Source organism: Mustelus asterias, chromosome 24, assembly GCF_964213995.1.
Source record: "Mustelus asterias chromosome 24, sMusAst1.hap1.1, whole genome shotgun sequence".
Taxonomy (NCBI): domain Eukaryota; kingdom Metazoa; phylum Chordata; class Chondrichthyes; order Carcharhiniformes; family Triakidae; genus Mustelus; species Mustelus asterias.
The window spans coordinates 42,982,806-43,121,876 of record NC_135824.1 but is presented as its reverse complement, the minus strand read 5'-3'; the positions used below and the strand labels follow the sequence as shown (position 1 = coordinate 43,121,876).

The following is a 139,071-nucleotide window of genomic DNA, read 5'->3' as shown; positions in this document are numbered from 1 at the left end:
CCCCCAATTCTCTCCTAGTGCAAAGCCCCCATCTTTTCTCCTCCCCATTCCCTCTCCAATGAATGGCTCCTCCACTCCAGTGCACCTCTCCCTTTTCCTCCACGAAAACACCCCACAACACACCCCCCCACCCCCCAAGCAAAATGGGGCATTCCACCCCCTATGCATCAAAGCATATCTCTCCTCCACCCCCTCCCTGTTGCATTGGCACCAACCTGTTTCCCTCCCTTCTCTTCCCATGCATGCTCCGGCTGTAGCCCATTGCGGTCGCTGCACACCCGGGAGGATGGCCCGAGTAAGCCAGACCGTGGGTGAAAATAAATCCCCAGCTGGCGTGGCAGCAAAGAGCAGCTTTGTTCACGGGAGACAGGTTTTGCTGCCTTCCATCCACACTGGACCACAGAGCAAGCCGCCAGCTCATTTCTCCCCAATCAGAGGTGTTGATGGCCCAAATTCTTATCTAATAGATAGACTTACTCTATTCACACCTCTACCTGTGAAAACAGAAAGAGGTTCTAGAGAAACCATTAGCTTTCACACCTCTACCACTGCGTTTGAGAAAGCCAGTTGCTGAAAATCACGTTATTTCCGTAAACTACTTGTAAATTACTCTCCCACTAAACCAAGTTTATAACCACGGTGAAAATTCAATACGAGTGAATTCAGGCGCCTGTAGCAGCAGCAGCAGCATAAGGCCAGTGCGCGGGCGGGGCGGGCGGGCGGGCGGGGGGGGGGGGGGGGGGGGGGGGACCAGGAAAAGAAACGTGAAACAAAGCAAGCACTGTGGTAAAGTGTCATGTTGCACTCTCTTCCGGAAGAAACATCCCCATTATTCCTTGAAGCGACATGAACTCGTTTTCTCCAAATAAAACCTCCCGAATGGCAGGAATAATGTCAAATCACGGGGGAAAAAAACATTTATTTCGCTCATTTATAAAGCAATGGGGATCACTTTGTGGTGAAAAACGGAATTCCCAAATCGTTAAAAAAAAGTACCGCAAAGCCCACGTAATCGAAACGGAGTTTGATTTATGTTGATCAGTTAGGATCTTTGTTAAAATATATTTGCAATCGTCAATCAGTCCAGCATTCCCATGTTAAAACTCTGCACTATATTAGCACGGGTACATCAAATTAATGTTTTAATTGAACGAATAAAACATTGTGGTTGATGCCTGTGCCATCATGGAATGTGAGTTTTAGATATGCCTATACCTGATCTTCACAATCAATTTCCTGTCTGGAAGGCACTGCCGGGGGCTGGTGGAAGCAAGCACGTTTGCAATGTTCAAGGTGTATCTTGAAAGACATATGAACGGGAGATGAACAGAGGGATAGAAACCATTAACCCCCCAGGCTTGGTGGGCCAAATGGCCTGTTCCTGTGCTGTATTGTTCTTTTCCTGCCCTTGCTTCCCATCCACCATTCAACTGGATCATAATCTACATGAGTGCCATTTTGCTATACTATCCCCATGTCGCCTAATACCTTTAATATGTAGAAATTTGTCAATCTCCATCTAGAATATATGTGGGCAGCACGGTGGCACTGCTGCCTCACAGAGGCAGGGACCCAGGTTCGATCGGTTACTGTCTGTGCGGAGTCTGCATGTTCTCCCATGTCTTTGTGGGTTTCCTCTGAGTGCTCCGGTTCTCCCCCGCCCCCCCAGTCTGAAAGATGCGCTGATTGGGTGCATTGGCCATGCTAAATTCTCCTTCAGTGTACCCGAACAGGCTCCAGAGTGTGGCCACTCGGGGATTTTCACAGTAACTTCAGTACAGTGTTAATGTAAGCCTACTTGTGACTCAACTAATACATATAAATAAATAACTGCACCTCCACAGCCCTTTGGGGTAGAGAATTCCAAAGATTCACCAGTGAAGAAATTCCTCCTAATCTCAATCTTAAAGGTTCTTATTCTGAAACTGTGTCCCTTGGCTCTAGAGTCCCCACAGTAAGAGTTTTAACAACACCAGGTTAAAGTCCAACTGGTTTATTTGGTAGCAAATGCCATTAGCTTTCGGAGCGCTGCTCCTTCGGCAGATGGAGTGGAAATCTGCTCTCAAACAGGGCACAGAGACACAAAATCAAGTTACAGAATACTGATCAGAATGCGAATCCCTACAGCCAACCAGGTCTTAAAGATACAGACAATGTGAGTGGAGGGAGCATCAAGCACAGGTTAAAGAGATGTGTATTGTCTCCAGACAGGACAGCCAGTGACATTCTGCAAGTCCAGAAGGCAAGCTGTGGGGGTTACTGATAGTGTGACATAAACCCAAGATCCCGGTTTAGGCCGTCCTCATGTGTGCAGAACTTGGCTATCAGTTTCTGCTCAGCGACTCTGCCTCTGATTCAGCCTCTGATCTTCGGGTAAGCATTCTCCAAGGCGGCCTTCACGACACACGACGGCGCAGAGTCGCTGAGCAGAAACTGATAGCCAAGTTCCGCACACATGAGGACGGCCTAAACTGGGATGTTGGGTTTATGTCACACTATCAGTAACCCCCACAGCTTGCCTTCTGGACTTGCAGAATGTCACTGGCTGTCCTGTCTGGAGGCAATACACATCTCTTGAACCTGTGCTTAATGCTCCCTCCACTCACATTGTCTGTATCTTTAAGACCTGGTTGGCTGTAGAGATTCGCATTCTAATCAGTATTCTGTAACTTGATTTTGTCTCTGTGCCCTGTTTGAGAGCAGATTTCCACTCCATCTGACGAAGGAGCAGTGCTCTGAAAGCTAATGGCATTTGCTACCAAATAAACCTGTTGGACTTTAACCTGGTGTTGTTAAAACTCTTAGTGTTTACCCCAGTCCAACGCCGGCATTTCCACATCATGTCTAGAGTCCCCAGCCAGGGGAAACATCCTTTTTGCATCGAGTCCTATAAGAATGTTGTGTCACCTCTCATTCTTCCAAATTCCAGAGAATGTAATTTCAGTCTCCTTTTATAGTACAATCCTACCACCCCAAGAATCAGTTTGGTGAACTTCGTTGGACTCCCTCTTTATATCTAAAGAAGGATATACTTGCCAGAGACCAAACTGTACACAGTACTCCAGCTGTGGTCTTACCAAGGTGCCATACATTGTGGCAAAACCTTTTTACACTTGTACTCAAATCCTTTTGTGATAAAGGCCAACATACCATATGCCTTCCTAATTGCTTGCTGCATCAGCATGATAGCTTTCAGTGACTTGTGAACTAGGATATCCAAGTCCCTTTGGACATTAACATTTCCCAACCTCTCACCGTTTAAGAAATGTTCTGCATCCCTTTTCTTTCTACCAAAACAGATGTTACATTTTTCCACATTATGTTCTATCTGCCATTTTCATGCCCATGCACCTAGCCTGTCTAAATCTCCTTGAAGGCACTTTGCGTCCAACTCACATTCACACCTGGTTTTGTGTCATCAGCAAGCTTGGAAATATTGCATTTGGTTCCACTTTGATATACACTGTGACTAGCTGGGGCCTAAGCACGGTACCCCACTTTTCATAGCCTGCAGGCCTGACAATGACCTATTTTTCCCGACTGTTTCCTGTCCATTAACTAATTCCCACTCCATGCTAGTATATTACCTCCAATTCCATATGCTCTCATTTTGCCAACCAATCTATTGTGTGACCTTATTGAAAGCCTTCGGAAAATCCATATTCACTGATTTCTCCTTATTTATTCTGCCACTTACGTCTCAAAAATGTTTGTCATACCTGATTTCCCTTTCTTAAGTCCATGTTAACTCTGCCCAATCATACCATTAATTTCTAAGTGTCCAGTTATCATATTCTTTATAATAGCATTTTCCCTACTACTGTCAGGCTAACAGGTCTGTAGTTCCGTTTTCTCTTCCTGCTTTCTTAAATAATGTATTTGTTACTTCCAATCTGCAGGCCTTGTTTCAAAATGTTTAGAATTTATAGTCATAGAGGTTTACAGCATGGAAACAGGCCCTTCAGCCCAACCTGTCCATGCCGCCCTTTTTTTAAAAACCACTAAGCTAGTCCCAATTGCTTGAGTTTGGCTCCTATCCCTCTATACCCATCCTACCTATGTAACTGTCTAAATGCTTTTTAAAAGACAAAATTATACCCACCTCTACTACTACCTCTGGCAGCTTGTTCCAGACACTCACCACCCTGTGTGTGAAAATATTGCCCCTCTGGACCCTTTTGTATCTCTCCCCTCTCACCATAAACCTATGCCCTTGAGTTTTAGACTCCCCTACCTTTGGGAAAAGATATTGACTAGCTGATCTGTGCCCCTCATTATTTTATAGACCTCTATAAGATCACCCTTAAGTCTCCTACGCTCTAGGGAAAAAAGTCCCAGTCTATCCAGCCTCTCCTTATAACTCATACCGTCAAGTCCCGGTAGCATCCGAATAAATTGTTTCTGCACTCTTTCTAGTTAAGTTTGCATGCTCTGTCCTTTCCTGCTACTCTCTGATTATCATTTCCCGTATTGCTACCTTGCTGTCTTGTCTTGTCCTATTTACCATGTCTTCCTTTACTTGAATCCAAGCCACTGACTAGGTTGTTTAGTTGTCTCTCTACTGCGCTAGTTATACTACTGGCCAGAACACTGGTCCCAGCACAGTTCAGGTGAAAATCATCCCAATGGTATAGCTCTTACTTTCGCCAGTACTGGTGCCAGTGCCCCATGAATCAAAATTAATTTCTTCCACACAAATCTTTGAGCCACGCATTATGAGCAGGATTTTACGGTTTCACTTGTCCTGATACCATAAAATCCCGCCCAAGGTCAATGGATCTTTCCATGGTCCACCCCCTCACCTGCTCTGATTCCTGTGACGGGCGGGATGGTAAAACTCCAGCCTGAGTCTCTAATCTTATTTATCCTACTGCAATTTGCTCATGACTCAGCTAATAGTCCAGAGAACCTGAGTTTTTGTTTTTTAATTTAGTCGTTAGTTGCCCATACTCTCAAAGCAGAACCTTTTTCCTAGTCCTAGCTAATTCATTGGTACCCTTATTGACTGTGACAACTGGATCCTCACCCTCCCACAGCAAGTTCCTCTCCAGCTCAGAACAGATGTCCCAAACCCTGGCACAAACAGGCCACACAGCCTTCTCGACTCTCACTCTTGGCTGCAGAGAACTGACTCTATCCTCCTGACTATACTACCACAAAATTCATGTTAATTCCCCTGCAATAATGGCTTCCTGTACCATGGTTAGTTCACTCATCCACACTGCAGCCCCCACTTTCATGCTTATAGGCTGCAAGAACTTCAAAACCTTTAGATAATTGCAGGTTCCACCACTTCTACCTTCTCGCTCCCCTTATCTGCTTCATAAGACCATAAGACATAGGAGCGGAAGTAAGGCCATTCGGCCCATCGAGTCCACTCCACCATTCAATCATGGTTGATTTCAACTCCATTTACCCGCTCTCTCCCCATAGCCCTTAATTCCTCGAGAAATCAAGAATTTATCAATTTCTGTCTTGAAGACGCTCAACGTCTCGGCCTCCACAGCCCTCTGTGGCAATGAATTCCACAGACCCACCACTCTCTGGCTGAAGAAATTTCTCCTCATCTCTGTTCTAAAGTGACTCCCTTTTATTCTAAGGCTGTGCCCCCGCGTCCTAGTCTCCCCTGTTAATGGAAACAACTTCCCTACGTCCATCCTATCTAAGCCGTTCATTATCTTGTAAGTTTCTATCAGATCTCCCCTCAACCTCCTAAACTCCAATGAATATAATCCCACGATCCTCAGACGTTCATCGTATGTCAGGCCTACCATTCCTGGGATCATCCGTGTGAATCTCCGCTGGACCCGCTCCAGTGCCAGTATGTCCTTCCTGAGGTGTGGGGCCCAAAATTGCTCACAGTACTCCAAATGGGGCCTAACCAGTGCTTTATAAAGCCTCAGAAGTACATCCCTGCTTTTGTATTCCAAGCCTCTTGAGATAAATGACAACATTACATTTGCTTTCTTAATTACGGACTCAACCTGCAAGTTTACCTTTAGAGAATCCTGGACTAGGACTCCCAAGTCCCTTTGCACTTTAGCATTATGAATTTTGTCACCGTTTAGAAAATAGTCCATGCCTCTATTCTTTTTTCCAAAGTGTACGACCTCGCACTTGCCCATGTTGAATTTCATCAGCCACTTCTTGGACCACTCTCCTAAACTGTCTAAATCTTTCTGCAGCCTCCCTACCTCCTCAATACTACCTGCCCCTTCACTCGCTGTCACACCCTCCTGTCTCCAACTATGGACCAAATCAGATGACTTTATCCAAAGGGGTGTGACCACCTGCTGGAACAAAATGTCCGGGTAACTTTCCCTTCCCTGATGTGTTGCAGTGCCTGTAGCTTGGCCTCCAGATCAACAACTATGAGCCAAAGTTCCTCCAGCCACAGACAATTATTGCAGACACGTTTGCCTTGGGTTACACATTTGTTCATGTTAGAAGCCCCACAGTGTAGAAGGCGCCCTTAGGCCCACTGATTCTGCACCGACTCGCTGTCAGAGCATCTTATCCAGGCCCTATCCCCGTAACCCCACATACTTTAGCCCCCTAAACTACACATCTCGGGAAACTAAGGGGCAATTTAGCATGGCCAAACCATCTAACCTGCACATCTTTGGAGTGTGGGAGGAAACACACGCAGACAAGGGGAGAACGTGCAGACTCCACATAGACAGTTGTCCAAGGATGAAATCGAACCTGGATTCCTGGCACTGTGAGGCAGCAGTACTAAGTATTGTACCATCTGAAAGTTCCCACATTCTGCAGCTGCCACACATCACCTGCCCTATCATCTTTACAGCATTTAACTAATTATTTTACTGATTAAATGTTATTTAATGTCTCTAGACCTGCCTGTCTTTATATTATTTCAACAAACATTCTTTACCCAGATGAAAATTAGTTAGGAAATACTCACCCACTAATCTAATAAATTATCCTATTAACTAACCTCACTGCTATTAGTACAACCTAACGATTACTAAAATTACCTGAGTTTTGAAAGATAACTAAGAAAAATACTCACCGACCAACTATCTGTTTTCCTGCAACATCATACTTCAATTTTGCTGAGAATACAGTTAATATAAATTACTTTGCAAGAAATTGTTAAAAAGGACACAAAAAATAGACATGAAATTCAGCAAATCCACAGCTTTCCAAATACAACAGTTAAAGTATCTGAATTAAATTCATTCATTTTGTCCAACCTACCTGGAATGTGGCAACTGCTGTAGTTGATTTTCAGATACTGAGCAGACTGTAACAATGCTCCTCAACACAAGCCAATATTAATACATGGCATGGTGTTTATTTGAAAAGTAACAAATCAAACATAGCGTGTTACTTAAAACTGAAATGAGTAATAAATGACAAACTGTTTACTGACTCTGAATCACTTCAGGACATCTAGAAAACACTATACAAATACAAAATCTTTTTAGAACAAGTAGCGATGGTAAATCCATTGTAGCTGTTGTAAGGCACAAAATCTTCTACTCTTCCCGCTCAGATCGTTGCCAAAAATAGTGTTTTATCAAAGAAAATTGAAGATAGGGGTCTTTTTTTAAATTATCCCTTCAATGAAATAGTGGTTGCGGGTTTGATTGCCACAAGGGTGACACGGTGGCTAGCACTGCTGCCTCACAGCGCCTGCGACCCTGGTTCGAGTCCCGACTTGGGTCACTGTCTGTGTGGAGTTTGCACATTCTCCCTGTATCTGCGTGGGTTTCCTCCCACACTCCAAAGACAAGTGGGTTAGGTCGATTGGCCATGATAAATTGCCCCTTAGTGTCAGAGGGTTAGTAGGATAAATAAGTAGGGTTATGGAGATAGGGCCTGGGTGGGATTGTGGTCGGTGCAGACTTGATGGGCCAAATGGCCTCCTTCTGCACTGTGGGATTCTATGATCTATGTTCTATGATCTAGTTGAATTTGTGTTACAAAAAATAGTTTTGAAGCAGTTTTTTGCATTGTTAGATTCATACAGAATAATAGAGTGCAGAAGAGGCCCTTCGGCAAATAGAGTTTGCACCAATATGTGAGAAACACCTGACTTCCCATTTACCAGCACTTGGTCCATAACATAGAAACATAGAAAAACTACAGCACAAACAGGCCTTTCGGCCCCACAAGTTGTGCCGAACACATCCCTACCTTCCAGACCTACCTATAACCCTTCATCCTATTACGCTCCATGTACTCATCCAGGAGTCTCTTAAAAGACCCTATTGAGTTCGCCTCCACCACCACTGACGGCAGCCGATTCCACTCACCCACCACCCTCTGTGTGAAAAACGTCCCCCGAACATTTCCCCTGTACCTACCCCCCGGCACCTTAAACCTGTGTCCTCTCGTAGCAGACATTTCCACCCTGGGAAAAAGCCTCTGAGAGTCCACCCGATCTATGCCTCTCAACATCTTATACACCTCTATTAGGTCTCCTCTCATCCTTCGTCTCTCCAAGGAGAAAAGACCGAGCTCCCTCAGCCTATCCTCATAAGGCATGCCACTCAATCCAGGCAACATCCTTGTAAATCTCCTCTGCACCCTTTCAATCTTTTCCACATCCTTCCTGTAGTGAGGCGACCAGAACTGAGCAGAGTACTCCAAGTGGGGTCTGACGAGGGTCTTATATAGCTGCATCATTATCCCCAGACTCCTAAACTCAATCCCTCGATTGATAAAGGCCAGCACACCATACGCCTTGAATGTTATGACATGCCAAGTGCTCATCCAGGTGTGTTCGGCACAACTTGTGTTTTATAATTTAGTGCAACTCTTAATTAGCCAAAACGATGCATTAAAATACAATGCCACAAATTCTTTATCTGCAGTGTTGTATTTTCTACTGGTATGTTTCTCCAGATGATATTGTACTGCCTAATTTTCTTTTAACTTTCAATGTTTCTTATCTTATTTCTTAACGATGACTCAGACCAGAATATTGCTCCAGATGTTGACAAGTAACATTTCCAAATGTTGAAACTGTGTGACAATCCAGGTAAGAATGCTGATTCACTGTTCAACTATGGGAGCATCGCAACAAAGCTCAACCCCATCTATATGTGCATGTTGTAGTAGGAGTCGTGAGATAGCAATCCGGAGAGGAGATTGTGGATTATTTTATCCTTCCCCACCATTGGCTAATTCATGAGGCATGGTATTAAAGGTGGGATTTTACCAGTGCGTAAGGCTTGGTAGACCCATTAAAACTATTATATATAGGAAAGAAAAGCTTGCATTTACACAGTGACTTTCCCAACCTCAGGGCATTCCAAAGCACCTTACAGATGATTAGCTACATATTTTTGAATTGCACTTGTAGAAAACGGAGCAGCCATTTTGTAAATAGAATGTTCACAAACAGCAAGGTGACAATGACCAGATAATGTTTTGGGATGTTGATTGAGGGATTAATATTGGCCTAGACACTGAGAACTCCCCTGCTGTTCTTCAAAACAGTCGAATGGAACATTTCAGTCCACCGCGGGGGCAGGTAACTCTTCAGTTTATACATCTCATCCAAAAGACAGCACCGGTGACAGTAACAGCACATCCTCAGCATTGCACGGAGAATGTCAGCCTATTTTATGTACTCAAACCAATTGAGTTTGAACCCCAAATCTCCTCATCTAGAGGCAAGAGAACTAATACTGTGCCATGGCTGAAAGGAACATTGGCCTCTGCCCATCATTCAGACTGACCCTGTCTACCACCGTTCTTACCTTATAACCTTAATCCTATCTCTGTCCAATAAACAATCGGTTTTTGTGCCTGTTACACTGTCGATCTCATTGGTTTTCCGTCATGATGGCAAATCAGGAAACTCACTCATCACTGTCCTTCAATAAACGTACCTGTTTGTCGCCATCAGGTTAATATCAGTTTGGATGTCCTTGTCAAGTAGCCAGCTGCTTCTCATTACTGAGATTCACATCTGAATAATGAGTGTTTGAATGAGCACCAGAGTAGCCAAGGAAGCAGCAAAGACTTTCAGCAAGCTAGGAAAGGGAAAAATTGGCAAAGAAAAATAGAACTCAACTGTTCATTTTAAAACATTAGGAACTGCTAATTCAGCTCAACCAATTCTCATACAGAGATAGTTTCTCAAGACAATCATTTCTTTGCGTAATAGAAAAATACAGCCATCCAGCACTATTGTGACTACAGATGGTTGGGGGGGCGGGGGGGGCGGTGGGGGGAGGGTGCGTGCGTACACACACAGGTAGCACAGGGCTCAAACAAAAATTCTAATAACTCTGGATAAGCAAGCACTCCACACTTCACTTAATCAAACGTGTCAGGTCATTATTGCAGTTACATTAAAAACAGCTTGTAATAGAGTAATGGTAGAAATAAAATATAATTTAATCTTTTCATTTAAGAGAAAAATTACAAAGTTTTTCCAGGAACAAACAACAGGTGCCGGGATTAGAAAGTGTAGTCCAGTTGTCCTCCTTGAAGTTGAACATCTTCCTCAAAGAGTATCACCATCTTCATTTGGTGACTGTTGGAGTGCATAAATTATAGTGTCATTGTCTTCACAAACAACCGTGACAGTACTGGAGGGATTCATCACCTGAGCATTTGTCTGCAAGCAGGTCTGAAAATTGCAACAACAAAGAATTAGCTAAACATACCGCACAATCCTTCAACTATTCTGATCGTGCAAACATATAGAAACTCCTGATCTGTGAAGTTATGCCTATAAAGCTGATTCTCTTTTTAGAGCTAAAGAGTAATTTTTGGGAGTTCCTCCCCCAACCCTTCGAGTTTCAGGTGTAGTCTGTTCAAGTTGAAAATTGTAACATGGGGCTCCAAAAGATTCACCCTCCAAAAGATTCACCCTCCAAAAGATTCACCCTCCAAAAGATTCACCCTCCAAAAGATTCACCCTCCAAAAGATTCACCCTCCAAAAGATTCACCCTCCATGAAGTACACTTGTATGGTGCACAAAGGCTGACAATGACAACACATCTTTAAAAATAATAATAGGTTTGTGCACCAACAAGCAATGGCACGGACTATTGTATGCAACCAGGGAGAGGCAAGAAATGGAAAGACAACACTTCCAAAGTGAGTAGCACAATTAAATGTGATATTACAGTAGTTTAGGAGTCACTCCTAATAGCCTTCTCATCAGTTATCATGGGAGATCACAAGGGGACATAACACCTCTGGAAAAAAAGTTGAAGTTTCAATTTTAATCCCTGACATGGACGTTCACACCTTCCCTGCAAGCCCACAGCAGTGACTGAATTGAAGAAATGGCTTTTGGGCTGACAAACAGTAGCAAGTTTCAGTCAAATAACAAATATGGACATCAGCAGCCGTTCAGGGAATAAGAAAGGGCCAACACATTAGATAATGGAGTTACCAGGCTGCCTCGACATGTTCCATACTGATGACCATGAAACCATTGTTGATTGTCGGAAAAACCCGTCTGGTTCACATAATGTCCTTTAGGGAAGGAAATCTGCCGTCCTTACCTGGTATGGCCTACATGTGACTCCAGAGCCACAGCAATGTGGTTGACTCTCAACTGCCCTCTGAAATGACCTAGCAAGCCACTCAGTTCTATCAATCACTACAAAGTCTCAACAAAGAAATGAAAGCAAATAGACAACCTGGCATCGACCTAGGTATTGAAAAAGACAACAGCAAAACAAACAGCCCTGTCGACCCTGCAAAATCCTCCTAACATCTGGGGGCTGTGCCAAAATTGGGAGAGCTGTCTCGCAGACTAGTCAAGCAATAGCCTGACATAGTCATTCTCACGGAATCATACCTTACAGAAAATACCCCAGACACCATCATTACCATCCCTGGATACGCGCTGTCCCACCGGCAGGACAGACCCAGGAGAGATGGCGGCACAGTGGTACACAGTCGGGAGGGAGTTGCCCTGGGAGTCCTTAACATGGAGTCTCATGGTTTCAGGTTAAGCATGGGCAAGGAAACCTCTTACTGGTTGCCATGTACCATCCTCCTTCAGCTGAAGAATCAGTATTCCTCCATGTTGAACAACACGGAGGGTGGCAAGGGCACAAAATATACTCTGGATGGGGGATTTCAATGTCCATCACCAAGAGTGGCTCAGCAGCAGCACTACTGATCGAGCTGGTCGGGTCCAAAAGGATATAACTGCTAGCCTGTTTGTAGCAGGTGGTGAAGGAACCAACAAGAGGCAAAAACATACTTGACCTCATCCTTACCAATCTGCCGGCTGCAGATGCACCTGTCCACAACAGTATCGTCAGGAGTGACCATCCTTGTGGAGATGAAGTCCCGTCTTCACATTGAGAATAGCCTCCATCATGTTGTGTGCACTATCACCGTGCTAAATGGGACAGACTTCAAAACGACCGAGCAACGCAAGACTGGGCATCCATGAGGCACTGTGGGCCATCAACAGCAGCGGAACTGCACTCCAGCACAATCTGTAACCTCATGGCCTGGCATATTCCTACTCAGCCATTACCAGCAAGCCAGGGAATCAACCCTGGTTCAATGGGGTCTGCAGAGGGCATGCCAGGAGCAGCACCAAGCATACCTAAAAATGAGGTGTCAACCTGGTGAAGCTATAACACAAGACGACTTGCATACCAAACAGCAAAAACAGTAAGTGATAGAGCTAAGCGATTCCACCACCAACAGATCAGATCTAAGCTCTGCACTCAAGAATGGTGGTGGACAATTAAACAACTCACTGGAGGAGGCGGCTCCACAAATATCCCCATCCTCAATGGTGGAGGAGCCCAGCAAATCAGCGCAGAAGATAAGGCTGAAGTAGTCGCAGCAATCTTCAGCCAGAAGTGCCGAGTGGATGATCCATCTTGGCCTCCTCCAGTGGTCCCCAGCATTGCAGATGCCAGTCTCCAGCCAATTCGATTCACTCCATGTAATATCAAGAAATGGTTGGAGGTACTGGATGCTGCAAAGGCAATGGGCCCTGATAACATTCCGGCAATAGTATTGAAGACTTGTGCTCCGGAACTTGCCGCTCCCCTAGCCGAGCTCTTCCAGTACAGTTACAACACTGGCATCTACCCAACAATGTGGAAAATTGCCCAGGTATGTCCTGTACACAAAGAGCACAACAAATCCAACCCGGCCAATTACTGCCCAATCAGTCTACACTCGATCATCAGTAAAGTGATGGGAGGGGTCATCAACAGTGCCATCAAGCAGCACCTGCTCAGCAATAACCTGCTCAGTGACGCCCAGTTTGAGTTTCACCAGGGTCACTCAGCTCCTGACCTCATTACAGTCTTGGTTCAAACATGGACAAAAGAGCTGAATTCCAGAGGTGAGAGTGACAACCCTTGACATCAAGGCTGCATTCAACCGAGTGTGGCATCAAGGAGCCCTAGCGAAACTGGAATCAATGGGTATCAGGGGGCAAACACTTCGCTGGTTGGAGTCATACCTGGTATATAGGAAGATGGTTGTGGTTGTGGAGGGTCAGTCATCTCAGCTCCAGAACATCTCTGCAGGAGTCCCTCAGGGTACTGTCCTAGGCCCAACCATCTTCAGCTGCTTCATCAATGACCTTTCCTCTGTCATAAGGTCAGAAGTGAGGATGTTCACTGATGATTGCACAATGTTCAGCACCATTCGCGACTCCTCAGATACTGAAGCACTCCATGTTCAAATGCAACAAGATCTGGACAATATCCAGGCTTAAGCTGACAAGTGGCAAGTAACATTCGTGCCACACAAATGCCAGGCAATGACCATCACCAATAAGAGACTAACCACCCCCCCCTTGACATTCAATGGTGTTACCATCACTGAATCCCCCACTGTCAACATCCTTGGGGTTACCATTGACCAGAAACTCAACTGGACTCACCACATAAACACAGTGGCTACAAGAGCAGGTCAGAGGCTAGGAATACTGCGGCGAGTAACTCACCTCCTGACTCCCCAAACAAAGCCTGTCCACTATCTACAAGCCAAAGTCAGGAGTGTGATGGAATACTCCCCACTTGCCTGGATGAGTGCAGCTCCAACAACACTCAAGAAGCTTGACACCATTCAGGATAAAGCAGCCCCGCTTGATTGGCACCACATCCACAAACATCCATTCCTTCCACCACCAACGCTCAGTAGCAGCAGTGTGTACTATCTACAAGATACAATGCAGCAATTCACCAAAGATCCTTAGATAGCACCTTCCAAACCCACGACCACTTCCATCTAGAAGGACAAGGGCAACAGATACATGGGAACACCACCACCTGCAAGTTTCCCTCCAAGCCACTCATCGTCCTGACTTGGGAATATATCGTCGTTCTTTCGCAGTCACTGGGTCAAAATCCTGGAATTCCCTCCCTAACGGCATTGTGGGTCAACCCACAGAACATGGACTGCAGCGGGTTCAAGGCAGCTCACCACCACCTTCTCAAGGGCAACTAGGGATGGGCAATAAATGCTGGCCAGCCAGCAACTCCAATGTCCCACAAATGAATAAAAACCATCCTGGATAAACCCAATTTGTGGCAGCTGGAAGTGAATGGCCAATACCAACCTCCCATTATAACACCATGACTTTCTCCTTCGAAACGAGACAGGGTGTTAACACACAATACAGGGTGTGGAATTAACATGAACACATCTTATTTGGAAAAGACCATGAACTTTTGAAAAGCCATGAGATAGGCTTGTCTTCTTTGTCTGTTTAAAAGATCTGCTATGTCGTCAGTTCCAAAGACAGCAGAAGCATCAATTCAGCCAGCCCGTGAAGCAGGCTCAGAAACAAGCAAGCCATCAGGCAGCCAGAATACTTGACTATTTCAGGTAACCTGAGATTCAACCTCCTAGCTATTCAACTACAAGAAACTTCTCAATCTGCTGTGAACCCTTTGCTTTACAAGACTTCACTTCAGCTTTATCAAATCCATTCACAAGACCAGGCAGCTATGTGCGAGACCAGAAATCAGAGAATGAGATAGCTGTAACCTGTAAAAGTGCACTATCTTTATTTGTATCCAGTCTTTGTGTAAGTGAGAGAGTGTACATGGCATTGATCCCAAGATGGCGCTGGAGCGAGGCGATTTCTTGCAAGCTGTGCCCAGCATACCTTCTAATTCTATCGTTTACTCTTGTTCTACGCTTTTAAAACTTCATTCTGACTCTTTTCTATGACTGTAACACTATATTCTGCACTCTCTCCTTTCCTTCGCTATGAACAATATGCTTTATATAGCGCGCAAGAAACAATACTTTTCACTGTACACTAATGCATGTGACAATAAATCAAATCAAAGTGTTTAATTGGGGTAAGTCAAAGAATAACTAACCTTTTAAAAACTCTCAAAATCTTGCTGCTGAATTATTTAATTAGAATACACACTCCAAAGGTAAGAAAATCCACACCTCTTTCCATACGTGGCACAGTGGTTAGCACTGCTGCCTCGCAGCGCCAGGGACCCCGGTTCAATTCCCGGCTTGGGTCACTGTCTGTGTAGAGTTTGCATGTTCTCTTCGTGTCTGCATGGGTTTCTTCCGTGTGCTCTGATTTCCTTCCACAGTCCGAAAGACGTGCTGGTTAGATGCATTGGCCGTGCTAAATTCTCCCTCAGTGTACCCAAACAGGCGCCGGAGTGTGGCGACTCAGGGATTTTCACAGTAACTTCATTGCAGTGTTAATGTAAGCCTACTTGTGATTAATAAATTTTAAAAAACATACAGAGGACACAGAAGAGAACACACATTCTGTCTGTGACTCTCTGCTGTTTATAATCTACATAAATTACTTGGAGATGTAGTCAGAAAACTGGTAGCAACTGTAAGCAGGGAATAGGCTGATCAAATATGGACTGACTTTGATAGATTGAGACACTAATGAGTGGCTAACGTCATTTACTGTGGAAAATGCAAAGTCATGAGATTGGGACTGGATGCTTAACAGTGGTAATTAAAATCAAAGAGTATTTACTTCACAGGAAGAAATGTCGAGGATACCAGTGGCTAGATTAAAGAGCTCAGCATACTATGCAGTAGGGAAGGTGAATATGATAGAATAGAGCACTAATACCAGGGATTCAAAACGGAAAAGGTAATATTAATTAATCTAATTAAAGTCTTCAAGATCCAGTAAGTAGTCTCAGAACACCAGGTTAAAGTCCAACAAGTTTATTTGGTAGCACGAGCTTTCGGAGCGTTGCTCCTTCATCAGATGCCCCTTCACTCTCCGATGAAGGGGCAGCACTCTGAAAGCTCGTGCTACCAAATAAACCTGTTGGACTTTAATCTGGTGTTGTGTGAGACTACTTACTGTGCCTACCTCAGTCCAACGCCAGCAACTCCACATCAAGTCTTCAAGATCCTACAGGAAATGGACAATATAAACCTCAACTAACAGTCAGTGCTTCTAAAACAGACACAGGTTCAATTTGAAAAGGCCAGGTTTGCAGACATTAAGCAAGAACAGGATCAGGAATAGCTGAGAGCTGGTGACAGGCTGTTAACATTCAAAATCTAAACGAAAAGTGATCACACCTTGGTGAGGTGGCAAAAAGACAGAGGCCTCTGATTTCAGGAAAAATCTAAGGGGGAATAATGATTTAGTTATGGTCTAAAAATGTATCATAGTAATATATAAATGGATATTACAGTCAACACATTTTGTGCATAGCAAAAACTGTACCTGAAGCAAGATTTGAACTCACCTCCAACACCTCATCTTTGAATAAAATGATAGAGTTTGTGATAACTTGTATCATGCATGGGTCGAAACCTAATCTCTGATTATAAACATCCTTATATAATGGTTCAGGGTTTAAGGTACCCCCCACCCTCACCCCATTCTATATTCTGAAAAATACATTGAATACATCATTTTAAGAAGAAAAATCCATCTCTTCCACTCCAGACATCACGAAATTACAAATTCTAAACCCATAAAACAGACTGATCCCAGTGCATTTAATAGGTGGGCTCTCTCTGCTGACTGTGCCATCACCGTTTGTATGCTAGGATTGCTTATATAACGGCATAACTTTAATTCAGCTCTCAGCATTCACTGATACTGAGCTGATGGGTGATCTGGAACCAGGAAACAGATTATCAAATTAAAGGGTCTCCTATTGAAGACGTTGTTGAGGGGGGTTTTATTTTTCTCTTTATTAATCTTTGGCATTCTCTGTCCTGGAGGACAGTGGAGGCTGGGTCATATTCAAGGTTGTGCAAGACAAATTTTTAATCTATAAGGGAGTCAAAGGTTATTGGGGGGGGGGCGCGTTGGGTGGGAGGGGGTGCGGAAGCAGACAGGCAGGAAAGTGGAGTTACGGCCACAATCAGATCAGCCACAGTGTTACTCAATGACACAGCAGGCTCGAGGGACACCAGGCCCACTCCCACCACAATTTCTGGCATTCTTATGATTCACTTTTAACGACAAAATCTGAAGAATCATTGCATGGATTTTATGGTTTGAAGAAAGTGGCCCAATCGACCTTCTCGATGAGAAGGAACACTTGGAATACTGTGTGCAATTCTGGTCACCCTATTATAGAAGGGATATTATTAAACTAGAAAGAGTGCAGAAAAGATTTACGAGGATGCTACCGGGACATGAGGGATTGAGTTATAAAGAGAGGTTGGATAGACTGGGACTTTTTTCTCTGGAGCGTAGGAGGCTTAGGGGTGATCTTATAGAGGTCTATAAAATAATGAGGGGCATAGATCAGATAGATGGTCATTATCTTTTCCCAAAGGTAGGGGAGTCTAAAACTAGAGGGCATAGGTTTAAGATGAGAGAGGAGAGATACAAAAGTGTCCAGAGGGCCAATTTTTTCACACAGAGGGTGGTGAGTGTCTGGAACAAGCTGCCAGGGGTAGTAGTAGAGGCGGGTCCAATTTTGTCTTTTAAAAAGCATTTAGATAGTTACATGGGTACGATGGGTATAGAGGGATATAGACCAAATGCGGGCAATTAGTACTAGCTTAGGGGTTTTAATAAAAAAGGGCGACATGGACAAGTTGGGTCGAAGGGCCTGTTTCCATGCTGTAAACCTTTATGACTATGAGTCTACAACTGGGATAAGGAAATCAGACCGAAATAAAGGGATACGAGCAAATACTGCAGATGCTGGAAGCTGAAACAAAAACAGAAAATGCTGTAAAATCTCAGCAGGTCCGACAGCATCTGTGGAAAGAAAATGGAGCCAAAGTTTCAAATCTGGATGACCAAAATGTTGGCTCTGTTCTCTCCTCCCAAGTGTTGTCAGACCTGCTGAGATTTTCCAGCATTTTGTGAAACTAAGGGAAGCAGCTTAAGGCATCCATATTAATGTAATGCCGATACCAAAACTTCAGGGATTGTCCAGGTCCTTTTTGTTTGTCCTATTTCTCTAATCAAATAAAAGAAATTACATTTCTATCATCAGCCATCAAGTTGAAATATTAACTCTTTCTCTCTCCACAGATACTGCATGACCTGCTGAGTGTTTCCTGCATTTTCTGTTTACTTTACATTTTATGTAACAGAGTAAACATCTTCAAGGTGCTTCACAGGAGCACTGCCAGACAAAGCATGACAGCAAGCCATTTAAGGAGATATTAGGACAGGTGACCAAAAGATTCATCAAAGAGCATCTTAAAGAAGGAGACATTGAGTAGAAATTTAAGGACTGGATTCCAGAACCTAGCAGCTGGGAAGCTGCCATGGGCAGCACGGTGGCGCAGTGGTTAGCACTGCCGCCTCACAGCACCAGGGATCCGGGTTCAATCCTCGGCTTGGGTCACTGTCTGTGTGGAGTCTGCACGTTCTCCCCGTGTCTATGTGGGTTTCCTCCGGGTGCTCCAGTTTCCTCCCACAGTCTGAAAGACGTGCTGGTTAGGTGCATTGGCCATGCTAAATTCTCCTTCAGTGTACCCGAACAGGTGACTGGGGGATTTTCACAGCAACTTCATTGCAGTGTTAATGTAAGACTACTTGTGACACTAATAAATAAACTTAAAACTTTAAAACCGTTAAACTTTAACTTTAAAACTTTAAGTCCTGGCCTCCGATGACGCGACAATGGAAAATACGGATGCTCTAAAGGCCAAAATACTGGAAAATCTCAGCAGGTCTGACAACATCTGGGGGGAGGAATGCAAAGATCTACGAGGGTTTTAGCGCTGGCAGAGGTTACTGACAATGCGGCCAAGGAGGGATTTGAACTCATGAAATTTAAATTAGAGACTTTGCTGCTCTGGGAGCCAATGTAAGTCAGTGAGTTCAGGGGTAACAGGCAAAGGGGAATTGGTGCAAGTTATGATATGAGCAGCATAGATTTGGTTGAGCAGGAGTATACATAGGGTGGAAGGTGAGAGGCTGGCCGAAGTAACAGAGGGATAACCAGTCTTTTGCACCTTATTGCAACTACTGGCTTATCTAAGTTCTTGCTTACTTTACCAACCGTGGCAGTTTCTGCACTGCAGGCATTCACCTCGGCTTCTCAAATAATAAATCCCAGATTCACTGCATTACCTACCATCTCCATTATTTTCAATTTCTCCTCGGAAAGAACATTTTCCTTTTTCAGTTGGTCCACAAGGTTTTCCATAGCTTTCAGGCGAGCCGAGTTCCTCCTCTCACGCTGCTGTATAACTTTCACCTTTTTCTGCAGGTTAGTAATAATCCCTTCCAGTTGTTCGATGGTAAGGTCACTTTTGTAGTATGAATGTTCACCTTGTACTTCCGGTAGGTCAGCTAGTGTGGGCATAACTGTTTCAACAGCTGCAATAACTGGCGCAGGGGGCATGGCCGCATGGCTTTGCATGAATGGTAGAGTTGACATAATTGGTACAAGGAGGGCAGAGGGTAACGTCAGTAGTGTTTCAAAGCCAGACCCTCTTTTCAAAGGTTCGTCTGCTGCTGTCAGAGAAGACACATTGCTGAGTGGTAATGTTTGATAAGTTGATACTACACTTGCAGCAGTCACATCCTCAAAAATGGATGTTGCTGGAGTATAAGGGACTGGCGCTGGAGGCTCCGGCTGGAAAGATGTCAGCGTTTCAATAGCTGCCGGTAGCACAATTTCTACTGGTGTCAGGGTTGGTTCTGATTCCTCGTACATCTCAGCTGGCACAAGCTGTAAAGTTTCAACTGACGGCATCATTGCAGTTTCAACCGATGCCAATGTTGGCGTAAGTGGAACAGTTTCAATAGCTGCAACATTTTCAAATGGTAACACTGATGGCTCTGTTAGTACTGATTCAAGGGATTTTCCACTGTCCATGTGTAGCAACCCAAAGGAATTGACTGCCGAATTGGGTAAAGATTCAGCAGATGGTAGAATTGCTTCAGACATTGATTCAATACAGGCACTAACAGAAGACAGAGCTACCTGATCCAATTCAGTCACTGAAGAAGATAGCGTTGGTTCTGTTGCCACGACTAACACTGCAAGTCGATTTGGTTCACTCAATGCAGGGGACAGAACTGGGGCAATGTGCATTTGTGGCGTTGTTTCTTTGTCATTGCTTTGCGCTTCCAACCTCTTCCTTTGCCGTTTATTCCCATTCGATCGAACAAGAACTTTCCTTTTCTACAGAAAGATTTTTTTTTTTAAGTTAGAAATTTCAATTTATGGATACATTGGATACAAACATTTTTATCCTAACCCTACAGTAAACATGCACAGGACTCTAAGAAATTGTCCCAAAAATAATATTGTTGATTGTCCACTGTTGGTCTCAAACAAACTGTTCAAAATAATCAAGTTTGTTGGGCATTGCACATTTAAAAGTTCTCATTTATATATTATAAATATTATTAAATATATTACCAATATCCTGGGAGGGAAATTTGCTACAGCTCTTCGGGGTGGTTTAAACTAATTTGTCAGGGGGATGGGAAAAAGAGTTGTAGTCCGGAGGTCAGTGAGTGTAGTGAGGTACTGGGAAGGGTATCATGGTCAAAGGTGGGTACCAGCAGACAAGAAGGTGGGTTGAAGTGTGTTTACTTCAATGCAAGGAGCATCCGAAATAAGGTAGGTGAACTTGGGGCGTGGATTGGCACTTGGGACTACGATGTTGTGGCCATTACGGAGACATGGGTAGAACAAGGACAGGAATGGTCGTTGGAAGTTCTGGGGTATAGATGTTTCAGTAAGTGTAGGGTAGCTGGTAAAAGAGGTGGAGGAGTGGCACTGTTTAATCAAAGAGAGTGTAACGGCTGCAGAAAGGCATTTCGAAGGGGATCTGCCTACAGAGGTAATATGGCTGAGGTTAGGAATAGGAAAGGAGCGGTCACGTTGTTAGGAGTTTACTATAGGCCCCCAAATAGTAATAGAGATGTGGAGCAAGAAATTGCTAAGCAGATTATGGATAGGTGTGGGGGTCACAGGGTAGTTGTCATGGGGGACTTTAACTTTCCAAATATTGATTGGAGCCTTTATAGGTTGAATAGTTCGGATGGGGCAGTTTTTGTGCAGTGTGTGCAGGAGGGGTTCCTGACACAATGTGGATAAGCCGACAAGAAGTGGGGCCACATTGGATTTGGTAATGGGAAATGAACCGGGCCAAGTGTTAGATTTGGTTGTGGGAGAGCACTTTGGAGATAGTGACCACAATTCGGTGTCTTTTGTTATTGCAATGGAGAGGGAGAGGGCCATGCGGCAGGGCATAGTTTACAATTGGGGGAGATGTAATTATGATGCAATCAGGCGGGAATTAGGAAGCATAGGATGGGAACAAAAATTGTCAGGGAAAGGCACTAATGAAAAGTGGAACTTTTTCAAGGAACAAATACTGCGTGTCCTTGATAGGTATGTCCCTGCCAGGCAGAGAGGAAATGGCCGAGTGAGGGAACCATGGTTCACAAAAGAGGTGGAATGTCTTGTCAAGAGGAAGAAGGAAGCATATGTAAGGTTGAGAAAACAAGGTTCAGTAGGCTTGATGGAGGGTTACAAGTTAGCAAGAAATGAGCTGAAAAAGGGGTTTAGGAGAGCTAGGAGGGGGCATGAGAAGTCCTTGGCGGGTCAGATCAAGGAAAACCCCAAGGCTTTTTACTCTTATGTGAGGAATAAAAGAATGACCAGGGTGAGGTTGGGGCCGGTCAAGGACGGCAGTGGGAATTTGTGCATGGAGTCAGAAGAGATAGGAGAGGTGATGAATGAATACTTTTCTTCGGTGTTCACCAAGGAGAGGGGCCATGTTTTTGAGGAAGAGAGGGTGTCACAGGCTGATAGGCTGGAGGAAGTAGATGTTCGGAGGGAAGATGTACTAGCAATTTTGAATAAACTGAAAGTTGATAAGTCCCCTGGGCCTGATGAAATATATCCTAGGAGTCTTTGGGAGGCAAGGGATGAGATAGCAGAGCCTTTGGCATTGATCTTTGCGTCCTCACTGTCCACGGGGGTGGTGCCAGAGGACTGGAGAGTGGCGAATGTGGTTCCTCTGTTTAAGAAAGGGAATAGAAATGACCCTGGTAATTATAGGCCGGTTAGTCTTACTTCGGTGGTTGGTAAGTTGATGGAAAAGGTCCTCAGGGATAGGATTTACGACCATTTAGAAAGATGCAGCTTAATCCGGGATAGTCAGCACGGATTTGTGAAGGGCAAGTCTTGCCTCACAAATTTGATAGAATTTTTTGAGGAGGTAACTAAGTGTGTAGATGAAGGTAGTGCAGTTGATGTCATATACATGGATTTTAGTAAGGCGTTTGATAAAGTCCCTCATGGTCGGCTTATGAAGAAAGTAAGGATGTGTGGGATAGAGGGAAGTTTGGCCGATTGGATAGGTAACTGGCTATCTAACAGAAGACAGAGGGTGGTGGTGGATGGAAAATTTTCGGACTGGAAACCGGTTACCAGCGGAGTGCCACAGGGATCAGTGCTTGGTCCTCTGCTATTTGTCATTTTTATAAATGACTTGGAGGAGGGGGCTGAAGAGTGGATCAGTAAATTTGCTGATGACACCAAGATTGGTGGAGTAGTGGATGAGGTGGAGGGCTGTTGTAGGCTGCAAAGAGATATAGATAGGATGCAGAGCTGGGCTGAAAAATGGCAAATGGAGTTTAACCCTGACAAATGCGAGGTGATTCATTTTGGTAGGACAAATTTAAATGTGGATTACAGGGTCAAAGGTAGGATTCTGAAGAATGTGGAGGAACAGAGAGATCTTGGGGTTCATATCCATAGATCTCTGAAGGTTGCCACTCATGGATAGAGCCGTGAAGAAGGCCTATAGTGTGTTGGCGTTCATTAACAGGGGGTTTGAGTTTAAGAGCCGTGGGGTTATGCTGCAACTGTACAGGACTTTGGTGAGACCACATTTGGAATATTGTGTGCAGTTCTGGTCACCTCACTATAAGAAGGATGTGGAGACACTGGAAAGAGTGCAAAGGAGATTTACCAGGATGCTGCCTGGTTTGGAGGGTAGGTCTTATGAGGAAAGGTTGAGGGAACTTGGGCTTTTCTCTTTGGAGCGGAGGAGGTTGAGAGGAGACTTGATAGAGGTTTATAAGATGATGAGGGGGATAGATAGAGTGAACGTTCAAAGACTATTTCCTCGGGTGAATGGAATGGTAACGAGGGGGCATAACTATAGGGTTCCTGGTGGGAGATATAGGAAGGATGTCCGAGGTAGGTTTTTTACTCAGAGAGTGGTTGGGGTGTGGAATGGACTGCCTGAAGTGATAGTGGAGTCAGAAACTTTAGGAACATTTAAGAAGCTATTGGATAGGCACATGGAGTACTTCGGGATGATAGGGAGGAAATAGCTTGATCTGGGTTTCAGACAAAGCTCGGCACAACAACATGGGCCGAAGGGCCTGTTCTGTGCTGTACTGTTTTATGTTCTATTTAGATCTATACGTCACAAAAGCTGCTCTTATGACCTAGTCAATATAGGCAATACTTGATCAAATATGAACCACTGCGGCAGCTTTGATTGTTGACCTGCCCTGAGTTAACTAACATCATGATGTGGAGATGCCGGCGTTGGACTGGGGTAAACACAGTAAGAGTTTTAACAACACCAGGTTAAAGTCCAACAGGTTTATTTGGTAGCAAATACCATTAGCTTTCGGAGCGCTGCTCCTTCGTCAGATGGAGTGGAAATCTGCTCTCAAACAGGGCACAGAGACACAAAATCAAGTTACAGAATCCCTACAGCCAACCAGATCTGGTTGGCTGTAGGGATTCGCATTCTAATCAGTACTCTGTAACTTGATTTTGAGATTAGTACAAGGCATTGCCTGGTTCCAATCTCACAGATGGTCACAAATAAGGACTTTCCAGAAAGGCTGCTGAATTATTTTTCTAATTGATAATTCAAGCTGAAGTACCAAAATCCAGTACTGCAGGATACCATGCAGTTGAAGAGAGGAAAAGGGATCAGAGTATCTCAGCCAGGAGCAGAAACTGTGGGTCGTTTCCTCATTCATCCCTCTCCCTAGCTCAAAGAATTGGAGCATTGCAGTTGTTGCCCTGGTTGAGGTTAGTTAACACAGTAAGAGTTTTAACAACACCAGGTTAAAGTCCAACAGGTTTATTTGGTGGCAAATACCATTAGCTTTCGGAGCGCTGCTCCTTCGTCAGATGGAGTGGAAATGTGCTCTCAAACAGGGCACAGAGACACAAAATCAAGTTACAGAATCCCTACAGCCAACCAGATCTGGTTGGCTGTAGGGATTCGCATTCTAATCAGTACTCTGTAACTTGATTTTGTGTCTCTGTGCCCTGTTTGAGAGCACATTTCCACTCCATCTGACGAAGGAGCAGCGCTCCGAAAGCTAATGGTATTTGCTACCAAATAAACCTGTTGGACTTTAACCTGGTGTTGTTAAAACTCTTACTGTGTTAACTAACCTCAACCAGGGCAACAACTGCAATGCTCCAATTCTTTGAGCTAGGGAGAGGGATGAATGAGGAAACGACCCACAGTTTCTGCTCCTGGCTGAGATACTCTGATCCCTTTTCCTCTCTTCAACTGCATGGTATCCTGCAGTACTGGATTTTGGTACTTCAGCTTGAATTATCAATTAGAAAAATAATTCAGCAGCCTTTCTGGAAAGTCCTTATTTGTGACCATCTGTGAGATTGGAACCAGGCAATGCCTTGTACTAATCTCAAACATTCACCATAAGAACATAAGAACTAGGAGCAGGAGTAGGCCATCTGGCCCCTCGAGCCTGCTCCACCATTCAATAAGATCATGGCTGATCTTTTCGTGGACTCAGCTCCATTTACCCGCCCGCTCACCATAACCCTTAATTCCTTTACTGTTCAAAAATTTATCTATCCTTGCCTTAAAAACATTCAATGAGGTAGCCTCAACTGCTTCACTGGGCAGGGAATTCCACAGATTCACAACCCTTTGTGTGAAGAAGTTCCTCCTCAACTCAGTCCTAAATCTGCTTCCCCCTTATTTTGAGGCTATGCCCCCTAGTTCTAGTTTCACCCGCCAGTGGAAACAACTTCCCTACTTCTATCTTATCTATTCCCTTCATAATCTTATATGTTTCTATAAGATCTCTCCTCATTCTTCTGAATTCAAATGAGTATAGCCCCAGTCTACTCAGTCTCTCCTCATCAGCGAACCCTCTCAACTCTGGAATCAACCGAGTCGTTCATTTATCCCTCTTGTGCTTGCTGACCTACACTGGCTCCCAGTCAAAGAACACCTTGATTTTAAAATGTTCATCTTTGTTTTCAAATCCCTCCATGGCCTCAACACTCTTTACTTTAGTCTACTCAGTCTCCCCTCATAAGCCAACCCTCTCAACTCCGGAATCAACCTAGTGAATCTCCTCTGCACCCCCTCCAGTGTCAGTATATCCTTTCTCAAGTAAGGAGACCAAAACTGTACACAGTACTCCATCTTGGCTCACCACTTGAAGGGTGGTGAACTGGGGAAGATGATTCCATTTTGAATTAATTGATGTCCTCAGAATGTCCCAAAGCGCCTCACAGCCAACGAGTTACCTTGAAGTGAAGTCATTGTTATGTAGGCTGCCAGTCTGCACACAAAAATGTCCCACTTAAACCAACAAGATGAAGATCATTTATTTACCCCACATATTTAGCCTGCCAATCCACCCAAAACTAGGGTCAATTTAGCATGGCCAGTCCACCTAACCTGCACATCTTTGGAGTGTGGGAGGAAACCTGGAGCACCTGAAGGAAACCCATGCAGACACGGGGAGAATGTGCAAACTCCACCTAGACAGTCAACCAAGGCCAGAAACAAATCCAGGTTCCTGGCGCTGTAAGGTAGCATTACTAACCATTGTGCCACCCTATACAAGTCCTAAAGGGTACTATGAACTCATGGGCTAAGAGTACAATGACTGAACCAAGGTGCCAGTAACTTTAACCTGGTGAGTAACAGTATTTTCAAAGGAAGGAACAATAATTTGGAAATTTAGAAGACTTTTTCATAGAGTCATAGAGGTTTACAACATGGAAACAGGCCCTTCGGCCCAACCTGTCCAGGCTGCCCTTTTTTTTTAAACCCCTAAGCTAGTCCCAATTGCCCACATTTGGCCCATATCCCTCTATACCCATCTTACCCATGTAACTGTCTAAATGCTTTTTAAAAGACAAAATTGTCCCCCCTCTACTACTACTGCTACCTCTGGCAGCTTGTTCCAGACACTCACCACCCTCTGTGTAAAAATATTGCCCCTCTTGACACTTTTGTATCTCTCCCCTCTCACCTTAAACCTATGCCCTCTAGTTTTAGACTCCCCTACCTTTGGGAAAAGATATTGACTATCTAGTTGATCTACGCCCCTCATTATTTTATAGACCTCTATAAGGTCACCCCTCAGCCTTCTATGCTCCAGAGAAAAAGTCCCAGTCTATCCAGCCTCTCCTTATAACTCAAACCATCAAGTCTCAGTAGCATCCTAGTAAATCTTTTCTGCACTCTTTCTAGTTTAATAATATCCTTTCTATAATAGGGTGACCAGAACTGTACACAGTATTCCAAGTGTGGCCTTACCAATGTCTTGTACAACTTCAACAAGATGTCCGAACTCCTGTATTCAATGTTCTGACCAATGAAACCAAGCATGCCGAATGCCTTCTTCACCACTCTGTCCACCTGTGACTCCACTTTCAAGAGCTATGAACATGTACCCCTAGATCTCTTTGCTCTGTAACTCTCCCCAATGCCCTACCATTAACTGAGTAAGTCCTGCCCTGGTTCAATCGACCAAAATGCATCACCTCGCATTTATTTAAATTAAACTCCATCTGCCATTCATCAGCCCACTGACCCAATTGATCAAGATCCTGTTGCAATCCGAGATAACCTTCTTCACTATCCACTACGTCACCAATCTTGGTGTCATCTGCCTTCTACTTCTAAGTGTGTGTCAAAATTCGCAGATGACACGAAGATGGGTGGAAGAGCAAAGTGTGCAGAGGACGCTGAAAGTCTGCAAAGGGATATAGATAATCTAAGTGAGTGGGCGAGGGTCTGGCAGATGGAGTACAATGTTGGTAAATGTGTGGTCATCCATTTTGGTAGGAATAACAGCAAAATGGACTATTATTTAAATAGTAAAATATTGCAACATGCTGCTGTGCAGAGGGACCCGGGTGTCCTAGTGCAGGAATCTCAAGGAGTTGGTTTGCAGGTGGAGCAGGTAATTAAGGCGGCAAATGGAATTTTGTCCTTCATTGCTCGAGGGATGGAATTTAAAAACAGCGAGATTATGTTGCAGCTGTATAAGGTGCTGGTGAGGCCACACCTGGAGTACTGTGTACAGTTTTGGTCTCAAGTGAGAAAGGATATACTGGCACTGGAGGGGGTGCAGAGGAGATTCACTAGGTTGATTCCAGAGTTGAGGGGGTTGGCTTATGAGGAGAGACTGAGTAGACTGGGGCTATACTCATTGGAATTCAGAAGAATAAGGGGAGATCTTATCAAAACATATAAGATTATGAAGGGAATAGATAAGATAGAAACAGGGAAGTTGTTTCCACTGGCGGATGAAACTAGAACTAGGGGGCATAGCCTCAAAATAAGGAGAAGCAGATTTAGGACTGAGTTGAGGAGGAACTTCTTCACACCAAGGATTGTGAATCTGTGGAATTCCCTGCCCAGTGAAGCAGTTGAGGCTACCTCATTGAATGTTTTTAAGGCAAGGATTGATAAATTTTTGAACAGTAAAGGAATTAAGGGTTATGGTGAGTGGGTGGGTAAGTGGAGCTGAGTCCACAAAAAGATCAGCCATGATCTTATTGAATGACGGAGCAGGCTCGAGGGGCCAGATGGCCTACTCCTGTTCTTATGTTCTATATTCTCATCCAAATCACAGGGTAGTTGTCATGGGGGACTTTAACTTTCCAAATATTGATTGGAACCTTTGTAGGTCAAATAGTTCGGATGGGGCAGTTTTTGTGCAGTGTGTGCAGGAGGGGTTCCTAACACAATATGTGGATAGGCCGACAAGAGGTGAGGCCACATTGGATTTGGTACTGGGAAATGAACCGGGCCAAGTGTTAGATTTGGTTGTGGGAGAGCACTTTGGAGATAGTGACCACAATTCGATGTCTTTTGTTATTGCAATGGAGAGGGATAGGGCCGTACGGCAGGGCAAGGTTTACAATTGGGGGAGAGGTCATTATGAAGCGATTAGGCAAGAATTAGGGGGCATAAGATGGGAACAGAAACTGTCAGGGAAAGGCACTAATGAGAAGGGGAACTTTTTCAAGGAACAAATACTGGGTGTCCTTGATAGATATGTCCCTGTCAGGCAGGGAGGAAATGGCCGAGTGAGGGAACCATGGTTCACAAAAGAGGTGGAATGTCTTGTGAAAAGGAAGAGGGAAGCTTATGTAGGGATGAGGAAACAAGGTTCAGATGGCTCGATTGAGGGTTACAAGTTAGCAAGGAATGAGCTGAAAAAGGGGCTTAGGAGAGCAAGGAGGGGACATGAGAAGTCCTTGGCAGGTCGGATCAAGGAAAACCCCAAAGCTTTTTACTCTTATGTGAGGAATAAAAGAATGACCCAGGGTGAGGTTAGGGCCGGTCAAGGACAGTAGTGGGAACTTGTGTATGGAGTCAGTCGAGATAGGCGAGGTGATGAATGAATACTTTTCTTCAGTGTTCACCAAGGAGAGGGGCCATGTTTTTGAGGAAGAGAAGGTGTTACAGGCTAATAGGCTGGAGGAAATAGTTGTTCGGAGGGAGGATGTACTGGCAGTTTTGAATAAACTGAAGGTCGATAAGTCACCTGGGCCTGATGAAATATATCCTAGGATTCTTTGGGAGGCAAGGGATGAGATTGCATAAAGCCTTTGGCTTTGATCTTTGGGTCCTCACTGTCCACGGGGATGGTGCCAGAGGACTGGAGAGTGGCGAATGTTGTTCCTCTGTTTAAGAAAGGGAATAGAAATGACCCTGGTAATTATAGACCGGTTAGTCTTACTTAGGTGGTTGGTAAATTGATGGAAAAGTTCCTTAGGGATGGGATTTACGACCATTTAGAAAGATGCGGATAATCCGGGATAGTCAGCATGGATTCGTGAAGGGCAAGTCGTGCCTCACAAATTTGATTGAATTTTTTGAGGAGGTAACTAAGTGTGTTGATGAAGGTAGGGCAGTTGATGTCATGTACATGGATTTTAGTAAGGCGTTTGATAAGGTCCCCCATGGTCGGCTTATGATGAAAGTAAGGAGGTGTGGGATAGAGGGAAAGTTGGCAGATTGGATAAGTAACTGGCTATCTGATCGAAGACAGAGGGTGGTGGTGGATGGAAAATTTTCGGACTGGAGGCAGGTTGCCACAGGGATCAGTGCTTGGTCTTCTGCCCCTTTGTGATTTTTATTAATGACTTAGAGGAGGGGGCTGAAGGGTGGATCAGTAAATTTGCTGATGACACCAAGATTAGTGGAGTAGTGGATGAGATGGAGGGCTGTTGTAGGCTGCAAAGAGACATAGATAGGATGCAAAGCTGGGCTGAAAAATGGCAATTGGAGTTTAACCCTGATAAATATGAGGTGATTCATTTTGGTAGGACTAATTTAAATGTGGATTACAGGGTCAAAGGTAGGGTTCTGAAGACTGTGGAGGAACAGAGAGATCTTGGGGTCCATATCCACAGATCTCTAAAGGTTGCCACTCAAGTGGATAGAGCTGTGAAGAAGGCCTTTTTTAAAATACTTTTCCAATTCAATCAAATCAAATCCAATTCAGAGTCTCAACAAGTTGAGACATTTCCGATCCAGGCTGACAAGACAGGGCGAGCGACCAAATCAACCTGTCCTGGGCCTGATCTACATGAGCCAAGCTGATTGGAGAAGGGAAAGTAACACCTCCTCCAAGACTTGAGCTCATTTGCATCTTAGCCAAAAGGCCGAGATGCCGCTTTTAAATATTGCTTCATATGAAACATATGAAGCTTCAGTGTAACCTAATGACCTCAACCGAGTGCAGCATCCTATCCATACTACACTTGACCTTAGCCAAAAGGCCGAGAAGCGAAGAAGGCCTATAGTGTGTTAGCTTTTATTAACAGGGGATTGGAGTTTAAGAGCCGTGGGGTTATGCTGCAACTGTACAGGACCTTGGTGAGACCACATTTGGAATATTGTGTGCAGTTCTGGTCACCTCACTATAAGAAGGATGTGGAAGCACTGGAAAGAGTGCAGAGGAGATTTACCAGGATGCTGCCTGGTTTGGAGGGTAGGTCTTATGAGGAAAGGTTGAGGGAGCTAGGGCTGTTCTCTCTGGAGCGGAGGAGGCTGAGGGGAGACTTAATAGAGCTTTATAAAATGATGAAGGGGATAGATAGAGTGAACGTTCAAAGACTATTTCCTCGGGTGGACGGAGCTATTACAAGGGGGCATAACTATAGGGTTCATGGTGGGAGATATAGGAAGGACATCAGAGGTAGGTTCTTTACGCAGAGAGTAGTTGGGGTGTGGAATGGACTGCCTGCAGTGATAGTGGAGTCAGACACTTTAGGAACATTTAAGCGGTTATTGAATAGGCACATGGAGCACACCAGGATGATAGGGAGTGGGATAGCTTGATCTTGGTTTCAGATAAAGCTCGGCACAACATTGTGGGCCGAAGGGCCTGTTCTGTGCTGTACTGTTCTATGTTCTAAATCATTAATATAAATGACAAATAACAGTGGACCCAGCACTGATCCTTGAGGCACACTGCTGGTCACAGGCCTCCAGTTTGAAAAACAACCCTCTGCAACCACCCTCTGGCTTCTGTCCTCAATTTTGTATCCATTTAGCTACCTCACCTGGGATCTCGTGAGATTTAACCTTATGCAACAACCTAACATGTGGTATCTTGACAAAAGCCTTGCTAAAGTCCATGTGAACAACATCAACTGTACTGCCCTCATCTACCTTCTTAGTTACCCCTTCAAAAAACACAATTAAATTTGTGAGACATGATTTTCCACTCACAAAGCCATGCTGACTGTCCCTAATCAGTCCTTGCGTCTCTAAATGCCTGTAGATCCTGTCTCTCAAAATACCTTCCAACAACTTACCCACCACAGATGTGAGGCTCACTGGCCTGTAGTTCCCAGGCTTTTCCCTGCAGCCCTCTTTAAACAAAGGCACAACATTTGCCGTCCTCGAATCTTCAGACACCTCACCCGTGACTATCGATGATTCAAATATCTCGGCTAGGGGACCCACAATTTCCTCCCTAGCCTCCCACAATGTCCTGGGATACACTTCATCAGGTCCCGGGGATTTATCTACCTTGATGCGCTTTAAGACTTCCAGCACCTCCTCCTCTGTAATATGTACACTCCTCAAGACATCACTATCTATTTCCCCAAGTTCCCTAACATCCATGCTTTTCTCAACAGTAAATACTGATGAGAAATATTCATTTAGGATCTCACCCATCTCTTGTGGATCCACACATAGATGACCTTGTTGATCCTTAAGAGGCCCTACTCTCTCCCTAGTTACTCTTTTGCCCTTTATATATTTGTAGAAGCTCTTTGGATTCTCCTTTGACTTATCTGCCAAAACAATCTCGTGTCCCCCTTTTGCTCTCCTGATTTCTCTCTTAACTCTACTCCTACACCCCCTATACTCTTCAAGGGATTCACTTGATCCCAGCTGCCTATGCATGTCATGTGCCTCCTTCTTCTTCTTGACCAGGGCCTCAATATCCCAAGTCATCCAGGGTTCCCTACTTCTGCCAGCCTTGCCCTTCACTCTAAGAGGAACGTGCTTACCCTGAACCCTGGTTAACACACTTTTGAAAGCGGATATCCCTTTGCCTTCCCACAGACTCCCCCAGTTAACTTTATGAATATATAGTTTCAAACATAAGGAAATGAAAGGACTTGAAGCAAATGTGGCTAAATGGAATGAAAGTAGAGATCAGTCATGACCTTGCTGAATATGGAACTGATTTTAGGGATTACATCTCATCTACTCCTGTTCCTATGTTCCCAAAGACTGGTTAGCGAATCTCGTGAGCTTTCCTCTAGCTGAGGTTGCTTATGGCTGTTGATACCTGTGCGTTGGGAGCCAGCAGCTTTGACATGCAATCCAATATTAAAGCAGCTCTAGAGATACAGCTCCCTCCAATACAACTCAGTTTCAGACAGTAACTTCTTATATAGATCCTAACCAAATGCCTTCTGAACATTCAGACATATTAATCCTCCTCTATCCATGAGTTCAATGAGTATTGCTGCTCTGTGACCTAAACTTTCTAGTGGTCATGTTTGCAGAGATAGTCCTTTATTGTTTGGTCAATGGGTTTTATTGCAACCACAGTTTGAGCACACTTTCACAACTACCCCACCCACTTCCTTTTAGTGAACACGATCAGAGACAAAAGCTTGACGTCGACTTGAAACTCAAGTTTGTAACAGTTGGCAAATTGCTATCTGCTTATTTTCACAATTATACAGCAAATCGGTCTAATGAATGGGAACTATTCAGCACCTAATACACTTCCTCGTTTTTGTATCTCTGCCAGGTAAGGAGCAGCGCTCCGAAAGCTAGTGGCTTTTGCTACCAAATAAACCTGTTGGACTTTAACCTGGTGTTGTGAGACTTCTTACTGTGTTTACCCCAGTCCAACGCCGGCATCTCCACATCATGGTCATTGCTTAAACAGTTTGGGAATAATCATTAACTAGAACTTGTGTAAATTACCACTGCGTCAATCTTGTGTTTCCTACCAAGGAATAGATCAAGAAAATTGGTTTTCTAGAGGGATTTCCCCCAAATAACACAATCAAATGGAGCAATTATCTTCGGGATTTGATCAGATATCACAGCTTGAGAGTAGGTCAAGTTAATTTAATAATACAGTAACAGGAATCTGTTTTGAGACAGTGTTCAAATTAGACTGGTTTAAAACAAACTGCTGTTCTTTACAAAATACCTAGCAACATCCAAAAGCACATCTCTGATGTAAATGTAAGCTGTGGATCGCTTTTGCCTCTGAGTCAGAGGTTGTGGGTTCAAATCCTGTTCCAGGACCCAAGTGAAACAAGCTAAACTGAAGGAGTTTTTTTCCCTTAAAGAAGAGGGGAGCTATCAACATTCGGCCCTCAATCAACATCACTAATACAGCTGATCTGATCATTATCACACTGCTGTTTGTGGGAACTTGCTGTGTGCAAACTGGCTGCTGGGTTCTCCACATTGCAACAGTGACTGCACTGCAAAGATACTCCATTGGTCACAAAGTGCTCAGGGACGTCTTGTGGTCACGCAAGATGCTATGGAAATGCAAGCCTTCCTTTTTCACTCACAGTCAGTCCTTATCCCCATCACCTGGAGGATGAAGGTACCCAACTTTCAGCAGACATGTGACAGCAAATGCACAAAGTGGCTGCTAAATAATCACTGGAGGGTAGGAGCTCAGAACAGTAGAGCGGAACAGAACAGTTAGACTTGCAGAAGCAAAATACGCAAAGTGCTGGATGTCTGAAACAAAGAGATACAATACTAGAAAGACTGGGCAGACCAGGCAGCAACTGCAGAGAGAAATGGAGTTAATGTTTCAGCTCACTTACCATTCACCAGAACCTGCCTGATGAAAGATTAAAAATGTTAACTTTCTCTCTCCACAGATGCTGCCTAACTTGCTCACTGTATCCAGTATTTTCTGTTTTAAATCTCAATTGTAGACTTTGCTACAAGGTTGTACATTCCGTTTATGTTGACTGACTGCGCCAAGCCAATCTCAATTTGTTTATTGACAGGATGGTATTACACTGTACAAATATGAAACACACCTTTTCTTTCTCTACAGAGTCCTCATTGTCCCAGGTTCGCTAATCATGGCTCATGCCATGATAGATGAGGAGGAAAGCCCCAAGGACTCCCTCAGCTAGCACAGAGATTGAACCCTCGCAGTTGGCATTATTCCACATCACACTTTAGCCATCTACTCAACTGAACTAAAAGACCCTCAATCTAAATCATGGTCTCAATTTCTCCCATATACTTGAGAGCACAAAAGCAAAATACTGCAGATGCTGGAATCTGAAACAAAAAACAGAAAATGTTGGAAAACCTCAGCGGGTCTGACAGCATCTATGGAGAGAGAATAGAGCCAACATTTCGAGTCAGGGTGACCCTTCGTCATTCCAGCATTTTCTGTGTTTGTACATAAGTGTACTCCCACCACCCGAATACAATTAAACACTCCATTAATCTACAATTAACAAAATAAACATGTAACACTATGCAAGCAGTTGCTTAGTCAACACTTAGTTGGCACTCACCTGATGAAGGGGCAGTGCTTTGAAAGCTTGTGCTACCAAATAAACCTGTTGGACTTTAACCTGGTGTTGTGAGACTACTTACTGTGTTTACCCCAGTCCAACGCCAGCATCTCCACATCATTGCTTAGTCAAGTGAGAGAAATACTTCTGCAAAAGTGATGACTATTTCCTGAAAGATTGAGTATTTGTAGAATTCCCACCCGAGCCTCAAGGCTGTAGATTTAACAGTCACAGATGAACACAGAGTTTCAGTCTTGGAATACTAATGGACATTCAACTAAAGGCCGACTGGCACTGGATTAGTCACTTTGCCTTGCAGAGATGAGAGTCAACTAATGAGCTATCCATTTAAAAGTGACATCTTGGTGTAAACGAGAGAGTACAGTCAGTCAGATATAAAACGCAGTGGAAGAAATAGTTTGCATTGAACATGAAAGAAGAAAATACTTGTTCCTCGTGGCTGATAATGTAAATTTAACCAGAATGTGCGATTAAAGCAGGAAATTAAGCCAAATCGTTATGTACAACAGCCCATAAAGCAACTTTTAAGGAAAATAAAGATTTGTATTTCAGCAGCACCTTTCACACCTCCAGACTTTTCTGATCATTTTGCTGCCAATCAAGTTTGAGGTGCAATCATTGTTGGAATTTCGGAAAAGTGGCTCCTGATTTGTGCACAACAATGTGGTAAGAAGTTTAACAACACCAGGTTAAAGTTTAACAGGTTTATTTGGTAGCAAAAGCCACACAAGCTTTCGGAGCTCCAAGCCCCTTCTTCAGGTGAGTTTTTGCTACCAAATAAACCTGTTGGACTTTAACCTGGTGTTGTTAAACCCCTTACTGTGTTTACCCCAGTCCAACGCCGGCATCTCCACATCATCACAACAATGTGGCCAGCAAGCTGCATTTTTTAAAAATGTGGTGAGCCATAAATATTGGCCAGGACACCAGGAATAACTCCCCTGCTTGTCCTCAAAACAATACCACACTATCTTTTGCATCCATCTGAAAGGACAGTCAGAGCCTCTGTTCAACACCTCATCTGTTTTCAGAATCTCTGACAATGTGGCTCTCCCTCAGAACTACCCTGGAACGTCAGTATGGATCATGTGCTCAGGTCTCTGGACTGGGAATTAAACCCACAACCTCTGACTGCAAGATCACAGTGCTACCCACTGAGTCACAATATCGAGAATGAGGGAGACCATTCAGCCCATCTACCTCAATCTGAACCAGATTCCAACATCACATTTCACAATGGTAGACCATAAGACATAGGAGCAAGTAGGAGGAAGTAGGCCATTCAGCCCATCGAGTCTGCTCCACCATTCAATGAGATCATGGCTGATGAGATAATCCTCAGCTCCACTTTCCTGCCTTATCCCCATAACCCTTGATTCCGGTACTGACTATTTTGAATGGTTCCCTTTTCTTGTCTCTATTTCCCTACTCAGAAGATAATTTGAGGTATTAATTACTGCATTCCTACCATCATGCCCAAGTTACCAATAGTTTTTACTGTTTATATCTATGCTTTTTATAGTGTACCACAGCAGTGGTTTAGCTTGAAACTCTAATTCACATCACACACAGAGTTCCCTCTCCTGTACTCCTTTACAAGACTGAAGAGTCTCCAAATTTTTCTAATCTTACCAACTCAGTCCTCAGTAGGGACTTGGGTTACTCTGCATCACTTTCAGGCCTTTGGGCATTTGCCCTGCACCCCAGGGAGAAGACCTGAATGTATACGAGGGTGAAGCCTTTCTGGTCAATACAAAGCTTCAACATGACTTGTTTTCAACCCTGTAGTAAGTTAGATCACAGAGCTTTCACACAACTTTTGAATGCATCTTAAAGAAAATATGAAAAGCATCCCTCCCTCAGCTCTAAGGGTCCTAACATGAAAAGAATTTGGTTAATCTTAACCCACACGTATAGAACACAACATGCATGGAACTCAATAGCATTTCATTCATTTAGCCCACCCATTTGTTTTTCCTGGCTCCACATGGCATCTTACTTCATCTTACTAAGGGCGGCACGGTAGCACAGTGGTTAGCACTGCTGCTTCACAGCTCCAGGGTCCCGGGTTCGATTCCTGGCTCGGGTCACTGTCTGTGTGGAGTTTGCACATTCTCCTCGTGTCTGCGTGGGTTTCCTCCGGGTGCTCCGGTTTCCTCCCACAGTCCAAAGATGTGCGGGTTAGGTTGATTGGCCAGGTTAAAAAAAATTGCCCCTTAGAGTCCTGGGATGCGTAGGTTAGAGGGATTAGCGGGTAAAATATGTGGGGGTAGGGCCTGGGTGGGATTGTGGTCAGTGCAGACTCGATGGGCCGAATGGCCTCCTTCTGCACTGTAGGGTTTCTATGATTCAGAACCCTGGGGTAAAGGTGCTCGATAAAGGTTAGTCATGAATAATTTGGAAAAGCCAAAAGGATGGCTAGTTTAAGAAATATGAACAACACCCAAGGGAATTAGGGTTGGACAATAAATGCCTGCCTCACCATCAATGCCCACATCCTGCGAATGAATAAAAACACCCTGATGCACCAGGAGGGCGTATCCTGATACTGAGTTAATGTTAGGTCAAAACAGAGGGAGATGTACATTGCATCCAACCCACATTTTCCCCAACTTTGGAGTCCTGGATGCTTCATTGTTATCAAAAAGCATTTGATTCTCCAGTACAAAAATCCTTTAATGAAAAGGCTAAAATCATCCATCCTTGACGTTGTTTACATGGACTTTGACAAGGTACCGCATGGTAGGTTGTTGCATAAGGTTAAATCTCACGGGATCCACGGTGAGGTAGCCAGATGGATACAAAATTGGCTTGATGACACAATAACTTAATTGTAGTGTTAATGTAAGCCTTACTTGTGACGAATAAATAAACTTTTGTTTTGATGACAAGACCCTGTAGAGGGTTGTTTTTCAAACTGGAGGCCTGTGATCAGCGGTGTGCCTCAGGGATCAGTGCTGGGCCCACTGTTATTTGTAATTTATATTAATGATTTGGATGAGAATTTAGGAGGCATGGTTTGTAAGTTTGCAGATGATACCAAGATTGGTGGCATAGTGGACAGTGAAGAAGGTTATCTCGGATTGCAACGGAATCTTTATCAATTGGGCCGATAAATGGCAGATGGAGTTTAATTTAGATAAATGCAAGGTGATGCATTTTGGTAGATCGAACCAGGGCAGGACTTACTCAGTTAATGGTAGGGTGTTGAGGAGAGTTATAGAGCAAAGAGATCTAGGGGTACATGTTCATAGCTCCTTGAAAGTGGAGTCACAGGTGGACAGAGTGGTGAAGAAGGCATTCAAGCATGCTTGGTTTCATTGGTCAGAACACTGAATACAGGAGTTGGGACGTCTTGTTGAAATTGTACAAGACATTGGTAAGGCCACACTTGGAATACTGTGTACAGTTATGGTCACTCTATTATAGAAAGAATATTAAACTAGAAAGAGTGCAGACAAAGATTTACTAGGATGTTACCGGGACTTGATGGTTTGAGTTATGAAGAGAGGCTGGATAGACTGAGACTTTTTTCCCTGGAGTGTAGGAGGCTGAGGGGTGATCTTATAGAGGTCTATAAAATAATGAGGGGCATAGATCAGCTAGATAGTCAACATCTTTTCCGAAAGGTAGGGGAGTCTAAAACTAGAGGACATAGGTTTAAGGTGAGAGGGGAGAGATACAAAAGGGTCCAGAGGGGCAATATTTTCACTCAGAGGGTGGTGAGTGTCTGGATTGAGCTGCCAGAGGTAGTAGTAGAGACAGGTACAATTTTGTCTTTTAAAAAGCATTTAGACAATTACATGGGTAGGATGGATATACAAGGATATGGGGCAAATGCTGGCAATTGGGACTAGCTTAGTGGTTAAAAAAAAGTGCGGCATGGACAAGTTGGGCCGAACGTCCATGCTGTAAACCTCTATGACTGCTCCCACCCAAAACAGACAAATATCCAAATTGGGAGCTTTCCAGTTTAAGATATAAATTCCTCAGAACTATTTAGATTGTTTGCTTCATTTAGTGTTCTCTAAATCTTTCCTTTTTAAAACTCATTCACAGGATGGGGATCACTGGCATAGCAACTCACTCCTCTTGTCAATGTAAGCCTCCTTGTGATACTAATAAATAAACTTTAAATCCCATCCCTAAAACTAAGACATGTTAAGTCAGAGAGCAGTTCAGAGTCAATCACATTCATTGAACAGAATCCCTACTATGCAGAAGGAGGCCATTCGGCCCATCGAGACTGCTTTGACTCTCTGTCAGAGCATCTTACCCAGGACCTTTCCCCCACCCTATCCCCTTAACTACACACATTTACTCCACTAATCCCCCTATCCTACATATCTTGGGACACTAAGGGGCAATTTACCATAGCTAATCTACCTATCCTGCATATTTTTGGAGTGTGGAAGGAAACCGAAGCACCTGGAGGAAACCCACACAGAAATGGGGAGAACGCGCAGACTCCACACAGACAATGACCCGAGGCCGGAATTGAACCCGAGTCCCTGGTGCTGTGAGGCAGCAGTGCGAACCACGGTGCCACCGTGCTGCCCCAACACATTGATGTGGGCTTGGAGCCACACTCAGGCTAGACTCTGGACGGACATCAGTGAAACAATTGGAGCTTTTAAGACAATCCAACAGCTTCACAGTCAATTTTATTGGTGGCCGATTTTTTTTTTTAATTTCTGGAATTTTAAATCAAAACAGATGTCAAATTCTGGCATTTCCACTGCGGGTTTTTAACTCAAATTATCTGGATTATTAGACCAGGTCTCTTGGGCCTGGACCACTCAACCATTTCGGTCAGAATAGATTTTGCATTTGTCGCCATCTCTTCAGGCCACTGGAATCTTATTTCCTGGTGTAGTCCTCGTGGAGCAATATCAGGATGGTTTCTAGCAATATTCCAGAGACTGGGAAAAAGTACACACGGAGGCACATCCAAAACTTTTTGACAGCAAACATACCGTAGGCTGCTCCGGAAAAGAAAAAATTGTCGGTACAGCATCTGCCTTCAAATATCGTGTTCCCCACCTCCATTCAAAGCTGTCAGGAGTGAAGTGCTCACTGCAGATGTACTGGTACTGAGATGGAACCCATTTCTCCCTTTTCATATTGGAAAGCCATTGTGCCAGTCTTTCTCTGTCATTCGACGGAAACCTCAATCAAAACAAAAAGTTGTTTCTGTGAGACTCTCAAAAAATATGGGGCTTCTCCTGATGCTGTAGTTAACAGTCTGCCCATATAATCTTTAGTCATTTTTTTCAGCAATTCCACCACAGCACTCATTATATTCGCCTTTAGCCAGGAAATTAAGATTTTTTCACAGTTCAGCACCAATTTACCCTGTTACAAATTTACTTTAATAATTCATGGGACACGGGCATCGCTGGTTGGCCAGCATATATCGCTCATCCCTAGTTGCCCTTGGAGGGCAGTTGAGAGTCAACCACATTGTAGGGCAGCATGGTGTCACAGTGTTTAGCACTGCTGCCTCACAGCGCCAGGGACCCTGGTTCAATTCCTGGCTTGAGTCACTGTCTGTGCGGAGTCTGCACGTTTTCCCCATGGGTTTCCTCTGGGTGCTCCGGTTTCCCCTCTCAGTCCGAAAGACGTGCTGGTGAGATGGATTGGCCATGCTAAATTCTCCCTCAGTGTACCTGAACAGGCGCTGGAATGTGGCGACTAGGGGATTTTCGTAGTAACTTCATTGCAGTGTTAATGTAAGCTTACTTGTGACACTAATAAACTTGAAAACATTGCTGTGGCTCTGGAGTCACAAGTATGTCAGACCAGGTAAAGACTACAGATTTCCTTTCCCAAAGGACATTAGCTTTTCCAACAATCGACAATGGTTTCATGATCATCAGTAGATTCTTAATTCCAGATATTTTTCATTGAATTCAAATTCCACCACCTGCCGTAGCAGGACTCGAACATGAGACCCCAGAACATTAGCTGAGATTCTGGATTAATAATCTAGCGATAATACCACGAGGCCATCGCCTTCCTTAGTGCACCAGCCCATCAACCATCATGACTACCAAGATACAGAGAAAGCAAGAACATAAAAGAAGTTGTAATGGTTTTTGTTTACTGAAGGAACAAAAGGACTATTTATTTTGGTTGGGGAGTCAGTGGCAAAGGAATCGGTTTTCAAATCAACTTTCAGTTGACAGAAAGTTTACTCGATTTGATTCCTGGGATGGAGAGGAGGGGGCGAGGGAGGGAGAGAAGGAGAGGAAGGTGGAGGGGGTGGGGGGGAGAGAGGGAGGCCCGCTGCCGCTGCTCTGCAGTTGTGATCGGATCGGGGGAGAGCAATGGCCTAACGGACTGGACAGCAGGGGGGATTGGAGATGGCTAGATGCCCATGCATTGTAGGGCTTGTGATTGGCCGCGGGCTCCTTTTATAGCGGGGGGGAGGGGGGGTAGTTGGTTGAGGCTGCTTGACAGCTCGGTCTCTGTCTTTCAGACCCCCGCTGCTGCTATTGAGCATGTGCAGCAGAGGTCTGCACATGCGCAGTAGCTCCCTCTGCAAGCTGGCTCGTGAATTAAGCCCCACCCACTACCTGTAGCAGCTAGAAATCATCTACACCATGTTTTCAATCACTAAATGCATAAAATTGGGCCTGAATACTCACCCCCCAAAAAAACACTAACTAGACACTTAGAATTAATCTTGTAAAATTCGCTCAGGGAATTGGAGCGGAGGTTCAGTTTGCAGGTTGCCACCACCCTGTTGTGAGGAAAACGTCAACGTGATTTCTCTAACGTGCATTTTCACAACTTCAAGACGTCCCAGAGGGCCACGATGCACTTTTCATTGTTGAAGTGTGGTCACCATCTGAGAAAGCACAGCAGCCATTTGGGAACAGCAAGATCCCACAGACAGCAATGGGCATCTGGGGAGCCCTCGATGAAAAAAAGGCCGACCACCCGAAATCAAAGTGATGTAGCGCAGTGGGTTAGCACTACTACCTCACAGCACCAGGGACCCAGGTTCAATTCCCAGCTTGGGTCACTGTCTGTGTGGAATTTGCACGTTCTCCCCGTGTCTGCATGGGTTTCCTCCGGGTGCTCCGATTTCCTCCCACGGTCCAAAGATGCGTGGGTTAGGTGTGTTGGCCGTGCTAAAATTGCCCCTTGATGTCAGGGGATTAGCTACAGGGTAAATACATAGGGTTACGGGGATAGGGCCTGGGTGCGATTGTTGTCGGTGCAGACTCGATGGACAGAATGGCCTCTTCCTGCACTGCAGGGGTTCTATGAAACATTGACCTTGTTTCTCTCTCCACAGATGCTGCCAGAGCTGCTGGATATTCCCAGCTTACCCCTGTATATGTGAGGGGGCCGAATGGTGGGCTAGGCTGGAGGTGGATGGGCTCAATAGCCTCAGTCCAGTGAAACAAATCCAAACACTCACTTGTAGAAGCTGATCCTGCGGTTGTCGGCGGCCAGCTGTCCGGCATGGCGGCAGCAATGGGGCACGGTGCAGTTCTTGGGCATGGCGGCCCGGGAGGACTCACCCCCACCCCCGGACTCAAACCAACGGAAACTTCCAGCGCCACTGCGGGGGAGGGGAGCCCCGACCACAGCGCCTGCGCGCCCCTCGCCACACGTGACTTCCCAAGCCGACCTCTGCCAGTATCAAACATGGCGCTCCACAGAGCACACCTTCGCCATCTTTGATACTGTTATTTACTCCCACCCCAGTCACTGCTGTGACAAAGGAGTTCCCAATGATCTTTAACTCACCACAACGTTTTGTGACTTTTGTTTAAATGCATTTTCAAAAAAATACTTCGTCCTTAAAGTTACAAAGCCAATGCTTAAAATGTATTTATGAGTGTCACAAGTAGGCTTATATTAACACTGCAATGAAGTTCCTGTGAAAATCCCCTAGTCGCCACACTCCGGTGCCTGTTCGGGTACACTGAGGGAGAATTTAGCACGGCCAATGCACCCTAACCAGCACGTCTTTCGGACTGTGGGAGGAAACCGGAGCACCCGGAGGAAACCCACGCAGACACTGGGAGAATGTGCAGATTCCACACAGACAGCGACCCAGGCCAGGAGTTGAACCCGGGTTCCTGGCGCTGTGAGGTAGCAGTGCTAATCATTGTACCACCGTACCTGTTCAAAATGGACCGGGCAAACTCAAATCCATTCCATGCGTGCTCCAAAAAAAAAATTCAAATTTCAATTGAATCCAATTCATGGTCCCCACAAATGGGACAAACAAGATCCAAGCTGACAAGATGAGTCATTGCAACCCATCTTGGGCTTGATCTGACACTTGATCTTAGCCAAAAGGCCGAGAAGCGAAAGTAAGGCCACGCAAAAAACATGAGCCGTCTCAACTAGAATATTTTTGTTATTCATCCATGGGCATCACTGGCTGGCCAGCGTTTATTGCCCATGCCTAGTTGCCCAAGGGCAGTTGAAAGTCAACCACATTGCTGCGGCTCTGGAGTTATATGTAGGCCAGATCAGGTAAGGAAGGCAGATTTCCTTCCTTAAAGGATATTAGTGAACTAGATGGATTTTTCCAACAATCAACAAAAGTTTCATGGTCATCAGTACATTCTTAATTCCAGATATTTTATCTGCTATGGCAGGATTTGAACACAGGTTCCCACAACATTAGCTGAGTTTCCAGATTAATAGTCCAGCAATAATACCACTAGGCCATCACTTCCCTCTGGGCACCACACTTTAGGAAGGATGTGAAGTCAATAGAGAAGATGCAGAAAAGATTCACCAGACTGGTTCCAAGGATGAGAAGCTTCAGTTGTGTAAATAGATTGGACAGATTGGGCTGTTCACCTGGGAGAAGGGAAGATGGAGAGGGGATTTGATAGAGGTGTTCAAAATCATGAGGAGATCGGGTGAAACCATTCCCATTGGTGGAAGGATTGAGAACAAGTGGCTCTGACGAAGAGTCATCCAGATTCGAAACGTTGGCTCTAGTTTTGTGTGGTTCGATGTATGATTGCAATAAGGAAACAGTTAAGTTTATTTGATTGACTGCAGCAGTAAGAAAACAAGTGAGACTTGCGCTCTGCCCGAGGTCCCAGGGAAATCTGTGCACTCCAGTCATGTGACACCAGACATAACCACAGCAACACATAGTCATGTGACAGCCCGGTCTACATCCTCCGCGATTAGTTTGAGCCCCCAATGGTATGAGGTATAACAGCGTACTCAGTGAAACTATATACAGACATGTGTGTACAAAGGCAGTTAACTATTCAACAGTATACAACCGATTGTGTGAGCAATGAAACACAGACTGGGCTCTTGCATTTGCTGCAAAGCCCATTGTGTGTCCCTCTCCCCCTTCTTTCAATATGTGGTCAGAGAGAACAACAATGAAGACAAAACAAAATGGCATTCACTGATCCAAACAGTCTACGTTGTGATGAAATCCCCATATTGTGCGTTGAGTCTGCTCAGACGCCCAGAGCAAGTGATAACACCAACAGGTGTCCATTTTGCTGGACTCACAAGACACGTCGTGTATGTAGAGATAGACGTCCAGATGTCAGACCATTGTGTTGTACTGACATGGGACCCACCACATTGGGCTCCAATGGGATCTGCAAAATTCTAAAGCTCCACAGAGACAAATTGTTGAGCATTTCCTGCCAGGAGTCTCTGTGGGATGTTGTGCGTGGCAAAGTGTTTCTTGTGCTGATGATAATCGAACTGCAGGTTGCATTTGGAAGGTGGTTAAATGACTGGAAATATGAGTCAATGAGGACCCAGTACTGTTTCTCATTCCACTGAAAAATACCAGACACTGTGAGCGCCCATCCGAGGTCTGGGACCTCATGCAGATGTAGCGGTTCCTTTGCTTGGTGCGGCTTCAGTGCATTACAAGGTGAACATCATGAGACGTCGCTGTCTATGTCGGTATACATCGAGGCCAGTTCAGAGATTCTTTGGCCCTGGCTTTAGTTCCTTCAAAACCAGGGTGCCCTTGGTGCAGCTGTTCGGTGTAGTTGGCTGGAGACCAAACAGAATAACAAATCATTAACCATATAGGATTAGGGTCATCGTGTATGGTTAGTTCTTCACTGAAGAGTTTGTAAGGAGGCTCCCTGGAGGATTCTGGCCAACCTTTCCATATTATATCATGCAGTGGTGTGTCTGTGATGTCTGCTTCAGCTCCTCGACATAACACGAGGACAACACTTCTATTCCCATTATGTCCACATCCTCCTCATGATCAGCCTGTTCTGTGGAGGGTAGGAAGGCTCTGGAGAGGATATCAGCCAGGTAGAGTTTCTTACCGTGTTTGTATACAACGCTGATATTATAACGCTGTAACTTTAACTTCATGCGTTGCAACCATGCAGGAGAGGCTGGTACAGGAAACTGACAAGTGGTTGTTGTTTCAACGGTTGCAGACAACCATATCATAGAATTTCTACAGCGCAGAAAGAGGCCATTTGGCCCATCAAGTCTGCACCAACCACAATCCCACCCAGGCCTATTCCCGTAACCCCACACATTTACCCTGCTAATCCCCCTGACACTAGAGTCAATTTAGCATGGCCAATCCACACAACCCACACATCTTTGGATATGTGAAATTTCTGACAGGCAAGAACTAAGGCGAGGAGTTCCTTCTTGATCCTTGCGATACGATTCTCAGTGTCCGTGAGGCCATTGGTCTGCCATTCTGTACACATGCTGCACTGAGTCCATACGGGGAGGATTCTGCTGAGATTAGGAAGGCCCCTGAATATCAACGTGCTGTGGTGACAGTGGGGTTCCTAATACTCGTCTGAGCCTGTTGAAAGATAATGTGTGCTGTTCCTGCCAACACCATTCAATGTCCTGGAGGAGGAGTTGACAAACAAGTCCATTGCAATGAATTTGTTCAGATTTCTATGATTCTATGATAGTTTCTCATGCCCAGGAAAGGCTGTAGAGCATGCTTGTCCACAGGAATAGCAATTTGTGGTATGGCCGCAGTCTTGTCTGGATCAGGTTTCACCAGCCGTGAGTCAGGGACCTGCGTATGAAACCTGATTCACCCTGAATCTGCATTTCGCAGGTGTTGTACCTGTTAATCTCAGATACTTTCAACCAGTTTACTTACTCCAAGGTTTTACCCCGGTGCCCTTATTTGCAAGGTGGACAAAGGACAAACACAAGTAAAGGTTCAACAAGTTTATTAATAATAACACTATTAACCCTTAAATTACCCACATAAAACAAGAGGATACCCCAGATTCAAGTATACTACCCGTAAAGATGGTTTGGTTAAACTGCAGGCCCGATTCTTTGAGTCCCTCTGGTCCGTCGTCACGAAGGTGAGTCTTGATGGCCGCTTCTTCCTTCCTTCCTTCTCTGGTCAGTCTTCCGAATGGTCACGGCCGTCTCCCCTGTCGAGTCTTCGCTGCTGTGTGCCTCTGGGTGTGTCCCTTTATCCCCAGCCTGCTTGCCTTTCCAGAAACTTCTCTGGCTTCTGGCCAATGAGGTCCCAGGAGGGGGTTCCAATACCCAGTGGGTTTCTTGATGTCTGCCTGACAGGACACCAGGGTCCGCCCCCCAGGTGTCCATCTCCATGTTGTTGAACTTGTTATCAGGTAAGGTTTCTACAGGATCTCTTGGTGACAGAAAGTCTGGCCCGATCTGGGCTTCTAACAATAGACCGATGCATTTCAATGAGGTGCCATGATCTCCTGTTAAGTCTCAAGTAGAGTGTAACGACCTTTGATGCGTGGTTGATGGGTCAGGCCCAGACACATTTGTGTATTTGTACAATTGGCCTGCCTGAGGTTTGACTGTGTTTGATTTCAAAATGCCCAATTCTTTAATTTAGGATATTGATGCGCGTTATCACACACGAGGCTTGAGATGCTCAAGGAAATAAAGGCTTTTATTCACTGTTACAACGAAGCTACCATGTATAGTACACGATCCCAGACTGAGGGGTCCCAGACAGAGCAGTGACCTTTATACCTCTCCCAGGAGGCGGAGCCCGACTGGGTTGTACCATAATAACTATAATACAGGTGTAACAGCCCAACCCTAACCCCAACAGCAACAAGTAGAACAACCCATCCCTAACCCCAACAGCAACATACATACATACTCGTAGTACTGGCCAGACCCTGGCTCAGTACTATCTAGTGGGAACCAACGATGGTTCACCACATTCACCCCTCCTTTGAAGACAAAGGCCGGCGGGGTACAAAAAAAAACCAGAATAATTTGTCATCAGTCTATAAGTTCAGACGGTCAGGGGGACCGCACCGTCGTTGTGACCTCCTCAACACCGGTGATGACACCGGAGTAGGCACTCGCGGTGGCGTTCTCCCCAAGGCAATGTCCAACGGTTCCTCCACAGTCTCACGGGCCGGTTGACCCCGAGGTGATGATAATCCGTTGAGTTCCGACACACCCTGAAGTGGTGACCATCTCCTGGACTCAGGCAAGCTGTACACGGGAGTAAAAGGGTTAAGTAATGGTCCCGATGCTGCCCGCGCCGTGTCAGGAGGGGAAACAATAGTTGGGGGGTTTCTAACAGGGGGTATGGGACCTGCTGGCGCCAGGTCTCGAATCGAGACCGTGTCCTCTCGCCCGTCAGGGTATGCCACATAGGCATACTGAGGGTTGGCGTGGAGGAGATGGACCTGTTCGACCAATGGGTCGGACTTGCGGGTCCTGACATGTCGCCGCAGGAGGACAGGTCCTGAGTACGTCAACCAAGACGGTAATGAGGTCCCAGAGGAAGACTTCCGAGGGAATGAAAACAGCCTCTCATGGGGAGTAGCGTTGGTTGCCGTACACAGGAGTGAGCGTATGGAATGGAGCGCATCAGGGAGCACCTCTTGCCAATGGGAGACTGGAAGGCTTTTTGACTTCAACGCCAGTAAGACAGCCTTCCAGACTGTAGCATTCTCACGCTCCACCTGTCCGTTACCCCTAGGGTTGTAGCTCGTGGTTCTACTAGAGGCAATCCCGTATGAGAGCAGGTATTGCCTCAAGTCATCGCTCATGAACGACGAGCCCCTATCGCTGTGAATGTAGCAGGGGTACCCGAACAGGGTGAAAAGATCACGGAATGCCTTGATAACCGTGGCAGCGGATGTATCAGAGCAGGGAATAACAAAAGGGAATCTCGAGTACTCATCAATGATGTTGAGGAAGTACACATTCCGATCTGTTGAGGGAAGGGGGCCCTTAAAGTCGACACTCAGTCTTTCGAAGGGACAAGTGGCCTTGACTAGTTGTGCCCGGTCAGGTCGGTAAAAGTGTGGTTTGCATTCCACGCATACCCGATAGCTTCTCGTTATGGACCTGACATCCTCCACCGAGCAGGGCAGATTGCGGGCTTTTACAAAGTGGTAGAGCCGAGTGACCCCAGGATGGCATAGATCATTATGGAGAGCCTGCAAACGGTCCTCCTGTATACTGGCGCATGTTCCACGCGACAGGGCATCCGAGGGCTCATTGAGTTTCCCTGGACGATACATGATGTCGTAATTATAGGTGGAGAGTTCGATTCTCCACCTCAAGATCTTGTCGTTCTTGATCTTGCCCCGCAGCGTGTTATTGAACATGAACGCCCCACGGACTGCTGGTCCGTGATCAGGGTGAACCGTTTTCCCGCCAAGTAATGGCGCCAATGCCTGACGGCCTCCACAATGGCCTGGGCCTCCTTTTCCACCGCTGAATGTCGAATTTCGGGGTCTTGGAGGGTGCGGGAAAAAAAAGCGACGGGCCTGCCCGCCTGGTTAAGTGTGGCGGCCAGGGCGAAATCAGATGCATCACTCTCCACCTGAAAGGGGATGGACTCATCAACAGCGTGCATCGTGGCTTTCACGATGTCGGCTTTTAGTTTATCAAAGGCCAACCGAGCCTCTGGTGTTAGGGGAAAAGAGGTGGACTTGATGAGCGGACGGGCTTTGTCCGCGTAATTGGGAACCCACTGTGCATAGTAAGAGAAGAAGCCTAAGCATCTTCTCAGTGCTTTTGCACTCGTGGGCAGGGGAAGTTCGAGGAGGGGACGCATACAGTCTGGATCAGGGCCAATGACCCCGTTTTCCACCACGTATCCGAGGATGGCTAAACGGCGCGTACGAAATACACACTTCTCCCTGTTGTAGGTCAGATTCAGGCGAGATGCAGTGCGTAGGAACTTAAGGAGATTTGTGTCGTGGTCCTGCTGGTCATGGCCGCAGATGGTGACATTATCAAGGTACGGGAAGGTAGCCCGCAGCCCGTTCTGGTCCACCATTCGGTCCATTGCACGCTGGAAGACCGAGACCCCATTGGTGACACCAACAGGAACCCTGAGAAAGTGATACAAGCGACCATCCGCCTCAAAAGCCATGTATTGTCGGTCCTCTGGGCGAATGGGGAGTTGGTGGTAGGCAGACTTGAGGTCTATGGTGGAGAACACCCGGTACTGCGCAATCTGGTTGACCATGTCAGATATGCGCGGGAGGGGATACGCATCCAGCTGCGTGTAGCTATTAATGGTCTGACTATAGTCAATGACCATCCGGGGTTTGTTCCCACTCTTGACCACCACGACCTGCGCTCTCCACGGACTAGCGCTAGGTTGTATGATCCCTTCCTTGAGGAGCCGCTGAACTTCAGATCGAATGAAGATCCGATCCTCAGCGCTGTAACGCCTACTCTTAGTCACGATGGGCTTGCAGCCTGGCACAAGATTCTGGAACAGGGAGGGTGTGGTAATCTTCAGCGTCGAGAGGCGTTGGGCAATTTGGAAGCTGCTGTTCTCCCACTGAAAGCGGAGGGAGTGGCCCATCGTACTGTAGGGTTACACTCTTCAAGTGGACCATGAAATTTAGTCCGAGGAGTATTGGCGCGCAAAGGTGCGGCAACACCAGGAGCTTGAAGCGCTCGTAAACCGTGCCCTGCACCGTTAAATTTACCACGCAACTCCCTAGCACGGTGACAGACCGGGACCTTGATGCCATCGAAATTGTCTGTTTGACAGGTTGGATCTGGAGGCCACACCGCTTCACAGCATCTGGGTGAATAAAACTCTCAGTGCTCCCGCTGTCAAACAGACAATAAATTAACTGGTTGTTTACCTGAATGTCCATCATAGACTTGTCGAGTCTGTGAGGCTTGGCCTGGTCCAGGATGATCGACGCCACCGTTGGTTCGTGAGCGCCACTGCAGGCAGCTGAAATAGACGAAGATGTCCCCTGCTGGTGGTTCGCGGTCGGTGCCGACCAACATGGCCGCTCCCATAGGTCGCACGTGGGTGATGGCGCCAAAATCAGTGACCCCTGGTGGTCACGCATCTCCGACTCCGTCGACTGTAATGGCGTCGTCCTGACCTTGCACGTGGACGAAACCCTCGACGATGCCGACGACGAAGAACCGGGCTCCGGGGAGTCGCAGGCCGCACTGCTGTTCCTAGAAGTAAGTTTAGATCGGCATACTTTCGAATAGTGCCCCTTCTTACCACAGGCGGAGCACAACACAGCTTTAGCAGGACATCGCTGCCGAGTGTGCTTCACTCCCCCACAGAAGTAACACCGCGGGCCGCCTGGAGCTGCTGCTGTTGTCAGGCCCGAGTGTGGGCACGCCATCACGCAGCTTTTCGAACCCGAGGGACGAGGAGGGATCAGCGACTGCTCCTGCCACGTTGTCTCCACGTGGTCTTCGGGATACAATACTAGGCTTTTGGAGGCCGTCTCCAATGTATCCGCTAGTTCTATCGACTGAGTGAGATCAAGATTACCTTGCTCCAACAGTCTGAGTCAGATGTAAGATGATCCGATTTCCGCCACAAACGCATCTCGAGCGAGGTCGTTCATATTCTGGTCTGCCGACACTGCTTTGCAGTTACAGCCCCTGGCTAGCTGTAGGAGCCCGTTCGCGTATTCTTCTGTCGTTTCGCCGGGCTGCCGTCGTCGAGTGGCTAAGAGGTATCGAGCATGCATCTCATTTGGCGGCTTAATGTAACGCTTCTTAAGAAGCTCGAGGGCCCCTTTGTAGTCGGTGGCCGCACGGATCGCAAGATATACGGTGTCGTTTACCCTCGCGTGGAGGACCCGGAGTCTGTCGTCGTCTGTGGTGACTGCTGCGGAGGCTGCCAGGTAGTCCTCAAAACATTTCAACCAGTGGTCGAAGGTGTTCGAGGCGCCCGCCGCACGTGGATCCAGTGTAAGACGTTCGGGTTTGAACATCTGCTCCATACTCTCTGTATTGTTTTCTTTTTTTTTACGACGAGAGTTTAATTAACAGTGAATAAAATTGGTGCGCGTTATCACACACGAGGCTTGAGATGCTCAAGGAAATAAAGGCTTTTATTTACTGTTACAACGAAGCTACCATGTATAGTACAAGATCCCAGACTGAGGGGTCCCAGACAGAGCAGTGACCTTTATACCTCTCCCAGGAGGCGGAGCCCGACTGGGATGTACCATAATAGCTATAATACAGGTGTAACAGCCCAACCCTAACCCCAACAGCAACAAGTAGAACAACCCATCCCTAACCCCAACAGCAACATATATACAGACTCATAGTACTGGCCAGACCCTGGCTCAGTACTACCTAGTGGGAACCAACGATGGTTCACCACAGATATCCAATTTTATCAGCCTTAAAACTAGGCCCTGTTTATATCACCACACAGGGATGAGCTTCAATTGGAGATCCCTGACTTTGTTCAGGACATGGTGAAAACATGCATCATGTTCCTGCACAGTACGATCCCAAATCAGGATAGCACTGTTGCCTCATGTCACCAGGGACCCGGGTTCAATTCTGACCTCGGGTCACTGCTTGTGAGGAGTTTGCATGTTCTCCCCTTGTTTCTTGGGTTTCCTCCGGGTGCTCTGGTTTCCTCCCACAGTGCGGGTTAGGTTGATTGGCCAGTGTGTGTGTGTGTGTGTGTGTGTGTGTGCGTGTGTGCGTGTGTGTGTCTGTGTGTGTGTGCGAGTGCGTGCGTGCGTGTCTGTGTCTGCCAGTAAGCATGTTTGGTGAGGAAGTGTTTGTTTTGGAAAGAGAGAAAGCAGAGTGATCTTAGCCAAAAGGCCGAGAAGCATAAGAACAGATTTTTTTATTTATTTCAAAAATATACTTTATTCACAAAAAAAAAACTCTCCGATAAAACATTGCAAAATTACAGATCCAAAAGTCATAAACAGTGTAAAAAAGAATCATTTTTACAGTACAATACCGTGCTCATTTACAAAAACATGACATTTCGTTACATTTCATTTCTTAAAACTATATACATACGTCAGAGTTTACTGTGTGCCGTTGTTTTTCAGGTTGGCACACAGTTACGCGGGCCGAGGGTATTCTGCAGTTACCCGGCCCTCGGTCTGCCTCGGTTGAGACGCTTTACACGGTGGCCTTTCCCCATTGTGCCTTGGCGGCGGCTGCCCCAAGCTTGAGCGCGTCCCTGAGCACGTAGTCCTGGACCTTGGAATGTGCCAGTCTGCAACACTCGGTCGAGGACAATTCTTTCAGCTGGAAGATCAGCAGGTTTCGGGCGGACCAAATCGCGTCCTTCACCGAGTTGATGACCCTCCAGCAGCGGTTGATATTTGTCTCGGTGTGCGTCCCCGGAAACAGCCCGTAGAGCAGAGTCCTGCGTCACCGTGCTGCCCGGGACGAACCGCGACAAATACCACTGCATCTCGTTCCAGACCTTCTTTGCAAAGGCACATTCCCCAAGGAGGTGTGCCACCGTCTCATCAGCCCCGCAGCCGCTTCGAGGGCAGCGTGCGGGGAGGTTGAGACCTCGGGCGTGCATAAAGGATCTGACGGGGAGTGCCCTTCTCACCACCTGCCAAGCCAGGTCTTGGTGCTTGTTTGTGAGTTCTGGTGATGAGGCATTCTGCCAAATGACATTGACAGTCCGCTCAGGGAACCATCCGACAGGATCTGCCGTCTCCTTTTCCCTCAGGGCCTCAAGGACATTACGTGCTGACCACTGCTTGATAGCCATGTGGTCAAAGGTGTGTTTCTGGAAGAATTTCTCCACGAAGGACAGGTGCTGCGGTACGGTCCAGCTACTTGGAGCGTTCCGCGGCAATGTGGCCAGACCCATCCTCCGCAACACTTGGGACAGGTAGAACCTCAAAAAATAGTGGCACTTGCTGTTACTGTACCGAGGATCTACACACAGCTTGATGCAGCTGCACACAAAGGTGGCCATCAGGATGAGGGCGGCGTTGGGAACGTTTTTCCCTCCGTTCTCTGGAGATTTGTGCATCGCCTCCCTGCGGACACGATCCATCTTTGATCTCCAGATGAACTTGAAGATGGCCCGGGTCACTGCTGCTGCGCAGGACTTGGGGAGAGGCCACACCTGCGCCACGTACAACAACACGGACAGAACCTCGCACCGGATCACAAGGTTCTTCCCAGTAATGGAGAGGGAGCGTTGCTCCCACAATTCCAATTTTTGTTTGGCTTTGGCGATGCGCTCCTCCCAGTTTTTGGCGCATGCCCCTGCCGCTCCGAACCATATCCCCAGCACCTTGAGGTAGTCTACCCTAATGGTGAAGGGGACAAAGGATGTGTCAGGCCAGTTCCCAAAGAACATGGCCTCACTCTTACCCTGGTTGACTTTGGCCCCCGAGGCCAGCTCGAACTGCTCACAGACTCGAAGAAGCCTGCGGACAGACGAGGGGTCCGAGCAGAAAACAGCCACGTCATCCATGTAGAGGGAAGCTTTGACTTGCGTCCCTCCGCTGCCTGGGATTGTAACCCATTTGATGCCTGGGTCGCTTCTGAGGGCCTCGGCAAAGGGTTCAATGCAACACACAAAAAGGACGGAGGAGAGAGGGCAGCCCTGCCTGACTCCAGACCTGATCTGAAACATATCTGATTCCCACCCATTGATTGAAACTGCGCTACTGATGTCTGTGTAGAGCAGTTGGATCCAATTGCAGATTCCCTCCCCAAAGCCCATTTTGGAGAGCACATCCATCATGTAGCTGTGCGATATTCTGTCAAATGCCTTTTCTTGGTCTAGACTGATGAGGCAGGTGTCCACCTGCCTGTCCTGCACCTAGGCGATCGTATCCCTGAGTAGCGCGAGGCTATCAGAGATCTTCCTGCCGGGTACAGCACAGGTTTGATCAGGATGGATCACTGACCCCAGAGCAGACTTGACCCGGTTGGCGATGACCTTGGCCAGAATCTTGTAATCCACATTCAATAGTGAAATAGGTCTCCAATTTCTAATTTCTTCCCTTTCCCCCTTCTGCTTGTAGATGAGGGTAATGATGCCTTTCCTCATGGATTCTGACATGCTGCCTTCCAGAAGCATACTCTCGTATACTTCCAGGAGGTCCGGGCCCGTCAAGTCCCACAACGCCGAGTAAAACTCAGCCGGTAAGCCGTCGCTACCGGGAGTTTTACCCTTCTGAAGGGACTCGACTGCCTTTGTCAGCTCATCCAGAGCTACCGGTCTGTCCAGGCTCTCCCACTCGCCGTCGTCCAAGACTTGCGTGATAGACGACAGGAAAGACTGGGAGGCCGTGCTGTCTGTTGGCTTCAGGTCATACAGTCCGGCATAGAAGGATTTGCAAATCCTCAGAATGTCAGACTGCGATGACCTTACAGAGCCATCTTCTTCCTTCAGGCTTGTGATCACAGAGGTTTCTCTGTGCACCTTCTGGAAGAAGAAGCGCGAGCACGTTTCGTCCTGCTCCACGGAGCGGACCCTGGACCGGAAGATAACCTTGGAGGCCTCCGAGGCAAAGAGCGAGGCTTGCTGGCTCTTCACCTCCCGGAGGTCCTCCTTGACATCAACCCCCATCGACTGCAGTTGGAGTAGCTCCTGCATGCTTTTCTGGAGTCAGGACATTTCCCCCCGTCTCTCCCTGGCCTTCTGAACCCCTTTTCGGGTAAAGAACCTCTTGATGGTTTCCCACCAGAGCGATGGAGACTCAAAGAAGGGTTTCACGGTTCTCCAACCGTGGTAAACCCTCTTGAGTTCCTCGAGGTTCTCTGGGTTCAACAGTTCTACATTAAGCTTCCAGGACCCCCTGCCCACTTTCTGGTTTTCCTCCAGCTGACAGTCTGCCAGCAGGAGGCAGTGGTCAGAGAAGAACACCGGCTTGACGTCGGTGGACCTGACCGTGAGCGCGCGGGATGCAAACATGAAGTCGATCCTGGAGCGGACAGACCCGTCTGGCCGCGACCACGTGTATCTACGCTGCCCTCCGTCTGCTTGGTCGCTGAAGACGTCGAGCAGCTTGGCATCTTTGACTGTTTCCAGCAGGGCTCTGGACGTAGCGTCCAGTTTACTTTCGGCCCTGTTGGATCGGCCGGCCTTGTCAATGATACAGTTAAAGTCCCCACCCAGTATGATTGGCCTGGAGGTGGTGAGTAGCAGTGGCAGCTGTTCGAAGAGTGCCAGCCGCTCGGTCTTGACGGCCGGGGCATACACATTAATCAGCCTGAGAGGGCAGTTTTTGTACGTGACATCCGCTACGAGGAGGCGTCCTCCCACCACCTCCTTAACTTCGGAGACGGTGAAGTCGCCCCCCCGCAGCAGAATGCCTAGGCCGGATGAACGGCAGTCGTTCCCACCTGACCAGATGGACGGTCCGTGGGACCACACACTCGACCAGCGCCTGTAGTTGCTGAGGTGTGGTATTCCACACTCCTGCAGGAACAGCAGGTCGGCCTTGACCTTGGCCAGGTAGGACAAGCTGGCCGCACATCTCAGACTGTCTTTAACACTGCGAACATTTAAAGATGCAAACTTTAAAGACATTTTAATGTTTAAAAGGTTTGTCAGTTCTTACGTGTCCTTCAGTCAGCCTCTTCCAGGTGCTGCATTCCTGTGGCGCTGACGAAATTCTGCAGGGCTGAGGTAGCAGTCCGACCCTGCCTCAGGTCCCCGACCACGACTGGGTGACATGGTCGGTGTCGTGTAGCCCTCGGTTGGTGCCGGGCTTGCGGGCCGATCTCCGCCTTGGGCGTCGTCGGTGTCCTCGTTCCTGTTGTCCGGGGTTTCGGGGGCCTCGGCCGCACTGCTGTATCCGTCGGCTGGATGGTCCCCGGCTGCTTTCTGGTCGTTGGTCCGAGTCCATTGTGGTTCTCGTGCCGCTTTTCTAATGCGCCGTTTGATGCTTTGTCGGCTGCCCGCTTTCTTTTCCTCGTCTGAGGAGACGTCGTCCCTGGAGACCCTGGCTGCGCAGGATTTCCTTTTCTGGGTGCTTTTCTTTTTCTTTACCACCTGCCAGGGGCCCTCGGGATCTCCGTTCTCCTGCTCCATGTCCTCTGCGCCCTCTGCTGGTGGTGGTGTGGATGTGTCGTCATCCTGCTGCACTGGGGGGGGTCCACCTTTGCTTCAGAAGCTTTCTCCGTGCCAGCTTCTTTTGCGGTGGGCTTCTTGTTCCCTGAGGCGACAGGAGCGCTCGCCTTCCTCGCTCCGCCTCCGGTGATCTGGGCGTAAGTGACCTTCCGCTTGGGGCAGACTCTGTAAACATGGCCAGTCTCCCCACACAGGTTGCAACATTTGCTGTCTTTGCACTCGTCGGTCGAGCGCCCCTCCTTTAAGCAGTTTCTGCAGACGGTGACGCTGCAGCTCGCGGCAAAATGGCCGGTTTTGCCACAGTTGCGGCACAGTTGTGGCTGGCCCGTGTAGTACAGGAAGCCTCGATTCCCTCCGATGGCAAAATTGGAGGGCGGGTGCAGAAGGCCTCCCTTGGCGTCAGTCTTCAGGGTGACTCTCACCTGCCTTTTACAGGTCCATATTCCATACTGGTCCATGACGTCCACGCTCTCTCCCTTCACCTCCACGTACCGGGAGAGGAACGTCAGCACATCAGCCGCAGGGACGTAGTGGTTATACATATGGAATGTGATAACCCGGTTCCGCTGGGACGGCATGGTGAACAGGGGCTCCGCCGTCAGGATAGAGAGGGGCCCCTCTTTGCCTTTCTCCTTCACCGCTGTCAGGAGCTTGACGCATCCTGACAGGCTTCTGAAGCTGATATCCACGTGCGGCGGCTTGCTGTACTCAGCCACACCGTAGATGTCTGCTGCTTGGAATCCGCAGCACTCGAACAATACCTTCTTCACGAGGTAATCGCGGCCCACAGGTGAGCCTCCTCCCGAAGGCTTCACCCGGATGGTGTTGGGCTGCCTTTGGCCTGTAGCTTTCAGAGCAGCTGCAGCCATAGCTCGAAAACACTGAGTCTTACTGTACCGGCGTTAGGTCCAAGCCAGAGGCTTGAAACCAGCATAAAGATCCACCAGTAGCAGCAGAGCTCAAGTGTTGCAGACGGTCGTCTGCCAGTCGTCCGACGCCTGCTTCTTCAATCCACAATCCCCATCGAAACTCGATAGCTCCTTGCGAAATCCGAGCTCTTGGCTTTGATCATACACTTGATCTTAGCCAAAAGGCCGAGAGGATTAAACTGATAAGAACAGATACTACACTTGATCTTAGCCAAAAGGATCCGTGAGTTTGTGTCTTGAGATGCCCTGTGTTGCTGTTTGTTAGCACATCTCCCACTCACCTGACGAAGGAGCAGCGCTCGGAAAGCTAGTGGCATTTGCTGCCAAACAAAATAAGCCTGTTGGACTTTAACCTGGTGTTGTTAGACTCCTTACTGCGTTTACCCCAGTCCAACGCTGGCATCTCCACATCATGGATACCAAATAAACCCTGTTGGACTTTAACTTGGTGATGTGAGACTTCTCACTGTGCCCGCCCCAGCCACCCCGGTGCAAAGCGGGCACCTCCACGTCAGAGTGAGTTTGTGCGAGAGCTGTTTTTGAAGTTTGAGAATGTCCCCAGAAAGGGGGTGGTGCACCGTTCCCGGAGATACTGCAATACCGGGCCGATACGTGGAGTGGACGGAGCAAGCCCCTATTCCATCTCCCTGCTCCAAAAATCAATTTAATATATGGTCCCCAGATAAGGGACGTATCAGATATTAAACTGATAAGAACAGATTTTTTAAAAATACTTTTCCAATTCAATCAAATCAAATCCAATTCAGAGTCTCAACAAGTTGAGACATTTCCGATCCAGGCTGACAAGACAGGGCGGGCGACTAAACCACCCTGTCCTGGGCCTGATCTACATGAGCCAAGCTGATTGGAGAAGGGGGAGGATCCTCCTCCAAGACTTGAGCTCATTTGCATCTTAGCCAAAAGGCCGCGATGCCGCTTTTAAAAATTGCTTCATATGAAACATATGAAGCCTCAGCGTAACCTCATGACCTCAACCAAGTGCAGATCCGATACTACACTTGATCTTAGCCAAAACTGATAAGAACAGATTTTTTTTTTTAATTTCAAAAATATACTTTATTCACAAAAAAAAAACTCTCCGATAAAACATTGCAAAATTACAGATCCAAAAGTCATAAACAGTGCAAAAAAGAATCATTTTTACAGTACAATACCGTGCTCATTTACAAAAACATTACATTCCGTTACATTTCATTTCTTAAAACTATATACATACGTCAGAGTTTACTGTGTGCCGTTGTTTTTCAGGTTGGCACACAGTTACGCGGGCCGAGGGTATTCTGCAGTTACCCGGCCCTCGGTCTGCCTCGGTTGAGACGCTTTACACGGTGGCCTTTCCCCATTGTGCCTTGGCGGCGGCTGCCCCAAGCTTGAGCGCGTCCCTGAGCACGTAGTCCTGGACCTTGGAATGTGCCAGTCTGCAACACTCGGTCGAGGACAATTCTTTCAGCTGGAAGATCAGCAAGTTTCGGGCGGACCAAAGCGCGTCCTTCACCGAGTTGATGACCCTCCAGCAGCGGTTGATATTTGTCTCGGTGTGCGTCCCCGGAAACAGCCCGTAGAGCACAGAGTCCTGCGTCACCGTGCTGCCCGGGACGAACCGCGACAAATACCACTGCATCTCGTTCCAGACCTTCTTTGCAAAGGCACATTCCCCAAGGAGGTGTGCCACCGTCTCATCAGCCCCGCAGCCGCTTCGAGGGCAGCGTGCGGTGAGGTTGAGACCCCGGGCGTGCATAAAGGATCTGACGGGGAGTGCCCTTCTCACCACCTGCCAAGCCAGGTCTTGGTGCTTGTTTGTGAGTTCTGGTGATGAGGCATTCTGCCAAATGACATTGACAGTCCGCTCAGGGAACCATCCGACAGGATCTGCCGTCTCCTTTTCTCTCAGGGCCTCAAGGACATTACGTGCTGACCACTGCTTGATAGCCATGTGGTCAAAGGTGTGTTTCTGGAAGAATTTCTCCACGAAGGACAGGTGCTGCGGTACGGTCCAACTACTTGGAGCGTTCCGCGGCAATGTGGCCAGACCCATCCTCCGCAACACTTGGGACAGGTAGAACCTCAAAGAATAGTGGCACTTGCTGTTACTGTACCGAGGATCTACACACAGCTTGATGCAGCTGCACACAAAGGTGGCCATCAGGATGAGGGGGGCGTTGGGAACGTTTTTCCCTCCGTTCTCTGGAGATTTGTGCATCGCCTCCCTGCGGACACGATCCATCTTTGATCTCCAGATGAACTTGAAGATGGCCCGGGTCACTGCTGCTGCGCAGGACTTGGGGAGAGGCCACACCTGCGCCACGTACAACAACACGGACAGAACCTCGCACCGGATCACAAGGTTCTTCCCAGTAATGGAGAGGGAGCGTTGCTCCCACAATTCCAATTTTTGTCTGGCTTTGGCGATGCGCTCCTCCCAGTTTTTGGCGCATGCCCCTGCCGCTCCGAACCATATCCCCAGCACCTTGAGGTAGTCTACCCTAATGGTGAAGGGGACAAAGGATGTGTCAGGCCAGTTCCCAAAGAACATGGCCTCACTCTTACCCTGGTTGACTTTGGCTCCCGAGGCCAGCTCGAACTGCTCACAGACTCGAAGAAGCCTGCGAACAGACGAGGGGTCCGAGCAGAAAACAGCCACGTCATCCATGTAGAGGGAGGCTTTGACTTGCGTCCCTCCGCTGCCTGGGATTGTAACCCCTTTGATGCCTGGGTCGCTTCTGAGGGCCTCGGCAAAGGGTTCAATGCAACACACAAAAAGGACGGAGGAGAGAGGGCAGCCCTGCCTGACTCCAGACCTGATTTGAAACATATCTGATTCCCACCCATTGATTGAAACTGCGCTACTGATGTCTGTGTAGAGCAGTTGGATCCAATTGCAGATTCCCTCCCCAAAGCCCATTTTGGAGAGCACATCCATCATGTAGCTGTGCGATATTCTGTCAAATGCCTTTTCTTGGTCTAGACTGATGAGGCAGGTGTCCACCTGCCTGTCCTGCACGTAGGCGATCGTATCCCTGAGTAGCGCGAGGCTATCAGAGATCTTCCTGCCGGGTACAGCACAGGTTTGATCAGGATGGATCACTGACCCCAGAGCAGACTTGACCCGGTTGGCGATGACCTTGGCCAGAATCTTGTAATCCACATTCAATAGTGAAATAGGTCTCCAATTTCTAATTTCTTCCCTTTCCCCCTTCTGCTTGTAGATGAGGGTAATGATGCCTTTCCTCATGGATTCTGACATGCTGCCTTCCAGAAGCATACTCTCGTATACTTCCAGGAGGTCCGGGCCCGTCAAGTCCCACAACGCCGAGTAAAACTCAGCCGGTAAGCCGTCGCTACCGGGAGTTTTACCCTTCTGAAGGGACTCGACTGCCTTTGTCAGCTCATCCAGAGCTACCGGTCTGTCCAGGCTCTCCCGCTCGCCGTCGTCCAAGACTTGCGTGATAGACGACAGGAAAGACTGGGAGGCCGTGCTGTCTGTTGGCTTCAGGTCAGACAGTCCGGCATAGAAGGATTTGCAAATCCTCAGAATGTCAGACTGCGATGACCTTACAGAGCCATCTTCTTCATTCAGGCTTGTGATCACAGAGGTTTCTCTGTGCACCTTCTGGAAGAAGAAGCGCGAGCACGTTTCGTCCTGCTCCACGGAGCGGACCCTGGACCGGAAGATAACCTTGGAGGCCTCCGAGGCAAAGAGCGAGGCTTGCTGGCTCTTCACCTCCCGGAGGTCCTCCTTGACATCAACCCCCATCGACTGCAGTTGGAGTAGCTCCTGCATGCTTTTCTGGAGTCGGGACATTTCCCCCTGTCTCTCCCTGGCCTTCTGAACCCCTTTTCGGGTAAAGAACCGCTTGATGTTGCCCTTGATGGTTTCCCACCAGAGCGATGGAGACTCAAAGAAGGGTTTCACGGTTCTCCAACCGTGGCAAACCCTCTTGAGTTCCTCGAGGTTCTCTGGGGTCAACAGTTCGACATGAAGCTTCCAAGACCCCCTGCCCACTTTCTGGTTTTCCTCCAGCTGACATTCTGCCAAAACTAATAAGAAAAGATTTTTATTTCATTTTTTATATACTTGTCCAATTCAATCAAATCCAATTCAGAGTCTCAACAAGTTGAGACATTTCCGATCCAGGCTGACAAGACAGGGCAGGCGACTAAACCACCCTGTCCTGGGCCCGATCTACATGAGCCAAGCTGATTGGAGAAGGGGGAGGATCCTCCTCCAAGACTTGAGCTCATTTGCTTTTAAAAATAACGTCTTTAAAAAAATAACCTCAGCATAACTTCATGAGCTCAACCAAGTGCAGATCCGATACTACACTTGATCTTAGCCAAAAGGCCGAGAAGCGATGCCGGTGCCGCTCTTGACTCGCCCAATTGTCATATGCCTTCCCTCTTTGACAACAGGCTGACACCATTCAAACACTTACACATATAAGCACTCTCAGCTGCACTCTTGGCTTCTTTCGCCCAGCCTTTCTCATTGCAACGCACAAGTTGCCGTTTCTCCCCACTGCATCACAGTTATGTAGATGGCCCCGTACTCCACCAATCACTTACCAGAGGGTTGTGCCTATTCACATCTACGTCACTGTCAAGGCGCTGCTCTGCAACAAGCTTTTGAAAACAGTTGCGTGTTTTGCAGGCCGTGAGTGAGAATGCAGCAACCGACTGTGCCCATACAATACTTGCATCACTCCAAAAGGAGGCCGTTTGGCCTGTCCTGTCTGTGCCAGCTCTCTGCAAGAGCAACTCCCTTGGTGCCAGTCGCCCTTCAAATACTTCAGATAATTCATTATCTTTTGAAAGGCAACGCTTGACACTGCTGCCCGCACACTCGCAGGCGCAGTGCATTGCACATTCCAACTACTTGCTCCTCTCCTCACCTCGCTTCTGTTGCCTGGAGTCCTGTTCTTGTCAGAGATTAAACAGCAACTATCTGTAAGATCCAAAGGCTGTATACTTAAAGGAATTCTGCTAGCCCAAGTCTCGGTCATGTGATATGAGTTTCGGGACGTTAAACAAGGTCCTCTTGTTGAAACCATTGTGTTAGAACAATTAGCCATTAGGTCATTAGCACCATTATTGGAGACGAAGACCTGCGAACTGCTCTTTGTTTGAAGTTGGCTTGGGCAGACAGACTGTCTTTTGGACTCTTGTGTTCACTTGCTTAGAGTGTTTAAGTGATGCAAAGAGTCATGATGTGGAGATGCCGGCGTTGGACTGGGGTGTAAAGGAGTCTAACAACACCAGGTTAAAGTCCAACAGGCTTATTTGGCAGCAAAGGCCACTAGCATTCGGAGCGCTGCTCCTTCGTCGGGTGAGTGGGAGATCTGCGAACAAACAGCTCCTGTCTGGAGACAATAGTAGATATCTGTAATAGACAATGACAGATAGTGTGACATGAAGCCAAGATCCCGGTTGAGGCACACATGAGGACGGCCTCAACCGGGATCTTGGCTTCATGTCACACTATCTGTAACTTGGCTGGACTTGCAAAATCTGACTGGCTGTCCTGCCTGGAGAACAATACACATCTCTTTAACCTGTGCTTAATTCTCTCTCCAGTCACATTGCGTGTACCTTTAAGACTTGATTAACTGTAAAGACTCGCGTCCCAATCATTATTCATGATTCTGTAAATTGAGTTTGTGTCTTGAGATGCCCTGTGTTGCTGTTTGTTAGCACATCTCCCGCTCACCTGACGAAGGAGCAGCGCTCGGAAAGCTAGTGGCGTTTGCTGCCAAACAAAATAAGCCTGTTGGACTTTAACCTGGTGTTGTTAGACTCCTTACTGCGTTTACCCCAGTCCAACGCCGGCATCTCCACATCATGGATACCAAATAAACCCTGTTGGACTTTAACTTGGTGATGTGAGACTTCTTACTGTGCCCGCCCCAGCCACCCCGGTGCAAAGCGGGCACCTCCACATGAGAGTGAGTTTGTGCGAGAGCTGTTTTTGAAGTTTGAGACTGTCTCCAGAAAGGGGGTGGGGCACCGTTCCCGGAGATATTGCAATACCAGGCCAATACGTGGAGTGGACAGAGCAAGCCCCTATTCCATCTCCCTGCTCCAAAAATCAATTTAATATATGGTCCCCAGATAAGGGACGTATCAGATATTAAACTGATAAGAACAGATACTACACTTGATCTTAGCCAAAAGGCCGAGAAGCGATGCCGGTGCCGCTCTTGACTCGCCCAATTGTCATATGCCTTCCCTCTTTGACAACAGGCTGACACCATTCAAACACTTACACATATAAGCACTCTCAGCTGCACTCTTGGCTTCTTTCGCCCAGCCTTTCTCATTGCAACGCACAAGTTGCCGTTTCTCCCCACTGCATCACAGTTATGTAGATGGCCCCGTACTCCACCAATCACTTACCAGAGGGTTGTGCCTATTCACATCTACGTCACTGTCAAGGCGCTGCTCTGCAACAAGCTTTTGAAAACAGTTGCGTGTTTTGCAGGCCGTGAGTGAGAATGCAGCAACCGACTGTGCCCATACAATACTTGCATCACTCCAAAAGGAGGCCGTTTGGCCTGTCCTGTCTGTGCCAGCTCTCTGCAAGAGCAACTCCCTTGGTGCCAGTCGCCCTTCAAATACTTTACCTTCAGATAATTCATTATCTTTTGAAAGGCAACGCTTGACACTGCTGCCCGCACACTCGCAGGCACAGTGCATTGCACATTCCAACTACTTGCTCCTCTCCTCACCTCGCTTCTGTTGCCTGGAGTCCTGTTCTTGTCAGAGATTAAACAGCAACTATCTGTAAGATCCAAAGGCTGTATACTTAAAGGAATTCTGCTAGCCCAAGTCTCGGTCATGTGATATGAGTTTCGGGACGTTAAACAAGGTCCTCTTGTTGAAACCATTGTGTTAGAACAATTAGCCATTAGGTCATTAGCACCATTATTGGAGACGAAGACCTGCGAACTGCTCTCTGTTTGAAGTTGGCTTGGGCGGACAGACTGTCTTTTGGACTCTTGTGTTCACTTGCTTAGAGTGTTTAAGTGATGCAAAGAGTCATGATGTGGAGATGCCGGCGTTGGACTGGGGTGTAAAGGAGTCTAACAACACCAGGTTAAAGTCCAACAGGCTTATTTGGCAGCAAAGGCCACTAGCATTCGGAGCGCTGCTCCTTCGTCGGGTGAGTGGGAGATCTGCGAACAAACAGCTCCTGTCTGGAGACAATAGTAGATATCTGTAATAGACAATGACAGATAGTGTGACATGAAGCCAAGATCCCGGTTGAGGCACACATGAGGACGGCCTCAACCGGGATCTTGGCTTCATGTCACACTATCTGTAACTTGGCTGGACTTGCAAAATCTGACTGGCTGTCCTGCCTGGAGAACAATACACATCTCTTTAACCTGTGCTTAATTCTCTCTCCAGTCACATTGCGTGTACCTTTAAGACTTGATTAACTGTAAAGACTCGCGTCCCAATCATTATTCATGATTCTGTAAATTGAGTTTGTGTCTTGAGATGCCCTGTGTTGCTGTTTGTTAGCACATCTCCCGCTCACCTGACGAAGGAGCAGCGCTCGGAAAGCTAGTGGCGTTTGCTGCCAAACAAAATAAGCCTGTTGGACTTTAACCTGGTGTTGTTAGACTCCTTACTGCGTTTACCCCAGTCCAACGCCGGCATCTCCACATCATGGACACCAAATAAACCCTGTTGGACTTTAACTTGGTGATGTGAGACTTCTTACTGTGCCCGCCCCAGCCAGCCCGGTGGAAAGCGGGCACCTCCACATGAGAGTGAGTTTGTGCGAGAGCTGTTTTTGAAGTTTGAGACTGTCCCCAGAAAGGGGGTGGTGCACCGTTCCCAGAGATACTGCAATACCGGGCCGATACATGGAGTGGACGGAGCAAGCCCCTATTCCATCTCCCTGCTCCAAAAATCAATTTAATATATGGTCCCCAGATAAGGGACGTATCAGATATTAAACTGATAAGAACAGATACTACACTTGATCTTAGCCAAAAGGCCGAGAAGCGATGCCGGCGCTGCTCTTGACTCGCCCAATTGTCATATGCCTTCCCTCTTTGACAACAGGCTGACACCATTCAAACACTTACACATATAAGCACTCTCAGCTGCACTCTTGGCTTCTTTCGCCCAGCCTTTCTCATTGCAACGCACAAGTTGCCGTTTCTCCCCACTGCATCACAGTTATGTAGATGGCCCCGTACTCCACCAATCACTTACCAGAGGGTTGTGCCTATTCACATCTACGTCACTGTCAAGGCGCTGCTCTGCAACAAGCTTTTGAAAACAGTTGCGTGTTTTGCAGGCCGTGAGTGAGAATGCAGCAACCGACTGTGCCCATACAATACTTGCATCACTCCAAAAGGAGGCCGTTTGGCCTGTCCTGTCTGTGCCAGCTCTCTGCAAGAGCAACTCCCTTGGTGCCAGTCGCCCTTCAAATACTTTACCTTCAGATAATTCATTATCTTTTGAAAGGCAACGCTTGACACTGCTGCCCGCACACTCGCAGGCACAGTGCATTGCACATTCCAACTACTTGCTCCTCTCCTCACCTCGCTTCTGTTGCCTGGAGTCCTGTTCTTGTCAGAGATTAAACAGCAACTATCTGTAAGATCCAAAGGCTGTATACTTAAAGGAATTCTGCTAGCCCAAGTCTCGGTCATGTGATATGAGTTTCGGGACGTTAAACAAGGTCCTCTTGTTGAAACCATTGTGTTAGAACAATTAGCCATTAGGTCATTAGCACCATTATTGGAGACGAAGACCTGCGAACTGCTCTCTGTTTGAAGTTGGCTTGGGCGGACAGACTGTCTTTTGGACTCTTGTGTTCACTTGCTTAGAGTGTTTAAGTGATGCAAAGAGTCATGATGTGGAGATGCCGGCGTTGGACTGGGGTGTAAAGGAGTCTAACAACACCAGGTTAAAGTCCAACAGGCTTATTTGGCAGCATAGGCCACTAGCATTCGGAGCGCTGCTCCTTCGTCGGGTGAGTGGGAGATCTGCGAACAAACAGCTCCTGTCTGGAGACAATAGTAGATATCTGTAATAGACAATGACAGATAGTGTGACATGAAGCCAAGATCCCGGTTGAGGCACACATGAGGACGGCCTCAACCGGGATCTTGGCTTCATGTCACACTATCTGTAACTTGGCTGGACTTGCAAAATCTGACTGGCTGTCCTGCCTGGAGAACAATACACATCTCTTTAACCTGTGCTTAATTCTCTCTCCAGTCACATTGCGTGTACCTTTAAGACTTGATTAACTGTAAAGACTCGCGTCCCAATCATTATTCATGATTCTGTAAATTGAGTTTGTGTCTTGAGATGCCCTGTGTTGCTGTTTGTTAGCACATCTCCCGCTCACCTGACGAAGGAGCAGCGCTCGGAAAGCTAGTGGCGTTTGCTGCCAAACAAAATAAGCCTGTTGGACTTTAACCTGGTGTTGTTAGACTCCTTACTGCGTTTACCCCAGTCCAACGCCGGCATCTCCACATCATGGACACCAAATAAACCCTGTTGGACTTTAACTTGGTGATGTGAGACTTCTTACTGTGCCCGCCCCAGCCAGCCCGGTGCAAAGCGGGCACCTCCACATGAGAGTGAGTTTGTGCGAGAGCTGTTTTTGAAGTTTGAGACTGTCCCCAGAAAGGGGGTGGTGCACCATTCCCGGAGATACTGCAATACCAGGCCAATACATGGAGTGGACGGAGCAAGCCCCTATTCCATCTCCCTGCTCCAAAAATCAATTTAATATATGGTCCCCAGATAAGGGACGTATCAGATATTAAACTGATAAGAACAAATACTACACTTGATCTTAGCCAAAAGGCCGAGAAGCGATGCCGGCGCCGCTCTTGACTCGCCCAATTGTCATATGCCTTCCCTCTTTGACAACAGGCTGACACCATTCAAACACTTACACATATAAGCACTCTCAGCTGCACTCTTGGCTTCTTTCGCCCAGCCTTTCTCATTGCAACGCACAAGTTGCCGTTTCTCCCCACTGCATCACAGTTATGTAGATGGCCCCGTACTCCACCAATCACTTACCAGAGGGTTGTGCCTATTCACATCTACGTCACTGTCAAGGCGCTGCTCTGCAACAAGCTTTTGAAAACAGTTGCGTGTTTTGCAGGCCGTGAGTGAGAATGCAGCAACCGACTGTGCCCATACAATACTTGCATCACTCCAAAAGGAGGCCGTTTGGCCTGTCCTGTCTGTGCCAGCTCTCTGCAAGAGCAACTCCCTTGGTGCCAGTCGCCCTTCAAATACTTTACCTTCAGATAATTCATTATCTTTTGAAAGGCAACGCTTGACACTGCTGCCCGCACACTCGCAGGCACAGTGCATTGCACATTCCAACTACTTGCTCCTCTCCTCACCTCGCTTCTGTTGCCTGGAGTCCTGTTCTTGTCAGAGATTAAACAGCAACTATCTGTAAGATCCAAAGGCTGTATACTTAAAGGAATTCTGCTAGCCCAAGTCTCGGTCATGTGATATGAGTTTCGGGACGTTAAACAAGGTCCTCTTGTTGAAACCATTGTGTTAGAACAATTAGCCATTAGGTCATTAGCACCATTATTGGAGACGAAGACCTGCGAACTGCTCTCTGTTTGAAGTTGGCTTGGGCGGACAGACTGTCTTTTGGACTCTTGTGTTCACTTGCTTAGAGTGTTTAAGTGATGCAAAGAGTCATGATGTGGAGATGCCGGCGTTGGACTGGGGTGTAAAGGAGTCTAACAAACAGCAACACAGGTTAAAGTCCAACAGGCTTATTTGGCAGCAAAGGCCACTAGCATTCGGAGCGCTGCTCCTTCGTCGGGTGAGTGGGAGATCTGCGAACAAACAGCTCCTGTCTGGAGACAATAGTAGATATCTGTAATAGACAATGACAGATAGTGTGACATGAAGCCAAGATCCCGGTTGAGGCACACATGAGGACGGCCTCAACCGGGATCTTGGCTTCATGTCACACTATCTGTAACTTGGCTGGACTTGCAAAATCTGACTGGCTGTCCTGCCTGGAGAACAATACACATCTCTTTAACCTGTGCTTAATTCTCTCTCCAGTCACATTGCGTGTACCTTTAAGACTTGATTAACTGTAAAGACTCGCGTCCCAATCATTATTCATGATTCTGTAAATTGAGTTTGTGTCTTGAGATGCCCTGTGTTGCTGTTTGTTAGCGCATCTCCCGCTCACCTGACGAAGGAGCAGCGCTCGGAAAGCTAGTGGCGTTTGCTGCCAAACAAAATAAGCCTGTTGGACTTTAACCTGGTGTTGTTAGACTCCTTACTGCGTTTACCCCAGTCCAACGCCGGCATCTCCACATCATGGACACCAAATAAACCCTGTTGGACTTTAACTTGGTGATGTGAGACTTCTTACTGTGCCCGCCCCAGCCAGCCCGGTGCAAAGCGGGCACCTCCACATGAGAGTGAGTTTGTGCGAGAGCTGTTTTTGAAGTTTGAGACTGTCCCCAGAAAGGGGGTGGTGCACCGTTCCCAGAGATACTGCAATACCAGGCCGATACATGGAGTGGACGGAGCAAGCCCCTATTCCATCTTCCTGCTCCAAAAATCAATTTAATATATGGTCCCCAGATAAGGGACGTATCAGATATTAAACTGATCTTAGCCACTACACTTGATCTTAGCCACTACACTTGATCTTAGCCAAAAGGCCGAGAAGCGATGCCAGCGCCGCTCTTGACTCGCCCAATTGTCATATGCCTTCCCTCTTTGACAACAGGCTGACACCATTCAAACACTTACACATATAAGCACTCTCAGCTGCACTCTTGGCTTCTTTCGCCCAGCCTTTCTCATTGCAATGCACAAGTTGCCGTTTCTCCCCACTGCATCACAGTTATGTAGATGGCCCCGTACTCCACCAATCACTTACCAGAGGGTTGTGCCTATTCACATCTACGTCACTGTCAAGGCGCTGCTCTGCAACAAGCTTTTGAAAACAGTTGCGTGTTTTGCAGGCCGTGAGTGAGAATGCAGCAACCGACTGTGCCCATACAATACTTGCATCACTCCAAAAGGAGGCCGTTTGGCCTGTCCTGTCTGTGCCAGCTCTCTGCAAGAGCAACTCCCTTGGTGCCAGTCGCCCTTCAAATACTTTACCTTCAGATAATTCATTATCTTTTGAAAGGCAACGCTTGACACTGCTGCCCGCACACTCGCAGGCACAGTGCATTGCACATTCCAACTACTTGCTCCTCTCCTCACCTCGCTTCTGTTGCCTGGAGTCCTGTTCTTGTCAGAGATTAAACAGCAACTATCTGTAAGATCCAAAGGCTGTATACTTAAAGGAATTCTGCTAGCCCAAGTCTCGGTCATGTGATATGAGTTTCGGGACGTTAAACAAGGTCCTCTTGTTGAAACCATTGTGTTAGAACAATTAGCCATTAGGTCATTAGCACCATTATTGGAGACGAAGACCTGCGAACTGCTCTCTGTTTGAAGTTGGCTTGGGCGGACAGACTGTCTTTTGGACTCTTGTGTTCACTTGCTTAGAGTGTTTAAGTGATGCAAAGAGTCATGATGTGGAGATGCCGGCGTTGGACTGGGGTGTAAAGGAGTCTAACAACACCAGGTTAAAGTCCAACAGGCTTATTTGGCAGCAAAGGCCACTAGCATTCGGAGCGCTGCTCCTTCGTCGGGTGAGTGGGAGATCTGCGAACAAACAGCTCCTGTCTGGAGACAATAGTAGATATCTGTAATAGACAATGACAGATAGTGTGACATGAAGCCAAGATCCCGGTTGAGGCACACATGAGGACGGCCTCAACCGGGATCTTGGCTTCATGTCACACTATCTGTAACTTGGCTGGACTTGCAAAATCTGACTGGCTGTCCTGCCTGGAGAACAATACACATCTCTTTAACCTGTGCTTAATTCTCTCTCCAGTCACATTGCGTGTACCTTTAAGACTTGATTAACTGTAAAGACTCGCGTCCCAATCATTATTCATGATTCTGTAAATTGAGTTTGTGTCTTGAGATGCCCTGTGTTGCTGTTTGTTAGCACATCTCCCGCTCACCTGACGAAGGAGCAGCGCTCGGAAAGCTAGTGGCGTTTGCTGCCAAACAAAATAAGCCTGTTGGACTTTAACCTGGTGTTGTTAGACTCCTTACTGCGTTTACCCCAGTCCAACGCCGGCATCTCCACATCATGGACACCAAATAAACCCTGTTGGACTTTAACTTGGTGATGTGAGACTTCTTACTGTGCCCGCCCCAGCCAGCCCGGTGCAAAGCGGGCACCTCCACATGAGAGTGAGTTTGTGCGAGAGCTGTTTTTGAAGTTTGAGACTGTCCCCAGAAAGGGGGTGGTGCACCGTTCCCGGAAATACTGCAATACCGGGCCGATACGTGGAGTGGACGGAGCAAGCCCCTATTCCATCTCCCTGCTCCAAAAATCAATTTAATATATGGTCCCCAGATAAGGGACGTATCAGATATTAAACTGATAAGAACAGATACTACACTTGATCTTAGCCAAAAGGCCGAGAAGCGATGCCGGCGCCGCTCTTGACTCGCCCAATTGTCATATGCCTTCCCTCTTTGACAACAGGCTGACACCATTCAAACACTTACACATATAAGCACTCTCAGCTGCACTCTTGGCTTCTTTCGCCCAGCCTTTCTCATTGCAACGCACAAGTTGCCGTTTCTCCCCACTGCATCACAGTTATGTAGATGGCCCCGTACTCCACCAATCACTTACCAGAGGGTTGTGCCTATTCACATCTACGTCACTGTCAAGGCGCTGCTCTGCAACAAGCTTTTGAAAACAGTTGCGTGTTTTGCAGGCCGTGAGTGAGAATGCAGCAACCGACTGTGCCCATACAATACTTGCATCACTCCAAAAGGAGGCCGTTTGGCCTGTCCTGTCTGTGCCAGCTCTCTGCAAGAGCAACTCCCTTGGTGCCAGTCGCCCTTCAAATACTTTACCTTCAGATAATTCATTATCTTTTGAAAGGCAACGCTTGACACTGCTGCCCGCACACTCGCAGGCACAGTGCATTGCACATTCCAACTACTTGCTCCTCTCCTCACCTCGCTTCTGTTGCCTGGAGTCCTGTTCTTGTCAGAGATTAAACAGCAACTATCTGTAAGATCCAAAGGCTGTATACTTAAAGGAATTCTGCTAGCCCAAGTCTCGGTCATGTGATATGAGTTTCGGGACGTTAAACAAGGTCCTCTTGTTGAAACCATTGTGTTAGAACAATTAGCCATTAGGTCATTAGCACCATTATTGGAGACGAAGACCTGCGAACTGCTCTCTGTTTGAAGTTGGCTTGGGCGGACAGACTGTCTTTTGGACTCTTGTGTTCACTTGCTTAGAGTGTTTAAGTGATGCAAAGAGTCATGATGTGGAGATGCCGGCGTTGGACTGGGGTGTAAAGGAGTCTAACAACACCAGGTTAAAGTCCAACAGGCTTATTTGGCAGCAAAGGCCACTAGCATTCGGAGCGCTGCTCCTTCGTCGGGTGAGTGGGAGATCTGCGAACAAACAGCTCCTGTCTGGAGACAATAGTAGATATCTGTAATAGACAATGACAGATAGTGTGACATGAAGCCAAGATCCCGGTTGAGGCACACATGAGGACGGCCTCAACCGGGATCTTGGCTTCATGTCACACTATCTGTAACTTGGCTGGACTTGCAAAATCTGACTGGCTGTCCTGCCTGGAGAACAATACACATCTCTTTAACCTGTGCTTAATTCTCTCTCCAGTCACATTGCGTGTACCTTTAAGACTTGATTAACTGTAAAGACTCGCGTCCCAATCATTATTCATGATTCTGTAAATTGAGTTTGTGTCTTGAGATGCCCTGTGTTGCTGTTTGTTAGCGCATCTCCCGCTCACCTGACGAAGGAGCAGCGCTCGGAAAGCTAGTGGCGTTTGCTGCCAAACAAAATAAGCCTGTTGGACTTTAACCTGGTGTTGTTAGACTCCTTACTGCGTTTACCCCAGTCCAACGCCGGCATCTCCACATCATGGACACCAAATAAACCCTGTTGGACTTTAACTTGGTGATGTGAGACTTCTTACTGTGCCCGCCCCAGCCAGCCCGGTGCAAAGCGGGCACCTCCACATGAGAGTGAGTTTGTGCGAGAGCTGTTTTTGAAGTTTGAGACTGTCCCCAGAAAGGGGGTGGTGCACCGTTCCCAGAGATACTGCAATACCAGGCCGATACATGGAGTGGACGGAGCAAGCCCCTATTCCATCTTCCTGCTCCAAAAATCAATTTAATATATGGTCCCCAGATAAGGGACGTATCAGATATTAAACTGATAAGAACAGATACTACACTTGATCTTAGCCAAAAGGCCGAGAAGCGATGCCGGTGCCGCTCTTGACTCGCCCAATTGTCATATGCCTTCCCTCTTTGACAACAGGCTGACACCATTCAAACACTTACACATATAAGCACTCTCAGCTGCACTCTTGGCTTCTTTCGCCCAGTCTTTCTCATTGCAACGCACAAGTTGCCGTTTCTCCCCACTGCATCACAGTTATGTAGATGGCCCCGTACTCCACCAATCACTTACCAGAGGGTTGTGCCTATTCACATCTACGTCACTGTCAAGGCGCTGCTCTGCAACAAGCTTTTGAAAACAGTTGCGTGTTTTGCAGGCCGTGAGTGAGAATGCAGCAACCGACTGTGCCCATACAATACTTGCATCACTCCAAAAGGAGGCCGTTTGGCCTGTCCTGTCTGTGCCAGCTCTCTGCAAGAGCAACTCCCTTGGTGCCAGTCGCCCTTCAAATACTTTACCTTCAGATAATTCATTATCTTTTGAAAGGCAACGCTTGACACTGCTGCCCGCACACTCGCAGGCACAGTGCATTGCACATTCCAACTACTTGCTCCTCTCCTCACCTCGCTTCTGTTGCCTGGAGTCCTGTTCTTGTCAGAGATTAAACAGCAACTATCTGTAAGATCCAAAGGCTGTATACTTAAAGGAATTCTGCTAGCCCAAGTCTCGGTCATGTGATATGAGTTTCGGGACGTTAAACAAGGTCCTCTTGTTGAAACCATTGTGTTAGAACAATTAGCCATTAGGTCATTAGCACCATTATTGGAGACGAAGACCTGCGAACTGCTCTCTGTTTGAAGTTGGCTTGGGCGGACAGACTGTCTTTTGGACTCTTGTGTTCACTTGCTTAGAGTGTTTAAGTGATGCAAAGAGTCATGATGTGGAGATGCCGGCGTTGGACTGGGGTGTAAAGGAGTCTAACAACACCAGGTTAAAGTCCAACAGGCTTATTTGGCAGCAAAGGCCACTAGCATTCGGAGCGCTGCTCCTTCGTCGGGTGAGTGGGAGATCTGCGAACAAACAGCTCCTGTCTGGAGACAATAGTAGATATCTGTAATAGACAATGACAGATAGTGTGACATGAAGCCAAGATCCCGGTTGAGGCACACATGAGGACGGCCTCAACCGGGATCTTGGCTTCATGTCACACTATCTGTAACTTGGCTGGACTTGCAAAATCTGACTGGCTGTCCTGCCTGGAGAACAATACACATCTCTTTAACCTGTGCTTAATTCTCTCTCCAGTCACATTGCGTGTACCTTTAAGACTTGATTAACTGTAAAGACTCGCGTCCCAATCATTATTCATGATTCTGTAAATTGAGTTTGTGTCTTGAGATGCCCTGTGTTGCTGTTTGTTAGCACATCTCCCGCTCACCTGACGAAGGAGCAGCGCTCGGAAAGCTAGTGGCGTTTGCTGCCAAACAAAATAAGCCTGTTGGACTTTAACCTGGTGTTGTTAGACTCCTTACTGCGTTTACCCCAGTCCAACGCCGGCATCTCCACATCATGGACACCAAATAAACCCTGTTGGACTTTAACTTGGTGATGTGAGACTTCTTACTGTGCCCGCCCCAGCCAGCCCGGTGCAAAGCGGGCACCTCCACATGAGAGTGAGTTTGTGCGAGAGCTGTTTTTGAAGTTTGAGACTGTCCCCAGAAAGGGGGTGGTGCACCATTCCCGGAGATACTGCAATACCAGGCCGATACATGGAGTGGACGGAGCAAGCCCCTATTCCATCTCCCTGCTCCAAAAATCAATTTAATATATGGTCCCCAGATAAGGGACGTATCAGATATTAAACTGATAAGAACAGATACTACACTTGATCTTAGCCAAAAGGCCGAGAAGCGATGCCGGCGCTGCTCTTGACTCGCCCAATTGTCATATGCCTTCCCTCTTTGACAACAGGCTGACACCATTCAAACACTTACACATATAAGCACTCTCAGCTGCACTCTTGGCTTCTTTCGCCCAGCCTTTCTCATTGCAACGCACAAGTTGCCGTTTCTCCCCACTGCATCACAGTTATGTAGATAGCCCCGTACTCCACCAATCACTTACCAGAGGGTTGTGCCTATTCACATCTACGTCACTGTCAAGGCGCTGCTCTGCAACAAGCTTTTGAAAACAGTTGCGTGTTTTGCAGGCCGTGAGTGAGAATGCAGCAACCGACTGTGCCCATACAATACTTGCATCACTCCAAAAGGAGGCCGTTTGGCCTGTCCTGTCTGTGCCAGCTCTCTGCAAGAGCAACTCCCTTGGTGCCAGTCGCCCTTCAAATACTTTACCTTCAGATAATTCATTATCTTTTGAAAGGCAACGCTTGACACTGCTGCCCGCACACTCGCAGGCACAGTGCATTGCACATTCCAACTACTTGCTCCTCTCCTCACCTCGCTTCTGTTGCCTGGAGTCCTGTTCTTGTCAGAGATTAAACAGCAACTATCTGTAAGATCCAAAGGCTGTATACTTAAAGGAATTCTGCTAGCCCAAGTCTCGGTCATGTGATATGAGTTTCGGGACGTTAAACAAGGTCCTCTTGTTGAAACCATTGTGTTAGAACAATTAGCCATTAGGTCATTAGCACCATTATTGGAGACGAAGACCTGCGAACTGCTCTCTGTTTGAAGTTGGCTTGGGCGGACAGACTGTCTTTTGGACTCTTGTGTTCACTTGCTTAGAGTGTTTAAGTGATGCAAAGAGTCATGATGTGGAGATGCCGGCGTTGGACTGGGGTGTAAAGGAGTCTAACAACACCAGGTTAAAGTCCAACAGGCTTATTTGGCAGCAAAGGCCACTAGCATTCGGAGCGCTGCTCCTTCGTCGGGTGAGTGGGAGATCTGCGAACAAACAGCTCCTGTCTGGAGACAATAGTAGATATCTGTAATAGACAATGACAGATAGTGTGACATGAAGCCAAGATCCCGGTTGAGGCACACATGAGGACGGCCTCAACCGGGATCTTGGCTTCATGTCACACTATCTGTAACTTGGCTGGACTTGCAAAATCTGACTGGCTGTCCTGCCTGGAGAACAATACACATCTCTTTAACCTGTGCTTAATTCTCTCTCCAGTCACATTGCGTGTACCTTTAAGACTTGATTAACTGTAAAGACTCGCGTCCCAATCATTATTCATGATTCTGTAAATTGAGTTTGTGTCTTGAGATGCCCTGTGTTGCTGTTTGTTAGCACATCTCCCGCTCACCTGACGAAGGAGCAGCGCTCGGAAAGCTAGTGGCGTTTGCTGCCAAACAAAATAAGCCTGTTGGACTTTAACCTGGTGTTGTTAGACTCCTTACTGCGTTTACCCCAGTCCAACGCCGGCATCTCCACATCATGGATACCAAATAAACCCTGTTGGACTTTAACTTGGTGATGTGAGACTTCTTACTGTGCCCGCCCCAGCCACCCTGGTGCAAAGCAGGCACCTCCACATGAGAGTGAGTTTGTGCGAGAGCTGTTTTTGAAGTTTGAGACTGTCCCCAGAAAGGGGGTGGTGCACCGTTCCCGGAAATACTGCAATACCAGGCCGATACGTGGAGAGGACAGAGCAAGCCCCTATTCCATCTCCCTGCTCCAAAAATCAATTTAATATATGGTCCCCAGATAAGGGACGTATCAGATATTAAACTGATCTTAGCCACTACACTTGATCTTAGCCACTACACTTGATCTTAGCCAAAAGGCCGAGAAGCGATGCCAGCGCCGCTCTTGACTCGCCCAATTGTCATATGCCTTCCCTCTTTGACAACAGGCTGACACCATTCAAACACTTACACATATAAGCACTCTCAGCTGCACTCTTGGCTTCTTTCGCCCAGCCTTTCTCATTGCAACGCACAAGTTGCCGTTTCTCCCCACTGCATCACAGTTATGTAGATGGCCCCGTACTCCACCAATCACTTACCAGAGGGTTGTGCCTATTCACATCTACGTCACTGTCAAGGCGCTGCTCTGCAACAAGCTTTTGAAAACAGTTGCGTGTTTTGCAGGCCGTGAGTGAGAATGCAGCAACCGACTGTGCCCATACAATACTTGCATCACTCCAAAAGGAGGCCGTTTGGCCTGTCCTGTCTGTGCCAGCTCTCTGCAAGAGCAACTCCCTTGGTGCCAGTCGCCCTTCAAATACTTTACCTTCAGATAATTCATTATCTTTTGAAAGGCAACGCTTGACACTGCTGCCCGCACACTCGCAGGCACAGTGCATTGCACATTCCAACTACTTGCTCCTCTCCTCACCTCGCTTCTGTTGCCTGGAGTCCTGTTCTTGTCAGAGATTAAACAGCAACTATCTGTAAGATCTGTAAGATCTGTAAATACTTAAAGGAATTCTGCTAGCCCAAGTCTCGGTCATGTGATATGAGTTTCGGGACGTTAAACAAGGTCCTCTTGTTGAAACCATTGTGTTAGAACAATTAGCCATTAGGTCATTAGCACCATTATTGGAGACGAAGACCTGCGAACTGCTCTCTGTTTGAAGTTGGCTTGGGCGGACAGACTGTCTTTTGGACTCTTGTGTTCACTTGCTTAGAGTGTTTAAGTGATGCAAAGAGTCATGATGTGGAGATGCCGGCGTTGGACTGGGGTGTAAAGGAGTCTAACAACACCAGGTTAAAGTCCAACAGGCTTATTTGGCAGCAAAGGCCACTAGCATTCGGAGCGCTGCTCCTTCGTCGGGTGAGTGGGAGATCTGCGAACAAACAGCTCCTGTCTGGAGACAATAGTAGATATCTGTAATAGACAATGACAGATAGTGTGACATGAAGCCAAGATCCCGGTTGAGGCACACATGAGGACGGCCTCAACCGGGATCTTGGCTTCATGTCACACTATCTGTAACTTGGCTGGACTTGCAAAATCTGACTGGCTGTCCTGCCTGGAGAACAATACACATCTCTTTAACCTGTGCTTAATTCTCTCTCCAGTCACATTGCGTGTACCTTTAAGACTTGATTAACTGTAAAGACTCGCGTCCCAATCATTATTCATGATTCTGTAAATTGAGTTTGTGTCTTGAGATGCCCTGTGTTGCTGTTTGTTAGCACATCTCCCGCTCACCTGACGAAGGAGCAGCGCTCGGAAAGCTAGTGGCGTTTGCTGCCAAACAAAATAAGCCTGTTGGACTTTAACCTGGTGTTGTTAGACTCCTTACTGCGTTTACCCCAGTCCAACGCCGGCATCTCCACATCATGGATACCAAATAAACCCTGTTGGACTTTAACTTGGTGATGTGAGACTTCTTACTGTGCCCGCCCCAGCCACCCTGGTGCAAAGCAGGCACCTCCACATGAGAGTGAGTTTGTGCGAGAGCTGTTTTTGAAGTTTGAGACTGTCCCCAGAAAGGGGGTGGTGCACCGTTCCCGGAAATACTGCAATACCAGGCCGATACGTGGAGAGGACAGAGCAAGCCCCTATTCCATCTCCCTGCTCCAAAAATCAATTTAACATATGGTCCCCAGATAAGGGACGTATCAGATATTAAACTGATCTTAGCCACTACACTTGATCTTAGCCACTACACTTGATCTTAGCCAAAAGGCCGAGAAGCGATGCCAGCGCCGCTCTTGACTCGCCCAATTGTCATATGCCTTCCCTCTTTGACAACAGGCTGACACCATTCAAACACTTACACATATAAGCACTCTCAGCTGCACTCTTGGCTTCTTTCGCCCAGCCTTTCTCATTGCAACGCACAAGTTGCCGTTTCTCCCCACTGCATCACAGTTATGTAGATGGCCCCGTACTCCACCAATCACTTACCAGAGGGTTGTGCCTATTCACATCTACGTCACTGTCAAGGCGCTGCTCTGCAACAAGCTTTTGAAAACAGTTGCGTGTTTTGCAGGCCGTGAGTGAGAATGCAGCAACCGACTGTGCCCATACAATACTTGCATCACTCCAAAAGGAGGCCGTTTGGCCTGTCCTGTCTGTGCCAGCTCTCTGCAAGAGCAACTCCCTTGGTGCCAGTCGCCCTTCAAATACTTTACCTTCAGATAATTCATTATCTTTTGAAAGGCAACGCTTGACACTGCTGCCCGCACACTCGCAGGCACAGTGCATTGCACATTCCAACTACTTGCTCCTCTCCTCACCTCGCTTCTGTTGCCTGGAGTCCTGTTCTTGTCAGAGATTAAACAGCAACTATCTGTAAGATCCAAAGGCTGTATACTTAAAGGAATTCTGCTAGCCCAAGTCTCGGTCATGTGATATGAGTTTCGGGACGTTATTCCTCTTGTTGAAACCATTGTGTTAGAACAATTAGCCATTAGGTCATTAGCACCATTATTGGAGACGAAGACCTGCGAACTGCTCTCTGTTTGAAGTTGGCTTGGGCGGACAGACTGTCTTTTGGACTCTTGTGTTCACTTGCTTAGAGTGTTTAAGTGATGCAAAGAGTCATGATGTGGAGATGCCGGCGTTGGACTGGGGTGTAAAGGAGTCTAACAACACCAGGTTAAAGTCCAACAGGCTTATTTGGCAGCAAAGGCCACTAGCATTCGGAGCGCTGCTCCTTCGTCGGGTGAGTGGGAGATCTGCGAACAAACAGCTCCTGTCTGGAGACAATAGTAGATATCTGTAATAGACAATGACAGATAGTGTGACATGAAGCCAAGATCCCGGTTGAGGCACACATGAGGACGGCCTCAACCGGGATCTTGGCTTCATGTCACACTATCTGTAACTTGGCTGGACTTGCAAAATCTGACTGGCTGTCCTGCCTGGAGAACAATACACATCTCTTTAACCTGTGCTTAATTCTCTCTCCAGTCACATTGCGTGTACCTTTAAGACTTGATTAACTGTAAAGACTCGCGTCCCAATCATTATTCATGATTCTGTAAATTGAGTTTGTGTCTTGAGATGCCCTGTGTTGCTGTTTGTTAGCACATCTCCCGCTCACCTGACGAAGGAGCAGCGCTCGGAAAGCTAGTGGCGTTTGCTGCCAAACAAAATAAGCCTGTTGGACTTTAACCTGGTGTTGTTAGACTCCTTACTGCGTTTACCCCAGTCCAACGCCGGCATCTCCACATCATGGATACCAAATAAACCCTGTTGGACTTTAACTTGGTGATGTGAGACTTCTTACTGTGCCCGCCCCAGCCACCCTGGTGCAAAGCAGGCACCTCCACATGAGAGTGAGTTTGTGCGAGAGCTGTTTTTGAAGTTTGAGACTGTCCCCAGAAAGGGGGTGGTGCACCGTTCCCGGAAATACTGCAATACCAGGCCGATACGTGGAGAGGACAGAGCAAGCCCCTATTCCATCTCCCTGCTCCAAAAATCAATTTAATATATGGTCCCCAGATAAGGGACGTATCAGATATTAAACTGATCTTAGCCACTACACTTGATCTTAGCCACTACACTTGATCTTAGCCAAAAGGCCGAGAAGCGATGCCAGCGCCGCTCTTGACTCGCCCAATTGTCATATGCCTTCCCTCTTTGACAACAGGCTGACACCATTCAAACACTTACACATATAAGCACTCTCAGCTGCACTCTTGGCTTCTTTCGCCCAGCCTTTCTCATTGCAACGCACAAGTTGCCGTTTCTCCCCACTGCATCACAGTTATGTAGATGGCCCCGTACTCCACCAATCACTTACCAGAGGGTTGTGCCTATTCACATCTACGTCACTGTCAAGGCGCTGCTCTGCAACAAGCTTTTGAAAACAGTTGCGTGTTTTGCAGGCCGTGAGTGAGAATGCAGCAACCGACTGTGCCCATACAATACTTGCATCACTCCAAAAGGAGGCCGTTTGGCCTGTCCTGTCTGTGCCAGCTCTCTGCAAGAGCAACTCCCTTGGTGCCAGTCGCCCTTCAAATACTTTACCTTCAGATAATTCATTATCTTTTGAAAGGCAACGCTTGACACTGCTGCCCGCACACTCGCAGGCACAGTGCATTGCACATTCCAACTACTTGCTCCTCTCCTCACCTCGCTTCTGTTGCCTGGAGTCCTGTTCTTGTCAGAGATTAAACAGCAACTATCTGTAAGATCCAAAGGCTGTATACTTAAAGGAATTCTGCTAGCCCAAGTCTCGGTCATGTGATATGAGTTTCGGGACGTTAAACAAGGTCCTCTTGTTGAAACCATTGTGTTAGAACAATTAGCCATTAGGTCATTAGCACCATTATTGGAGACGAAGACCTGCGAACTGCTCTCTGTTTGAAGTTGGCTTGGGCGGACAGACTGTCTTTTGGACTCTTGTGTTCACTTGCTTAGAGTGTTTAAGTGATGCAAAGAGTCATGATGTGGAGATGCCGGCGTTGGACTGGGGTGTAAAGGAGTCTAACAACACCAGGTTAAAGTCCAACAGGCTTATTTGGCAGCAAAGGCCACTAGCATTCGGAGCGCTGCTCCTTCGTCGGGTGAGTGGGAGATCTGCGAACAAACAGCTCCTGTCTGGAGACAATAGTAGATATCTGTAATAGACAATGACAGATAGTGTGACATGAAGCCAAGATCCCGGTTGAGGCACACATGAGGACGGCCTCAACCGGGATCTTGGCTTCATGTCACACTATCTGTAACTTGGCTGGACTTGCAAAATCTGACTGGCTGTCCTGCCTGGAGAACAATACACATCTCTTTAACCTGTGCTTAATTCTCTCTCCAGTCACATTGCGTGTACCTTTAAGACTTGATTAACTGTAAAGACTCGCGTCCCAATCATTATTCATGATTCTGTAAATTGAGTTTGTGTCTTGAGATGCCCTGTGTTGCTGTTTGTTAGCACATCTCCCGCTCACCTGACGAAGGAGCAGCGCTCGGAAAGCTAGTGGCGTTTGCTGCCAAACAAAATAAGCCTGTTGGACTTTAACCTGGTGTTGTTAGACTCCTTACTGCGTTTACCCCAGTCCAACGCCGGCATCTCCACATCATGGACACCAAATAAACCCTGTTGGACTTTAACTTGGTGATGTGAGACTTCTTACTGTGCCCGCCCCAGCCAGCCCGGTGCAAAGCGGGCACCTCCACATGAGAGTGAGTTTGTGCGAGAGCTGTTTTTGAAGTTTGAGACTGTCCCCAGAAAGGGGGTGGTGCACCGTTCCCGGAAATACTGCAATACCGGGCCGATACGTGGAGTGGACGGAGCAAGCCCCTATTCCATCTCCCTGCTCCAAAAATCAATTTAATATATGGTCCCCAGATAAGGGACGTATCAGATATTAAACTGATAAGAACAGATACTACACTTGATCTTAGCCAAAAGGCCGAGAAGCGATGCCAGCGCTGCTCTTGACTCGCCCAATTGTCATATGCCTTCCCTCTTTGACAACAGGCTGACACCATTCAAACACTTACACATATAAGCACTCTCAGCTGCACTCTTGGCTTCTTTCGCCCAGCCTTTCTCATTGCAACGCACAAGTTGCCGTTTCTCCCCACTGCATCACAGTTATGTAGATGGCCCCGTACTCCACCAATCACTTACCAGAGGGTTGTGCCTATTCACATCTACGTCACTGTCAAGGCGCTGCTCTGCAACAAGCTTTTGAAAACAGTTGCGTGTTTTGCAGGCCGTGAGTGAGAATGCAGCAACCGACTGTGCCCATACAATACTTGCATCACTCCAAAAGGAGGCCGTTTGGCCTGTCCTGTCTGTGCCAGCTCTCTGCAAGAGCAACTCCCTTGGTGCCAGTCGCCCTTCAAATACTTTACCTTCAGATAATTCATTATCTTTTGAAAGGCAACGCTTGACACTGCTGCCCGCACACTCGCAGGCACAGTGCATTGCACATTCCAACTACTTGCTCCTCTCCTCACCTCGCTTCTGTTGCCTGGAGTCCTGTTCTTGTCAGAGATTAAACAGCAACTATCTGTAAGATCCAAAGGCTGTATACTTAAAGGAATTCTGCTAGCCCAAGTCTCGGTCATGTGATATGAGTTTCGGGACGTTAAACAAGGTCCTCTTGTTGAAACCATTGTGTTAGAACAATTAGCCATTAGGTCATTAGCACCATTATTGGAGACGAAGACCTGCGAACTGCTCTCTGTTTGAAGTTGGCTTGGGCGGACAGACTGTCTTTTGGACTCTTGTGTTCACTTGCTTAGAGTGTTTAAGTGATGCAAAGAGTCATGATGTGGAGATGCCGGCGTTGGACTGGGGTGTAAAGGAGTCTAACAACACCAGGTTAAAGTCCAACAGGCTTATTTGGCAGCAAAGGCCACTAGCATTCGGAGCGCTGCTCCTTCGTCGGGTGAGTGGGAGATCTGCGAACAAACAGCTCCTGTCTGGAGACAATAGTAGATATCTGTAATAGACAATGACAGATAGTGTGACATGAAGCCAAGATCCCGGTTGAGGCACACATGAGGACGGCCTCAACCGGGATCTTGGCTTCATGTCACACTATCTGTAACTTGGCTGGACTTGCAAAATCTGACTGGCTGTCCTGCCTGGAGAACAATACACATCTCTTTAACCTGTGCTTAATTCTCTCTCCAGTCACATTGCGTGTACCTTTAAGACTTGATTAACTGTAAAGACTCGCGTCCCAATCATTATTCATGATTCTGTAAATTGAGTTTGTGTCTTGAGATGCCCTGTGTTGCTGTTTGTTAGCGCATCTCCCGCTCACCTGACGAAGGAGCAGCGCTCGGAAAGCTAGTGGCGTTTGCTGCCAAACAAAATAAGCCTGTTGGACTTTAACCTGGTGTTGTTAGACTCCTTACTGCGTTTACCCCAGTCCAACGCCGGCATCTCCACATCATGGATACCAAATAAACCCTGTTGGACTTTAACTTGGTGATGTGAGACTTCTTACTGTGCCCGCCCCAGCCAGCCCGGTGCAAAGCGGGCACCTCCACATGAGAGTGAGTTTGTGCGAGAGCTGTTTTTGAAGTTTGAGACTGTCCCCAGAAAGGGGGTGGTGCACCATTCCCGGAGATACTGCAATACCAGGCCGATACATGGAGTGGACGGAGCAAGCCCCTATTCCATCTCCCTGCTCCAAAAATCAATTTAATATATGGTCCCCAGATAAGGGACGTATCAGATATTAAACTGATAAGAACAGATACTACACTTGATCTTAGCCAAAAGGCCGAGAAGCAATGCCAGCGCTGCTCTTGACTCGCCCAATTGTCATATGCCTTCCCTCTTTGACAACAGGCTGACACCATTCAAACACTTACACATATAAGCACTCTCAGCTGCACTCTTGGCTTCTTTCGCCCAGCCTTTCTCATTGCAACGCACAAGTTGCCGTTTCTCCCCACTGCATCACAGTTATGTAGATGGCCCCGTACTCCACCAATCACTTACCAGAGGGTTGTGCCTATTCACATCTACGTCACTGTCAAGGCGCTGCTCTGCAACAAGCTTTTGAAAACAGTTGCGTGTTTTGCAGGCCGTGAGTGAGAATGCAGCAACCGACTGTGCCCATACAATACTTGCATCACTCCAAAAGGAGGCCGTTTGGCCTGTCCTGTCTGTGCCAGCTCTCTGCAAGAGCAACTCCCTTGGTGCCAGTCGCCCTTCAAATACTTTACCTTCAGATAATTCATTATCTTTTGAAAGGCAACGCTTGACACTGCTGCCCGCACACTCGCAGGCACAGTGCATTGCACATTCCAACTACTTGCTCCTCTCCTCACCTCGCTTCTGTTGCCTGGAGTCCTGTTCTTGTCAGAGATTAAACAGCAACTATCTGTAAGATCCAAAGGCTGTATACTTAAAGGAATTCTGCTAGCCCAAGTCTCGGTCATGTGATATGAGTTTCGGGACGTTAAACAAGGTCCTCTTGTTGAAACCATTGTGTTAGAACAATTAGCCATTAGGTCATTAGCACCATTATTGGAGACGAAGACCTGCGAACTGCTCTCTGTTTGAAGTTGGCTTGGGCGGACAGACTGTCTTTTGGACTCTTGTGTTCACTTGCTTAGAGTGTTTAAGTGATGCAAAGAGTCATGATGTGGAGATGCCGGCGTTGGACTGGGGTGTAAAGGAGTCTAACAACACCAGGTTAAAGTCCAACAGGCTTATTTGGCAGCAAAGGCCACTAGCATTCGGAGCGCTGCTCCTTCGTCGGGTGAGTGGGAGATCTGCGAACAAACAGCTCCTGTCTGGAGACAATAGTAGATATCTGTAATAGACAATGACAGATAGTGTGACATGAAGCCAAGATCCCGGTTGAGGCACACATGAGGACGGCCTCAACCGGGATCTTGGCTTCATGTCACACTATCTGTAACTTGGCTGGACTTGCAAAATCTGACTGGCTGTCCTGCCTGGAGAACAATACACATCTCTTTAACCTGTGCTTAATTCTCTCTCCAGTCACATTGCGTGTACCTTTAAGACTTGATTAACTGTAAAGACTCGCGTCCCAATCATTATTCATGATTCTGTAAATTGAGTTTGTGTCTTGAGATGCCCTGTGTTGCTGTTTGTTAGCACATCTCCCGCTCACCTGACGAAGGAGCAGCGCTCGGAAAGCTAGTGGCGTTTGCTGCCAAACAAAATAAGCCTGTTGGACTTTAACCTGGTGTTGTTAGACTCCTTACTGCGTTTACCCCAGTCCAACGCCGGCATCTCCACATCATGGATACCAAATAAACCCTGTTGGACTTTAACTTGGTGATGTGAGACTTCTTACTGTGCCCGCCCCAGCCACCCTGGTGCAAAGCAGGCACCTCCACATGAGAGTGAGTTTGTGCGAGAGCTGTTTTTGAAGTTTGAGACTGTCCCCAGAAAGGGGGTGGTGCACCGTTCCCGGAAATACTGCAATACCAGGCCGATACGTGGAGAGGACAGAGCAAGCCCCTATTCCATCTCCCTGCTCCAAAAATCAATTTAACATATGGACCCCAGATAAGGGACGTATCAGATATTAAACTGATCTTAGCCACTACACTTGATCTTAGCCACTACACTTGATCTTAGCCAAAAGGCCGAGAAGCGATGCCAGCGCCGCTCTTGACTCGCCCAATTGTCATATGCCTTCCCTCTTTGACAACAGGCTGACACCATTCAAACACTTACACATATAAGCACTCTCAGCTGCACTCTTGGCTTCTTTCGCCCAGCCTTTCTCATTGCAACGCACAAGTTGCCGTTTCTCCCCACTGCATCACAGTTATGTAGATGGCCCCGTACTCCACCAATCACTTACCAGAGGGTTGTGCCTATTCACATCTACGTCACTGTCAAGGCGCTGCTCTGCAACAAGCTTTTGAAAACAGTTGCGTGTTTTGCAGGCCGTGAGTGAGAATGCAGCAACCGACTGTGCCCATACAATACTTGCATCACTCCAAAAGGAGGCCGTTTGGCCTGTCCTGTCTGTGCCAGCTCTCTGCAAGAGCAACTCCCTTGGTGCCAGTCGCCCTTCAAATACTTTACCTTCAGATAATTCATTATCTTTTGAAAGGCAACGCTTGACACTGCTGCCCGCACACTCGCAGGCACAGTGCATTGCACATTCCAACTACTTGCTCCTCTCCTCACCTCGCTTCTGTTGCCTGGAGTCCTGTTCTTGTCAGAGATTAAACAGCAACTATCTGTAAGATCCAAAGGCTGTATACTTAAAGGAATTCTGCTAGCCCAAGTCTCGGTCATGTGATATGAGTTTCGGGACGTTAAACAAGGTCCTCTTGTTGAAACCATTGTGTTAGAACAATTAGCCATTAGGTCATTAGCACCATTATTGGAGACGAAGACCTGCGAACTGCTCTCTGTTTGAAGTTGGCTTGGGCGGACAGACTGTCTTTTGGACTCTTGTGTTCACTTGCTTAGAGTGTTTAAGTGATGCAAAGAGTCATGATGTGGAGATGCCGGCGTTGGACTGGGGTGTAAAGGAGTCTAACAACACCAGGTTAAAGTCCAACAGGCTTATTTGGCAGCAAAGGCCACTAGCATTCGGAGCGCTGCTCCTTCGTCGGGTGAGTGGGAGATCTGCGAACAAACAGCTCCTGTCTGGAGACAATAGTAGATATCTGTAATAGACAATGACAGATAGTGTGACATGAAGCCAAGATCCCGGTTGAGGCACACATGAGGACGGCCTCAACCGGGATCTTGGCTTCATGTCACACTATCTGTAACTTGGCTAGACTTGCAAAATCTGACTGGCTGTCCTGCCTGGAGAACAATACACATCTCTTTAACCTGTGCTTAATTCTCTCTCCAGTCACATTGCGTGTACCTTTAAGACTTGATTAACTGTAAAGACTCGCGTCCCAATCATTATTCATGATTCTGTAAATTGAGTTTGTGTCTTGAGATGCCCTGTGTTGCTGTTTGTTAGCGCATCTCCCGCTCACCTGACGAAGGAGCAGCGCTCGGAAAGCTAGTGGCGTTTGCTGCCAAACAAAATAAGCCTGTTGGACTTTAACCTGGTGTTGCTAGACTCCTTACTGCGTTTACCCCAGTCCAACGCCGGCATCTCCACATCATGGACACCAAATAAACCCTGTTGGACTTTAACTTGGTGATGTGAGACTTCTTACTGTGCCCGCCCCAGCCAGCCCGGTGCAAAGCGGGCACCTCCACATGAGAGTGAGTTTGTGCGAGAGCTGTTTTTGAAGTTTGAGACTGTCCCCAGAAAGGGGGTGGTGCACCATTCCCGGAGATACTGCAATACCAGGCCGATACATGGAGTGGACGGAGCAAGCCCCTATTCCATCTCCCTGCTCCAAAAATCAATTTAATATATGGTCCCCAGATAAGGGACGTATCAGATATTAAACTGATAAGAACAGATACTACACTTGATCTTAGCCAAAAGGCCGAGAAGCGATGCCAGCGCTGCTCTTGACTCGCCCAATTGTCATATGCCTTCCCTCTTTGACAACAGGCTGACACCATTCAAACACTTACACATATAAGCACTCTCAGCTGCACTCTTGGCTTCTTTCGCCCAGCCTTTCTCATTGCAACGCACAAGTTGCCGTTTCTCCCCACTGCATCACAGTTATGTAGATGGCCCCGTACTCCACCAATCACTTACCAGAGGGTTGTGCCTATTCACATCTACGTCACTGTCAAGGCGCTGCTCTGCAACAAGCTTTTGAAAACAGTTGCGTGTTTTGCAGGCCGTGAGTGAGAATGCAGCAACCGACTGTGCCCATACAATACTTGCATCACTCCAAAAGGAGGCCGTTTGGCCTGTCCTGTCTGTGCCAGCTCTCTGCAAGAGCAACTCCCTTGGTGCCAGTCGCCCTTCAAATACTTTACCTTCAGATAATTCATTATCTTTTGAAAGGCAACGCTTGACACTGCTGCCCGCACACTCGCAGGCACAGTGCATTGCACATTCCAACTACTTGCTCCTCTCCTCACCTCGCTTCTGTTGCCTGGAGTCCTGTTCTTGTCAGAGATTAAACAGCAACTATCTGTAAGATCCAAAGGCTGTATACTTAAAGGAATTCTGCTAGCCCAAGTCTCGGTCATGTGATATGAGTTTCGGGACGTTAAACAAGGTCCTCTTGTTGAAACCATTGTGTTAGAACAATTAGCCATTAGGTCATTAGCACCATTATTGGAGACGAAGACCTGCGAACTGCTCTCTGTTTGAAGTTGGCTTGGGCGGACAGACTGTCTTTTGGACTCTTGTGTTCACTTGCTTAGAGTGTTTAAGTGATGCAAAGAGTCATGATGTGGAGATGCCGGCGTTGGACTGGGGTGTAAAGGAGTCTAACAACACCAGGTTAAAGTCCAACAGGCTTATTTGGCAGCAAAGGCCACTAGCATTCGGAGCGCTGCTCCTTCGTCGGGTGAGTGGGAGATCTGCGAACAAACAGCTCCTGTCTGGAGACAATAGTAGATATCTGTAATAGACAATGACAGATAGTGTGACATGAAGCCAAGATCCCGGTTGAGGCACACATGAGGACGGCCTCAACCGGGATCTTGGCTTCATGTCACACTATCTGTAACTTGGCTGGACTTGCAAAATCTGACTGGCTGTCCTGCCTGGAGAACAATACACATCTCTTTAACCTGTGCTTAATTCTCTCTCCAGTCACATTGCGTGTACCTTTAAGACTTGATTAACTGTAAAGACTCGCGTCCCAATCATTATTCATGATTCTGTAAATTGAGTTTGTGTCTTGAGATGCCCTGTGTTGCTGTTTGTTAGCACATCTCCCGCTCACCTGACGAAGGAGCAGCGCTCGGAAAGCTAGTGGCGTTTGCTGCCAAACAAAATAAGCCTGTTGGACTTTAACCTGGTGTTGTTAGACTCCTTACTGCGTTTACCCCAGTCCAACGCCGGCATCTCCACATCATGGATACCAAATAAACCCTGTTGGACTTTAACTTGGTGATGTGAGACTTCTTACTGTGCCCGCCCCAGCCACCCTGGTGCAAAGCAGGCACCTCCACATGAGAGTGAGTTTGTGCGAGAGCTGTTTTTGAAGTTTGAGACTGTCCCCAGAAAGGGGGTGGTGCACCGTTCCCGGAAATACTGCAATACCAGGCCGATACGTGGAGAGGACAGAGCAAGCCCCTATTCCATCTCCCTGCTCCAAAAATCAATTTAACATATGGACCCCAGATAAGGGACGTATCAGATATTAAACTGATCTTAGCCACTACACTTGATCTTAGCCAAAAGGCCGAGAAGCGATGCCAGCGCCGCTCTTGACTCGCCCAATTGTCATATGCCTTCCCTCTTTGACAACAGGCTGACACCATTCAAACACTTACACATATAAGCACTCTCAGCTGCACTCTTGGCTTCTTTCGCCCAGCCTTTCTCATTGCAACGCACAAGTTGCCGTTTCTCCCCACTGCATCACAGTTATGTAGATGACCCCGTACTCCACCAATCACTTACCAGAGGGTTGTGCCTATTCACATCTACGTCACTGTCAAGGCGCTGCTCTGCAACAAGCTTTTGAAAACAGTTGCGTGTTTTGCAGGCCGTGAGTGAGAATGCAGCAACCGACTGTGCCCATACAATACTTGCATCACTCCAAAAGGAGGCCGTTTGGCCTGTCCTGTCTGTGCCAGCTCTCTGCAAGAGCAACTCCCTTGGTGCCAGTCGCCCTTCAAATACTTTACCTTCAGATAATTCATTATCTTTTGAAAGGCAACGCTTGACACTGCTGCCCGCACACTCGCAGGCACAGTGCATTGCACATTCCAACTACTTGCTCCTCTCCTCACCTCGCTTCTGTTGCCTGGAGTCCTGTTCTTGTCAGAGATTAAACAGCAACTATCTGTAAGATCCAAAGGCTGTATACTTAAAGGAATTCTGCTAGCCCAAGTCTCGGTCATGTGATATGAGTTTCGGGACGTTAAACAAGGTCCTCTTGTTGAAACCATTGTGTTAGAACAATTAGCCATTAGGTCATTAGCACCATTATTGGAGACGAAGACCTGCGAACTGCTCTCTGTTTGAAGTTGGCTTGGGCGGACAGACTGTCTTTTGGACTCTTGTGTTCACTTGCTTAGAGTGTTTAAGTGATGCAAAGAGTCATGATGTGGAGATGCCGGCGTTGGACTGGGGTGTAAAGGAGTCTAACAACACCAGGTTAAAGTCCAACAGGCTTATTTGGCAGCAAAGGCCACTAGCATTCGGAGCGCTGCTCCTTCGTCGGGTGAGTGGGAGATCTGCGAACAAACAGCTCCTGTCTGGAGACAATAGTAGATATCTGTAATAGACAATGACAGATAGTGTGACATGAAGCCAAGATCCCGGTTGAGGCACACATGAGGACGGCCTCAACCGGGATCTTGGCTTCATGTCACACTATCTGTAACTTGGCTGGACTTGCAAAATCTGACTGGCTGTCCTGCCTGGAGAACAATACACATCTCTTTAACCTGTGCTTAATTCTCTCTCCAGTCACATTGCGTGTACCTTTAAGACTTGATTAACTGTAAAGACTCGCGTCCCAATCATTATTCATGATTCTGTAAATTGAGTTTGTGTCTTGAGATGCCCTGTGTTGCTGTTTGTTAGCGCATCTCCCGCTCACCTGACGAAGGAGCAGCGCTCGGAAAGCTAGTGGCGTTTGCTGCCAAACAAAATAAGCCTGTTGGACTTTAACCTGGTGTTGCTAGACTCCTTACTGCGTTTACCCCAGTCCAACGCCGGCATCTCCACATCATGGACACCAAATAAACCCTGTTGGACTTTAACTTGGTGATGTGAGACTTCTTACTGTGCCCGCCCCAGCCAGCCCGGTGCAAAGCGGGCACCTCCACATGAGAGTGAGTTTGTGCGAGAGCTGTTTTTGAAGTTTGAGACTGTCCCCAGAAAGGGGGTGGTGCACCATTCCCGGAGATACTGCAATACCAGGCCGATACATGGAGTGGACGGAGCAAGCCCCTATTCCATCTCCCTGCTCCAAAAATCAATTTAATATATGGTCCCCAGATAAGGGACGTATCAGATATTAAACTGATAAGAACAGATACTACACTTGATCTTAGCCAAAAGGCCGAGAAGCGATGCCAGCGCTGCTCTTGACTCGCCCAATTGTCATATGCCTTCCCTCTTTGACAACAGGCTGACACCATTCAAACACTTACACATATAAGCACTCTCAGCTGCACTCTTGGCTTCTTTCGCCCAGCCTTTCTCATTGCAACGCACAAGTTGCCGTTTCTCCCCACTGCATCACAGTTATGTAGATGGCCCCGTACTCCACCAATCACTTACCAGAGGGTTGTGCCTATTCACATCTACGTCACTGTCAAGGCGCTGCTCTGCAACAAGCTTTTGAAAACAGTTGCGTGTTTTGCAGGCCGTGAGTGAGAATGCAGCAACCGACTGTGCCCATACAATACTTGCATCACTCCAAAAGGAGGCCGTTTGGCCTGTCCTGTCTGTGCCAGCTCTCTGCAAGAGCAACTCCCTTGGTGCCAGTCGCCCTTCAAATACTTTACCTTCAGATAATTCATTATCTTTTGAAAGGCAACGCTTGACACTGCTGCCCGCACACTCGCAGGCACAGTGCATTGCACATTCCAACTACTTGCTCCTCTCCTCACCTCGCTTCTGTTGCCTGGAGTCCTGTTCTTGTCAGAGATTAAACAGCAACTATCTGTAAGATCCAAAGGCTGTATACTTAAAGGAATTCTGCTAGCCCAAGTCTCGGTCATGTGATATGAGTTTCGGGACGTTAAACAAGGTCCTCTTGTTGAAACCATTGTGTTAGAACAATTAGCCATTAGGTCATTAGCACCATTATTGGAGACGAAGACCTGCGAACTGCTCTCTGTTTGAAGTTGGCTTGGGCGGACAGACTGTCTTTTGGACTCTTGTGTTCACTTGCTTAGAGTGTTTAAGTGATGCAAAGAGTCATGATGTGGAGATGCCGGCGTTGGACTGGGGTGTAAAGGAGTCTAACAACACCAGGTTAAAGTCCAACAGGCTTATTTGGCAGCAAAGGCCACTAGCATTCGGAGCGCTGCTCCTTCGTCGGGTGAGTGGGAGATCTGCGAACAAACAGCTCCTGTCTGGAGACAATAGTAGATATCTGTAATAGACAATGACAGATAGTGTGACATGAAGCCAAGATCCCGGTTGAGGCACACATGAGGACGGCCTCAACCGGGATCTTGGCTTCATGTCACACTATCTGTAACTTGGCTGGACTTGCAAAATCTGACTGGCTGTCCTGCCTGGAGAACAATACACATCTCTTTAACCTGTGCTTAATTCTCTCTCCAGTCACATTGCGTGTACCTTTAAGACTTGATTAACTGTAAAGACTCGCGTCCCAATCATTATTCATGATTCTGTAAATTGAGTTTGTGTCTTGAGATGCCCTGTGTTGCTGTTTGTTAGCGCATCTCCCGCTCACCTGACGAAGGAGCAGCGCTCGGAAAGCTAGTGGCGTTTGCTGCCAAACAAAATAAGCCTGTTGGACTTTAACCTGGTGTTGTTAGACTCCTTACTGCGTTTACCCCAGTCCAACGCCGGCATCTCCACATCATGGATACCAAATAAACCCTGTTGGACTTTAACTTGGTGATGTGAGACTTCTTACTGTGCCCGCCCCAGCCAGCCCGGTGCAAAGCGGGCACCTCCACATGAGAGTGAGTTTGTGCGAGAGCTGTTTTTGAAGTTTGAGACTGTCCCCAGAAAGGGGGTGGTGCACCATTCCCGGAGATACTGCAATACCAGGCCGATACATGGAGTGGACGGAGCAAGCCCCTATTCCATCTCCCTGCTCCAAAAATCAATTTAATATATGGTCCCCAGATAAGGGACGTATCAGATATTAAACTGATAAGAACAGATACTACACTTGATCTTAGCCAAAAGGCCGAGAAGCGATGCCAGTGCTGCTCTTGACTCGCCCAATTGTCATATGCCTTCCCTCTTTGACAACAGGCTGACACCATTCAAACACTTACACATATAAGCACTCTCAGCTGCACTCTTGGCTTCTTTCGCCCAGCCTTTCTCATTGCAACGCACAAGTTGCCGTTTCTCCCCACTGCATCACAGTTATGTAGATGGCCCCGTACTCCACCAATCACTTACCAGAGGGTTGTGCCTATTCACATCTACGTCACTGTCAAGGCGCTGCTCTGCAACAAGCTTTTGAAAACAGTTGCGTGTTTTGCAGGCCGTGAGTGAGAATGCAGCAACCGACTGTGCCCATACAATACTTGCATCACTCCAAAAGGAGGCCGTTTGGCCTGTCCTGTCTGTGCCAGCTCTCTGCAAGAGCAACTCCCTTGGTGCCAGTCGCCCTTCAAATACTTTACCTTCAGATAATTCATTATCTTTTGAAAGGCAACGCTTGACACTGCTGCCCGCACACTCGCAGGCACAGTGCATTGCACATTCCAACTACTTGCTCCTCTCCTCACCTCGCTTCTGTTGCCTGGAGTCCTGTTCTTGTCAGAGATTAAACAGCAACTATCTGTAAGATCCAAAGGCTGTATACTTAAAGGAATTCTGCTAGCCCAAGTCTCGGTCATGTGATATGAGTTTCGGGACGTTAAACAAGGTCCTCTTGTTGAAACCATTGTGTTAGAACAATTAGCCATTAGGTCATTAGCACCATTATTGGAGACGAAGACCTGCGAACTGCTCTCTGTTTGAAGTTGGCTTGGGCGGACAGACTGTCTTTTGGACTCTTGTGTTCACTTGCTTAGAGTGTTTAAGTGATGCAAAGAGTCATGATGTGGAGATGCCGGCGTTGGACTGGGGTGTAAAGGAGTCTAACAACACCAGGTTAAAGTCCAACAGGCTTATTTGGCAGCAAAGGCCACTAGCATTCGGAGCGCTGCTCCTTCGTCGGGTGAGTGGGAGATCTGCGAACAAACAGCTCCTGTCTGGAGACAATAGTAGATATCTGTAATAGACAATGACAGATAGTGTGACATGAAGCCAAGATCCCGGTTGAGGCACACATGAGGACGGCCTCAACCGGGATCTTGGCTTCATGTCACACTATCTGTAACTTGGCTGGACTTGCAAAATCTGACTGGCTGTCCTGCCTGGAGAACAATACACATCTCTTTAACCTGTGCTTAATTCTCTCTCCAGTCACATTGCGTGTACCTTTAAGACTTGATTAACTGTAAAGACTCGCGTCCCAATCATTATTCATGATTCTGTAAATTGAGTTTGTGTCTTGAGATGCCCTGTGTTGCTGTTTGTTAGCGCATCTCCCGCTCACCTGACGAAGGAGCAGCGCTCGGAAAGCTAGTGGCGTTTGCTGCCAAACAAAATAAGCCTGTTGGACTTTAACCTGGTGTTGTTAGACTCCTTACTGCGTTTACCCCAGTCCAACGCCGGCATCTCCACATCATGGACACCAAATAAACCCTGTTGGACTTTAACTTGGTGATGTGAGACTTCTTACTGTGCCCGCCCCAGCCAGCCCGGTGCAAAGCGGGCACCTCCACATGAGAGTGAGTTTGTGCGAGAGCTGTTTTTGAAGTTTGAGACTGTCCCCAGAAAGGGGGTGGTGCACCGTTCCCGGAGATACTGCAATACCGGGCCGATACGTGGAGTGGACGGAGCAAGCCCCTATTCCATCTCCCTGCTCCAAAAATCAATTTAATATATGGTCCCCAGATAAGGGACGTATCAGATATTAAACTGATAAGAACAGATACTACACTTGATCTTAGCCAAAAGGCCGAGAAGCGATGCCGGCGCCGCTCTTGACTCGCCCAATTGTCATATGCCTTCCCTCTTTGACAACAGGCTGACACCATTCAAACACTTACACATATAAGCACTCTCAGCTGCACTCTTGGCTTCTTTCGCCCAGCCTTTCTCATTGCAACGCACAAGTTGCCGTTTCTCCCCACTGCATCACAGTTATGTAGATGACCCCGTACTCCACCAATCACTTACCAGAGGGTTGTGCCTATTCACATCTACGTCACTGTCAAGGCGCTGCTCTGCAACAAGCTTTTGAAAACAGTTGCGTGTTTTGCAGGCCGTGAGTGAGAATGCAGCAACCGACTGTGCCCATACAATACTTGCATCACTCCAAAAGGAGGCCGTTTGGCCTGTCCTGTCTGTGCCAGCTCTCTGCAAGAGCAACTCCCTTGGTGCCAGTCGCCCTTCAAATACTTTACCTTCAGATAATTCATTATCTTTTGAAAGGCAACGCTTGACACTGCTGCCCGCACACTCGCAGGCACAGTGCATTGCACATTCCAACTACTTGCTCCTCTCCTCACCTCGCTTCTGTTGCCTGGAGTCCTGTTCTTGTCAGAGATTAAACAGCAACTATCTGTAAGATCCAAAGGCTGTATACTTAAAGGAATTCTGCTAGCCCAAGTCTCGGTCATGTGATATGAGTTTCGGGACGTTAAACAAGGTCCTCTTGTTGAAACCATTGTGTTAGAACAATTAGCCATTAGGTCATTAGCACCATTATTGGAGACGAAGACCTGCGAACTGCTCTCTGTTTGAAGTTGGCTTGGGCGGACAGACTGTCTTTTGGACTCTTGTGTTCACTTGCTTAGAGTGTTTAAGTGATGCAAAGAGTCATGATGTGGAGATGCCGGCGTTGGACTGGGGTGTAAAGGAGTCTAACAACACCAGGTTAAAGTCCAACAGGCTTATTTGGCAGCAAAGGCCACTAGCATTCGGAGCGCTGCTCCTTCGTCGGGTGAGTGGGAGATCTGCGAACAAACAGCTCCTGTCTGGAGACAATAGTAGATATCTGTAATAGACAATGACAGATAGTGTGACATGAAGCCAAGATCCCGGTTGAGGCACACATGAGGACGGCCTCAACCGGGATCTTGGCTTCATGTCACACTATCTGTAACTTGGCTGGACTTGCAAAATCTGACTGGCTGTCCTGCCTGGAGAACAATACACATCTCTTTAACCTGTGCTTAATTCTCTCTCCAGTCACATTGCGTGTACCTTTAAGACTTGATTAACTGTAAAGACTCGCGTCCCAATCATTATTCATGATTCTGTAAATTGAGTTTGTGTCTTGAGATGCCCTGTGTTGCTGTTTGTTAGCACATCTCCCGCTCACCTGACGAAGGAGCAGCGCTCGGAAAGCTAGTGGCGTTTGCTGCCAAACAAAATAAGCCTGTTGGACTTTAACCTGGTGTTGTTAGACTCCTTACTGCGTTTACCCCAGTCCAACGCCGGCATCTCCACATCATGGACACCAAATAAACCCTGTTGGACTTTAACTTGGTGATGTGAGACTTCTTACTGTGCCCGCCCCAGCCAGCCCGGTGCAAAGCGGGCACCTCCACATGAGAGTGAGTTTGTGCGAGAGCTGTTTTTGAAGTTTGAGACTGTCCCCAGAAAGGGGGTGGTGCACCGTTCCCGGAGATACTGCAATACCGGGCCGATACGTGGAGTGGACGGAGCAAGCCCCTATTCCATCTCCCTGCTCCAAAAATCAATTTAATATATGGTCCCCAGATAAGGGACGTATCAGATATTAAACTGATAAGAACAGATACTACACTTGATCTTAGCCAAAAGGCCGAGAAGCGATGCCAGCGCCGCTCTTGACTCGCCCAATTGTCATATGCCTTCCCTCTTTGACAACAGGCTGACACCATTCAAACACTTACACATATAAGCACTCTCAGCTGCACTCTTGGCTTCTTTCGCCCAGCCTTTCTCATTGCAACGCACAAGTTGCCGTTTCTCCCCACTGCATCACAGTTATGTAGATGACCCCGTACTCCACCAATCACTTACCAGAGGGTTGTGCCTATTCACATCTACGTCACTGTCAAGGCGCTGCTCTGCAACAAGCTTTTGAAAACAGTTGCGTGTTTTGCAGGCCGTGAGTGAGAATGCAGCAACCGACTGTGCCCATACAATACTTGCATCACTCCAAAAGGAGGCCGTTTGGCCTGTCCTGTCTGTGCCAGCTCTCTGCAAGAGCAACTCCCTTGGTGCCAGTCGCCCTTCAAATACTTTACCTTCAGATAATTCATTATCTTTTGAAAGGCAACGCTTGACACTGCTGCCCGCACACTCGCAGGCACAGTGCATTGCACATTCCAACTACTTGCTCCTCTCCTCACCTCGCTTCTGTTGCCTGGAGTCCTGTTCTTGTCAGAGATTAAACAGCAACTATCTGTAAGATCCAAAGGCTGTATACTTAAAGGAATTCTGCTAGCCCAAGTCTCGGTCATGTGATATGAGTTTCGGGACGTTAAACAAGGTCCTCTTGTTGAAACCATTGTGTTAGAACAATTAGCCATTAGGTCATTAGCACCATTATTGGAGACGAAGACCTGCGAACTGCTCTCTGTTTGAAGTTGGCTTGGGCGGACAGACTGTCTTTTGGACTCTTGTGTTCACTTGCTTAGAGTGTTTAAGTGATGCAAAGAGTCATGATGTGGAGATGCCGGCGTTGGACTGGGGTGTAAAGGAGTCTAACAACACCAGGTTAAAGTCCAACAGGCTTATTTGGCAGCAAAGGCCACTAGCATTCGGAGCGCTGCTCCTTCGTCGGGTGAGTGGGAGATCTGCGAACAAACAGCTCCTGTCTGGAGACAATAGTAGATATCTGTAATAGACAATGACAGATAGTGTGACATGAAGCCAAGATCCCGGTTGAGGCACACATGAGGACGGCCTCAACCGGGATCTTGGCTTCATGTCACACTATCTGTAACTTGGCTGGACTTGCAAAATCTGACTGGCTGTCCTGCCTGGAGAACAATACCTGTGCTTAATTCTCTCTCCAGTCACATTGCGTGTACCTTTAAGACTTGATTAACTGTAAAGACTCGCGTCCCAATCATTATTCATGATTCTGTAAATTGAGTTTGTGTCTTGAGATGCCCTGTGTTGCTGTTTGTTAGCACATCTCCCGCTCACCTGACGAAGGAGCAGCGCTCGGAAAGCTAGTGGCGTTTGCTGCCAAACAAAATAAGCCTGTTGGACTTTAACCTGGTGTTGTTAGACTCCTTACTGCGTTTACCCCAGTCCAACGCCGGCATCTCCACATCATGGATACCAAATAAACCCTGTTGGACTTTAACTTGGTGATGTGAGACTTCTTACTGTGCCCGCCCCAGCCACCCTGGTGCAAAGCAGGCACCTCCACATGAGAGTGAGTTTGTGCGAGAGCTGTTTTTGAAGTTTGAGACTGTCCCCAGAAAGGGGGTGGTGCACCGTTCCCGGAAATACTGCAATACCAGGCCGATACGTGGAGAGGACAGAGCAAGCCCCTATTCCATCTCCCTGCTCCAAAAATCAATTTAATATATGGTCCCCAGATAAGGGACGTATCAGATATTAAACTGATCTTAGCCACTACACTTGATCTTAGCCACTACACTCTTGGCTTCTTTCAGCGATGCCAGCGCTGCTCTTGACTCGCCCAATTGTCATATGCCTTCCCTCTTTGACAACAGGCTGACACCATTCAAACACTTACACATATAAGCACTCTCAGCTGCACTCTTGGCTTCTTTCGCCCAGCCTTTCTCATTGCAACGCACAAGTTGCCGTTTCTCCCCACTGCATCACAGTTATGTAGATGGCCCCGTACTCCACCAATCACTTACCAGAGGGTTGTGCCTATTCACATCTACGTCACTGTCAAGGCGCTGCTCTGCAACAAGCTTTTGAAAACAGTTGCGTGTTTTGCAGGCCGTGAGTGAGAATGCAGCAACCGACTGTGCCCATACAATACTTGCATCACTCCAAAAGGAGGCCGTTTGGCCTGTCCTGTCTGTGCCAGCTCTCTGCAAGAGCAACTCCCTTGGTGCCAGTCGCCCTTCAAATACTTTACCTTCAGATAATTCATTATCTTTTGAAAGGCAACGCTTGACACTGCTGCCCGCACACTCGCAGGCACAGTGCATTGCACATTCCAACTACTTGCTCCTCTCCTCACCTCGCTTCTGTTGCCTGGAGTCCTGTTCTTGTCAGAGATTAAACAGCAACTATCTGTAAGATCCAAAGGCTGTATACTTAAAGGAATTCTGCTAGCCCAAGTCTCGGTCATGTGATATGAGTTTCGGGACGTTAAACAAGGTCCTCTTGTTGAAACCATTGTGTTAGAACAATTAGCCATTAGGTCATTAGCACCATTATTGGAGACGAAGACCTGCGAACTGCTCTCTGTTTGAAGTTGGCTTGGGCGGACAGACTGTCTTTTGGACTCTTGTGTTCACTTGCTTAGAGTGTTTAAGTGATGCAAAGAGTCATGATGTGGAGATGCCGGCGTTGGACTGGGGTGTAAAGGAGTCTAACAACACCAGGTTAAAGTCCAACAGGCTTATTTGGCAGCAAAGGCCACTAGCATTCGGAGCGCTGCTCCTTCGTCGGGTGAGTGGGAGATCTGCGAACAAACAGCTCCTGTCTGGAGACAATAGTAGATATCTGTAATAGACAATGACAGATAGTGTGACATGAAGCCAAGATCCCGGTTGAGGCACACATGAGGACGGCCTCAACCGGGATCTTGGCTTCATGTCACACTATCTGTAACTTGGCTGGACTTGCAAAATCTGACTGGCTGTCCTGCCTGGAGAACAATACACATCTCTTTAACCTGTGCTTAATTCTCTCTCCAGTCACATTGCGTGTACCTTTAAGACTTGATTAACTGTAAAGACTCGCGTCCCAATCATTATTCATGATTCTGTAAATTGAGTTTGTGTCTTGAGATGCCCTGTGTTGCTGTTTGTTAGCACATCTCCCGCTCACCTGACGAAGGAGCAGCGCTCGGAAAGCTAGTGGCGTTTGCTGCCAAACAAAATAAGCCTGTTGGACTTTAACCTGGTGTTGTTAGACTCCTTACTGCGTTTACCCCAGTCCAACGCCGGCATCTCCACATCATGGATACCAAATAAACCCTGTTGGACTTTAACTTGGTGATGTGAGACTTCTTACTGTGCCCGCCCCAGCCACCCTGGTGCAAAGCAGGCACCTCCACATGAGAGTGAGTTTGTGCGAGAGCTGTTTTTGAAGTTTGAGACTGTCCCCAGAAAGGGGGTGGTGCACCGTTCCCGGAAATACTGCAATACCAGGCCGATACGTGGAGAGGACAGAGCAAGCCCCTATTCCATCTCCCTGCTCCAAAAATCAATTTAATATATGGTCCCCAGATAAGGGACGTATCAGATATTAAACTGATCTTAGCCACTACACTTGATCTTAGCCACTACACTTGATCTTAGCCAAAAGGCCGAGAAGCGATGCCAGCGCCGCTCTTGACTCGCCCAATTGTCATATGCCTTCCCTCTTTGACAACAGGCTGACACCATTCAAACACTTACACATATAAGCACTCTCAGCTGCACTCTTGGCTTCTTTCGCCCAGCCTTTCTCATTGCAACGCACAAGTTGCCGTTTCTCCCCACTGCATCACAGTTATGTAGATGGCCCCGTACTCCACCAATCACTTACCAGAGGGTTGTGCCTATTCACATCTACGTCACTGTCAAGGCGCTGCTCTGCAACAAGCTTTTGAAAACAGTTGCGTGTTTTGCAGGCCGTGAGTGAGAATGCAGCAACCGACTGTGCCCATACAATACTTGCATCACTCCAAAAGGAGGCCGTTTGGCCTGTCCTGTCTGTGCCAGCTCTCTGCAAGAGCAACTCCCTTGGTGCCAGTCGCCCTTCAAATACTTTACCTTCAGATAATTCATTATCTTTTGAAAGGCAACGCTTGACACTGCTGCCCGCACACTCGCAGGCACAGTGCATTGCACATTCCAACTACTTGCTCCTCTCCTCACCTCGCTTCTGTTGCCTGGAGTCCTGTTCTTGTCAGAGATTAAACAGCAACTATCTGTAAGATCCAAAGGCTGTATACTTAAAGGAATTCTGCTAGCCCAAGTCTCGGTCATGTGATATGAGTTTCGGGACGTTAAACAAGGTCCTCTTGTTGAAACCATTGTGTTAGAACAATTAGCCATTAGGTCATTAGCACCATTATTGGAGACGAAGACCTGCGAACTGCTCTCTGTTTGAAGTTGGCTTGGGCGGACAGACTGTCTTTTGGACTCTTGTGTTCACTTGCTTAGAGTGTTTAAGTGATGCAAAGAGTCATGATGTGGAGATGCCGGCGTTGGACTGGGGTGTAAAGGAGTCTAACAACACCAGGTTAAAGTCCAACAGGCTTATTTGGCAGCAAAGGCCACTAGCATTCGGAGCGCTGCTCCTTCGTCGGGTGAGTGGGAGATCTGCGAACAAACAGCTCCTGTCTGGAGACAATAGTAGATATCTGTAATAGACAATGACAGATAGTGTGACATGAAGCCAAGATCCCGGTTGAGGCACACATGAGGACGGCCTCAACCGGGATCTTGGCTTCATGTCACACTATCTGTAACTTGGCTGGACTTGCAAAATCTGACTGGCTGTCCTGCCTGGAGAACAATACACATCTCTTTAACCTGTGCTTAATTCTCTCTCCAGTCACATTGCGTGTACCTTTAAGACTTGATTAACTGTAAAGACTCGCGTCCCAATCATTATTCATGATTCTGTAAATTGAGTTTGTGTCTTGAGATGCCCTGTGTTGCTGTTTGTTAGCACATCTCCCGCTCACCTGACGAAGGAGCAGCGCTCGGAAAGCTAGTGGCGTTTGCTGCCAAACAAAATAAGCCTGTTGGACTTTAACCTGGTGTTGTTAGACTCCTTACTGCGTTTACCCCAGTCCAACGCCGGCATCTCCACATCATGGATACCAAATAAACCCTGTTGGACTTTAACTTGGTGATGTGAGACTTCTTACTGTGCCCGCCCCAGCCACCCTGGTGCAAAGCAGGCACCTCCACATGAGAGTGAGTTTGTGCGAGAGCTGTTTTTGAAGTTTGAGACTGTCCCCAGAAAGGGGGTGGTGCACCGTTCCCGGAAATACTGCAATACCAGGCCGATACGTGGAGAGGACAGAGCAAGCCCCTATTCCATCTCCCTGCTCCAAAAATCAATTTAATATATGGTCCCCAGATAAGGGACGTATCAGATATTAAACTGATCTTAGCCACTACACTTGATCTTAGCCACAACACTTGATCTTAGCCAAAAGGCCGAGAAGCGATGCCAGCGCCGCTCTTGACTCGCCCAATTGTCATATGCCTTCCCTCTTTGACAACAGGCTGACACCATTCAAACACTTACACATATAAGCACTCTCAGCTGCACTCTTGGCTTCTTTCGCCCAGCCTTTCTCATTGCAACGCACAAGTTGCCGTTTCTCCCCACTGCATCACAGTTATGTAGATGGCCCCGTACTCCACCAATCACTTACCAGAGGGTTGTGCCTATTCACATCTACGTCACTGTCAAGGCGCTGCTCTGCAACAAGCTTTTGAAAACAGTTGCGTGTTTTGCAGGCCGTGAGTGAGAATGCAGCAACCGACTGTGCCCATACAATACTTGCATCACTCCAAAAGGAGGCCGTTTGGCCTGTCCTGTCTGTGCTAGCTCTCTGCAAGAGCAACTCCCTTGGTGCCAGTCGCCCTTCAAATACTTTACCTTCAGATAATTCATTATCTTTTGAAAGGCAACGCTTGACACTGCTGCCCGCACACTCGCAGGCACAGTGCATTGCACATTCCAACTACTTGCTCCTCTCCTCACCTCGCTTCTGTTGCCTGGAGTCCTGTTCTTGTCAGAGATTAAACAGCAACTATCTGTAAGATCCAAAGGCTGTATACTTAAAGGAATTCTGCTAGCCCAAGTCTCGGTCATGTGATATGAGTTTCGGGACGTTAAACAAGGTCCTCTTGTTGAAACCATTGTGTTAGAACAATTAGCCATTAGGTCATTAGCACCATTATTGGAGACGAAGACCTGCGAACTGCTCTCTGTTTGAAGTTGGCTTGGGCGGACAGACTGTCTTTTGGACTCTTGTGTTCACTTGCTTAGAGTGTTTAAGTGATGCAAAGAGTCATGATGTGGAGATGCCGGCGTTGGACTGGGGTGTAAAGGAGTCTAACAACACCAGGTTAAAGTCCAACAGGCTTATTTGGCAGCAAAGGCCACTAGCATTCGGAGCGCTGCTCCTTCGTCGGGTGAGTGGGAGATCTGCGAACAAACAGCTCCTGTCTGGAGACAATAGTAGATATCTGTAATAGACAATGACAGATAGTGTGACATGAAGCCAAGATCCCGGTTGAGGCACACATGAGGACGGCCTCAACCGGGATCTTGGCTTCATGTCACACTATCTGTAACTTGGCTGGACTTGCAAAATCTGACTGGCTGTCCTGCCTGGAGAACAATACACATCTCTTTAACCTGTGCTTAATTCTCTCTCCAGTCACATTGCGTGTACCTTTAAGACTTGATTAACTGTAAAGACTCGCGTCCCAATCATTATTCATGATTCTGTAAATTGAGTTTGTGTCTTGAGATGCCCTGTGTTGCTGTTTGTTAGCACATCTCCCGCTCACCTGACGAAGGAGCAGCGCTCGGAAAGCTAGTGGCGTTTGCTGCCAAACAAAATAAGCCTGTTGGACTTTAACCTGGTGTTGTTAGACTCCTTACTGCGTTTACCCCAGTCCAACGCCGGCATCTCCACATCATGGATACCAAATAAACCCTGTTGGACTTTAACTTGGTGATGTGAGACTTCTTACTGTGCCCGCCCCAGCCAGCCCGGTGCAAAGCGGGCACCTCCACATGAGAGTGAGTTTGTGCGAGAGCTGTTTTTGAAGTTTGAGACTGTCCCCAGAAAGGGGGTGGTGCACCGTTCCCGGAAATACTGCAATACCGGGCCGATACGTGGAGTGGACGGAGCAAGCCCCTATTCCATCTCCCTGCTCCAAAAATCAATTTAATATATGGTCCCCAGATAAGGGACGTATCAGATATTAAACTGATAAGAACAGATACTACACTTGATCTTAGCCAAAAGGCCGAGAAGCGATGCCAGCGCTGCTCTTGACTCGCCCAATTGTCATATGCCTTCCCTCTTTGACAACAGGCTGACACCATTCAAACACTTACACATATAAGCACTCTCAGCTGCACTCTTGGCTTCTTTCGCCCAGCCTTTCTCATTGCAACGCACAAGTTGCCGTTTCTCCCCACTGCATCACAGTTATGTAGATGGCCCCGTACTCCACCAATCACTTACCAGAGGGTTGTGCCTATTCACATCTACGTCACTGTCAAGGCGCTGCTCTGCAACAAGCTTTTGAAAACAGTTGCGTGTTTTGCAGGCCGTGAGTGAGAATGCAGCAACCGACTGTGCCCATACAATACTTGCATCACTCCAAAAGGAGGCCGTTTGGCCTGTCCTGTCTGTGCCAGCTCTCTGCAAGAGCAACTCCCTTGGTGCCAGTCGCCCTTCAAATACTTTACCTTCAGATAATTCATTATCTTTTGAAAGGCAACGCTTGACACTGCTGCCCGCACACTCGCAGGCACAGTGCATTGCACATTCCAACTACTTGCTCCTCTCCTCACCTCGCTTCTGTTGCCTGGAGTCCTGTTCTTGTCAGAGATTAAACAGCAACTATCTGTAAGATCCAAAGGCTGTATACTTAAAGGAATTCTGCTAGCCCAAGTCTCGGTCATGTGATATGAGTTTCGGGACGTTAAACAAGGTCCTCTTGTTGAAACCATTGTGTTAGAACAATTAGCCATTAGGTCATTAGCACCATTATTGGAGACGAAGACCTGCGAACTGCTCTCTGTTTGAAGTTGGCTTGGGCGGACAGACTGTCTTTTGGACTCTTGTGTTCACTTGCTTAGAGTGTTTAAGTGATGCAAAGAGTCATGATGTGGAGATGCCGGCGTTGGACTGGGGTGTAAAGGAGTCTAACAACACCAGGTTAAAGTCCAACAGGCTTATTTGGCAGCAAAGGCCACTAGCATTCGGAGCGCTGCTCCTTCGTCGGGTGAGTGGGAGATCTGCGAACAAACAGCTCCTGTCTGGAGACAATAGTAGATATCTGTAATAGACAATGACAGATAGTGTGACATGAAGCCAAGATCCCGGTTGAGGCACACATGAGGACGGCCTCAACCGGGATCTTGGCTTCATGTCACACTATCTGTAACTTGGCTGGACTTGCAAAATCTGACTGGCTGTCCTGCCTGGAGAACAATACACATCTCTTTAACCTGTGCTTAATTCTCTCTCCAGTCACATTGCGTGTACCTTTAAGACTTGATTAACTGTAAAGACTCGCGTCCCAATCATTATTCATGATTCTGTAAATTGAGTTTGTGTCTTGAGATGCCCTGTGTTGCTGTTTGTTAGCGCATCTCCCGCTCACCTGACGAAGGAGCAGCGCTCGGAAAGCTAGTGGCGTTTGCTGCCAAACAAAATAAGCCTGTTGGACTTTAACCTGGTGTTGTTAGACTCCTTACTGCGTTTACCCCAGTCCAACGCCGGCATCTCCACATCATGGACACCAAATAAACCCTGTTGGACTTTAACTTGGTGATGTGAGACTTCTTACTGTGCCCGCCCCAGCCAGCCCGGTGCAAAGCGGGCACCTCCACATGAGAGTGAGTTTGTGCGAGAGCTGTTTTTGAAGTTTGAGACTGTCCCCAGAAAGGGGGTGGTGCACCGTTCCCGGAAATACTGCAATACCGGGCCGATACGTGGAGTGGACGGAGCAAGCCCCTATTCCATCTCCCTGCTCCAAAAATCAATTTAATATATGGTCCCCAGATAAGGGACGTATCAGATATTAAACTGATAAGAACAGATACTACACTTGATCTTAGCCAAAAGGCCGAGAAGCGATGCCGGTGCTGCTCTTGACTCGCCCAATTGTCATATGCCTTCCCTCTTTGACAACAGGCTGACACCATTCAAACACTTACACATATAAGCACTCTCAGCTGCACTCTTGGCTTCTTTCGCCCAGCCTTTCTCATTGCAACGCACAAGTTGCCGTTTCTCCCCACTGCATCACAGTTATGTAGATGACCCCGTACTCCACCAATCACTTACCAGAGGGTTGTGCCTATTCACATCTACGTCACTGTCAAGGCGCTGCTCTGCAACAAGCTTTTGAAAACAGTTGCGTGTTTTGCAGGCCGTGAGTGAGAATGCAGCAACCGACTGTGCCCATACAATACTTGCATCACTCCAAAAGGAGGCCGTTTGGCCTGTCCTGTCTGTGCCAGCTCTCTGCAAGAGCAACTCCCTTGGTGCCAGTCGCCCTTCAAATACTTTACCTTCAGATAATTCATTATCTTTTGAAAGGCAACGCTTGACACTGCTGCCCGCACACTCGCAGGCACAGTGCATTGCACATTCCAACTACTTGCTCCTCTCCTCACCTCGCTTCTGTTGCCTGGAGTCCTGTTCTTGTCAGAGATTAAACAGCAACTATCTGTAAGATCCAAAGGCTGTATACTTAAAGGAATTCTGCTAGCCCAAGTCTCGGTCATGTGATATGAGTTTCGGGACGTTAAACAAGGTCCTCTTGTTGAAACCATTGTGTTAGAACAATTAGCCATTAGGTCATTAGCACCATTATTGGAGACGAAGACCTGCGAACTGCTCTCTGTTTGAAGTTGGCTTGGGCGGACAGACTGTCTTTTGGACTCTTGTGTTCACTTGCTTAGAGTGTTTAAGTGATGCAAAGAGTCATGATGTGGAGATGCCGGCGTTGGACTGGGGTGTAAAGGAGTCTAACAACACCAGGTTAAAGTCCAACAGGCTTATTTGGCAGCAAAGGCCACTAGCATTCGGAGCGCTGCTCCTTCGTCGGGTGAGTGGGAGATCTGCGAACAAACAGCTCCTGTCTGGAGACAATAGTAGATATCTGTAATAGACAATGACAGATAGTGTGACATGAAGCCAAGATCCCGGTTGAGGCACACATGAGGACGGCCTCAACCGGGATCTTGGCTTCATGTCACACTATCTGTAACTTGGCTGGACTTGCAAAATCTGACTGGCTGTCCTGCCTGGAGAACAATACACATCTCTTTAACCTGTGCTTAATTCTCTCTCCAGTCACATTGCGTGTACCTTTAAGACTTGATTAACTGTAAAGACTCGCGTCCCAATCATTATTCATGATTCTGTAAATTGAGTTTGTGTCTTGAGATGCCCTGTGTTGCTGTTTGTTAGCGCATCTCCCGCTCACCTGACGAAGGAGCAGCGCTCGGAAAGCTAGTGGCGTTTGCTGCCAAACAAAATAAGCCTGTTGGACTTTAACCTGGTGTTGTTAGACTCCTTACTGCGTTTACCCCAGTCCAACGCCGGCATCTCCACATCATGGACACCAAATAAACCCTGTTGGACTTTAACTTGGTGATGTGAGACTTCTTACTGTGCCCGCCCCAGCCAGCCCGGTGCAAAGCGGGCACCTCCACATGAGAGTGAGTTTGTGCGAGAGCTGTTTTTGAAGTTTGAGACTGTCCCCAGAAAGGGGGTGGTGCACCATTCCCGGAGATACTGCAATACCAGGCCGATACATGGAGTGGACGGAGCAAGCCCCTATTCCATCTCCCTGCTCCAAAAATCAATTTAATATATGGTCCCCAGATAAGGGACGTATCAGATATTAAACTGATAAGAACAGATACTACACTTGATCTTAGCCAAAAGGCCGAGAAGCGATGCCAGCGCTGCTCTTGACTCGCCCAATTGTCATATGCCTTCCCTCTTTGACAACAGGCTGACACCATTCAAACACTTACACATATAAGCACTCTCAGCTGCACTCTTGGCTTCTTTCGCCCAGCCTTTCTCATTGCAACGCACAAGTTGCCGTTTCTCCCCACTGCATCACAGTTATGTAGATGGCCCCGTACTCCACCAATCACTTACCAGAGGGTTGTGCCTATTCACATCTACGTCACTGTCAAGGCGCTGCTCTGCAACAAGCTTTTGAAAACAGTTGCGTGTTTTGCAGGCCGTGAGTGAGAATGCAGCAACCGACTGTGCCCATACAATACTTGCATCACTCCAAAAGGAGGCCGTTTGGCCTGTCCTGTCTGTGCCAGCTCTCTGCAAGAGCAACTCCCTTGGTGCCAGTCGCCCTTCAAATACTTTACCTTCAGATAATTCATTATCTTTTGAAAGGCAACGCTTGACACTGCTGCCCGCACACTCGCAGGCACAGTGCATTGCACATTCCAACTACTTGCTCCTCTCCTCACCTCGCTTCTGTTGCCTGGAGTCCTGTTCTTGTCAGAGATTAAACAGCAACTATCTGTAAGATCCAAAGGCTGTATACTTAAAGGAATTCTGCTAGCCCAAGTCTCGGTCATGTGATATGAGTTTCGGGACGTTAAACAAGGTCCTCTTGTTGAAACCATTGTGTTAGAACAATTAGCCATTAGGTCATTAGCACCATTATTGGAGACGAAGACCTGCGAACTGCTCTCTGTTTGAAGTTGGCTTGGGCGGACAGACTGTCTTTTGGACTCTTGTGTTCACTTGCTTAGAGTGTTTAAGTGATGCAAAGAGTCATGATGTGGAGATGCCGGCGTTGGACTGGGGTGTAAAGGAGTCTAACAACACCAGGTTAAAGTCCAACAGGCTTATTTGGCAGCAAAGGCCACTAGCATTCGGAGCGCTGCTCCTTCGTCGGGTGAGTGGGAGATCTGCGAACAAACAGCTCCTGTCTGGAGACAATAGTAGATATCTGTAATAGACAATGACAGATAGTGTGACATGAAGCCAAGATCCCGGTTGAGGCACACATGAGGACGGCCTCAACCGGGATCTTGGCTTCATGTCACACTATCTGTAACTTGGCTGGACTTGCAAAATCTGACTGGCTGTCCTGCCTGGAGAACAATACACATCTCTTTAACCTGTGCTTAATTCTCTCTCCAGTCACATTGCGTGTACCTTTAAGACTTGATTAACTGTAAAGACTCGCGTCCCAATCATTATTCATGATTCTGTAAATTGAGTTTGTGTCTTGAGATGCCCTGTGTTGCTGTTTGTTAGCGCATCTCCCGCTCACCTGACGAAGGAGCAGCGCTCGGAAAGCTAGTGGCGTTTGCTGCCAAACAAAATAAGCCTGTTGGACTTTAACCTGGTGTTGTTAGACTCCTTACTGCGTTTACCCCAGTCCAACGCCGGCATCTCCACATCATGGACACCAAATAAACCCTGTTGGACTTTAACTTGGTGATGTGAGACTTCTTACTGTGCCCGCCCCAGCCAGCCCGGTGCAAAGCGGGCACCTCCACATGAGAGTGAGTTTGTGCGAGAGCTGTTTTTGAAGTTTGAGACTGTCCCCAGAAAGGGGGTGGTGCACCGTTCCCGGAAATACTGCAATACCGGGCCGATACGTGGAGTGGACGGAGCAAGCCCCTATTCCATCTCCCTGCTCCAAAAATCAATTTAATATATGGTCCCCAGATAAGGGACGTATCAGATATTAAACTGATAAGAACAGATACTACACTTGATCTTAGCCAAAAGGCCGAGAAGCGATGCCGGTGCTGCTCTTGACTCGCCCAATTGTCATATGCCTTCCCTCTTTGACAACAGGCTGACACCATTCAAACACTTACACATATAAGCACTCTCAGCTGCACTCTTGGCTTCTTTCGCCCAGCCTTTCTCATTGCAACGCACAAGTTGCCGTTTCTCCCCACTGCATCACAGTTATGTAGATGACCCCGTACTCCACCAATCACTTACCAGAGGGTTGTGCCTATTCACATCTACGTCACTGTCAAGGCGCTGCTCTGCAACAAGCTTTTGAAAACAGTTGCGTGTTTTGCAGGCCGTGAGTGAGAATGCAGCAACCGACTGTGCCCATACAATACTTGCATCACTCCAAAAGGAGGCCGTTTGGCCTGTCCTGTCTGTGCCAGCTCTCTGCAAGAGCAACTCCCTTGGTGCCAGTCGCCCTTCAAATACTTTACCTTCAGATAATTCATTATCTTTTGAAAGGCAACGCTTGACACTGCTGCCCGCACACTCGCAGGCACAGTGCATTGCACATTCCAACTACTTGCTCCTCTCCTCACCTCGCTTCTGTTGCCTGGAGTCCTGTTCTTGTCAGAGATTAAACAGCAACTATCTGTAAGATCCAAAGGCTGTATACTTAAAGGAATTCTGCTAGCCCAAGTCTCGGTCATGTGATATGAGTTTCGGGACGTTAAACAAGGTCCTCTTGTTGAAACCATTGTGTTAGAACAATTAGCCATTAGGTCATTAGCACCATTATTGGAGACGAAGACCTGCGAACTGCTCTCTGTTTGAAGTTGGCTTGGGCGGACAGACTGTCTTTTGGACTCTTGTGTTCACTTGCTTAGAGTGTTTAAGTGATGCAAAGAGTCATGATGTGGAGATGCCGGCGTTGGACTGGGGTGTAAAGGAGTCTAACAACACCAGGTTAAAGTCCAACAGGCTTATTTGGCAGCAAAGGCCACTAGCATTCGGAGCGCTGCTCCTTCGTCGGGTGAGTGGGAGATCTGCGAACAAACAGCTCCTGTCTGGAGACAATAGTAGATATCTGTAATAGACAATGACAGATAGTGTGACATGAAGCCAAGATCCCGGTTGAGGCACACATGAGGACGGCCTCAACCGGGATCTTGGCTTCATGTCACACTATCTGTAACTTGGCTGGACTTGCAAAATCTGACTGGCTGTCCTGCCTGGAGAACAATACACATCTCTTTAACCTGTGCTTAATTCTCTCTCCAGTCACATTGCGTGTACCTTTAAGACTTGATTAACTGTAAAGACTCGCGTCCCAATCATTATTCATGATTCTGTAAATTGAGTTTGTGTCTTGAGATGCCCTGTGTTGCTGTTTGTTAGCACATCTCCCGCTCACCTGACGAAGGAGCAGCGCTCGGAAAGCTAGTGGCGTTTGCTGCCAAACAAAATAAGCCTGTTGGACTTTAACCTGGTGTTGTTAGACTCCTTACTGCGTTTACCCCAGTCCAACGCCGGCATCTCCACATCATGGATACCAAATAAACCCTGTTGGACTTTAACTTGGTGATGTGAGACTTCTTACTGTGCCCGCCCCAGCCAGCCCGGTGCAAAGCGGGCACCTCCACATGAGAGTGAGTTTGTGCGAGAGCTGTTTTTGAAGTTTGAGACTGTCCCCAGAAAGGGGGTGGTGCACCGTTCCCGGAGATACTGCAATACCGGGCCGATACGTGGAGTGGACGGAGCAAGCCCCTATTCCATCTCCCTGCTCCAAAAATCAATTTAATATATGGTCCCCAGATAAGGGACGTATCAGATATTAAACTGATAAGAACAGATACTACACTTGATCTTAGCCAAAAGGCCGAGAAGCGATGCCGGCGCCGCTCTTGACTCGCCCAATTGTCATATGCCTTCCCTCTTTGACAACAGGCTGACACCATTCAAACACTTACACATATAAGCACTCTCAGCTGCACTCTTGGCTTCTTTCGCCCAGCCTTTCTCATTGCAACGCACAAGTTGCCGTTTCTCCCCACTGCATCACAGTTATGTAGATGGCCCCGTACTCCACCAATCACTTACCAGAGGGTTGTGCCTATTCACATCTACGTCACTGTCAAGGCGCTGCTCTGCAACAAGCTTTTGAAAACAGTTGCGTGTTTTGCAGGCCGTGAGTGAGAATGCAGCAACCGACTGTGCCCATACAATACTTGCATCACTCCAAAAGGAGGCCGTTTGGCCTGTCCTGTCTGTGCCAGCTCTCTGCAAGAGCAACTCCCTTGGTGCCAGTCGCCCTTCAAATACTTTACCTTCAGATAATTCATTATCTTTTGAAAGGCAACGCTTGACACTGCTGCCCGCACACTCGCAGGCACAGTGCATTGCACATTCCAACTACTTGCTCCTCTCCTCACCTCGCTTCTGTTGCCTGGAGTCCTGTTCTTGTCAGAGATTAAACAGCAACTATCTGTAAGATCCAAAGGCTGTATACTTAAAGGAATTCTGCTAGCCCAAGTCTCGGTCATGTGATATGAGTTTCGGGACGTTAAACAAGGTCCTCTTGTTGAAACCATTGTGTTAGAACAATTAGCCATTAGGTCATTAGCACCATTATTGGAGACGAAGACCTGCGAACTGCTCTCTGTTTGAAGTTGGCTTGGGCGGACAGACTGTCTTTTGGACTCTTGTGTTCACTTGCTTAGAGTGTTTAAGTGATGCAAAGAGTCATGATGTGGAGATGCCGGCGTTGGACTGGGGTGTAAAGGAGTCTAACAACACCAGGTTAAAGTCCAACAGGCTTATTTGGCAGCAAAGGCCACTAGCATTCGGAGCGCTGCTCCTTCGTCGGGTGAGTGGGAGATCTGCGAACAAACAGCTCCTGTCTGGAGACAATAGTAGATATCTGTAATAGACAATGACAGATAGTGTGACATGAAGCCAAGATCCCGGTTGAGGCACACATGAGGACGGCCTCAACCGGGATCTTGGCTTCATGTCACACTATCTGTAACTTGGCTGGACTTGCAAAATCTGACTGGCTGTCCTGCCTGGAGAACAATACACATCTCTTTAACCTGTGCTTAATTCTCTCTCCAGTCACATTGCGTGTACCTTTAAGACTTGATTAACTGTAAAGACTCGCGTCCCAATCATTATTCATGATTCTGTAAATTGAGTTTGTGTCTTGAGATGCCCTGTGTTGCTGTTTGTTAGCGCATCTCCCGCTCACCTGACGAAGGAGCAGCGCTCGGAAAGCTAGTGGCGTTTGCTGCCAAACAAAATAAGCCTGTTGGACTTTAACCTGGTGTTGTTAGACTCCTTACTGCGTTTACCCCAGTCCAACGCCGGCATCTCCACATCATGGACACCAAATAAACCCTGTTGGACTTTAACTTGGTGATGTGAGACTTCTTACTGTGCCCGCCCCAGCCAACCCGGTGCAAAGCGGGCACCTCCACATGAGAGTGAGTTTGTGCGAGAGCTGTTTTTGAAGTTTGAGACTGTCCCCAGAAAGGGGGTGGTGCACCGTTCCCGGAGATACTGCAATACCGGGCCAATACATGGAGTGGACGGAGCAAGCCCCTATTCCATCTCCCTGCTCCAAAAATCAATTTAATATATGGTCCCCAGATAAGGGACGTATCAGATATTAAACTGATAAGAACAGATACTACACTTGATCTTAGCCAAAAGGCCGAGAAGCGATGCCGGCGCTGCTCTTGACTCGCCCAATTGTCATATGCCTTCCCTCTTTGACAACAGGCTGACACCATTCAAACACTTACACATATAAGCACTCTCAGCTGCACTCTTGGCTTCTTTCGCCCAGCCTTTCTCATTGCAACGCACAAGTTGCCGTTTCTCCCCACTGCATCACAGTTATGTAGATGACTCCGTACTCCACCAATCACTTACCAGAGGGTTGTGCCTATTCACATCTACGTCACTGTCAAGGCGCTGCTCTGCAACAAGCTTTTGAAAACAGTTGCGTGTTTTGCAGGCCGTGAGTGAGAATGCAGCAACCGACTGTGCCCATACAATACTTGCATCACTCCAAAAGGAGGCCGTTTGGCCTGTCCTGTCTGTGCCAGCTCTCTGCAAGAGCAACTCCCTTGGTGCCAGTCGCCCTTCAAATACTTTACCTTCAGATAATTCATTATCTTTTGAAAGGCAACGCTTGACACTGCTGCCCGCACACTCGCAGGCACAGTGCATTGCACATTCCAACTACTTGCTCCTCTCCTCACCTCGCTTCTGTTGCCTGGAGTCCTGTTCTTGTCAGAGATTAAACAGCAACTATCTGTAAGATCCAAAGGCTGTATACTTAAAGGAATTCTGCTAGCCCAAGTCTCGGTCATGTGATATGAGTTTCGGGACGTTAAACAAGGTCCTCTTGTTGAAACCATTGTGTTAGAACAATTAGCCATTAGGTCATTAGCACCATTATTGGAGACGAAGACCTGCGAACTGCTCTCTGTTTGAAGTTGGCTTGGGCGGACAGACTGTCTTTTGGACTCTTGTGTTCACTTGCTTAGAGTGTTTAAGTGATGCAAAGAGTCATGATGTGGAGATGCCGGCGTTGGACTGGGGTGTAAAGGAGTCTAACAACACCAGGTTAAAGTCCAACAGGCTTATTTGGCAGCAAAGGCCACTAGCATTCGGAGCGCTGCTCCTTCGTCGGGTGAGTGGGAGATCTGCGAACAAACAGCTCCTGTCTGGAGACAATAGTAGATATCTGTAATAGACAATGACAGATAGTGTGACATGAAGCCAAGATCCCGGTTGAGGCACACATGAGGACGGCCTCAACCGGGATCTTGGCTTCATGTCACACTATCTGTAACTTGGCTGGACTTGCAAAATCTGACTGGCTGTCCTGCCTGGAGAACAATACACATCTCTTTAACCTGTGCTTAATTCTCTCTCCAGTCACATTGCGTGTACCTTTAAGACTTGATTAACTGTAAAGACTCGCGTCCCAATCATTATTCATGATTCTGTAAATTGAGTTTGTGTCTTGAGATGCCCTGTGTTGCTGTTTGTTAGCACATCTCCCGCTCACCTGACGAAGGAGCAGCGCTCGGAAAGCTAGTGGCGTTTGCTGCCAAACAAAATAAGCCTGTTGGACTTTAACCTGGTGTTGTTAGACTCCTTACTGCGTTTACCCCAGTCCAACGCCGGCATCTCCACATCATGGACACCAAATAAACCCTGTTGGACTTTAACTTGGTGATGTGAGACTTCTTACTGTGCCCGCCCCAGCCAGCCCGGTGCAAAGCGGGCACCTCCACATCAGAGTGAGTTTGTGCGAGAGCTGTTTTTGAAGTTTGAGACTGTCCCCAGAAAGGGGGTGGTGCACCGTTCCCGGAGATACTGCAATACCAGGCCGATACGTGGAGTGGACGGAGCAAGCCCCTATTCCATCTCCCTGCTCCAAAAATCAATTTAATATATGGTCCCCAGATAAGGGACGTATCAGATATTAAACTGATAAGAACAGATACTACACTTGATCTTAGCCAAAAGGCCGAGAAGCGATGCCGGCGCCGCTCTTGACTCGCCCAATTGTCATATGCCTTCCCTCTTTGACAACAGGCTGACACCATTCAAACACTTACACATATAAGCACTCTCAGCTGCACTCTTGGCTTCTTTCGCCCAGCCTTTCTCATTGCAACGCACAAGTTGCCGTTTCTCCCCACTGCATCACAGTTATGTAGATGGCCCCTTCTCCACCAATCACTTACCAGAGGGTTGTGCCTATTCACATCTACGTCACTGTCAAGGCGCTGCTCTGCAACAAGCTTTTGAAAACAGTTGCGTGTTTTGCAGGCCGTGAGTGAGAATGCAGCAACCGACTGTGCCCATACAATACTTGCATCACTCCAAAAGGAGGCCGTTTGGCCTGTCCTGTCTGTGCCAGCTCTCTGCAAGAGCAACTCCCTTGGTGCCAGTTGCCCTTCAAATACTTTACCTTCAGATAATTCATTATCTTTTGAAAGGCAACGCTTGACACTGCTGCCCGCACACTCGCAGACACAGTGCATTGCACATTCCAACTACTTGCTCCTCTCCTCACCTCGCTTCTGTTGCCTGGAGTCCTGTTCTTGTCAGAGATTAAACAGCAACTATCTGTAAGATCCAAAGGCTGTATACTTAAAGGAATTCTGCTAGCCCAAGTCTCGGTCATGTGATATGAGTTTCGGGACGTTAAACAAGGTCCTCTTGTTGAAACCATTGTGTTAGAACAATTAGCCATTAGGTCATTAGCACCATTATTGGAGACGAAGACCTGCGAACTGCTCTCTGTTTGAAGTTGGCTTGGGCGGACAGACTGTCTTTTGGACTCTTGTGTTCACTTGCTTAGAGTGTTTAAGTGATGCAAAGAGTCATGATGTGGAGATGCCGGCGTTGGACTGGGGTGTAAAGGAGTCTAACAACACCAGGTTAAAGTCCAACAGGCTTATTTGGCAGCAAAGGCCACTAGCATTCGGAGCGCTGCTCCTTCGTCGGGTGAGTGGGAGATCTGCGAACAAACAGCTCCTGTCTGGAGACAATAGTAGATATCTGTAATAGACAATGACAGATAGTGTGACATGAAGCCAAGATCCCGGTTGAGGCACACATGAGGACGGCCTCAACCGGGATCTTGGCTTCATGTCACACTATCTGTAACTTGGCTGGACTTGCAAAATCTGACTGGCTGTCCTGCCTGGAGAACAATACACATCTCTTTAACCTGTGCTTAATTCTCTCTCCAGTCACATTGCGTGTACCTTTAAGACTTGATTAACTGTAAAGACTCGCGTCCCAATCATTATTCATGATTCTGTAAATTGAGTTTGTGTCTTGAGATGCCCTGTGTTGCTGTTTGTTAGCACATCTCCCGCTCACCTGACGAAGGAGCAGCGCTCGGAAAGCTAGTGGCGTTTGCTGCCAAACAAAATAAGCCTGTTGGACTTTAACCTGGTGTTGTTAGACTCCTTACTGCGTTTACCCCAGTCCAACGCCGGCATCTCCACATCATGGACACCAAATAAACCCTGTTGGACTTTAACTTGGTGATGTGAGACTTCTTACTGTGCCCGCCCCAGCCAGCCCGGTGCAAAGCGGGCACCTCCACATGAGAGTGAGTTTGTGCGAGAGCTGTTTTTGAAGTTTGAGACTGTCCCCAGAAAGGGGGTGGTGCACCGTTCCCGGAGATACTGCAATACCAGGCCGATACGTGGAGTGGACGGAGCAAGCCCCTATTCCATCTCCCTGCTCCAAAAATCAATTTAATATATGGTCCCCAGATAAGGGACATATCAGATATTAAACTGATAAGAACAGATACTACACTTGATCTTAGCCAAAAGGCCGAGAAGCGATGCCGGCGCCGCTCTTGACTCGCCCAATTGTCATATGCCTTCCCTCTTTGACAACAGGCTGACACCATTCAAACACTTACACATATAAGCACTCTCAGCTGCACTCTTGGCTTCTTTCGCCCAGCCTTTCTCATTGCAACGCACAAGTTGCCGTTTCTCCCCACTGCATCACAGTTATGTAGATGGCCCCTTCTCCACCAATCACTTACCAGAGGGTTGTGCCTATTCACATCTACGTCACTGTCAAGGCGCTGCTCTGCAACAAGCTTTTGAAAACAGTTGCGTGTTTTGCAGGCCGTGAGTGAGAATGCAGCAACCGACTGTGCCCATACAATACTTGCATCACTCCAAAAGGAGGCCGTTTGGCCTGTCCTGTCTGTGCCAGCTCTCTGCAAGAGCAACTCCCTTGGTGCCAGTTGCCCTTCAAATACTTTACCTTCAGATAATTCATTATCTTTTGAAAGGCAACGCTTGACACTGCTGCCCGCACACTCGCAGGCACAGTGCATTGCACATTCCAACTACTTGCTCCTCTCCTCACCTCGCTTCTGTTGCCTGGAGTCCTGTTCTTGTCAGAGATTAAACAGCAACTATCTGTAAGATCCAAAGGCTGTATACTTAAAGGAATTCTGCTAGCCCAAGTCTCGGTCATGTGATATGAGTTTCGGGACGTTAAACAAGGTCCTCTTGTTGAAACCATTGTGTTAGAACAATTAGCCATTAGGTCATTAGCACCATTATTGGAGACGAAGACCTGCGAACTGCTCTCTGTTTGAAGTTGGCTTGGGCGGACAGACTGTCTTTTGGACTCTTGTGTTCACTTGCTTAGAGTGTTTAAGTGATGCAAAGAGTCATGATGTGGAGATGCCGGCGTTGGACTGGGGTGTAAAGGAGTCTAACAACACCAGGTTAAAGTCCAACAGGCTTATTTGGCAGCAAAGGCCACTAGCATTCGGAGCGCTGCTCCTTCGTCGGGTGAGTGGGAGATCTGCGAACAAACAGCTCCTGTCTGGAGACAATAGTAGATATCTGTAATAGACAATGACAGATAGTGTGACATGAAGCCAAGATCCCGGTTGAGGCACACATGAGGACGGCCTCAACCGGGATCTTGGCTTCATGTCACACTATCTGTAACTTGGCTGGACTTGCAAAATCTGACTGGCTGTCCTGCCTGGAGAACAATACACATCTCTTTAACCTGTGCTTAATTCTCTCTCCAGTCACATTGCGTGTACCTTTAAGACTTGATTAACTGTAAAGACTCGCGTCCCAATCATTATTCATGATTCTGTAAATTGAGTTTGTGTCTTGAGATGCCCTGTGTTGCTGTTTGTTAGCACATCTCCCGCTCACCTGACGAAGGAGCAGCGCTCGGAAAGCTAGTGGCGTTTGCTGCCAAACAAAATAAGCCTGTTGGACTTTAACCTGGTGTTGTTAGACTCCTTACTGCGTTTACCCCAGTCCAACGCCGGCATCTCCACATCATGGACACCAAATAAACCCTGTTGGACTTTAACTTGGTGATGTGAGACTTCTTACTGTGCCCGCCCCAGCCAGCCCGGTGCAAAGCGGGCACCTCCACATCAGAGTGAGTTTGTGCGAGAGCTGTTTTTGAAGTTTGAGACTGTCCCCAGAAAGGGGGTGGTGCACCGTTCCCGGAGATACTGCAATACCAGGCCGATACGTGGAGTGGACGGAGCAAGCCCCTATTCCATCTCCCTGCTCCAAAAATCAATTTAATATATGGTCCCCAGATAAGGGACATATCAGATATTAAACTGATAAGAACAGATACTACACTTGATCTTAGCCAAAAGGCCGAGAAGCGATGCCGGCGCCGCTCTTGACTCGCCCAATTGTCATATGCCTTCCCTCTTTGACAACAGGCTGACACCATTCAAACACTTACACATATAAGCACTCTCAGCTGCACTCTTGGCTTCTTTCGCCCAGCCTTTCTCATTGCAACGCACAAGTTGCCGTTTCTCCCCACTGCATCACAGTTATGTAGATGGCCCCTTCTCCACCAATCACTTACCAGAGGGTTGTGCCTATTCACATCTACGTCACTGTCAAGGCGCTGCTCTGCAACAAGCTTTTGAAAACAGTTGCGTGTTTTGCAGGCCGTGAGTGAGAATGCAGCAACCGACTGTGCCCATACAATACTTGCATCACTCCAAAAGGAGGCCGTTTGGCCTGTCCTGTCTGTGCCAGCTCTCTGCAAGAGCAACTCCCTTGGTGCCAGTCGCCCTTCAAATACTTTACCTTCAGATAATTCATTATCTTTTGAAAGGCAACGCTTGACACTGCTGCCCGCACACTCGCAGGCACAGTGCATTGCACATTCCAACTACTTGCTCCTCTCCTCACCTCGCTTCTGTTGCCTGGAGTCCTGTTCTTGTCAGAGATTAAACAGCAACTATCTGTAAGATCCAAAGGCTGTATACTTAAAGGAATTCTGCTAGCCCAAGTCTCGGTCATGTGATATGAGTTTCGGGACGTTAAACAAGGTCCTCTTGTTGAAACCATTGTGTTAGAACAATTAGCCATTAGGTCATTAGCACCATTATTGGAGACGAAGACCTGCGAACTGCTCTCTGTTTGAAGTTGGCTTGGGCGGACAGACTGTCTTTTGGACTCTTGTGTTCACTTGCTTAGAGTGTTTAAGTGATGCAAAGAGTCATGATGTGGAGATGCCGGCGTTGGACTGGGGTGTAAAGGAGTCTAACAACACCAGGTTAAAGTCCAACAGGCTTATTTGGCAGCAAAGGCCACTAGCATTCGGAGCGCTGCTCCTTCGTCGGGTGAGTGGGAGATCTGCGAACAAACAGCTCCTGTCTGGAGACAATAGTAGATATCTGTAATAGACAATGACAGATAGTGTGACATGAAGCCAAGATCCCGGTTGAGGCACACATGAGGACGGCCTCAACCGGGATCTTGGCTTCATGTCACACTATCTGTAACTTGGCTGGACTTGCAAAATCTGACTGGCTGTCCTGCCTGGAGAACAATACACATCTCTTTAACCTGTGCTTAATTCTCTCTCCAGTCACATTGCGTGTACCTTTAAGACTTGATTAACTGTAAAGACTCGCGTCCCAATCATTATTCATGATTCTGTAAATTGAGTTTGTGTCTTGAGATGCCCTGTGTTGCTGTTTGTTAGCACATCTCCCGCTCACCTGACGAAGGAGCAGCGCTCGGAAAGCTAGTGGCGTTTGCTGCCAAACAAAATAAGCCTGTTGGACTTTAACCTGGTGTTGTTAGACTCCTTACTGCGTTTACCCCAGTCCAACGCCGGCATCTCCACATCATGGACACCAAATAAACCCTGTTGGACTTTAACTTGGTGATGTGAGACTTCTTACTGTGCCCGCCCCAGCCAGCCCGGTGCAAAGCGGGCACCTCCACATGAGAGTGAGTTTGTGCGAGAGCTGTTTTTGAAGTTTGAGACTGTCCCCAGAAAGGGGGTGGTGCACCGTTCCCAGAGATACTGCAATACCGGGCCGATACGTGGAGTGGACGGAGCAAGCCCCTATTCCATCTCCCTGCTCCAAAAATCAATTTAATATATGGTCCCCAGATAAGGGACGTATCAGATATTAAACTGATAAGAACAGATACTACACTTGATCTTAGCCAAAAGGCCGAGAAGCGATGCCGGCGCTGCTCTTGACTCGCCCAATTGTCATATGCCTTCCCTCTTTGACAACAGGCTGACACCATTCAAACACTTACACATATAAGCACTCTCAGCTGCACTCTTGGCTTCTTTCACCCAGCCTTTCTCATTGCAACGCACAAGTTGCCGTTTCTCCCCACTGCATCACAGTTATGTAGATGACCCCGTACTCCACCAATCACTTACCAGAGGGTTGTGCCTATTCACATCTACGTCACTGTCAAGGCGCTGCTCTGCAACAAGCTTTTGAAAACAGTTGCGTGTTTTGCAGGCCGTGAGTGAGAATGCAGCAACCGACTGTGCCCATACAATACTTGCATCACTCCAAAAGGAGGCCGTTTGGCCTGTCCTGTCTGTGCCAGCTCTCTGCAAGAGCAACTCCCTTGGTGCCAGTCGCCCTTCAAATACTTTACCTTCAGATAATTCATTATCTTTTGAAAGGCAACGCTTGACACTGCTGCCCGCACACTCGCAGGCACAGTGCATTGCACATTCCAACTACTTGCTCCTCTCCTCACCTCGCTTCTGTTGCCTGGAGTCCTGTTCTTGTCAGAGATTAAACAGCAACTATCTGTAAGATCCAAAGGCTGTATACTTAAAGGAATTCTGCTAGCCCAAGTCTCGGTCATGTGATATGAGTTTCGGGACGTTAAACAAGGTGCTCTTGTTGAAACCATTGTGTTAGAACAATTAGCCATTAGGTCATTAGCACCATTATTGGAGACGAAGACCTGCGAACTGCTCTCTGTTTGAAGTTGGCTTGGGCGGACAGACTGTCTTTTGGACTCTTGTGTTCACTTGCTTAGAGTGTTTAAGTGATGCAAAGAGTCATGATGTGGAGATGCCGGCGTTGGACTGGGGTGTAAAGGAGTCTAACAACACCAGGTTAAAGTCCAACAGGCTTATTTGGCAGCAAAGGCCACTAGCATTCGGAGCGCTGCTCCTTCGTCGGGTGAGTGGGAGATCTGCGAACAAACAGCTCCTGTCTGGAGACAATAGTAGATATCTGTAATAGACAATGACAGATAGTGTGACATGAAGCCAAGATCCCGGTTGAGGCACACATGAGGACGGCCTCAACCGGGATCTTGGCTTCATGTCACACTATCTGTAACTTGGCTGGACTTGCAAAATCTGACTGGCTGTCCTGCCTGGAGAACAATACACATCTCTTTAACCTGTGCTTAATTCTCTCTCCAGTCACATTGCGTGTACCTTTAAGACTTGATTAACTGTAAAGACTCGCGTCCCAATCATTATTCATGATTCTGTAAATTGAGTTTGTGTCTTGAGATGCCCTGTGTTGCTGTTTGTTAGCACATCTCCCGCTCACCTGACGAAGGAGCAGCGCTCGGAAAGCTAGTGGCGTTTGCTGCCAAACAAAATAAGCCTGTTGGACTTTAACCTGGTGTTGTTAGACTCCTTACTGCGTTTACCCCAGTCCAACGCCGGCATCTCCACATCATGGATACCAAATAAACCCTGTTGGACTTTAACTTGGTGATGTGAGACTTCTTACTGTGCCCGCCCCAGCCAGCCCGGTGCAAAGCGGGCACCTCCACATGAGAGTGAGTTTGTGCGAGAGCTGTTTTTGAAGTTTGAGACTGTCCCCAGAAAGGGGGTGGTGCACCGTTCCCGGAGATACTGCAATACCGGGCCGATACGTGGAGTGGACGGAGCAAGCCCCTATTCCATCTCCCTGCTCCAAAAATCAATTTAATATATGGTCCCCAGATAAGGGACGTATCAGATATTAAACTGATAAGAACAGATACTACACTTGATCTTAGCCAAAAGGCCGAGAAGCAATGCCGGCGCCGCTCTTGACTCGCCCAATTGTCATATGCCTTCCCTCTTTGACAACAGGCTGACACCATTCAAACACTTACACATATAAGCACTCTCAGCTGCACTCTTGGCTTCTTTCGCCCAGCCTTTCTCATTGCAACGCACAAGTTGCCGTTTCTCCCCACTGCATCACAGTTATGTAGATGGCCCCGTACTCCACCAATCACTTACCAGAGGGTTGTGCCTATTCACATCTACGTCACTGTCAAGGCGCTGCTCTGCAACAAGCTTTTGAAAACAGTTGCGTGTTTTGCAGGCCGTGAGTGAGAATGCAGCAACCGACTGTGCCCATACAATACTTGCATCACTCCAAAAGGAGGCCGTTTGGCCTGTCCTGTCTGTGCCAGCTCTCTGCAAGAGCAACTCCCTTGGTGCCAGTCGCCCTTCAAATACTTTACCTTCAGATAATTCATTATCTTTTGAAAGGCAACGCTTGACACTGCTGCCCGCACACTCGCAGGCACAGTGCATTGCACATTCCAACTACTTGCTCCTCTCCTCACCTCGCTTCTGTTGCCTGGAGTCCTGTTCTTGTCAGAGATTAAACAGCAACTATCTGTAAGATCCAAAGGCTGTATACTTAAAGGAATTCTGCTAGCCCAAGTCTCGGTCATGTGATATGAGTTTCGGGACGTTAAACAAGGTCCTCTTGTTGAAACCATTGTGTTAGAACAATTAGCCATTAGGTCATTAGCACCATTATTGGAGACGAAGACCTGCGAACTGCTCTCTGTTTGAAGTTGGCTTGGGCGGACAGACTGTCTTTTGGACTCTTGTGTTCACTTGCTTAGAGTGTTTAAGTGATGCAAAGAGTCATGATGTGGAGATGCCAGCGTTGGACTGGGGTGTAAAGGAGTCTAACAACACCAGGTTAAAGTCCAACAGGCTTATTTGGCAGCAAAGGCCACTAGCATTCGGAGCGCTGCTCCTTCGTCGGGTGAGTGGGAGATCTGCGAACAAACAGCTCCTGTCTGGAGACAATAGTAGATATCTGTAATAGACAATGACAGATAGTGTGACATGAAGCCAAGATCCCGGTTGAGGCACACATGAGGACGGCCTCAACCGGGATCTTGGCTTCATGTCACACTATCTGTAACTTGGCTGGACTTGCAAAATCTGACTGGCTGTCCTGCCTGGAGAACAATACACATCTCTTTAACCTGTGCTTAATTCTCTCTCCAGTCACATTGCGTGTACCTTTAAGACTTGATTAACTGTAAAGACTCGCGTCCCAATCATTATTCATGATTCTGTAAATTGAGTTTGTGTCTTGAGATGCCCTGTGTTGCTGTTTGTTAGCGCATCTCCCGCTCACCTGACGAAGGAGCAGCGCTCGGAAAGCTAGTGGCGTTTGCTGCCAAACAAAATAAGCCTGTTGGACTTTAACCTGGTGTTGTTAGACTCCTTACTGCGTTTACCCCAGTCCAACGCCGGCATCTCCACATCATGGATACCAAATAAACCCTGTTGGACTTTAACTTGGTGATGTGAGACTTCTCACTGTGCCCGCCCCAGCCACCCCGGTGCAAAGCAGGCACCTCCACATGAGAGTGAGTTTGTGCGAGAGCTGTTTTTGAAGTTTGAGACTGTCCCCAGAAAGGGGGTGGTGCACCGTTCCCGGAGATACTGCAATACCGGGCCAATACGTGGAGTGGACAGAGCAAGCCCCTATTCCATCTTCCTGCTCCAAAAATCAATTTAATATATGGTCCCCAGATAAGGGACGTATCAGATATTAAACTGATAAGAACAGATACTACACTTGATCTTAGCCAAAAGGCCAAGAAGCGATGCCGGTGCTGCTCTTGACTCGCCCAATTGTCATATGCCTTCCCTCTTTGACAACAGGCTGACACCATTCAAACACTTACACATATAAGCACTCTCAGCTGCACTCTTGGCTTCTTTCGCCCAGCCTTTCTCATTGCAACGCACAAGTTGCCGTTTCTCCCCACTGCATCACAGTTATGTAGATGACCCCGTACTCCACCAATCACTTACCAGAGGGTTGTGCCTATTCACATCTACGTCACTGTCAAGGCGCTGCTCTGCAACAAGCTTTTGAAAACAGTTGCGTGTTTTGCAGGCCGTGAGTGAGAATGCAGCAACCGACTGTGCCCATACAATACTTGCATCACTCCAAAAGGAGGCCGTTTGGCCTGTCCTGTCTGTGCCAGCTCTCTGCAAGAGCAACTCCCTTGGTGCCAGTCGCCCTTCAAATACTTTACCTTCAGATAATTCATTATCTTTTGAAAGGCAACGCTTGACACTGCTGCCCGCACACTCGCAGGCACAGTGCATTGCACATTCCAACTACTTGCTCCTCTCCTCACCTCGCTTCTGTTGCCTGGAGTCCTGTTCTTGTCAGAGATTAAACAGCAACTATCTGTAAGATCCAAAGGCTGTATACCTAAAGGAATTCTGCTAGCCCAAGTCTCGGTCATGTGATATGAGTTTCGGGACGTTAAACAAGGTCCTCTTGTTGAAACCATTGTGTTAGAACAATTAGCCATTAGGTCATTAGCACCATTATTGGAGACGAAGACCTGCGAACTGCTCTCTGTTTGAAGTTGGCTTGGGCGGACAGACTGTCTTTTGGACTCTTGTGTTCACTTGCTTAGAGTGTTTAAGTGATGCAAAGAGTCATGATGTGGAGATGCCGGCGTTGGACTGGGGTGTAAAGGAGTCTAACAACACCAGGTTAAAGTCCAACAGGCTTATTTGGCAGCAAAGGCCACTAGCATTCGGAGCGCTGCTCCTTCGTCGGGTGAGTGGGAGATCTGCGAACAAACAGCTCCTGTCTGGAGACAATAGTAGATATCTGTAATAGACAATGACAGATAGTGTGACATGAAGCCAAGATCCCGGTTGAGGCACACATGAGGACGGCCTCAACCGGGATCTTGGCTTCATGTCACACTATCTGTAACTTGGCTGGACTTGCAAAATCTGACTGGCTGTCCTGCCTGGAGAACAATACACATCTCTTTAACCTGTGCTTAATTCTCTCTCCAGTCACATTGCGTGTACCTTTAAGACTTGATTAACTGTAAAGACTCGCGTCCCAATCATTATTCATGATTCTGTAAATTGAGTTTGTGTCTTGAGATGCCCTGTGTTGCTGTTTGTTAGCACATCTCCCGCTCACCTGACGAAGGAGCAGCGCTCGGAAAGCTAGTGGCGTTTGCTGCCAAACAAAATAAGCCTGTTGGACTTTAACCTGGTGTTGTTAGACTCCTTACTGCGTTTACCCCAGTCCAACGCCGGCATCTCCACATCATGGACACCAAATAAACCCTGTTGGACTAAAGTCTTGGTGATGTGAGACTTCTTACTGTGCCCGCCCCAGCCAGCCCGGTGCAAAGCGGGCACCTCCACATGAGAGTGAGTTTGTGCGAGAGCTGTTTTTGAAGTTTGAGACTGTCCCCAGAAAGGGGGTGGTGCACCGTTCCCGGAGATACTGCAATACCGGGCCGATACGTGGAGTGGACGGAGCAAGCCCCTATTCCATCTCCCTGCTCCAAAAATCAATTTAATATATGGTCCCCAGATAAGGGACGTATCAGATATTAAACTGATAAGAACAGATACTACACTTGATCTTAGCCAAAAGGCCGAGAAGCGATGCCGGCGCCGCTCTTGACTCGCCCAATTGTCATATGCCTTCCCTCTTTGACAACAGGCTGACACCATTCAAACACTTACACATATAAGCACTCTCAGCTGCACTCTTGGCTTCTTTCGCCCAGCCTTTCTCATTGCAACGCACAAGTTGCCGTTTCTCCCCACTGCATCACAGTTATGTAGATGGCCCCGTACTCCACCAATCACTTACCAGAGGGTTGTGCCTATTCACATCTACGTCACTGTCAAGGCGCTGCTCTGCAACAAGCTTTTGAAAACAGTTGCGTGTTTTGCAGGCCGTGAGTGAGAATGCAGCAACCGACTGTGCCCATACAATACTTGCATCACTCCAAAAGGAGGCCGTTTGGCCTGTCCTGTCTGTGCCAGCTCTCTGCAAGAGCAACTCCCTTGGTGCCAGTCGCCCTTCAAATACTTTACCTTCAGATAATTCATTATCTTTTGAAAGGCAACGCTTGACACTGCTGCCCGCACACTCGCAGGCACAGTGCATTGCACATTCCAACTACTTGCTCCTCTCCTCACCTCGCTTCTGTTGCCTGGAGTCCTGTTCTTGTCAGAGATTAAACAGCAACTATCTGTAAGATCCAAAGGCTGTATACTTAAAGGAATTCTGCTAGCCCAAGTCTCGGTCATGTGATATGAGTTTCGGGACGTTAAACAAGGTCCTCTTGTTGAAACCATTGTGTTAGAACAATTAGCCATTAGGTCATTAGCACCATTATTGGAGACGAAGACCTGCGAACTGCTCTCTGTTTGAAGTTGGCTTGGGCGGACAGACTGTCTTTTGGACTCTTGTGTTCACTTGCTTAGAGTGTTTAAGTGATGCAAAGAGTCATGATGTGGAGATGCCAGCGTTGGACTGGGGTGTAAAGGAGTCTAACAACACCAGGTTAAAGTCCAACAGGCTTATTTGGCAGCAAAGGCCACTAGCATTCGGAGCGCTGCTCCTTCGTCGGGTGAGTGGGAGATCTGCGAACAAACAGCTCCTGTCTGGAGACAATAGTAGATATCTGTAATAGACAATGACAGATAGTGTGACATGAAGCCAAGATCCCGGTTGAGGCACACATGAGGACGGCCTCAACCGGGATCTTGGCTTCATGTCACACTATCTGTAACTTGGCTGGACTTGCAAAATCTGACTGGCTGTCCTGCCTGGAGAACAATACACATCTCTTTAACCTGTGCTTAATTCTCTCTCCAGTCACATTGCGTGTACCTTTAAGACTTGATTAACTGTAAAGACTCGCGTCCCAATCATTATTCATGATTCTGTAAATTGAGTTTGTGTCTTGAGATGCCCTGTGTTGCTGTTTGTTAGCGCATCTCCCGCTCACCTGACGAAGGAGCAGCGCTCGGAAAGCTAGTGGCGTTTGCTGCCAAACAAAATAAGCCTGTTGGACTTTAACCTGGTGTTGTTAGACTCCTTACTGCGTTTACCCCAGTCCAACGCCGGCATCTCCACATCATGGATACCAAATAAACCCTGTTGGACTTTAACTTGGTGATGTGAGACTTCTCACTGTGCCCGCCCCAGCCACCCCGGTGCAAAGCAGGCACCTCCACATGAGAGTGAGTTTGTGCGAGAGCTGTTTTTGAAGTTTGAGACTGTCCCCAGAAAGGGGGTGGTGCACCGTTCCCGGAGATACTGCAATACCGGGCCAATACGTGGAGTGGACAGAGCAAGCCCCTATTCCATCTTCCTGCTCCAAAAATCAATTTAATATATGGTCCCCAGATAAGGGACGTATCAGATATTAAACTGATAAGAACAGATACTACACTTGATCTTAGCCAAAAGGCCGAGAAGCGATGCCGGCGCCGCTCTTGACTCGCCCAATTGTCATATGCCTTCCCTCTTTGACAACAGGCTGACACCATTCAAACACTTACACATATAAGCACTCTCAGCTGCACTCTTGGCTTCTTTCGCCCAGCCTTTCTCATTGCAACGCACAAGTTGCCGTTTCTCCCCACTGCATCACAGTTATGTAGATGGCCCCGTACTCCACCAATCACTTACCAGAGGGTTGTGCCTATTCACATCTACGTCACTGTCAAGGCGCTGCTCTGCAACAAGCTTTTGAAAACAGTTGCGTGTTTTGCAGGCCGTGAGTGAGAATGCAGCAACCGACTGTGCCCATACAATACTTGCATCACTCCAAAAGGAGGCCGTTTGGCCTGTCCTGTCTGTGCCAGCTCTCTGCAAGAGCAACTCCCTTGGTGCCAGTCGCCCTTCAAATACTTTACCTTCAGATAATTCATTATCTTTTGAAAGGCAACGCTTGACACTGCTGCCCGCACACTCGCAGGCACAGTGCATTGCACATTCCAACTACTTGCTCCTCTCCTCACCTCGCTTCTGTTGCCTGGAGTCCTGTTCTTGTCAGAGATTAAACAGCAACTATCTGTAAGATCCAAAGGCTGTATACTTAAAGGAATTCTGCTAGCCCAAGTCTCGGTCATGTGATATGAGTTTCGGGACGTTAAACAAGGTCCTCTTGTTGAAACCATTGTGTTAGAACAATTAGCCATTAGGTCATTAGCACCATTATTGGAGACGAAGACCTGCGAACTGCTCTCTGTTTGAAGTTGGCTTGGGCGGACAGACTGTCTTTTGGACTCTTGTGTTCACTTGCTTAGAGTGTTTAAGTGATGCAAAGAGTCATGATGTGGAGATGCCGGCGTTGGACTGGGGTGTAAAGGAGTCTAACAACACCAGGTTAAAGTCCAACAGGCTTATTTGGCAGCAAAGGCCACTAGCATTCGGAGCGCTGCTCCTTCGTCGGGTGAGTGGGAGATCTGCGAACAAACAGCTCCTGTCTGGAGACAATAGTAGATATCTGTAATAGACAATGACAGATAGTGTGACATGAAGCCAAGATCCCGGTTGAGGCACACATGAGGACGGCCTCAACCGGGATCTTGGCTTCATGTCACACTATCTGTAACTTGGCTGGACTTGCAAAATCTGACTGGCTGTCCTGCCTGGAGAACAATACACATCTCTTTAACCTGTGCTTAATTCTCTCTCCAGTCACATTGCGTGTACCTTTAAGACTTGATTAACTGTAAAGACTCGCGTCCCAATCATTATTCATGATTCTGTAAATTGAGTTTGTGTCTTGAGATGCCCTGTGTTGCTGTTTGTTAGCACATCTCCCGCTCACCTGACGAAGGAGCAGCGCTCGGAAAGCTAGTGGCGTTTGCTGCCAAACAAAATAAGCCTGTTGGACTTTAACCTGGTGTTGTTAGACTCCTTACTGCGTTTACCCCAGTCCAACGCCGGCATCTCCACATCATGGACACCAAATAAACCCTGTTGGACTTTAACTTGGTGATGTGAGACTTCTTACTGTGCCCGCCCCAGCCAGCCCGGTGCAAAGCGGGCACCTCCACATGAGAGTGAGTTTGTGCGAGAGCTGTTTTTGAAGTTTGAGAATGTCCCCAGAAAGGGGGTGGTGCACCGTTCCCGGAGATACTGCAATACCGGGCCGATACGTGGAGTGGACGGAGCAAGCCCCTATTCCATCTCCCTGCTCCAAAAATCAATTTAATATATGGTCCCCAGATAAGGGACATATCAGATATTAAACTGATAAGAACAGATACTACACTTGATCTTAGCCAAAAGGCCGAGAAGCGATGCCGGCGCCACGCTTGACTCGCCCAATTGTCATATGCCTTCCCTCTTTGACAACAGGCTGACACCATTCAAACACTTACACATATAAGCACTCTCAGCTGCACTCTTGGCTTCTTTCGCCCAGCCTTTCTCATTGCAACGCACAAGTTGCCGTTTCTCCCCACTGCATCACAGTTATGTAGATGGCCCCGTACTCCACCAATCACTTACCAGAGGGTTGTGCCTATTCACATCTACGTCACTGTCAAGGCGCTGCTCTGCAACAAGCTTTTGAAAACAGTTGCGTGTTTTGCAGGCCGTGAGTGAGAATGCAGCAACCGACTGTGCCCATACAATACTTGCATCACTCCAAAAGGAGGCCGTTTGGCCTGTCCTGTCTGTGCCAGCTCTCTGCAAGAGCAACTCCCTTGGTGCCAGTCGCCCTTCAAATACTTTACCTTCAGATAATTCATTATCTTTTGAAAGGCAACGCTTGACACTGCTGCCCGCACACTCGCAGGCACAGTGCATTGCACATTCCAACTACTTGCTCCTCTCCTCACCTCGCTTCTGTTGCCTGGAGTCCTGTTCTTGTCAGAGATTAAACAGCAACTATCTGTAAGATCCAAAGGCTGTATACTTAAAGGAATTCTGCTAGCCCAAGTCTCGGTCATGTGATATGAGTTTCGGGACGTTAAACAAGGTCCTCTTGTTGAAACCATTGTGTTAGAACAATTAGCCATTAGGTCATTAGCACCATTATTGGAGACGAAGACCTGCGAACTGCTCTCTGTTTGAAGTTGGCTTGGGCGGACAGACTGTCTTTTGGACTCTTGTGTTCACTTGCTTAGAGTGTTTAAGTGATGCAAAGAGTCATGATGTGGAGATGCCGGCGTTGGACTGGGGTGTAAAGGAGTCTAACAACACCAGGTTAAAGTCCAACAGGCTTATTTGGCAGCAAAGGCCACTAGCATTCGGAGCGCTGCTCCTTCGTCGGGTGAGTGGGAGATCTGCGAACAAACAGCTCCTGTCTGGAGACAATAGTAGATATCTGTAATAGACAATGACAGATAGTGTGACATGAAGCCAAGATCCCGGTTGAGGCACACATGAGGACGGCCTCAACCGGGATCTTGGCTTCATGTCACACTATCTGTAACTTGGCTGGACTTGCAAAATCTGACTGGCTGTCCTGCCTGGAGAACAATACACATCTCTTTAACCTGTGCTTAATTCTCTCTCCAGTCACATTGCGTGTACCTTTAAGACTTGATTAACTGTAAAGACTCGCGTCCCAATCATTATTCATGATTCTGTAAATTGAGTTTGTGTCTTGAGATGCCCTGTGTTGCTGTTTGTTAGCACATCTCCCGCTCACCTGACGAAGGAGCAGCGCTCGGAAAGCTAGTGGCGTTTGCTGCCAAACAAAATAAGCCTGTTGGACTTTAACCTGGTGTTGTTAGACTCCTTACTGCGTTTACCCCAGTCCAACGCCGGCATCTCCACATCATGGATACCAAATAAACCCTGTTGGACTTTAACTTGGTGATGTGAGACTTCTTACTGTGCCCGCCCCAGCCAGCCCGGTGCAAAGCGGGCACCTCCACATGAGAGTGAGTTTGTGCGAGAGCTGTTTTTGAAGTTTGAGACTGTCCCCAGAAAGGGGGTGGTGCACCGTTCCCGGAGATACTGCAATACCGGGCCGATACGTGGAGTGGACGGAGCAAGCCCCTATTCCATCTCCCTGCTCCAAAAATCAATTTAATATATGGTCCCCAGATAAGGGACGTATCAGATATTAAACTGATAAGAACAGATACTACACTTGATCTTAGCCAAAAGGCCGAGAAGCGATGCCGGCGCCGCTCTTGACTCGCCCAATTGTCATATGCCTTCCCTCTTTGACAACAGGCTGACACCATTCAAACACTTACACATATAAGCACTCTCAGCTGCACTCTTGGCTTCTTTCGCCCAGCCTTTCTCATTGCAACGCACAAGTTGCCGTTTCTCCCCACTGCATCACAGTTATGTAGATGGCCCCGTACTCCACCAATCACTTACCAGAGGGTTGTGCCTATTCACATCTACGTCACTGTCAAGGCGCTGCTCTGCAACAAGCTTTTGAAAACAGTTGCGTGTTTTGCAGGCCGTGAGTGAGAATGCAGCAACCGACTGTGCCCATACAATACTTGCATCACTCCAAAAGGAGGCCGTTTGGCCTGTCCTGTCTGTGCCAGCTCTCTGCAAGAGCAACTCCCTTGGTGCCAGTCGCCCTTCAAATACTTTACCTTCAGATAATTCATTATCTTTTGAAAGGCAACGCTTGACACTGCTGCCCGCACACTCGCAGGCACAGTGCATTGCACATTCCAACTACTTGCTCCTCTCCTCACCTCGCTTCTGTTGCCTGGAGTCCTGTTCTTGTCAGAGATTAAACAGCAACTATCTGTAAGATCCAAAGGCTGTATACCTAAAGGAATTCTGCTAGCCCAAGTCTCGGTCATGTGATATGAGTTTCGGGACGTTAAACAAGGTCCTCTTGTTGAAACCATTGTGTTAGAACAATTAGCCATTAGGTCATTAGCACCATTATTGGAGACGAAGACCTGCGAACTGCTCTCTGTTTGAAGTTGGCTTGGGCGGACAGACTGTCTTTTGGACTCTTGTGTTCACTTGCTTAGAGTGTTTAAGTGATGCAAAGAGTCATGATGTGGAGATGCCGGCGTTGGACTGGGGTGTAAAGGAGTCTAACAACACCAGGTTAAAGTCCAACAGGCTTATTTGGCAGCAAAGGCCACTAGCATTCGGAGCGCTGCTCCTTCGTCGGGTGAGTGGGAGATCTGCGAACAAACAGCTCCTGTCTGGAGACAATAGTAGATATCTGTAATAGACAATGACAGATAGTGTGACATGAAGCCAAGATCCCGGTTGAGGCACACATGAGGACGGCCTCAACCGGGATCTTGGCTTCATGTCACACTATCTGTAACTTGGCTGGACTTGCAAAATCTGACTGGCTGTCCTGCCTGGAGAACAATACACATCTCTTTAACCTGTGCTTAATTCTCTCTCCAGTCACATTGCGTGTACCTTTAAGACTTGATTAACTGTAAAGACTCGCGTCCCAATCATTATTCATGATTCTGTAAATTGAGTTTGTGTCTTGAGATGCCCTGTGTTGCTGTTTGTTAGCGCATCTCCCGCTCACCTGACGAAGGAGCAGCGCTCGGAAAGCTAGTGGCGTTTGCTGCCAAACAAAATAAGCCTGTTGGACTTTAACCTGGTGTTGTTAGACTCCTTACTGCGTTTACCCCAGTCCAAAGCCGGCATCTCCACATCATGGATACCAAATAAACCCTGTTGGACTTTAACTTGGTGATGTGAGACTTCTCACTGTGCCCGCCCCAGCCACCCCGGTGCAAAGCGGGCACCTCCACATGAGAGTGAGTTTGTGCGAGAGCTGTTTTTGAAGTTTGAGACTGTCCCCAGAAAGGGGGTGGTGCACCGTTCCCGGAGATACTGCAATACCGGGCCGATACGTGGAGTGGACGGAGCAAGCCCCTATTCCATCTCCCTGCTCCAAAAATCAATTTAATATATGGTCCCCAGAGAAGGGACATATCAGATATTAAACTGATAAGAACAGATACTACACTTGATCTTAGCCAAAAGGCCGAGAAGCGATGCCGGCGCCACGCTTGACTCGCCCAATTGTCATATGCCTTCCCTCTTTGACAACAGGCTGACACCATTCAAACACTTACACATATAAGCACTCTCAGCTGCACTCTTGGCTTCTTTCGCCCAGCCTTTCTCATTGCAACGCACAAGTTGCCGTTTCTCCCCACTGCATCACAGTTATGTAGATGGCCCCGTACTCCACCAATCACTTACCAGAGGGTTGTGCCTATTCACATCTACGTCACTGTCAAGGCGCTGCTCTGCAACAAGCTTTTGAAAACAGTTGCGTGTTTTGCAGGCCGTGAGTGAGAATGCAGCAACCGACTGTGCCCATACAATACTTGCATCACTCCAAAAGGAGGCCGTTTGGCCTGTCCTGTCTGTGCCAGCTCTCTGCAAGAGCAACTCCCTTGGTGCCAGTCGCCCTTCAAATACTTTACCTTCAGATAATTCATTATCTTTTGAAAGGCAACGCTTGACACTGCTGCCCGCACACTCGCAGGCACAGTGCATTGCACATTCCAACTACTTGCTCCTCTCCTCACCTCGCTTCTGTTGCCTGGAGTCCTGTTCTTGTCAGAGATTAAACAGCAACTATCTGTAAGATCCAAAGGCTGTATACTTAAAGGAATTCTGCTAGCCCAAGTCTCGGTCATGTGATATGAGTTTCGGGACGTTAAACAAGGTCCTCTTGTTGAAACCATTGTGTTAGAACAATTAGCCATTAGGTCATTAGCACCATTATTGGAGACGAAGACCTGCGAACTGCTCTCTGTTTGAAGTTGGCTTGGGCGGACAGACTGTCTTTTGGACTCTTGTGTTCACTTGCTTAGAGTGTTTAAGTGATGCAAAGAGTCATGATGTGGAGATGCCGGCGTTGGACTGGGGTGTAAAGGAGTCTAACAACACCAGGTTAAAGTCCAACAGGCTTATTTGGCAGCAAAGGCCACTAGCATTCGGAGCGCTGCTCCTTCGTCGGGTGAGTGGGAGATCTGCGAACAAACAGCTCCTGTCTGGAGACAATAGTAGATATCTGTAATAGACAATGACAGATAGTGTGACATGAAGCCAAGATCCCGGTTGAGGCACACATGAGGACAGCCTCAACCGGGATCTTGGCTTCATGTCACACTATCTGTAACTTGGCTGGACTTGCAAAATCTGACTGGCTGTCCTGCCTGGAGAACAATACACATCTCTTTAACCTGTGCTTAATTCTCTCTCCAGTCACATTGCGTGTACCTTTAAGACTTGATTAACTGTAAAGACTCGCGTCCCAATCATTATTCATGATTCTGTAAATTGAGTTTGTGTCTTGAGATGCCCTGTGTTGCTGTTTGTTAGCGCATCTCCCGCTCACCTGACGAAGGAGCAGCGCTCGGAAAGCTAGTGGCGTTTGCTGCCAAACAAAATAAGCCTGTTGGACTTTAACCTGGTGTTGTTAGACTCCTTACTGCGTTTACCCCAGTCCAAAGCCGGCATCTCCACATCATGGATACCAAATAAACCCTGTTGGACTTTAACTTGGTGATGTGAGACTTCTCACTGTGCCCGCCCCAGCCACCCCGGTGCAAAGCGGGCACCTCCACATGAGAGTGAGTTTGTGCGAGAGCTGTTTTTGAAGTTTGAGACTGTCCCCAGAAAGGGGGTGGTGCACCGTTCCCAGAGATACTGCAATACCGGGCCAATACATGGATTGGACAGAGCAAGCCCCTATTCCATCTCCCTGCTCCAAAAATCAATTTAATATATGGTCCCCAGATAAGGGACGTATCAGATATTAAACTGATAAGAACAGATACTACACTTGATCTTAGCCAAAAGGCCGAGAAGCGATGCCGGCGCCGCTCTTGACTCGCCCAATTGTCATATGCCTTCCCTCTTTGACAACAGGCTGACACCATTCAAACACTTACACATATAAGCACTCTCAGCTGCACTCTTGGCTTCTTTCGCCCAGCCTTTCTCATTGCAACGCACAAGTTGCCGTTTCTCCCCACTGCATCACAGTTATGTAGATGGCCCCGTACTCCACCAATCACTTACCAGAGGGTTGTGCCTATTCACATCTACGTCACTGTCAAGGCGCTGCTCTGCAACAAGCTTTTGAAAACAGTTGCGTGTTTTGCAGGCCGTGAGTGAGAATGCAGCAACCGACTGTGCCCATACAATACTTGCATCACTCCAAAAGGAGGCCGTTTGGCCTGTCCTGTCTGTGCCAGCTCTCTGCAAGAGCAACTCCCTTGGTGCCAGTCGCCCTTCAAATACTTTACCTTCAGATAATTCATTATCTTTTGAAAGGCAACGCTTGACACTGCTGCCCGCACACTCGCAGGCACAGTGCATTGCACATTCCAACTACTTGCTCCTCTCCTCACCTCGCTTCTGTTGCCTGGAGTCCTGTTCTTGTCAGAGATTAAACAGCAACTATCTGTAAGATCCAAAGGCTGTATACTTAAAGGAATTCTGCTAGCCCAAGTCTCGGTCATGTGATATGAGTTTCGGGACGTTAAACAAGGTCCTCTTGTTGAAACCATTGTGTTAGAACAATTAGCCATTAGGTCATTAGCACCATTATTGGAGACGAAGACCTGCGAACTGCTCTCTGTTTGAAGTTGGCTTGGGCGGACAGACTGTCTTTTGGACTCTTGTGTTCACTTGCTTAGAGTGTTTAAGTGATGCAAAGAGTCATGATGTGGAGATGCCGGCGTTGGACTGGGGTGTAAAGGAGTCTAACAACACCAGGTTAAAGTCCAACAGGCTTATTTGGCAGCAAAGGCCACTAGCATTCGGAGCGCTGCTCCTTCGTCGGGTGAGTGGGAGATCTGCGAACAAACAGCTCCTGTCTGGAGACAATAGTAGATATCTGTAATAGACAATGACAGATAGTGTGACATGAAGCCAAGATCCCGGTTGAGGCACACATGAGGACGGCCTCAACCGGGATCTTGGCTTCATGTCACACTATCTGTAACTTGGCTGGACTTGCAAAATCTGACTGGCTGTCCTGCCTGGAGAACAATACACATCTCTTTAACCTGTGCTTAATTCTCTCTCCAGTCACATTGCGTGTACCTTTAAGACTTGATTAACTGTAAAGACTCGCGTCCCAATCATTATTCATGATTCTGTAAATTGAGTTTGTGTCTTGAGATGCCCTGTGTTGCTGTTTGTTAGCACATCTCCCGCTCACCTGACGAAGGAGCAGCGCTCGGAAAGCTAGTGGCGTTTGCTGCCAAACAAAATAAGCCTGTTGGACTTTAACCTGGTGTTGTTAGACTCCTTACTGCGTTTACCCCAGTCCAACGCTGGCATCTCCACATCATGGACACCAAATAAACCCTGTTGGACTTTAACTTGGTGATGTGAGACTTCTTACTGTGCCCGCCCCAGCCACCCCGGTGCAAAGCGGGCACCTCCACATGAGAGTGAGTTTGTGCGAGAGCTGTTTTTGAAGTTTGAGACTGTCCCCAGAAAGGGGGTGGTGCACCGTTCCCGGAGATACTGCAATACCGGGCCGATACGTGGAGTGGACGGAGCAAGCCCCTATTCCATCTCCCTGCTCCAAAAATCAATTTAATATATGGTCCCCAGATAAGGGACGTATCAGATATTAAACTGATAAGAACAGATACTACACTTGATCTTAGCCAAAAGGCCGAGAAGCGATGCCGGTGCCATGCTTGACTCGCCCAATTGTCATATGCCTTCCCTCTTTGACAACAGGCTGACACCATTCAAACACTTACACATATAAGCACTCTCAGCTGCACTCTTGGCTTCTTTCGCCCAGCCTTTCTCATTGCAACACACAAGTTGCCTTTTCTCCCCTTTTTCACCGCCACTGCATCACAGTTATGTAGATGGCCCCGTACTCCACCAATCACTTACCAGAGGGTTGTGCCTATTCACATCTACGTCACTGTCAAGGCGCTGCTCTGCAACAAGCTTTTGAAAACAGTTGCGTGTTTTGCAGGCCGTGAGTGAGAATGCAGCAACCGACTGTGCCCATACAATACTTGCATCACTCCAAAAGGAGGCCGTTTGGCCTGTCCTGTCTGTGCCAGCTCTCTGCAAGAGCAACTCCCTTGGTGCCAGTCGCCCTTCAAATACTTTACCTTCAGATAATTCATTATCTTTTGAAAGGCAACGCTTGACACTGCTGCCCGCACACTCGCAGGCACAGTGCATTGCACATTCTAACTACTTCCTCCTCTCCTCACCTCGCTTCTGTTGCCTGGAGTCCTGTTCTTGTCAGAGATTAAACAGCAACTATCTGTAAGATCCAAAGGCTGTATACTTAAAGGAATTCTGCTAGCCCAAGTCTCGGTCATGTGATATGAGTTTCGGGACGTTAAACAAGGTCCTCTTGTTGAAACCTGGAGACAATGCACATCTCTTTAACCTGTGCTTAATTCTCTCTCCAGTCACATTGTGTGTACCTTTAAGACTTGATTAGCTGTAAAGACTCGCGTCCCAATCATTATTCATGATTCTGTAAATTGAGTTTGTGTCTTGAGATGCCCTGTGTTGCTGTTTGTTAGCACATCTCCCACTCACCTGACGAAGGAGCAGCGCTCGGAAAGCTAGTGGCATTTGCTGCCAAACAAAATAAGCCTGTTGGACTTTAACCTGGTGTTGTTAGACTCCTTACTGCGTTTACCCCAGTCCAACGTCGGCATCTCCACATCATGGATACCAAATGAACCCTGTTGGACTTTAACTTGGTGATGTGAGACTTCTTACTGTGCCCGCCCCAGCCACCCCGGTGCAAAGCGGGCACCTCCACATCAGAGTGAGTTGTGAGCACAGTTTTTGAAGTTTGAGACTGTCCCCAGAAAGGGGGTGGTGCACCGTTCCCGGAGATACTGCAATACCGGGCCGATACGTGGAGTGGACGGAGCAAGCCCCTATTCCATCTCCCTGCTCCAAAAATCAATTTAATATATGGTCCCCAGATAAGGGACTTATCAGATATTAAACTGATCAGAACAGATTTTTTTATTTCAAAGATCTACTTTATTCATAAATACTCTGAAATAAGTCATTACAGAAACGACATTTTCAAACATTACAAATCGTACAAAAACAGTCATATTTACAATTTCCTTAACTTCAATATTTTACAGTGCTCAGTTCCAAGACATTACACACATTACAGTTCAGTTCTTCAACAAACTATATACATTTGTCACATTTCACTGTGTGCTGTTTTTACAGTGTTGCACAGTTACGCAGTCCGAGGGTTTTTTACAGTTTGGCCCCTCGGTCTGCCTTGGTTGAAAGGCTTTAAACGGTGGCTTTTTCCCCATTGTGCCTTTGTGGTGGCTGCCCCGAGCTTGAGAGTGTCCCTCAGCACGTAGTCCTGTACCTTGGGATGTGCCAGTGTGCAACACTCGGTCGAGGACAAATCTTTGCACTGGAAGATCAGCAAGTTTGGGACCAAAGAGCATCCACCGAGTTGATGACCCTCCAGCAGAGTTGATATTGGCCCCATTGCACCACGGAGGACATATCGGGCCTATTTCAGCATTTTGATTCGAAGCGCTGGGTGGAGTTGAAATGGGGAGTGTTTCAGATCCGACGTTTCGACCCATTCTCAGGCGCCCCCCCCCCATACGCACTCTGCCTGGAAAAATATCAGTGAGTCTGAATCGCACTGTACAAGCCTGTGGGTGGGGCTTATCACGCCCAAAATCCTGCAGCTCTAATCGGTGCCTCCAACTGCGCATGCACAGAAACAAAAAGATAGAATGCTGCTCCCCTGCCACATCACTCCCAGGCTGGATAGTGCCTCCCCCTGGCCTCCACAGACATTGCCCCATTCTTCACAACATTATTGAGCCCCTTATTCCCCCACCCTCCCGCCACCCAGACAGTTCACGGCCCCCTCCCCCTCATTGATCACAGGCAGAGTGGCAGCTGACCCTGAAGACAGACCCCAAGGGAGGCCTTCTGCACCCGCCCTCCAATTTTGCCATCGGAGGGAATCGAGGCTTCCTGTACTACACGGGCCAGCCACGACTGTGCCGCAACTGTGGCAAAACCGGCCATTTTGCCGCGAGCTGCAGCGTCACCGTCTGCAGAAACTGCCTGAAGGAGGGGCGCTCGACCGACGAGTGCAAAGACAGCAAATGTTGCAACCTGTGTGGGGAGGCTGGCC

The 139,071-nt window shown here is 47.6% G+C and overlaps 1 protein-coding gene, 33 non-coding genes and 12 pseudogenes across 36 annotated transcripts; all 46 read right to left on the bottom strand.

Moving 5' to 3' along the window:
• Positions 1–10,348: 10,348 nt before the first annotated feature.
• LOC144511342 (THAP domain-containing protein 5-like) lies at positions 10,349–42,311 on the bottom strand. 3 transcript variants are annotated; one of them, XM_078241616.1, is made up of 5 exons: positions 42,155–42,311; positions 39,699–39,891; positions 19,498–20,553; positions 16,293–16,343; positions 10,349–10,612 (listed from the first exon to the last, which is right to left on the bottom strand). In XM_078241616.1, exons 1-5 carry the CDS (start codon positions 42,235–42,237, stop codon positions 10,487–10,489), a joined length of 1,509 nt encoding a protein of 502 aa, XP_078097742.1. In that variant the 5' UTR covers positions 42,238–42,311; the 3' UTR covers positions 10,349–10,486. The 3 variants fall into 3 exon arrangements, with proteins under 3 accessions (XP_078097742.1, XP_078097743.1, XP_078097744.1); XM_078241617.1 differs by having other exon boundaries at positions 16,302–16,343; XM_078241618.1 differs by lacking the exon at positions 16,293–16,343.
• A 514-nt stretch (positions 42,312–42,825) lies between these two features.
• LOC144511601 (U2 spliceosomal RNA) lies at positions 42,826–43,057 on the bottom strand (annotated as a pseudogene).
• A 14,462-nt stretch (positions 43,058–57,519) lies between these two features.
• On the bottom strand, positions 57,520–57,700 carry LOC144511554 (U2 spliceosomal RNA; annotated as a pseudogene).
• A 3,460-nt stretch (positions 57,701–61,160) lies between these two features.
• On the bottom strand, positions 61,161–61,327 carry LOC144511571 (U2 spliceosomal RNA; annotated as a pseudogene).
• Positions 61,328–62,963: 1,636 nt separating this feature from the next.
• LOC144511524 (U2 spliceosomal RNA) lies at positions 62,964–63,154 on the bottom strand. Its single transcript, XR_013500835.1, has one exon. It is a non-coding gene; the product is annotated as a U2 spliceosomal RNA (small nuclear RNA).
• Positions 63,155–64,796: 1,642 nt separating this feature from the next.
• On the bottom strand, positions 64,797–64,987 carry LOC144511650 (U2 spliceosomal RNA). The gene has a single exon (XR_013500896.1). It is a non-coding gene; the product is annotated as a U2 spliceosomal RNA (small nuclear RNA).
• A 1,642-nt stretch (positions 64,988–66,629) lies between these two features.
• On the bottom strand, positions 66,630–66,820 carry LOC144511526 (U2 spliceosomal RNA). The gene has a single exon (XR_013500837.1). It is a non-coding gene; the product is annotated as a U2 spliceosomal RNA (small nuclear RNA).
• Positions 66,821–68,468: 1,648 nt separating this feature from the next.
• LOC144511536 (U2 spliceosomal RNA) lies at positions 68,469–68,675 on the bottom strand (annotated as a pseudogene).
• A 1,642-nt stretch (positions 68,676–70,317) lies between these two features.
• On the bottom strand, positions 70,318–70,508 carry LOC144511639 (U2 spliceosomal RNA). Its single transcript, XR_013500886.1, has one exon. It is a non-coding gene; the product is annotated as a U2 spliceosomal RNA (small nuclear RNA).
• Positions 70,509–72,150: 1,642 nt separating this feature from the next.
• Positions 72,151–72,341, bottom strand: LOC144511527 (U2 spliceosomal RNA). Its single transcript, XR_013500838.1, has one exon. It is a non-coding gene; the product is annotated as a U2 spliceosomal RNA (small nuclear RNA).
• A 1,642-nt stretch (positions 72,342–73,983) lies between these two features.
• On the bottom strand, positions 73,984–74,174 carry LOC144511521 (U2 spliceosomal RNA). The gene has a single exon (XR_013500832.1). It is a non-coding gene; the product is annotated as a U2 spliceosomal RNA (small nuclear RNA).
• A 1,642-nt stretch (positions 74,175–75,816) lies between these two features.
• On the bottom strand, positions 75,817–76,023 carry LOC144511533 (U2 spliceosomal RNA; annotated as a pseudogene).
• A 1,646-nt stretch (positions 76,024–77,669) lies between these two features.
• Positions 77,670–77,876, bottom strand: LOC144511534 (U2 spliceosomal RNA; annotated as a pseudogene).
• A 1,636-nt stretch (positions 77,877–79,512) lies between these two features.
• On the bottom strand, positions 79,513–79,719 carry LOC144511532 (U2 spliceosomal RNA; annotated as a pseudogene).
• A 1,642-nt stretch (positions 79,720–81,361) lies between these two features.
• Positions 81,362–81,552, bottom strand: LOC144511638 (U2 spliceosomal RNA). The gene has a single exon (XR_013500885.1). It is a non-coding gene; the product is annotated as a U2 spliceosomal RNA (small nuclear RNA).
• Positions 81,553–83,194: 1,642 nt separating this feature from the next.
• Positions 83,195–83,385, bottom strand: LOC144511522 (U2 spliceosomal RNA). The gene has a single exon (XR_013500833.1). It is a non-coding gene; the product is annotated as a U2 spliceosomal RNA (small nuclear RNA).
• Positions 83,386–85,027: 1,642 nt separating this feature from the next.
• On the bottom strand, positions 85,028–85,234 carry LOC144511535 (U2 spliceosomal RNA; annotated as a pseudogene).
• Positions 85,235–86,876: 1,642 nt separating this feature from the next.
• LOC144511654 (U2 spliceosomal RNA) lies at positions 86,877–87,067 on the bottom strand. The gene has a single exon (XR_013500900.1). It is a non-coding gene; the product is annotated as a U2 spliceosomal RNA (small nuclear RNA).
• Positions 87,068–88,709: 1,642 nt separating this feature from the next.
• Positions 88,710–88,897, bottom strand: LOC144511529 (U2 spliceosomal RNA). Its single transcript, XR_013500840.1, has one exon. It is a non-coding gene; the product is annotated as a U2 spliceosomal RNA (small nuclear RNA).
• Positions 88,898–90,539: 1,642 nt separating this feature from the next.
• LOC144511653 (U2 spliceosomal RNA) lies at positions 90,540–90,730 on the bottom strand. Its single transcript, XR_013500899.1, has one exon. It is a non-coding gene; the product is annotated as a U2 spliceosomal RNA (small nuclear RNA).
• A 1,642-nt stretch (positions 90,731–92,372) lies between these two features.
• Positions 92,373–92,563, bottom strand: LOC144511652 (U2 spliceosomal RNA). The gene has a single exon (XR_013500898.1). It is a non-coding gene; the product is annotated as a U2 spliceosomal RNA (small nuclear RNA).
• A 1,642-nt stretch (positions 92,564–94,205) lies between these two features.
• Positions 94,206–94,396, bottom strand: LOC144511618 (U2 spliceosomal RNA). Its single transcript, XR_013500866.1, has one exon. It is a non-coding gene; the product is annotated as a U2 spliceosomal RNA (small nuclear RNA).
• A 1,642-nt stretch (positions 94,397–96,038) lies between these two features.
• LOC144511617 (U2 spliceosomal RNA) lies at positions 96,039–96,229 on the bottom strand. Its single transcript, XR_013500865.1, has one exon. It is a non-coding gene; the product is annotated as a U2 spliceosomal RNA (small nuclear RNA).
• A 1,629-nt stretch (positions 96,230–97,858) lies between these two features.
• On the bottom strand, positions 97,859–98,060 carry LOC144511559 (U2 spliceosomal RNA; annotated as a pseudogene).
• A 1,637-nt stretch (positions 98,061–99,697) lies between these two features.
• On the bottom strand, positions 99,698–99,904 carry LOC144511531 (U2 spliceosomal RNA; annotated as a pseudogene).
• A 1,642-nt stretch (positions 99,905–101,546) lies between these two features.
• On the bottom strand, positions 101,547–101,753 carry LOC144511530 (U2 spliceosomal RNA; annotated as a pseudogene).
• A 1,642-nt stretch (positions 101,754–103,395) lies between these two features.
• On the bottom strand, positions 103,396–103,586 carry LOC144511637 (U2 spliceosomal RNA). The gene has a single exon (XR_013500884.1). It is a non-coding gene; the product is annotated as a U2 spliceosomal RNA (small nuclear RNA).
• Positions 103,587–105,228: 1,642 nt separating this feature from the next.
• On the bottom strand, positions 105,229–105,419 carry LOC144511636 (U2 spliceosomal RNA). Its single transcript, XR_013500883.1, has one exon. It is a non-coding gene; the product is annotated as a U2 spliceosomal RNA (small nuclear RNA).
• A 1,642-nt stretch (positions 105,420–107,061) lies between these two features.
• On the bottom strand, positions 107,062–107,252 carry LOC144511651 (U2 spliceosomal RNA). Its single transcript, XR_013500897.1, has one exon. It is a non-coding gene; the product is annotated as a U2 spliceosomal RNA (small nuclear RNA).
• A 1,642-nt stretch (positions 107,253–108,894) lies between these two features.
• On the bottom strand, positions 108,895–109,085 carry LOC144511635 (U2 spliceosomal RNA). The gene has a single exon (XR_013500882.1). It is a non-coding gene; the product is annotated as a U2 spliceosomal RNA (small nuclear RNA).
• Positions 109,086–110,727: 1,642 nt separating this feature from the next.
• Positions 110,728–110,918, bottom strand: LOC144511615 (U2 spliceosomal RNA). Its single transcript, XR_013500863.1, has one exon. It is a non-coding gene; the product is annotated as a U2 spliceosomal RNA (small nuclear RNA).
• Positions 110,919–112,560: 1,642 nt separating this feature from the next.
• LOC144511646 (U2 spliceosomal RNA) lies at positions 112,561–112,751 on the bottom strand. Its single transcript, XR_013500892.1, has one exon. It is a non-coding gene; the product is annotated as a U2 spliceosomal RNA (small nuclear RNA).
• A 1,642-nt stretch (positions 112,752–114,393) lies between these two features.
• Positions 114,394–114,584, bottom strand: LOC144511644 (U2 spliceosomal RNA). Its single transcript, XR_013500891.1, has one exon. It is a non-coding gene; the product is annotated as a U2 spliceosomal RNA (small nuclear RNA).
• Positions 114,585–116,225: 1,641 nt separating this feature from the next.
• Positions 116,226–116,416, bottom strand: LOC144511643 (U2 spliceosomal RNA). Its single transcript, XR_013500890.1, has one exon. It is a non-coding gene; the product is annotated as a U2 spliceosomal RNA (small nuclear RNA).
• A 1,641-nt stretch (positions 116,417–118,057) lies between these two features.
• Positions 118,058–118,248, bottom strand: LOC144511642 (U2 spliceosomal RNA). Its single transcript, XR_013500889.1, has one exon. It is a non-coding gene; the product is annotated as a U2 spliceosomal RNA (small nuclear RNA).
• Positions 118,249–119,889: 1,641 nt separating this feature from the next.
• LOC144511649 (U2 spliceosomal RNA) lies at positions 119,890–120,080 on the bottom strand. Its single transcript, XR_013500895.1, has one exon. It is a non-coding gene; the product is annotated as a U2 spliceosomal RNA (small nuclear RNA).
• A 1,642-nt stretch (positions 120,081–121,722) lies between these two features.
• Positions 121,723–121,913, bottom strand: LOC144511641 (U2 spliceosomal RNA). Its single transcript, XR_013500888.1, has one exon. It is a non-coding gene; the product is annotated as a U2 spliceosomal RNA (small nuclear RNA).
• A 1,642-nt stretch (positions 121,914–123,555) lies between these two features.
• On the bottom strand, positions 123,556–123,746 carry LOC144511525 (U2 spliceosomal RNA). Its single transcript, XR_013500836.1, has one exon. It is a non-coding gene; the product is annotated as a U2 spliceosomal RNA (small nuclear RNA).
• A 1,643-nt stretch (positions 123,747–125,389) lies between these two features.
• LOC144511605 (U2 spliceosomal RNA) lies at positions 125,390–125,580 on the bottom strand. Its single transcript, XR_013500854.1, has one exon. It is a non-coding gene; the product is annotated as a U2 spliceosomal RNA (small nuclear RNA).
• A 1,642-nt stretch (positions 125,581–127,222) lies between these two features.
• On the bottom strand, positions 127,223–127,413 carry LOC144511523 (U2 spliceosomal RNA). Its single transcript, XR_013500834.1, has one exon. It is a non-coding gene; the product is annotated as a U2 spliceosomal RNA (small nuclear RNA).
• A 1,642-nt stretch (positions 127,414–129,055) lies between these two features.
• Positions 129,056–129,246, bottom strand: LOC144511570 (U2 spliceosomal RNA). Its single transcript, XR_013500843.1, has one exon. It is a non-coding gene; the product is annotated as a U2 spliceosomal RNA (small nuclear RNA).
• A 1,642-nt stretch (positions 129,247–130,888) lies between these two features.
• Positions 130,889–131,079, bottom strand: LOC144511593 (U2 spliceosomal RNA). Its single transcript, XR_013500851.1, has one exon. It is a non-coding gene; the product is annotated as a U2 spliceosomal RNA (small nuclear RNA).
• Positions 131,080–132,721: 1,642 nt separating this feature from the next.
• Positions 132,722–132,912, bottom strand: LOC144511647 (U2 spliceosomal RNA). Its single transcript, XR_013500893.1, has one exon. It is a non-coding gene; the product is annotated as a U2 spliceosomal RNA (small nuclear RNA).
• Positions 132,913–134,554: 1,642 nt separating this feature from the next.
• On the bottom strand, positions 134,555–134,745 carry LOC144511528 (U2 spliceosomal RNA). Its single transcript, XR_013500839.1, has one exon. It is a non-coding gene; the product is annotated as a U2 spliceosomal RNA (small nuclear RNA).
• A 1,642-nt stretch (positions 134,746–136,387) lies between these two features.
• Positions 136,388–136,578, bottom strand: LOC144511581 (U2 spliceosomal RNA). Its single transcript, XR_013500846.1, has one exon. It is a non-coding gene; the product is annotated as a U2 spliceosomal RNA (small nuclear RNA).
• Positions 136,579–137,751: 1,173 nt separating this feature from the next.
• LOC144511556 (U2 spliceosomal RNA) lies at positions 137,752–137,922 on the bottom strand (annotated as a pseudogene).
• Between the last annotated feature and the right edge of the window lie 1,149 nt (positions 137,923–139,071).

Bases quoted from the DNA above. Each gene is read 5' to 3' on its own strand.
- LOC144511342 (XM_078241616.1), bottom strand. From the start codon at position 42,237: ATGCCCAAGAACTGCACCGTGCCCCATTGCTGCCGCCATGCCGGACAG. The intron at 16,344-19,497 runs GTAGGTAATGCA...CATTTCCTGTAG, and splicing joins AATTGAAAATAATGGAGATG to GATCTTGAAGACTTGATGTG. The intron at 10,613-16,292 runs GTAAGTAGTCTC...TGCAATTTTCAG, and splicing joins GTTGGACTGAGGTAGGCACA to ACCTGCTTGCAGACAAATGC.